The sequence below is a fragment of the Pseudophryne corroboree genome, chromosome 1 (genome assembly GCF_028390025.1).
Source record: "Pseudophryne corroboree isolate aPseCor3 chromosome 1, aPseCor3.hap2, whole genome shotgun sequence".
Lineage (NCBI taxonomy): Eukaryota > Metazoa > Chordata > Amphibia > Anura > Myobatrachidae > Pseudophryne > Pseudophryne corroboree.
The window spans coordinates 66,131,927-66,275,541 of NC_086444.1; the positions used below are offsets into that span (position 1 = coordinate 66,131,927).

Consider the following 143,615-nt stretch of genomic DNA (forward strand, 5'->3'; position numbering starts at 1 on the left):
TCGGTGCCGGGGACAGACCAACGGCAACGTCTGGAATTGGTAATGACAATCCTGTACCACAATTTTGAGGTACACCTGGTGAAGAGGGTAAATAGGGACATGCAGGTAAGCATCCTTGATGTCCAGTGATACCATGAAATTCTCCAGGCTCGCAATAAATCGCCCTGAGCGATTCCATTTTGAACTTGAACCTTCGTATATAAGTGTTCAAGGATTTCAATTTTAGAATGGGTCTCACCGAACAGTCTGGTTTCGGTACCACAAACATTTTGGAATAGTAACCCCGGCCTTGTTGAAGGAGGGGTACCTTGATTTTCACCTGCTGGAAGTACAGCTTGTGAATTGCCGCCAGTACTACCTCCCTTTCTCCGAGGGCAGCAGGCAAGGCTGATGTGAGGTAACGGCGAGGGGGAGTCGCCTCAAACTGCAGCTTGTATCCCTGTGATACTACTTGCAGAACCTAGGGATCCACCTGTGGGCAAGCCCACTGGTCCCAAAAGTTCCCGAGACGCGCCCCCACCGCACCTGTCTCCACCTGTGGAGCCCCAGCGTCATGCGGTGGACTCGGAGGAAGCGGGGGAATATTTTTGATCTTGGGAATTGGCTGTCTGGTGCAGCTTTTTTCCTTCTTCCCTTGTCTCTGTGCAGAAAGGAAGCGCCTTTGACCCGCTTGCTTTTCTGAAGCCGAAAGGACTGTACCTGAAAATACGGTGCTTTCTTAGGCTGTGAGGAAACCTAGAGACCATCCGCAAACAATTCCTCACCCTTATAAGGCAGAATCTCCATGTGCCTTTTAAGGCAGCATCACCTGTCCACTGCCGGGTCTCTAATACCCTCCTGGCAGAATGGACATTGCATTAATTCTGGATGCCAGCCGGCAAATATCCCTCTGTGCATCCTTCATATAAGACGACGTCTTTAATATGCTCTATGTTAGCAACATATTATCCCTGTCTAGGGTATTAATATTATCTGACAGGGTATCAGACCACGCTGCAGCAGCACTATTTCTGCTGAGGCAATTTTAGGTCTCAGTATAGTACCCGAGTGTGTATATACAGACTTCAGGATAGCCTCCTGCTTTTTATCAGCAGGCTCCTTCAAGGTGGCCGTATCCTAAGACGGCAGTACCACCTTTTTTGACAAACGTGTGAGCGCCTTATCCACCCTAGGGGATATCTTCCAACGTGACCTATCCTCTGGCGGGAAAGGGTACGCCATCAGTCACTTATTAGAAATCACCAGTTTCTTATCGGGGGAACTCACGCTTCTTTACACACTTTATTCACTCATCTGATGGGGGAACAAAACACTGGCTGCTTTTTCTCCCCAAAAATAAAACCCCTTTTATGTGGTACTTGGGTTCATGTCAGAAATGCGTAACACATTTATCATTGCCGAGATCATGCAACGGATGTTCCTAGTGGATTGTGTATATATATCTCAACCTCGTCGACACTGGAGTCAGACTCCGTGTCGACATCTGTGTCTGCCATCTGAGGTAACGGGCGTTTTTTTGAGCCCCTGATGGCCTTTGAGACGCCTGGGCAGGCGCGGGCTGAGAAGCCAGCTGTCCCACAGCTGTTACGTCATCCAGCCTTTTATGTAAGGAGTTGACATTGTCGGTTAATACCTTCCACCTATCCATCCACTCTGGTGTCGGCCCCACAGGGGACGACATCACGTTTATCGGCCTCTGCTCCGCCTCCACGTAACCTTCCTAATCCAACATGTCGACACAGCCGTACCGACACACCGCACACACACAGGGAATGCTCTGACTGAGGACAGGACCCCACAAAGTCCTTTGGGGAGACAGAGAGAGAGTATGCCAGCACACACCAGAGCGCTATATAATGCAGGGATTAACACTATAACTGAGTGATTTTTCCCCAATAGCTGCTTGTAAACATAATTTGCGCCTAAATTTAGTGCCCCCCCCTCTCTTTTTAACCCTTTGAGCCTGAAAACTACAGGGGAGAGCCTGGGGAGCTATCTTCCAGCTGCACTGTGAAGATAAAATGGCGCCAGTGTGCTGAGGGAGATAGCCCCGCCCCTTTTTCAGCGGACTTCTCCCGCTTTTTCTGGAATACTGGCAGGGGTATTTTTACATCTATATAGCCTCTAGGACTATATATGATGTAGATTTGCCAGCCAAGGTGTCTTATATTGCCCTCAGGGCGCCCCCCCCAGCGCCCTGCACCCATCAGCGACCGGAGTGTGAGGTGTACATGAGGAGCAATGGCGCACAGCTGCAGTGCTGTGCGCTACCTTGGTGAAGACCGAAGTCTTCTGCAGCCGATTTTCCGGACCTCTTCACTCTTCTGGCTCTGTAAGGGGGACGGCGGCGCGGCTCCGGGAACGAACACCAAGGTCGGGTCCTGCGGTCGATCCCTCTGGAGCTAATGATGTCCAGTAGCCTAAGAAGCCCAAACTACCACCTGTTAGGTAGGTTCGCTTCTTCTCCCCTTAGTCCCTCGCTGCAGTAAATCTGTTGCCAGCAGATCTCACTGAAAATAAAAAACCTAAATATACTTTCTTTCTAGGAGCTCAGGAGAGCCCCTAGTGTGCATCCAGCTCAGCCGGGCACAAGAATCTAACTGAAGTCTGGAGGAGGGTCTTAGTGGGAGGAGCCAGTGCACACCAGTAGTCTAAAGCTTTCTTTATAGTTGTGCCCAGTCTCCTGCGGAGCCGCTAATCCCCCATGGTCCTTACGGAGTCCCCAGCATCCACTTAGGACGTTAGAGAAATAAGGATACAGGCCTGGATTATTATTTTTTTTTTTTACACATACAGTTCATTATGACATCATAGGGACCCCATCTGACTACTGACGTCGGTTGCAATCGCTTGCGATTAAAATCATGGCGCCAGTACGATTGCATTCTCATTATGCTGAGTAGCCCTGGCCAATCGCATCTGTCAATGGTACTCTATTTCTGCGACTGGATCGCAGTTCTGCAGATGCATACACAGATTTGCAATTGCATCAGTGGGTGTCTTTTACCATTCAGGGCAGCTCTTCACTTGCGATTTTTAGCAGTAGCAGTTTTGAGACGATTGCAATTTCTGTCTCACTAGCGATTCAAGCAGAATGAGGTCCCATATACAGACTTCTTTTTTCTCTCCCTATGTATATGCTTTTCTATAAAGTGGACAGCACTAAATTCTTCCCATATGTGTTTTGGAATGCAGACTAGTGTTACTGTACGTACTAAGGAGTAAAATAAATATTCTGACATAAAGGAATAATCATGAAACTTACTTTTGGATGACTTTGCAGATACTGAGCCGCTTCTTCAAAATATGTTAGATCTACATGAAATAGAGACTTTGGAAGATCCTCATAAGCAAAATAAGCCAACGCAAGAGCAGCAAAGCCACGGCTGGCAAGGAGACTGCTTCGGAATTCTGTAAGACCTCCAATGCCACCAAACATGTCAACCACTCCCAGGAATGGACCTTTGCCTATAACATAAGGACACAATTCCTCAACAATGTTTCTTTACTGTATTCATTCCAGTTAGCTAGCCATGTTATGTGCTAAACCACTATCAATCAGAATGCAGCCAATCAGTTCTCTAGGATTTAGTGACATCACTGAGGTGTGACATCTCTTTAGGCTGGACACATCTGTAGCCTTTTGCTGGCGTCTGCTGAGCGTTATGGGAGATGAAACAGCCAGTAGTAATCATAAGGAAACCAAACCAAATAGACTTCCTTGTACTGCCTTGTAATTCCACTTCTTTACACAAGTAACCATGCAGTAAATGTTTGTTGCCTAGCTATAAGCTTGTTGACATGTATTATCACACCAGTAACAGGATAGGTAAAACCCAAACTCAGCCAGGAAGGTGCAGAAACTAAACCTACATGACCAAGCAGTAACTTGTAGCCGGCATTAAGACATAACCACTACTACAATTAAGTGGTTTATTTGCCTACCTGGTGGAAGGAAGAGCGCTCCTCTGACTCTGCCTTCTCTTATCTGCAGTCTCTGTACCCCAGGACTCACGTACCATCTTTCTATGATTTTACTGACACTGGGGGTTTCTTCAGGCAGTGGGCTTATCACCTGGTAAGGATACAGCTCCAGGTGAATATACCAGGGGCTTTCCATCACGTCACATTTTATCAGTCTGAAGAATGGGATGGATGGCTTCAGAGACCAGAACAGACCCATAGGATAAACACCTTCAAAATCTCCACCAATCGCTTGTGAGCTTTCCAGGTTTACTTTCCCCTCCATATCACTCCTATAGAAAGCTCTGGAGGAAAATATCTGCCCTTTCTCATCCTCCAGCCATGCTCTCAGGGTGATGGTCTGCTGTGGTGGGAGGCCCCAGGCCTGGATCTTCACTGGCTCATCCACTAGCGAGCTCCCCGGTGAGACTGCGAGGCCAATCATATCTCAAGGTCCAGAGAAGGTAGGATTAATCTTAAGTGAGAGGCAGGAGATAAATAATGTTACATGACTAAATACAGTACAGAATGAATTTCAAGAAGTGGAATCGATGCCGCACTAGATACTTCCCTCAGATACCACCCCACCAAGATCTGTTAAGGTGGAAATAAGGGGATGAAATGTTCTAAAACTTGTGATAATGTTATACTTTCTCAAATATAGGAAATGGTTTTTTTATGTAGTTGGTGGTGCTCCCTAGAATCAGATATACATCAATTAATTATTTGTTTTAAAATCAATTCTATATATTAAAACTGAACTGTTATTAATGGTGAAATGTCTAAGAGAGGGCACGGTTCTAAATTAAAGATGGTCAAAAGTTTAAAAAAAATTCTTCCAAGTGAACCTTTATGGTTACAATTATATGTGAAATAGTCCTTTTATTGACCTAATATATGATACCCTTATAAAACCAAAACTGTATTTATTTTATAAAACACTTGCACTTAGTCAGCTTACTAAGTACAATTTACAATCAATTAATGATACATAAAAGAATCCCACATCTGAGTCAATATCCACATTTTCATATTCACACAGTGGGTGCAGTGAATGGTTATCCTACGCGTTTAGTCTCCAAGAGAAGCTGTCGAAGTGTGATGTCCTCCAATTTTTATATATTAGCAGAGGAACTTTCTTCTATGTGGAGAAAAGATACACAAATTGGAGGACATCATACTTCCACAGCTGGCAATTTGCAGCCTATAATTACATGTTTGGCCCTAGATGTTAAAGGTGTGGTATTCTTCCTAAACCATTATGGATTTTTGAAGGAAGCAAAGAAATTACTGACGTTTCCATTCCTGGATATTATTGCACTTTGATTGACAACAAATGTTAGCAATATGTAACCAAACTGAGATGAACTCCTGAAGAAGTCTCTGAATGGAAGATGACATTTTGGCGGGAAAATGTAATCTTCCATGGACACAAAATGATGCTTTGGCGCCAAAAGATAATGTTTTGGAATCTGAATTTAGTGGGAAAATCTGAGCCAAATCCGAACTGCACAGCTCTAATTTATACCACTATAAATTGGTTTATTGGTATCTAAGAAAACAAGATCAATTGGATAGAAGACGGCGCTATGAATGGAAAATAAAGGGTAACCTTGCTCCCCTGTAAGACTGTACTATCTGGTCATAATGTTGACAGTACATTTTAGTGTTATTTTTAGGGTTTGGTTTAGGCATTAGGCTAAGATATGCAAAAAAAAAAATTGTATGTCAATTTCACAAATTAAATGTCGACATTTGTGATTGTCCATTAGTTTGAAATAAAAAATGTTGATAATGTCGACATTAAGGGGGAGATGTACATTGTACTAAGCAGTGATAAAAGTGGAGAAGTGAGCCAGTGGAGAAGTTGCCCATGGCAACCAATCAGTATTGACGTAGCATTTTATAATTTACACACTATAAAAGTATACAGAGCAGCTGATTGGCTCACTTCTCCATTTTTATCACTGCTTAGTACATCTCCCCCTTAAGTGGGGTACACATGAGCAGATGTGTGCTGAGCGATCTATCACAGACCGCTCAGCACACATCTCTCCCCCCGCTCAGCACGATGTGTGTTGAGCGAGGGGGAGGGGGGGCGACGTCGCTCGCTTCACACAGTGGTGAAGTGAGCGATTTATTAGATTGGCCTGCATACAGGTACAATCTAGTACCGGCGATAGCGATGCTATGGGGCATACACACGGAGAGATCCAGGCTTCATTTCTAAGCAATCTAGTCAGATTAGACTGTTGACATTCAGAACATGATTTAAGTGTATTTTTATTGAGACTTTCAAATAAAAGTTATCAATACAATTACATACATAATAAAATCTTATTAAATACTGGAAAAATAATCCATTAAAGTGTAGATATACATTGCTCAAGCAGTAACCAATGTGCACTGATCACTGACAGTATATCTGTTACCTAAAAGACACCCCAGTCCTAAATACATACAGTATGTCCTGTTTATATACAATGTAGCCTTTTGGTCTCTGTAACTTAAATAAAACTAAGTGCTTATACAATTTCAACGCTTTCCAAAGAGAAAGAGGAGACCATGTAAAAAGTACAGGTGTATCACTTGTAATAAACTAACATTAATGAAACATAGAAACCTGGAATGTGACGGCAGATAAGAACCACTTGGCCCATCTAGTCTATCCCTTTTTTTAACCATATTTTTTTTTATCTCAAACGTTATTTGATCCTTATTTCTGTGTAAGGATATCCTTATGTCTATCCCATGCATATTTAAATTGCTCTACTGCCTTAGCCTCTACCACCTCTGATGGGAGGCTATTCCACTTGTCCACTACCGTTTCCGTGAAGTTATTTTTCCTCAAATTTCCCCTGATCCCCCCCCCCCCTCCAGTCTCAGTGCATGTCATCCTGTCCTATTGCTTCTCTTCATTTGGAGAATGTTTCCCTCCTGGACCTTGTTAAAACCCTTGATATATTTGAAAGTTTATTATGTCCCCCCTTTCCCTTCTCTGCTCCAAACTATACATATTGAGATTTCTTAGTCTTTCTGGGTATGTTTTGTGATGTAGGCCATACACTATTTCAGTTGCTGTTCTTTGTACAGTCTCTAATGTATTAATATCCTTTTGAAGATATGGCCTCCAGAATTGAACACAGTATTCTAGATGAGGCCGTACCAATGACCTATACAGTGGCATTATTACTTCTTTCTGCTGCTGATTCCTTTCCCAATGCAGCCAAGCATCGGACTAGCCTTCCTCATTGCTTTGTTACATTGCTTACCTGCCTTTAAGTCACCTGAAATAGGGACTCCTAGATCCCTTTCCTCCTCAGTAGTTTCCAGTATAGTACCATTAATACTATATTTAGCCTTTGGATTTTTGAGACCCAAGTGCATGATTTTGCATTTTTTGGCATTAAACTGTAATTGCCACACTCTTGATCATTCCTCTAGTCTACCTAGATCCTCAATCATTTGTTTTACCCCTCCTGGTGTGTCTACCTTGTTGCATACCTTTATATCATCTGCAAAGAGGCATACCTTCCCTTTAATGCCATTTGCAATGTCACCAATAAAGATATTAAATAGCACTGGTCCAAGTACAGATCTCTGGGGTACTCCGCTGGTAACATTTCCCTCCTGTGAATGCACTCCATTTACCACAACTCTGTTTTCTATCCTGCAACCAAGATCTTATCCATTCAATAATCCTAGTATCCAATCCCAAACTTTCAAGTTTATTTCTCTGACGTCCTAGTGGATGCTGGGGACTCCGTAAGGACCATGGGGAATAGACGGCTCCGCAGGAGACTGGGCACATCTAAAGAAAGATTTAGGTCTATCTGGTGTGCACTGGCTCCTCCCCCTATGACCCTCCTCCAAGCCTCAGTTAGATTTCTGTGCCCGGCCGAGCTGGATGCACACTAGGGGCTCTCCTGAGCTCCTAGAAAGAAAGTATAGTTTAGGTTTTTTATTTTACAGTGAGACCTGCTGGCAACAGGCTCACTGCAGCGAGGGACTAAGGGGAGAAGAAGCGAACCTACCTAAGTGGTGGTAGCTTGGGCTTCTTAGGCTACTGGACACCATTAGCTCCAGAGGGATCGCACACAGGACCCGACCTCGTCGTCCGATCCCGGAGCCGCGCCGCCGTCCCCCTTACAGAGCCAGAAGCAAGAAGGTCCGGAAAATCGGCGGCTGAAGACTTCTGTCTTCTCCAAGGTAGCGCACAGCACTGCAGCTGTGCGCCATTGCTCCTCATGCACACCACACACTTCGGTCACTGATGGGTGCAGGGCGCTGGGGGGGGGGCGCCCTGAGCAGCAATATTAACACCTTGGCTGGCAAAACTGACACCATATATAGCCCCAGAGGCTATATAGGTGTAAATTACCCCTGCCAGAATAACACAAAAAGCGGGAGAAAGCCCGCCGAAAAAGGGGCGGAGCCATCTCCCTCAGCACACTGGCGCCATTTTCCCTCACAGCTCCGCTGGAAGGATCGCTCCCTGGCTCTCCCCTGCAGTCCTGCACTACAGAAAGGGTAAAAAAGAGGGGGGGCACAAATTTAGGCGCAGTATAATATATATATGCAGCTATAAGGGAAAACACTCTTTATAGGTGATATCCCTGTGGTATATAGCGCTCTGGTGTGTGCTGGCATACTCTCCCTCTGTCTCCCCAAAGGGCTTTGTGGGGTCCTGTCCTCTGTCAGAGCATTCCCATGTATGATGAGGAAAATGATGGGGAGGCAGAGCAAATGCCTGTAAATGTGTTGTCACCCCCTGAGGGGTCGACACCTGTGTGGATGGACTTATGGAAGGAATTACGTGACAGTGTCAGCTCCTTACATAAAAGGTTTGACGACATAGGACAGCCGGCTACTCAGCTTGTGACTGTTCCAGCGTCTCAAATGTCATCAGGGGATTTAAACCGCCCGCTACCTCAGATGGCAGACACAGATGTCGACACTGATACCGACTCCAGTGTCGACGACGATGAGACTAGTGTACCCTCCAATAGGTCCACCCGTTACATGATTGAGGCAATGAAAAATGTATTACACATTTCTGATAGTACCCCAGGTACCACAAAAAAGGGTATTATGTTCGGTGAGAAAAAACTACCAGTAGTTTTTCCTGCATCTGAGGAATTAAATGAGGTGTGTGAGGAAGCCTGGACTTCCCCCGATAAGAAATTGATAATTTCTAAACGGTTATTGGCAGCGTACCCTTTCCCGCCAGAGGATAGGTCACGTTGGGAAACATCCCCTAGGGTAGATAAAGCGCTTACACGTTTATCAAAACAGGTGGCACTACCGTCTCCGGATACGGCCGCCCTAAAGGATCCTGCTGATAGAAAGCAGGAGGCTACCCTAAAAGCTATATATACACACACGGGGATTATATTGCGACCAGCGATTGCATCAGCATGGATGTGCAGTGCTGCTGCTGCGTGGTCAGATTCCCTGTCGGATAATATTGATACCCTGGATAGGGACACTATTTTGCTGACAGTAGAGCATATAAAAGACGCTGTCTTATACATGCGTGATGCACAGAGGGATATTTGCCGGCTGGCATCAAAAATAAGCGCAATGTCCATTGCCGCCAGAAGGGGGTTATGGACTCGGCAGTGGTCAGGTGATGCAGATTCAAAAAGGCACATGGAAGTTTTGCCTTATAAGGGGGTGGAACGGTTTGGGGATGGTCTTTCAGACCTCGTTTCCACAGCTACGGCTGGGAAATCGAAATTTTTGCCACAGGCTACCCCACAGCAAAAGAAGGCACCGTATTATCAAGTACAGTCCTTTCGGCCCCATAAACACAAGAGGGCTCGAGGCGCATCCTTTCTGCCGAGAGGCAAAGGTAGAGGGAAAAAGCTGCAACATACAGCCAGTTCCCAAGAGCAAAAGTCCTCCCCCGCGTCCGGTAAGTCCACAGCATGACGCTGGGGCTTCACAGGCGGATCCGGGTACGGTGGGGGCCCGTCTCAGAAATTTCAGCACACAGTGGGCTCTCTCACAGGTGGATCCCTGGGCCCTTCAAGTAGTATCTCAGGGGTACAGGCTGGAATTCGAGACGTCCCCCCCCCCCCCCGCCGTTTTCTAAAATCTGCCTTACCAGCAACTCCCTCTGCCAGGGAGGCAGTGTTGGTGGCTATCCAAAAACTGTACTCACAGCAAGTGATTGTCAAGGTACCCCTCCTTCAGCAAGGGAAGGGTTACTATTCCACAATGTTTGTGGTACCGAAACCGGACGGTTCGGTGAGACCCATCTTAAAATTTAAAATCCTTGAACACTTATATCAAAAGGTTCAAGTTCAAGATGGAATCGCTCAGGGCGGTTATTGCGAGCCTGGACGAGGGGGATTACATGGTCTCCCTGGACATCAAGGATGCGTACCTGCATGTCCCCATTTACCCTCCTCACCAGGAGTACCTCAGATTTGTGGTACAGGACTGTCACTATCAGTTCCAGACGCTGCCGTTTGGGTTATCCACGGCACCGAGGGTCTTTACCAAGGTAATGGCCGAAATGATGATACTCCTTCGCAAGAAGGGAGTTTTAATTATCCCGTACTTGGACGATCTCCTGATAAAGGCGAGGTCCAAGGAACAGTTGGTTCTGGGGGTAGCACTTTCTCGGGAAGTGCTACAACAGCACGGCTGGATTCTCAATATTCCAAAGTCACAGCTGGTCCCGACGACACGTCTTCTGTTCCTGGGAATGATTCTGGACACAGACCAGAAAAAAGTGTTTCTTCCAGTGGAAAAAGCCGAGGAGTTATCTCTAGTCAGAGACCTCCTAAAACCGGGACAGGTGTCGGTACATCAATGCTCACGAGTCCTGGGAAAAATGGTAGCTTCGTACGAAGCAATTCCATTCGGAAGGTTCCACGCAAGGACTTTCCAGTGGGACCTGTTGGACAAATGGTCCGGGTCCCATCTCCAGATGCAAGAGCGGATAACCCTGTCGGCAAGGACCAGGGTGTCGCTGCTGTGGTGGCTGCAGAGGGCTCATCTACTAGAGGGCCGCAGATTCGGAATACAGGACTGGGTCCTGGTGACCACGGATGCCAGCCTTCGGGGCTGGGGCGCAGTCACACAGGGAAGAAATTTCCAAGGATTGTGGTCAAATCAGGAGATTTCGCTTCACATAAATATTCTAGAGCTAAGGGCCATTTACAATGCCCTAAGCCAAGCAAGGCCCCTGCTTCAGAACCAGCCGGTACTGATCCAATCAGACAACATCACGGCGGTCGCCCATGTAAACAGACAGGGCGGCACAAGAAGCAGGAGGGCAATGGCAGAAGCCACAATATTGCGCCAGGTCAAGGGACCATCAGGTGATCGCTGTGGACGCTCTAGTAACACCGTGGGTGTACCAGTCGGTTTATGTGTTTCCTCCTCTTCCTCTCATTCCCAAGGTACTGAGAATAATACGAAGGCGAGGAGTGAAAACTATACTCGTGGTTCCGAATTGGCCAAGAGCAGCTTGGTACCCGGAAATTCAAGAGATGCTTTCAGAGGACCCTTGGCCTCTGCCGCTCAGACAGGACCTGCTGCAGCAGGGGCTCTGTCTGTTCCAAGACTTACCGCGGCTACGTTTGACGGCATGGCGGTTGAACACCGGATCCCTAAGGAAAAGGGCATTCCGGAGGAAGTCATCCCTACCCTGATCAAAGCCAGGAAGGATGTCACCGCAAAACATTATCACCGCATTTGGCGGAAATATGTTGCTTGGTGTGAGGCCAGGAAGGCCCCAACGGAGGAATTTCAACTGGGTCGATTGCTGCGTTTCCTGCAAGCAGGGGTGACGTTGGGCCTCAAATTGGGGTCCATTAAGGTCCAGATTTCGGCCCTGTCGATTTTCTTCCAGAAAGAACTGGCTTCACTGCCTGAAGTTCAGACTTTTGTCAAAGGAGTTCTGCGTATTCAGCCTCCTTTTGTGCCCCCAGTGGCACCTTGGGATCTCAATGTGGTTTTGGAGTTCCTGAAATCACATTGGTTTGAACCACTTAAGACTGTGGATTTGAAATATCTCACGTGGAAAATGGTCATGCTGTTGGCCCTGGCTTCGGCCAGGCGTGTGTCAGAATTGGCGGCTTTGTCCTATAAAAGCCCTTATCTGATTTTCCATATGGATAGGGCAGAGTTGAGGACTCGCTCTCAGTTTCTCCCGAAGGTGGTATCAGCGTTTCACTTGAACCAGCCTATTGTGGTGCCTGCGGCTACTAGGAACTTGGAGGATTCCAAGTTACTGGACGTAGTCAGGGCCCTGAAAATTTATGTTTCCAGGACGGCTGGAGTCAGGAAAACTGACTCGCTGTTTATCCTGTCTGCACCCAACAAACTGGGTGCTCCTGCTTCTAAGCAGACTATCGCGCGCTGGATTTGTAGCACTATTCAGCTGGCACATTCTGCGGTGGGACTACCGCAGCCTAAATCTGTAAAAGCCCATTCCACAAGGAAGGTGGGCTCATCTTGGGCGGCTGCCCGAGGGGTCTTGGCTTTACAACTTTGCCAAGCCGCTACTTGGTCAGGGGCAAACACGTTTGCAAAATTCTACAAATTTGATACCCTGGCTGAGGAGGACCTGGAGTTCTCTCATTCGGTGTTGCAGAGTCATCCGCACTCTCCCGCCCGTTTGGGAGCTTTGGTATAATCCCCATGGTCCTTAGGGAGTCCCCAGCATCCACTAGGACGTCAGAGAAAATAAGAATTTACTCACCGGTAATTCTATTTCTCGTAGTCCGTAGTGGATGCTGGGCGCCCATCCCAAGTGCGGATTGTCTGCAATACTTGTAAATAGTTATTGTTACACAAATCAGGTTGTTATTGCGAGCCATCTGTTCAGAGGCTCCGTTGTTATCATACTGTTAACCGGGGTTCCTATCACGAGTTATACGGTGTGATTGGTGTGGCTGGTATGAGTCTTACCCGGGATTCAAAATCCTTCCTTATTGTGTCAGCTCTTCCGGGCACAGTGTCCTAACTGAGGCTTGGAGGAGGGTCATAGGGGGAGGAGCCAGTGCACACCAGATAGTCCTAAAGCTTTCTTTAGATGTGCCCAGTCTCCTGCGGAGCCGTCTATTCCCCATGGTCCTTACGGAGTCCCCAGCATCCACTACGGACTACGAGAAATAGAATTACCGGTGAGTAAATTCTTATTTTAGCAGTCTGCAATGTGGAACAGTGTCAAAAGCCTTACTAACGTCTAGATAAGCTATATCCACGGCTCCACCTGTATCCACCACTTTAGTCACACAGTCCAAAAAGTCAATACGATTTCTCTAGCATCCATAAGGGATATTGGGGGAAACTAGTATGATGGGGTATAGACGGGGTCCGAAGGAGCCAGTGCACTTTAAATTTCTTCAACTGGGTGTGCTGGCTCCTCCCCTCTATGCCCCCTCCCACAGGCAGTTTAGAAAAAAGTGCCCTCAGGAGAGGATGCACACTCTGCAGCTCTAGAGAGTTTTCTTCAGTTTCATTTAAAACTTTTTTTTTTCTTCGATATGCTGTCTGGGCAACAGCATACCTGCACCGTGGGAGTTAGGCCGGTGACTGTCTCCCCCCTCCTTACGGGGTGCAGAGCCGCTTCTCTGCTGCAGGACCACAGTCCTGAGGGGCTGTTTGCTCAGTGGGGCATTGCGCCTTGGCTGTCACAGCCGCAGCACACCCCTAACATTGCCTGAAGGTGACATCGGTGGTGAGTACAAACCGGGGACCCCGCTAAGGGGGTCCCCGGTTCCAAGTGCAGCTGACCACGAGTGCGGCGTACAGGACCCTCCCTGGGGGGTCCTGCTAAAATCCCCCGTGTGGAAACTGGCACTACTTGCTTAATTTAGCACTCGTGAGGTTTTAAGTTTATGGGAGACTTTTTGCCAGTATAAATAAGATGTATAGCTCCGGCGCCATTGGAGGGGGTGGAGCTTCCTCAGAACAGGACCAGCAGCGTTTTGGCGCCTTCCTCTGCTTACTGCAGCCATAACAGCACACTCAGCGCTTCCTGCCTCACAGACACGCTGGAAACAGGTACCGGGTGTAGCTAAGGGGGAGAGTCCCTTGCGTACACTATTCTGAGCCTCTTTAGGACTGCATTTACTAGTGTTTAATGTTATATACAGAGCGGACAGTCTCACTGGGACTGTGCAGCTCAGGGTGTGCTGGCATTAATCTCCATTTGCCCATAAAGGTAGAAAATTTTGTGAGGAACCCCCTGGCGTTGATGCCTCGGTCTCTCGCCTGTCTAAGAAGGCAGTGTTTCCTGCCCCGAGCTCCTTTACCATAAAGGATCCTGGGGGATTGGAAAATAGAGACTACCCTAAAGTCTATATACACTGCAGCTGGCCTTTCACAAAGACCGGTCATTGCGGGTTGCTGGATGACCCATGCTATTCTTTCTTGGGCCATTCAAATTCAAGGGGTCTTGAGGGAAATATGCCCTTAGTTACTACTATGGTAACGTTCCTTAAGCACATTCAGGACACTACCCGCGTCCTCTGTGATTCGCTTAAGGAGATGGGGAACATTAATGCTCGCACTTCTGCCATGGCAGTGTCAGCACGCAGGGCCTTCTGGTTGCATCAGTGGATTGCAGTGTAGAATCCCTTCACTTTTTTGGGGAATGGCTGTTTGGTGTTGAGTTGGATACGTGGATTTCCAAGGTCACGGCTGGAAAAAAACAAAACACATTTCTCCCCTCTAGGACCCCGCCGGTGAGGCGCTCCTATCCGGGGCCATCTCTCCAGTCCTTTCGGTCTCACAGGTTTCGATCTAAGTCCAGAGGTGCCTCCAATGCAGCTAGGAGGTACCAGAGATAAGTCCAGAAAACAGCAAGCACCAGTTCTCAGGAACAGTCCACCAGTTTGGCTTCCACTAAGGCCTCAGCGTGACGGTTCCCACCCAGAGGGGATCTCGAGGTGGGAGCTCGACTGAGTCACTTCAGCCACGTCTGGGAGGCTTCCTGCCATGATGCCTGGGTCAGAGATCGGTTCAGTCAGACCCATTCTGAATCTGAAATCCTTGAATCCTTATTTGAGGGTGTTTACGTTCAAAATGGAATCCCTGCGTGCAGGGATTGCGGGCCTGGAAGAATAGGAATTTATGGTCTCCTTGGATATCAAGGATGCTCATCTCCATATTCTGATTTGGCCACCTCATCAGGCGTACCTGCGGCTTGCCCTGCTGGATGATTACTTCCAATTCCAGGCACTGCCCTTCGTCCTGTCTATGGCCCAAGGGTATTCACAAAGGTGATGGCGGAGATGATGCTTCAACTCCGGGTCCAGGGGGTCAATGTGATCCATTATCTGGATGATCTTCTGATAAAGGCAAGATCTAGGGAGCTTTTGCTGCTCCATATCGACCACATCATCCATCTTCTGTCAGACCATGAGTGGATCCTCAACTTACAGAAGTCCCACCTGGAGCCAACTCAGAGGCTCCTGTTCCTGGGGATGTTGCTGGATACTGTGGCCCAGAAAGTGTTTCTACCAGAGGACAAAGCGAAAACACTTCAGGAGATGGTCTGCATGGTGCTCTGACACACTCGAGTGTCCGTACATCTTTGCATAAGATTGTTACAAAAGATGGTTGCCTCATACGAGGCGATCCAGTATGGGAGGTTTCATGCCAGAACTTTTCAGTTGGATCTCCTGAGCAAGTGGTCCGGCTCACATCTACAGATGCACAGGTTGTTTCAGCTGTCACCACAGGCCAAGATTTCCCTCCTGTGGTGGCTACAGTCCTCCAATCTCCTGGTAGGACAGAGTTTCGGGATCAGGATTGGACCCTCCTCACAACGGATGCGAGTCTGAGAGGATGGGGAGCTGTCACCCAAGGGGCACAGTTCCAGGGCAGGTGGTCAACCCACGAAAGCCTCCTTCCAATCAACACTCTGGAACTTCAGGTGATCTACAATGCTCTGATTCACGCCTCTCCTCTGCTCAAGGATCATGCGAACCAAGTACAGTCGGACACCGCCACAGCAGTGGCGTACATCAATCGACAAGGAGGAACAAAAAGCATAGCCTGCATGCGAGAGGTGTCAAAGATACTCCTCTGGGTGGAATTAAATGCAAAAGCAATGTCAGCAATCTTCATTCCGGGTGTGGACAACTGGGATGCAGACTTCCTGAGTCATAACGATCTCCACCCGGGGGAGTGGGGGCTCCACCATCTGGTGTTCCAGCAGATCAACCGGTGGGGTTGCCCACAAATAGACATGATGGCTTCTCGTCTCAAGAAACTTCCCTGGTATTGCTCACAGACCAGGGACCCTCAGGCGAGGGCAGTACTGGCTAGTCTACCTGATTCCTCCAATCCCATTGCTCCCAAGAGTGCTCGAGCGAATCAGGAATCAAGATGTCCAGGCAATTTTAATTGCCATGAATTGGCCTCGGAGGGCGTTGTACGCGGATCTTCTGGACATGTCCATCCAAAACCCTTGGCCTCTACCACTCAGAAGCGATCTTCAACATGGACCGTTCATCTACCCGGACTTACGGCGTCCTCGTTTGACGGCATGGAGGTTGAGTGAAACATACTAGCTCACAAGGGCCTTTCCAAGAAGGTTATTGCAACCATGGTTCACGCCAGGAAACCTGTGACGTCAAAACACTATCATCATATCTGGAGGAGATATGTTTCTTGGTGCAAGAAACGCTCGTATCTGTCTGCAGAGTTTCACTTGGAACGTTTCCTCCATTCTCTGCAGGTGAGTGTGGATAATGGCTTACGTCTGGGTTCCATTAAGGTCGAGATTTCAGCTCTTTCCATTTTCTTTTAGAGACAATTGGCAGTGTTGTCAGAAGTTCAGATCTTCTTGCAAGGGATACGCCACATACAACCTCCCTGTGTGCCGCCTATGTCACCCTGGGATCTGGATGTAGTGTTGCAATTTCTACAGTCCTCCTGTGTTGAACCTCTGATGACGGTAGAAGACAAGTACCTCACGTGGAAGACGGTGATGTTACTGGCCCTGGCTTCTGCTAGACGTGTTTCAGGGCATACTTGGTCTTTTACGAGAACAGAGTGGAGCTCCGGACTAGACAGCAGTTCCTGACCAAGGTTGTCTCCGCGTTTCACCTGAATCAACCTGTTGTGGTTCCGTCCTGTACTGACACTTCTGCTCCTTGGGAGGCTTTGGATGCTGTACGTGCCTTGAAGATCTATGTCAAGTGTACAGCTCGGATCAGAAAGACGGATTCCTTGTTCATGCTCTATGATGTGCGGAAGCAGCAGTCCATTGCTTGTTGGATTAGGCTTAATATCCAACAGGCCTATGTGTCAGCAGCCTTACCTGTTCCTAAGTTTTTAGAGGCCCACTTTACTAGATCAGTTGGCTCTTCCTGGGCGGCTGCCCGTGGAGTTTCGGCCTTGCAACTATGCCGAGCTGCTACTTGGTAAGGGAAGAACACTTTTGTGAAGTTCTACAAGTTTGATACCCTGGCCAAAGAGGATACCCAGTTTAAGCAAGTGGTGCTGCAGCAGTCTCCACACGTTCCTGCCCGTTCTGGAAGCTTTGGGATGTCCCCATCGTACTAGTTTCCCCCAATATCCCTTAAGGATGCTAGAGAAAATAGGATTTTAAATACCTACCAGTAAATCCTTTTCTTGTAGTCCATAAGGGATATTGGACGCCCGCCTCAGTGCATTGATTTTTCTGCAGGTTCTTGTTCTATAGTTACCTGTTCAGCTGTTGCTGTTGTTGTTGCCAGCCGTTGCTGGTTGTTCTATGTTAGTGGTGTGCTGGTATGTAAATCTCACCACCTTCTGTTACCATGTTCCGTCTCATAAATGTCCTTTCTCCTTCGGGCACGTTTTTACCTATAACTGCCTGTGGAAGGGGGCATAGAGGGGAGGAGCCAGCACACCCAGTTGAAGAAATTTAAAGTTCACTGGATCCTTTGGACCCCATCTATACCCCATTGTACTGGTTTCCCCCAATATCCCTTATGGACTACGAGAAAAGGATTTACCGGTAGGTATTAAGATCCTATTTTGTTTGACATGATATTCTCCCAATGAATCCACGCTGTTTGGGATCCTGTGAATTGCTAGATTTGAGATAATCTACAGTTCTTTCTTTTAAGAGTGTTTTCGTTGATTTCCCTACTACTGATGTAAGACTAATTGGTCTGTAGTTGTTTGCCTCTTCCTTGCTTCCACTTTTGTGCAGTGGGACTACGTTCGCTCTTTTCTAGTCCTCTGGAATTACTCCTGCAGCTAAAGACTGGTTGAATAATTCTGTCAATGGTGCTACCAGCACCTCTTTAAGTTCTTTTAGTATCCTTGGATGTATCCCATCTGGCCCTATTGATTTATCCACTTTCAGCTTTGAGAGTTCTGTTAGGACCTTCTCCTCTGTAAATGTGCTTGTTTCATTTTCCTGAATATCCCTGCAAGTTAACTGTGGCCCCTTCCCCTCTTTCAGTAGTCAATACTGAGCAAAAATTATTATTAAGATGATCTGCTATTACATTGTCTTCTTCAACAAGACTCCCAGTCTCTGTCTTTAGTTTTATTATTCTGCCTTTTGTTTTTCTCCTTTCGCTTATATACCTAAAAAAAGTTCTCTTCTACCCACTGACTGGGCCATTTTCTCCTCAGCCTTTGCACATCTGATTACCTTCTTAGTCTCCTTCTGTCTAACAAGATATATCGCTCTGTCTTCATTCTTTTGGGTCTGCTTATATTTTCTAAAAGCCATCTTTTTTGCTTTCACAATGGGGACCATTCCAAGTTGATCGCTAGCTGCAGTTGTTCGCTGCATAGCGATCAGTTAAAAAAGCCCAGCAAATATGCGCATGCACCGCAATGCGCACGCATGTCGTATGAGTACAAAGAGCATCATTGCCGTGCGATGGATCTAGGGAAGAATCCATTCGCACAGCCAATCGCAAGGAGATTGACAGGAAGAGGGCGTTTATGGGTGTCAACTGACAGTTTTCTGGGAGTGGTAGGGAAAATGCAGGAGTGTCTGGGCGTTTGCAGGGCGGGTGCCTGACGTCAATTCTGGGACCTCCATCGCTAGAATCATCGCACAGAATAAGTAAGTACATGGCAGGTCTTGTTTTTGCACAAAATGTGTTTGCAGGCGCACTGCTGCAAAGGTATTCGAACTCTTGCAAAGCGAAAATACCCTCCCCCGTGGGCAGCGACTATGCGTTTGCACGACTGCTGAAAGTAGCTAGCGAGCAACTTGGAATGACCCCCAATATGTGCTACTTCTTTCGCAAACCACAATGGCTTCCCTTTCCTTGTATTTTTCCGAACACTTTTGATACAAAGGTCTGTTGCCTTTAATATTGCACTTTTTAATGTTTCCCACCTCTCCTGCACTGCTTCCAAGTTCCTCCACTCTGCTAAAGAATAGCTTACACATTTTTCCATGAAGATACTGCGGGCTGCTGGTCATCGGGGCTCTCTGCTGCTCCTGTGACCTCCAGTGCAGCAAAGCGATGCTGCAAAGTGGCAGCTCACTTTACAGCACCGAAGGTCACAGCAGCAGAGAGCCCCGATAACTGGCGGCCCTCCAAGAGCAGCAATCACCGATCCCCAGGTGTTTGTATGATCAGGGTTAGGGGGCTGCGGCACGGGCGGGGGTCATTGCGACAGGGAGGGGTGGTGGTAACATTGGCGATGTCGGGTGGTGGCGCATTTATGACAAATACTCCAATAATGCTGTGGAGTAGTATCACAGGGACAGAGCTTTCTCATAAACTCTGTCCCTGCATGCGAATATTGATACATCCATGCAATTTAATCAATAATCACATTGCGGATTGGGTCTATTTTATCACTTCACATCCACATCCTCAGTTGTATATACGATATGACGATAAATCGGCCCCTTAGTCACATAAATATTAGCACATAAGAATATTTAGACGTATCCAATGAAAATACTTTTTGGTTAGAGAAATGTGTAAGTAATAAAGAAAAGTCAAAAAGCATATGTACACTGCTCAAAAAAAATAAAGGGAACACTTAAACAACACAATGTAACTCCAAGTCAATCACACTTCTGTGAAATCAAACTGTCCACTTAGGAAGCAACACTGATTGACAATCAATTTCACATACTGTTGTGCAAATGGAATAGACAACAGGTGGAAATTATAGGCAATTAGCAAGACACCCCCAATAAAGGAGTTGTTCTGCAGGTGGTGACCACAGACCGCTTCTCAGCCTCTATGCTTTCTGGCTGATGTTTTGGTCACTTTTGAAAGCTGGCGGTGCTTTCACTCTAGTGGTAGCATGAGACGGAGGCTACAACCCACACAAGTGGCTCAGGTAGTGCAGCTCATCCAGGATGGCACATCAATGCGAGCTGTGGCAAGAAGGTTTGCTGTGTCTGTCAACGTAGTGTCCAGAGCATGGAGGCGCTACCAGGAGACAGGCCAGTACATCAGGAGACGTGGAGGAGGCCAACAAACCAGCAGCAGGACTGCTACCTTCGCCTTTGTGCAATGAGGAATAGGAGGAGCACTGCCAGAGCCCTGCAAAATGACTTCCAGCAAGCCACAAATGTGCATGTGTCTACTCAAACGATCAGAAACAGACTCCATGAGGGTGGTATGAGGCCCGACGTCCACAGGTGGGGGTTGTGCTTACAGCCCAACACGGTGCAGGACGTTTGGCATTTGACAGAGAATACCAAGATTGGCAAATTCGCTGCTGGGGCCCTGTGCTCTTCACAGATTAAAGCAGGTTCTCACTGAGCACATGTGACAGACGTGACAGAGTCTGGAGACGCCAAGGAGAACGTTCTGCTGCCTGCAACATCCTCCAGCATGACCGGTTTGGCAGTGGGTCAGTAATGGTGTGAGGTGGCATTTCTTTGGGGGGCCGCACAGCCCTCCATGTGCTCGCCAGAAGTTGCCTGACTGCCATTATGTACCGAGAGGAGTTCATCAGACCCCTTGTAAGACCATATGCTGGTGCGGTTGGCCCTGGGTTCCTCCTAATGCAAGACAGTGCTAGACCTCATGTGGTTGGAGTGTGTCAGCAGTTCCTGCAAGACGAAGGCATTGATGCTATGGACTGGCCCACCCATTCCCCAGACCTGAATCCAATTGAGCACATCTGGGACATCAGACTGTCCAAGAGTTGGCGGATGCTTTAGTCCAGGTCTGGGAGGAGATCCCTCAGGAGACCATCTGCCACCTTATCAGGAGCATGCCCAGGCGTTGTAGGGAGGTCATACAGGCACGTGAAGGCCACACACACTACTGAGCCTCATTTTGACTTGTTTTAAGGACATTACATCAAAGTTGGATCAGCCTGTAGTATGTTTTTCCACTTTAATTTTGAGTGCGACTCCAAATCCAGACCTCCATGGGTTAATAAATTTGATTTCCATTGATAATTTTTGTGTGATTTTGTTGTCAGCACATTCAACTATGTAAAGAACAAAGTATTTAATAAGAATATTTCATTCATTCAGATCTAGGATGTGTTATTTTAGTGTTCCCTTTATTTTTTTGAGCAGTGTATATGGAAAATAAATCTACTGTCAGTCATGTGCCTGCTGGCAGTGAATGATTTATGAGAGTTTCTTATTCCCAGTATGTATGATCAAAAGGTTAACCCTGCATCTGATGTCAGCTAAGAAATGTGAGTACAGATAGAAAGATTAGACAGTTCTGTTTAGGATATTAAGTCACTCCGTTATAGGGATTGTGTCTTTATATCATAAAATAATAGTTTCGGAAACTATACTTGGTCGATTTTATGCAGGTTACATGGTAAAGTTATTCATTCATTGTAACCAGACAGTAGAAAAAATGGCAAACCTCAATGGGTTGTGTAATGTAGGACAGGTATTGCTACAAGACATCTTACTTTGATTAATGTAGAAAATTGATAAGAACACCCTTTTCCATTCTATCTCAAATTACTAATGTTGCATGTGTTTATGCACTGTCCAATATAACCAGAATAGTACTGGGGAGTTAATGGTCTCTCTCTCTCTTTGAATAGGTAGGATTCCCTTGGTGAGGGTGACCTCAGTTCCTGATCTGAGAGCGTAGATAGAGGATAGATAAATGAAGGTTTTACCTTGTCCCAAAAAATAACGGTTGCTGTCTGGTGCGGGGACTCTGGTGTGCACACAAGAGCACCCCCCTGAACAAACGTGCACGTTTCACCCTTACAGCTTGATCACAGCCAATGTGTCTTCCAGGTTCTGATGAGTGTGTCTATAAATGAGTGCTGCTGTCCTATTACAGGTATGTGTGATAAGCAGTGTTTACTGCAAACCTGAGCGATCTTGCAGGTTGGTGGGATAGCGAGTCACAGCCCCCTCATAATGTGCATATCTCCTATCAAAGCATTAATTGTCATATAACAGCATCTTGATAATTTTTCAAGTTCATTATATACAAGTCCCTCAGACATGTTGAGTGGAACAGTATCAACAGAGATAGACCTGTCACATACTGCTCTCGTATGTTCTGGATTAATGTGTTATTAATTATGAGAGGCTCTGTTTCTGCATTAAACTGAGGATAGAGACAGCATTATGCTTGTCTTAGAAGAAGGTGTACTCAGGCTGTAAATCATCTTCCTAAAAAAAAAAAAAAAAAGGGATCTTTGAATTATATTATTTAGGCATCGGAGAGTGGCTGGTGTTTTACTATATCCATTATTCAAAAGCATGGATTCTTTCCATAAGACATAATAGGATTTAGAACAGAGGTTCCAAACTCGGTCCTCGGGACCCCACACAGTGCATGTTTTGCAGGTCTCCTCACAGAATCACAAGTGAAATAATTAGCTCCACCTGTGGACCTTTTAAAATGTGTCAGTGAGTAATTAATACTCCTGTGCACTTGCTGGGTTACCTGCAAAACATGCACTGTGTGGGCCCACGAGGACCAAGTTTGAGAACCTCTGATTCAGAACATGTGGAAAGAGAAAAGTACTCTTAATTGGGGCACTCACCCTACCCAAATGAAACTAAAACTCAGCTTTTAATAATATTCATTAAAACCCATCCATGGTAGAATGCTGTAGCAAAAAGCAAATATTCAAAACATCCAAATAGATTTGCTACATAGGTGTTAGGGGTGCCACCAGGGTAGTACTAGGTGGCGCTGTTGCTCTTGCACAGCAGTCCTTTAGCCTCCTGCAGCCAAAGACTTCGCCTATAGCAGCCGCCTTTCCCAGGAGGATTAGGTTCGCCCAGTACTCAGATGCCCTCAGGTTTTTATGATAGACAAGGCAAGTACGGAACTGGAGTCATACTGAGACAAAAGGAAGGACCAGATACACAGGACAAACAATAACTTTAGTACACTACCGTGTGTGACCGACACGAGATCACTGCTGCAGATGGTACTCACTAGCGCCACAGTACTGGAGATGGGAAACCAAGCACTGTGTACTGGACCGTAATGGCCGAGGTGATAACAGTGCAGTCCCTGGTAGCATCTAAATATAATACAGGCAGACAGAAATACAGGACCTGCTGGACCGGACTACAGAGCAGCGCCGGCACAGGCAGACAAATACAGGACCAAGCCATGGAGCGGCACCAGTGACAGACGTACAAACAGGCAGGGTTGGAATACTGAAGTGACCGCTAATAGCGACACCAACGGTACATGTATAACATGGTGGAATAGATGCTACGTGTGACACAGAAAGACATACTGCGGGACCAGACTGACAAGACATGGGTAATAACACAGGGTACAAACTAAAGCTCTAGTTGATCAAATACAGAATGGAGTACACCGCATTGTACACGGAATCCGGTACATAAACAGAAGCTTTTAACAGAGACAGAAGTAGACTGGACCAGGCACTTGCACTTACACCAACTGTTCTGGGTTCAACAGGGTTTGTCAGGTTAGACTGAGTAGATCAGGTTTGTCCAGAATCAGAATAAGGACTGAGTATAAGCAGCCCCTAGGTCCTAGGCAGCCTGGGTAATAAAAGACACAATATCCAATCAGGACAGCCAAAAAGGACAAGCCCCCTTAATGAGGAGAGTCACTGCAGGTGAGCAGCCTGATACACAAGTCCTAGTGCTAATGGCCTAATTATGCAGCAGAAGACATAGGAGTCAGGCTGCAATTACACAGACCCACCAGAGGTGGCTTGTAACAATAGGATGATTTACAATGTGTAAAGTTAAGAAGTTGTTGCCCCAAAGCTTTTATCTAACTACCCATTTTGGGATGGAAAACCAGCACAGGAAATTTATGGAAGCAACCCTAATGGGGACGGGGTCTGTTTAGGGTGTGTGGTCTGTAGAGGGGGCGGGATCCATCCTCATAGCGCCTGATTCAGAGTTAGATGAAGTTGCGGCCTTCTCCGCATCTTTGGTTGCATTTGCATCTGTGACTTCATGCTACTGCTACAAAGCCACGGTGTACATGTGTGCGTCCCAGTATGCAATATTCTTGCTGACATGCTTGTTTCCAACACCAGAGAGCGATGTGTATTTGACTGTTTAGCTCCCAGCACAAGAACTGCTGGGAGCTCTTGTGCCATGAGCACAAGAGGGTATGGTGGGTAGTGTAGGATCCTGAAGCTTGGGGGACGGGAGATGGGTAGTGATGGAGCAGGTAGTGTATGTCCATGAGGAGGTGGTAAGAATATATGTCCATGGGGTCAATAGGCAACAATAAGTAGGGTGGGGAGTGTATGTCTGATGAGTCAGGGCTATGGTGCAAGGGAAGGGGGCATGGGGGAGTATCTAGGTTGGGGGTACACTCTTAGCTAAATTAAGAGGGGGCTGCAGGGCTTACTGTACGCCGCCCTCCCCTCTGTCAGGGGGCCCCCCAGCCAGAGCACATTGACATCACTAGCTCTCCCTCTTATGCAACAGCAGAACCAGACAACCAAAATGTGAGCAGTACAGGCAGAGACACAGGAGTATCAGGTTTCCTGAGATACCGATGGTCTTCCCGACCAGAGCAGAGATAGATAACAGGGGTTACACAGGTCCCAGACACCTACTCCCTGTCTGGGTCCTATGTAACCTATTATCTAATAAGAGCATTAGGGTCTAGAGCAGTGTTTCCCAACCTCGGTCCTCAAAGCACACTAACAGTCCTGGTTTTAATGATATCCAGGCAGGAACACAGGTGACTTAGTTAGTACTTCAGTTATTTTGATTAAACCATCTGTGCTGAAGCCTGGATATCACTAAAACCTGCACTGTTGGTGTGCCTTGAGGACCGCAGCTGGGAATGCCTGGTCTACACACACACACACACACACACACACACACACACACACACACACACACACACACACACACACACACACACACACACACACACACACACACACACACACACACTCTCTCTCTCTCTATCTCTCTCTCTCTCTCTCTCTTCCTGAGTCCTGTCCCAGTGTTTACAAAGGTTGCTACTATTCTTGCATTTGACAAGATAAAAAATAAATAAATCTATAATTTATGTGTATTAAAAAGTTCTTCAAGTTGTATTTGTATTAGTTGGAGCTATGAACAGTACCCGGGCATTATTAAATCTAATATACACCATTGGTTTAAATGTAATATACACAATCCATACCCCCCAACATGACCCATTCCAGGAGGAATAAAATGCTCTCTACCTGGACTTCCTTCTCAATTTATGATTGCAATCACCATCTATTGAAATTAGTGATGAGCGGGTTCGGATCCTCGGGATCCGAACTTCACCTTTTTTTGCACGGGTCCGAGCAACTCGGATCCTCCCGCCTTGCTCGGTTAACCCGAGCGCGCCCGAACGTCATCATCCCGCGGTCGGATTCTCACGAGATTCGTATTCTATATAAGGAGCCGCACGTCGCCGCCACTTTTCACTCGTGCATTGGAGATGATCGTGAGAGGACGTGGCTGGCGTCCTCTCAGTTTCTATGTTCAGTGGGCTGCAAATATCTGTGCTCAGTGTGCTGCAAATATCTGTGCTCAGTGTGCTGCAAATATCTGTGCTCAGTGTGCTGCAAATATCTGTGCTCAGTGTGCTGCAAGTGCAAATATCTACGCTCTCTGCCTGAAAAACGCTCCATATCTGTGCTCAGTGTGCTAATTGCTTTATTGTGGGGACTGGGGACTAGCAGTATTATATAGTAGTAGGACAGTGCAGAGTTTTGCTGACCAGTGACCACCAGTATTATACGTTCTCTGCCTGAAAAACGCTCCATATCTGTGCTGCATTGTAGTATATAGTAGGAGGACAGTGCAGAATTTTGCTGACCACCAGTATAACTATATTTATAGCAGTACGGTACAGTAGTCCACTGCTCTACCTCTGTGTCTTCAAGTATACTATCCCATCCATACCTGTGGTGCATTTCAGTTTTGCACAGTTTGCTGACCACCAGTATATAATATATAGCAGTACGGTACAGTAGGCCACTGCTCTACCTACCTCTGTGTCGTCAAGTATACTATCCATCCATACCTGTGGTGCATTTCAGTTTTGCAAAGTTTGCTGACCACCAGTATATAATATATAGCAGTACGGTACAGAAGGCCACTGCTCTACCTACCTCTCTGACGTCAATTATACTATCCATCCATACCTGTGGTGCATTTCAGTTTTGCACAGTTTGCTGACCACCAGTTTATAATATATAGCAGTACGGTACAGTAGGCCACTGCTCTACCTACCTCTGTGTCGTCAAGTATACTATCCATCCATACCTGTGGTGCATTTCAGTTTTGCACAGTTTGCTGACCACCAGTATATAATATATAGCAGTACGGTATAGTAGGCCACTGCTCTACCTACCTCTGTGTCGTCAAGTATACTATCCATCCATACCTGTGGTGCATTTCAGTTTTGCACAGTTTGCTGACCACCAGTATATAATATATAGCAGTACGGTACAGTAGGCCACTGCTCTACCTACCTCTGTGTCGTCAAGTATACTATCCATCCATACCTGTGGTGCATTTCAGTTTTGCACAGTTTGCTGGCCACCAGTATATAATATATAGCAGCACGGTACAGTAGGCCACTGCTCTACCTACCTCTGTGTCGTCAAGTATATTATCCATCCATACCTGTGGTGCATTTCAGTTTTGCACAGTTTGCTGACCACCAGTATATAATATATAGCAGTACGGTACAGAAGGCCACTGCTCTACCTACCTCTGTGTCGTCAATTATACTATCCATCCATACCTGTGGTGCATTTCAGTTTTGCACAGTTTGCTGACCACCGGTATATAATATATAGCAGTACGGTACAGTAGGCCACTGCTCTACCTACCTCTGTGTCGTCAAGTATACTATCCATCCATACCTGTGGTGCATTTCAGTTTTGCACAGTTTGCTGACCACCAGTATATAATATATAGCAGTACGGTACAGTAGGCCACTGCTCTACCTACCTCTGTGTCGTCAAGTATACTATCCATCCATACCTGTGGTGCATTTAAGTTTTTGTGCGCAGTATATATAGTAGTAGGCCATTGCTATTGATAAATATATTACTGGCATATAATTCCACACATTAAAAAATGGAGAACAAAAATGTGGAGGGTAAAATAAGGAAAGATCAAGATCCACTTCCACCTCATGCTGAAGCTGCTGCCACTAGTCATGGCCGAGACGATGAAATGCCATCAACGTCGTCTGCCAAGGCCGATGCCCAATGTCATAGTAGAGAACATGTAAAATCCAAAAAACAAAAGTTCAGTAAAATGACCCAAAAATTAAATTAAAATCGTCTGAGGAGAAGCGTAAACTTGCCAATATGCCATTTACGACACGGAGTGGCAAGGAACGGCTGAGGCCCTCTCCTATGTTCCTCATGACTAGTGGGTCAGCTTCACATGAGGATGGAAGCACTCATCCTCCTACTAGAAAACTTAAAAGACTTAAGATGGCAAAAGCACAGCAAAGAACTGTGCGTTCTTCTAAATCACAAATCCCCAAGGAGAGTCCAATTGTGTCGGTTGCGATGCCTGACCTTCCCAACACTGGACGGGAAGAGGTGGTGCCTTCCACCATTTGCACGCCCCCTGCAAGTGCTGGAAGGAGTACCCGCAGTCCAGTTCCTGATAGTCAAATTGAAGATGTCACTGTTGAAGTACACCAGGATGAGGATATGGGTGTTGCTGGCGCTGGGGAGGAAATTGACAAGGAGGATTCTGATGGTGAGGTGGTTTGTTTAAGTCAGGCACCCGGGGAGACACCTGTTGTCCATGGGACGAATATGGTCATTGACATGCCTGGTCAAAATACAAAAAAAATCACCTCTTCGGTGTGGAATTATTTCAACAGAAATGCGGACAACTGGTGTCAAGCCATGTGTTGCCTTTGTCAAGCTGTAATAAGTAGGGGTAAGGACGTTAACCACCTAGGAACATCCTCCCTTATACGTCACCTGGAGCGCATTCATCAGAAGTCATTGACAAGTTCAAAAACTTTGGGTGACAGCGGAAGCAGTCCACTGACCACTAAACCCCTTCCTCTTGTAACCAAGCTCCTGAAAACCACACCACCAACTCCCTCAGTGTCAATTTCCTCCTTAGTCAGGAAAGCCAATAGTCCTGCAGGCCATGTCACTGTCAAGTCTGACGAGTCCTCTCCTGCCTGGGATTCCTCCGATGCATCCTTGAGTGTAACGCCTACTGCTGCTGGCGCTGCTGTTGTTGCTGCTGGGAGTCGATCGTCATCCCAGAGGGGAAGTCGGAAGACCACTTGTACTACTTCCAGTAAGCAATTGACTGTCCAACAGTCCTTTGCGAGGAAGATGAAATATCACAGCAGTCATCCTGCTGCAAAGCGGATAACTCAGGCCTTGGCAGCCTGGGTGGTGAGAAACGTGTTTCCGGTATCCACCGTCAATTCACAGGGAACTAGAGAATTGATTGATGTACTGTGTCCCCGGTACCAAATACCATCTAGGTTCCATTTCTCTAGGCAGGCGATACCGAAAATGTACACAGACGTCAGAAAAAGAGTCACCAGTGTCCTAAAAAATGCAGTTGTACCCAATGTCCACTTAACCACGGACATGTGGACAAGTGGAGCAGGGCAGACTCAGGACTATATGACTGTGACAGCCCACTGGGTAGATGTATTGCCTCCCACAGCAAGAACAGCAGCGGCGGCACCAGTAGCAGCATCTCGCAAATGCCAACTCGTTCCTAGGCAGGCTACGCTTTGTATCACCGCTTTCCATAAAAGGCACACAGCTGACAACCTCTTACGGAAACTGAGGAACATCATCGCAGAATGGCTTACCCCAATTGGACTCTCCTAGGGATTTGTGACATCGGACAACGCCACCAATATTGTGCGTGCATTACATCTGGGCAAATTCCAGCACGTCCCATGTTTTGCACATACATTGAATTTGGTGGTGCAGAATTATTTAAAAAACGACAGGGGCGTGCAAGAGATGCTGTCGGTGGTCCGAAGAATTGCGGGCCACTTTCGGCATTCAGCCACCGCGTACCGAAGACTGGAGCACCAGCAAACACTCCTGAACCTGCCCCGCCATCATCTGAAGCAAGAGGTGGTAACGAGGTGGAATTCAACCCTCTATATGCTTCAGAGGATGGAGGAGCAGCAAAAGGCCATTCAAGCCTATACAGCTACCTACGATATAGGCAAAGGAGGGGGAATGCACCTGACTCAAGCGCAGTGGAGAATGATTTCAATGTTGTGCAAGGTTCTGCAACCCTTTGAATTTGCCACACGTGAAGTCAGTTCAGACACTGCCAGCCTGAGTCAGGTCATTCCCCTCATCAGGCTTTTGCAGAAGAAGCTGGAGAGATTGAAGGAGGAGCTAAAACAGAGCAATTCCGCTAGGCATGTGGGACTTGTGGATGGAGCCCTTAATTCGCTTAACCAGGATTCACGAGTGGTCAATCTGTTGAAATCAGAGCACTACATTTTGGCCACCGTGCTCGATCCTAGATTTAAAACCTACGTTGGATCTCTCTTTCCGGCAGACACAAGTCTGCAGAGGTTCAAAGACCTGTTGGTGAGAAAATTGTCAAGTCAAGCGGAACGTGACCAGTCAACAGCTCCTCCTTCACATTCTCCCGCAACTGGGGCTGCGAGGAAAAGGCTAAGAATTCCGAGCCCACCCGCTGGCGGTGATGCAGGGCAGTCTGGAGCGAGTGCTGACATCTGGTCCGGACTGAAGGACCTGCCAACGATTACTGACATGTCGTCTACTGTCACTGCATATGATTCTGTCACCATTGAAAGAATGGTGGAGGATTATATGAGTGACCGCATCCAAGTAGGCACGTCAGACAGTCCGTACATATACTGGCAGGAAAAAGAGGCAATTTGGAGGCCCTTGCACAAACTGGCTTTATTTTACCTAAGTTGCCCCCCCTCCAGTGTGTACTCCGAAAGAGTGTTTAGTGCAGCCGCTCACCTTGTCAGCAATCGGCGTACGAGGTTACTTCCAGAAAATGTGGAGAAGATGATGTTCATCAAAATTAATTATAATCAATTCCTCCGTGGAGACATTCACCAGCAATTGCCTCCAGAAAGTACACAGGGCCTGAGATGGTGGATTCCAGTGGGGACGAATTAATAATCTGTGAGGAGGGGGATGTACACAGTGAAAGGGGTGAGGAATCGGAGGATGAGGAGGAGGTGGACATCTTGCCTCTGTAGAGCCAGTTTGTGCAAGGAGAGATTGATTGCTTCTTTTTTGGTGGGGGCCCAAACCAACCAGTCTTTTCAGTCACAGTTGTGTGGCAGACCCTGTCGCTGAAATGATGGGTTTGTTAAAGTGTGCATGTCCTGTTTATACAACATAAGGGTGGGTGGGACAATTCCATCTTGCACCTCTTTTTTCTTTCATTTTTCTTTGCATCATGTGCTGTTTGGGGACTATTTTTTGAAGTGCCATCCTGTCTGACACTGCAGTGCCACTCCTAGATGGACCAGGTGTTTGTGTCGGCCACTTGGGTCGCTTAGCTTAGTCACACAGCTACCTCATTGCGCCTCTTTTTTTCTTTGCATCATGTGCTGTTTGGGGACTATTTTTTTGAAGTGCCATCCTGTCTGACACTGCAGTGCCACTCCTAGATGGGCCAGGTGTTTGTGTCGGCCACTTGGGTCACTTAGCTTAGTCACACAGCTACCTCATTGCGCCTCTTTTTTTCTTTGCATCATGTGCTGTTTGGGGACTATTTTTTCGAAGTGCCATCCTGTCTGACACTGCAGTGACACTCCTAGATGGGCCAGGTGTTTGTGTCGGCCACTTGGGTCGCTTAGCTTAGTCACACAGCTACCTCATTGCGCCTCTTTTTTTCTTTGCATCATATGCTGTTTTGGGGACAATTTTTTTAATCTGCCATCCTGTCTGACACTGCAGTGCCACTCCTAGATGGGCCAGGTGTTTGTGTCGGCCACTTGGGTCGCTTAGCTTAGTCATCCAGCGACCTTGGTGCAAATTTTAGGACTAAAAATAATATTGTGAGGTGTGAGGTGTTCAGAATAGACTGGAAATGAGTGGAAATTATGGTTATTGAGGTTAATAATACTATGGGATCAAAATGACCCCCAAATTCTATGATTTAAGCTGTTTTTGAGGTTTTTTTGTAAAAAAAACACCCGAATCCAAAACACACCCGAATCCGACAAAAAAAAATTCAGGGAGGTTTTGCCAAAACGCGTCCGAATCCAAAACACGGCCGCGGAACCAAATCCAAAACCAAAACCCGAAAAATTTCCGGTGCACATCACTAATTGAAATACTTTTCTTATCAATTAAATAATTCAACACAAATGACAAAAATCATATATTAAGAGGGAAGTCTAGGAGCATTTTGTCCCTCCTGGAATGGGTCATATTGGGAGGTATGCACAATTTCATATACACCACCCTTCCCCTGGGCCCCACTGTCTTAAGTGCCCCGGGCCCCCTAAGGCTTAATCCACCCCTGGGAACACTTGGGGGTACACTCATAAAGTAAAAGCCATAAAAAGTAAATAGTAAGCGAGGGGGCATATTAGGCAAGGCAAACATTGAGGGGAGAGTATCCAGCCAGGGAGCATACACATATACATACAGTATATACCTCTGTGCTGTGGGTCTCATATCTCCTGAAGACCCAGACTTAACCCTGGAGATGATGATGGAGGGTATCAGTATGTCATAAGATTGATGCCAGAATCCTGACAGGCGGAATCCTGATGGCAAGTGCAGCGTGTCCCCTCGCGGGCTCACTGCGGTTGCCACGCTTCGGGCCCAGTGGAGAGCTCACACTAATTTATTCCCCATAGATTGTAAACTTGCAAGCAGGGCCCTCCTACCTCTGTGACTGTTTGTTTTTACCCAGTTTTGTCTTCTAATTGTGTCCAGTTGTAAAGCGCAAGGGAATTTGATATATATATATATATATATATATATATACATACACACACACACACGGTGATTCAAAGGTCAGTACACCCTTTTGTTTCAAAAAACTGTGAGGGAAATGGGAAAACTGAATACTCCAGTAAGGTATGGGTGAGGTGGGCTATCTGTTAGGGTATGTACCGAACATGGGTGCCATCTTGAAATCGGCCATCTTGAATCTAAGTCAGTTTTTTTAAATGAAAAGGGGGTCGTGTGACTTGTCAAACATCAGAATTTGCTGAAAGTTTATTGCTCTTCACGAAGGATGCCAAAACCATTGTTGAGGTTGTCTCGTCAGTAGCACTTTTTGGACGACCACTCCGTAACTTGTCAGCCACAGTCCCAGTTTCTCGGAATTTCAGAGAAATTGGTCACATGCATTTGCAAAGACATGTAAGCTAGCCCTCTGCGTTTTTGTACGAGCCTTTATCATGAGGCCTTACTGTAGACAAATCACATGGCCCTATGTGGGCACTGCTATTATATAGTGCTAGGACTGCTGATATCAGAGAAGCCTTGACGCAGCTCAGCAGCTAAACATGTCTTTGCAAACGCATGTGACCAATTTTTCTGAAAATCTATTACCAGATAGGTTCAGGTATTGTTACAGGTAATTGTTAGTGTGCTGGGGGATACCAGGGGGAGAAAAGGCACCCCCCTCTCTGTCTGCTGTTTGTTTGCGACCTCTCCCCTTTTTTTAGCACCTGATATACAATTATTTCCAGGAATGATTGAGCAGCTACCGCTGTTTGTCTGCATATATGAGAAGGCATTGAATAGGGGCAGCATTTGGAAGGCATGCTGGTCCTTTTAGTGCTAATTGGAGATCCATGGGGTGGCTCCCAGGTAAGCTAACCCTCTGTCTGGATGCCTTTTTGTTCAGTATGAGCCTTTATCATGAGGCCTTACTATAGACAAATCACATGGCCCTATGTGGGCACTGCTATTATGTAGTGTTATGACTGCTGATATCAGAGAAGACTTGATGCGGCTCAGCAGCTAAACATGTCTTTGCAAACACATGTGACCAATTTCTCTAAAATTATATTACCAGATAGGTTCAGGCAGGCCCGCCATCAGGGGGGTGCTGCGGGCACAGCTGTCCCAGGCCCGGCCTCTCTAACAGAGAGGAGAGGGCCCGGGCCGCTCATGCCACTGTCCGCCCGCCATGATGCTCCGCCAACTTTTCATTACCGAGTTCTGGCATTGTCAAAGGAGGGGGAGAGGAGGAAGCTGCAAGCTTCTATTGTAAACATCCTTCCAAAAATGGCTTCTGCCACAGAGGAGACAGTTATTAAAGACACCAGAGAGGCTCCTCTAGTATCTTTAATAACTGTCTCCTCTGAGGCGGTGGCCATTTTGGCAGAGACTTTTCAATAGAAGCTTGCAGCATACTCTTCCCCCCTCCTGTGACAGTGCCAGATCTCGTCAAGAAAATGAGGCGGAGCTACACGAATGGAGGGGCGGAGCTACATGGGACCAGGCTGCTACAGCTCCGCCCAGCCTGTGATAGGTACGTTGAGGGAGAGTGGGAGAGAGAAAGTGTGTGTGTGTGTGTGTGTGTATATATATATATATATATATAATTCCAAAAATAACTGGCACTCGTGGACCAAGAAACAGACAATACTATAGTACGTGCGTTCAACGTTTCGGGATTTTATTCCCTTTATCAAGACCACATAAACCATCAAACAACATACCTTATAAAGAGTGCACCATCACCATCTCCACGAGTCCCGTCGGAGTCCCGATGACGTCATCATGGCGCGTCCGCGCCGGCGTGTCGGGTACTCACTGGGAAGTGGATCTCACCTCTGTGCATACAGTAAAAAAATCGTAAACGCTAAAAACTACATAAAACTGCATGTCTGGAACTGAATCAACATGGTGCAATAACAGCATAAACAGTATATCATGATAAGCCAGATAATGACTACTCAATTTAAATTTAGCAGAACGTAATGACGGCAAGTACAAGCTCTACACCAGTGTAACCTAGTGACATTTTCCTGACGTCAAAAAATATACATTAATAAACAGTAATCACGCATCATGGTGGCATCTAAGCGGATCATGGTTGGTGAAAATCCACATCGGACACACCAACATAGATCCAGGTGTTACTAACATGAGGAGTTTAACATGTCTACATTATGACACAGCTTCCATAGGAGGGAAACTCATGGAGTGGGGCAAGGTGCTCATATATATCCAAATCATATGGACCTAACAAATGAAATTTCATAGAAATGAAGTATAGGATAACATGTCATTTAGTCCATGTGGTTTAACCGTCTTGAGAGTGTGAATCCAATATGCCTCCCTCGGCAACAATTTGCGGTCCCGGTCACCACGTCTGATGCTGGGGGGGATGAAATCAATCATCTTGTAGCGCAATGACGCCAGATTATGTTTTTGTTCTGCAAAGTGCTTGGCCACAGGTTGGTCCGAGCCTTTGCCTTCCAGCGCTGCACAGATACTAGACCTATGCATGGCCATGCGTTCTTTCAATTGTCTCTTGGTCTTACCCACATATAATAAACTGCACGGGCATCTGATAAAATAGACGATGAAAGTAGAAGAACAGGTAAGTACGTGTTTGATTTTGTATGTTTTTCCCGTGTGTGGATGGGAAAACGTGGGGCCTGATTCCAAATAACTGCATGTTGTACAACCTGTGCACTTATAGTTTCCAGGTTTTCTTGTAAGGAAATGTTCTTTAGATGGTACCTTGAACTGTGATATGTCATTGTGCACAACTGCATCCTTGATGCTCCGACCTCTCTTGTATGACGGTAAAATGGAGGTTTCTCTCAACATGGGTAATTGTGGATCTGTAGTTATGATAGGCCAGACCTGTCGTGCCTGCTGAACCAGTTTTTTGCTGATTCCTGAATACCCCTGGGGCCAGACTACCTTCTTCACAAGTGTTTTGTTCTGTATTGTATTGCCACACAAGGCTTGTTCTCTAGTGAATGTTAATGCTTTGGTTTTGGCTGACTTCAATGATGTATGGTGATATCCTCTGAGGAGGAATTTATGGAGCAATTTGTCAATTTGTGCAATAGCGTCTTCATCACTACTGCAAATTCTTCTTACTCGCAAAAACTGCGAGTAAGGTAACCCTCGTTTGGTGGCGGCTGGATGATCACTTAATGCATGAAGTACTGTGTTGCGATCTGTTTCTTTGGTGTATAGTGAAGTTGAAATGACATGTTCTTGATTGGTAGAAATAAGCACGTCCATATAATGAATAGATGAGAAGCTACTCTCCCAAGTAAACTTGACCGCTGTATCAAGTGCATTGATCTCTTTCATTTTCTCTTCAAACGCATTTTGACTCTCTGACCATAGCACAAAAATATTGTCGATGTAGCGACAGTAATACTTGATGTTTGGCATAACTGCACCGTTGGTTAAGAACAAATCCCTCTCGACCTCGGCCATAAAAATGTTTGCAAAACTTGGGGCCACACAGGACCCCATGGCACAACCAGAGTGCTGTATGTACAGCTTGGAATCAAATAGGAAATAATTCCTGGATAATATAAGTTCTAGTAGTGACATAAATTTTTTTAAATCTGGGCCAGTGTACAGGGGATTATTGGTGAGCCATCTACGAACCGTTGCAAGGCCCCTATCGTGTGGAATACATGTGTACAATCCTACCACATCAATGGTACACATTAACCATTCACCTGTCATTGGTGACAATTCCTGGAGTTTAAGCAAAAACGTGGTGGTGTCCTTCAAAAACGTGGGGATACCTTTAACAACCGGCTGTAAATAAAAGTCAAGATATTGTGAGAGGACATAATATAGTGAGTCCCTAGCCGCTATGATCGGAAGTCCCGGTGGCAACACTGGATCCTTGTGCAGTTTGGGCAACATATAGAATACAAGAATCACGGGTTCCTCTACTGTAATCGCATTACGTTCCCGTTCACTAATAATGCCACCAGAAACTGCTTGATCTAGGAGCGTATGGAGTTCTTTCTTGAATCGGTCAGTGGGATCACTGGATAATTGTCGATATACACTGGCATCATTAAGTTGTCGATATGCTTCATTGCGGTAGGTTGTCACATCCTGAACCACCACCCCTCCCCCCTTATCCGCAGAGCGGATGACGATGTCTTGATACATACTTAAATCTTTGAGTGCCTTTCTCTGTGTCAAAGATAAATTCCATTTCTCTTGTTGATGCGTGTCCACTAGATGATTAATGGTGGAATCCATGGATTGTGTAAAATGTTTAATGGCAAGATTATGAGACTGGGGTTCAAAAACAGATTTCTTTCTCACAGGAATTTCTTCATTGACTGGAGACGGAGTGTCTCCAAACCATTCTTTCAACCGTAACCTTCTATTCAGTTTATGAAGGTCAATTTTGGACTGAAATGAGTTGGGTTTCAGGGTGGGCACAAAAGAAAGACCTAGATTTAAAACTGCTGTTTCAGAGTCCGTCAACTGTCTAGAAGACAGATTAAACACTAGGTTTTCCTTTTTGTTTTCTTTTTTGTAAAATCTAGCCCACTGGCCTCCTCTTCTGTTATTCTTTCTCCTGCCACGTCTCTGCGTGCCCGAGTTCTGACACCTGATGGCGGACTAAATGACATGTTATCTTATACTTCATTTCTATGAAATTTCATTTGTTAGGTCCATATGATTTGGATATATATGAGCACCTTGCACCACTCCATGAGTTTCCCTCCTATGGAAGCTGTGTCATAATGTAGACATGTTAAACTCCTCATGTTAGTAACACCTGGATCTATGATGGTGTGTCCGATGTGGATTTTCACCAACCATGATCCGCTTAGATGCCACCATGATGCGTGATTACTGTTTATTAATGTATATTTTTTGACGTCAGGAAAATGTCACTAGGTTACACTGGTGTAGAGCTTGTACTTGCCGTCATTACGTTCTGCTAAATTTAAATTGAGTAGTCATTATCTGGCTTATCATGATATACTGTTTATGCTGTTATTGCACCATGTTGATTCAGTTCCAGACATGCAGTTTTATGTAGATTTTAGCGTTTACGATTTTTTTACTGTATGCACAGAGGTGAGATCCACTTCCCAGTGAGTACCCAAGAGAAATGGAATTTATCTTTGACACAGAGAAAGGCACTCAAAGATTTAAGTATGTATCAAGACATCGTCATCCGCTCTGCGGATAAGGGGGGAGGGGTGGTGGTTCAGGATGGGACAACCTACCGCAATGAAGCATATCGACAACTTAATGATGCCAATGTATATCGACAATTATCCAGTGATCCCACTGACCGATTCAAGAAAGAACTCAATACGCTCCTAGATCAAGCAGTTTCTGGTGGCATTATTAGTGAACGGGAACGTAATGCGATTACAGTAGAGGAACCCGTGATTCCTGTATTCTATATGTTGCCCAAACTGCACAAGGATCCAGTGTTGCCACCGGGACGTCCGATCATAGCGGCTAGGGACTCACTATATTATGTCCTCTCACAATATCTTGACTTTTATTTACAGCCGGTTGTTAAAGGTATCCCCACGTTTTTGAAGGACACCACCACGTTTTTGCTTAAACTCCAGGAATTGTCACCAATGACAGGCGAATGGTTAATGTGTACCATTGATGTGGTAGGATTGTACACATGTATTCCACACGATAGGGGCCTTGCAACGGTTCGTAGATGGCTCACCAATAATCCCCTGTACACTGGCCCAGATTTAAAAATTTTTATGTCACTACTAGAACTTATATTATCCAGGATTATTTCCTATTTAATTCCAAGCTGTACATACAGCACTCTGGTTGTGCCATGGGGTCCTTTGTGGCCCCAAGTTTTGCAAACATTTTTATGGCCGAGGTCGAGAGGGATTTGTTCTTAACCAACGGTGCAGTTATGCCAAACATCAAGTATTACTGTCGCTACATCGACGATATTTTTGTGCTATGGTCAGAGAGTCAAAATGCATTTGAAGAGAAAATGAAAGAGATCAATGCACTTGATACAGCGGTCAAGTTTACTTGGGAGAGTAGCTTCTCATCTATTTATTATTTGGACGTGCTTATTTCTACCAGTCAAAAACATGTCATTTCAACTTCACTATACACCAAAGAAACAGATCGCAACACAGTACTTCATGCATTGAGTGATCATCCAGCCGCCACCAAACGAGGGTTACCTTACTCGCAGTTTTTGCGAGTAAGAAGAATTTGCAGTAGTGATGAAGACGCTATTGCACAAATTGACAAATTGCTCCATAAATTCCTCCTCAGAGGATATCACCATACATCATTGAAGTCAGCCAAAACCAAAGCATTAACATTCACTAGAGAACAAGCCTTGTGTGGCAATACAATACAGAACAAAACACTTGTGAAGAAGGTAGTCTGGCCCCAGGGGTATTCAGGAATCAGCAAAAAACTGGTTCAGCAGGCACGACAGGTCTGGCCTATCATAACTACAGATCCACAATTACCCATGTTGAAAGAAACCTCCATTTTACCGTCATACAAGAGAGGTCGGAGCATCAAGGATGCAGTTGTGCACAATGACATATCACAGTTCAAGGTACCATCTAAAGAACATTTCCTTACAAGAAAACCTGGAAACTATAAGTGCACAGGTTGTACAACATGCAGGTATTTGGAATCAGGCCCCACGTTTTCCCATCCACACACGGGAAAAACATACAAAATCAAACACGTACTTACCTGTTCTTCTACTTTCATTGTATATTTTATCAGATGCCCGTGAAGTTTATTATATGTGGGTAAGACCAAGAGACAATTGAAAGAACGCATGGCCATGCATAGGTCTAGTATCCGTGCAGCGCTGGAAGGCAAAGGCTCGGACCAACCTGTGGCCAAGCACTTTGCAGAACAAAAACATAATCTGGCGTCATTGCGCTACAAGATAATTGATTTCATCCCCCCCAGCATCAGACGTGGTGACCGGGACCGCAAATTGTTGCCGAGGGAGGCATATTGGATTCACACTCTCAAGACGGTTAAACCACATGGACTAAATGACATGTTATCCTATACTTAATTTCTATGACATTTCATTTGTTAGGTCCATTTTATTTGGATATATATGAGCACCTTGCCCCACTCCATGAGTTTCCCTCCTATGGAAGCTGTGTCATAATGTAGACATGTTAAACTCCTCATGTTAGTAACACCTGGATCTATGATGGTGTGTCCGATGTGGATTTTCACCAACCATGATCCGCTTAGATGCCACCATGATGCGTGATTACTGTTTATTAATGTATATTTTTTGACGTCAGGAAAATGTCACTAGGTTACACTGGTGTAGAGCTTGTACTTGCCGTCATTACGTTCTGCTAAATTTAAATTGAGTAGTCATTATCTGGCTTATCATGATATACTGTTTATGCTGTTATTGCACCATGTTGATTCAGTTCCAGACATGCAGTTTTATGTAGTTTTTAGCGTTTACGATTTTTTTACTGTATGCACAGAGGTGAGATCCACTTCCCAGTGAGTACCCGACACGCCGGCGCGGACGCGCCATGATGACGTCATCGGGACTCCGACGGGACTCGTGGAGATGGTGATGGTGCACTCTTTATAAGGTATGTTGTTTGATGGTTTATGTGGTCTTGATAAAGGGAATAAAATCCCGAAACGTTGAATGCACGTACTGGAGTATTGTCTGTTTCTTGGTCCACGAGTGCCAGTTATTTTTGGAATTCTATGCTATTGAAAACCAGGGCACCGTGGCATCTACTCACCTACAGCGGAGTGCCGGACACAAACTGCAGTGCATATATATATATATATATATATATATATATATATATAATTTTTTTTATTCTTGGGGGGTGGGGTGGGGGCTGCGTACTTTGTGAGTCCCAGGCCTCAGAATTTCTGATGGCAGTCCTGGGTTCAGGTAGTGTTACAGGTAATTGTCAGTGTGCTGGGGGGATACCCTCTCTGTCTGGTAGATATATATATATATATATATATATATATATATATATATGAAAAAATAGCAAGGAACGCACTCACCAGATTTCATCAATATTGAAAGATAAAAGTCTTTTTAATTCTGCTCACATGATTTACAGGGTCAGGGAGCATGTGAGCAGAATTAAAAAGACTTTTACCTTTCAATATTGATGAAATCTGGTGAGTGCGTTCCTTGCTATTTTTTCCTATATTTGGGACAGTATCTGGAATGGACTGATCTCTGGTTTATGCACCCCAGTGGTTGTGAAGCTTCAATATGCGAGTGCAACTTCTTTGGATATATATATATACAGTATATATATATATATATATATAGATATATATACACACACACACACACACACACGGGTATCCACTGCACTCGCCATTCCCAGGAGAGGGGTGCACTCCCGTCGTACTCCCAACCCCTAGGTTAGGGTGCAGTGGGCTGTGACCACCTAACTCAAATATACAGAGAACCCTGCGCTCTCCTACGCAGCTTCATTCACCTTAATGCTTTAGTGTACATCTGAATAAACTAGAGATGTGCGGCAGGTACTTTTCGTGTTTTGGTTTTGGATCTGGATCCCCGCCCTAGTTTTGGATCTGGATAGGTTTTGCCAAAACCACACTTTTGGGTTTTGGTTTTGGATCTGGATGATTTTTGACCCCCCCATAAAAATAGCTAAGATCACAGAATTTGGGGGTAATTTTGATCCTACGGTATTATTAACCTCAGTAACATTCATTTCCTCTCATTTCCAGTCTATTCTGAACACCTCACACCCCACAATATTGTTTTTAGGCCTAAAAGTTGCACCGAGGTCGCTGTATGACTAAGTTAAGCGACACAAGTGTGCGGCACAAACACCTGGCCCATCTAGTAGTGGCACGCAGGGCAGGAGCGGTTCTTAGTGCGGGTAAGCAGTGCCTTCGCCCAGGACGCTGCGGCCTGGGGGCGCAGCCGGTCACCCCGCAGGCGCCCGCCGCCTACCCGCACCCCGGCTGCAGCAGACGCCATGGGCTGTGTGGGCGTCTGCTGCAGCCGGCGCACCTGTCAGACGCTAGATGTCATTATTGACCTCTAGTGTCTGTGTGGCGCTGCTATGGGAGAGACGTCATGATGTCTCTCCCATGGAGAGGAGCCGCGGGCAGCCAGACGGAGCAGCAGCAGCAGTCGGGAAGCAGGAGCAGGGCAGCGGTAAGTATTGTTGTTGTTTTTTTGTGTGTGTGTAAGCGGCTACTAAGAGGCACAGCAACAGGGGGCACAACTACTGGGGGCACAGTGACAGGGGGCACAACTACTGGGAGCACAACTGCCCTGACGTGGTGGCTGAATGTCGAAAGTGGCCCGCAATTTTTCGGACCAACGACAGCATTTCCTGCACGCTCCTGTCGTTTTTTTTAAAATTCTGCACCACCAAATTCATTGTATGTGCAAAACATGGGACTTGCTGGAATTTGCCCAGATTTAATGTACACACATTATTGGTGGCGTTGTCCGATATCACAAATCCCCAGGAGAGTCTCAGTGGGGTAAGCCATTGTGCGATGATGTCCCTCAGTTTCCGTAAGAGGTTGTCAGTGGTGTGCCTCTTACGGAAATCGGTGATGCATAGCGTAGCCTGCCTAGGAACGAGCTGGCGTTTGTGAGATGCTGCTACTGGTGCCGCCGCTGCTATTACTGCGGAAGGCAATACATCTACCCAATGGGCTGTCACCAGTGTCGGACTGGGGCATGTAGGACCCACCAGGAAAATGCAGTGGTAGGGGCCCATGTTATGGGTGTGGCCAGTCTGCAGAGGGTGTGTGGCCTGCCACCTCATTGGTTTGACTAACCATTAGAGAGTGCAACTTTTGGGCCCCTTCATAAATATGTACAGTAAATTCAGCTGCTGCATGCATGATAATGTACCAGATTAATAAAAGATTAATAACAGTGTGGCAGGTAAGCACATTTTCCCCTATGAGACAGCAGTAGCCAGGTCCCTAAAAAATCTATGTGAAAGTTTATGTGATAGAGTAGGACTTGCTGTGAAATGGGGTCCCGTGGAGTGGGCCGCAAGCTTACATGCATTGTGCAATTCATAAACCAAAACCCCATTGTTTATTCAGATGTATACTAAAGCATTAAGGTGAATGAAGCTGCTTAGGAGAGTGCAGGGTTCTCTGTATATTTGAGTAAGGTTGTCACAGCCCACTGTACCCCAACCTAGGGGTGGGGAGTACGGGAGTGCACCCCTCTCCTGGGAATGGCGAGTGCAGTGGATCCCCGTATGTGTATAATAGGGTTAATTTTTAATTGGCCCATTTGTGATCATATCTCTCTCTCATGCCCCCCTAAGCTCATTTACCTTTAACCTGGGTCAGCTGCTGTTTAGGTGTGTTGATGACAGTCTTACTTTGGAAGCCAGTAGTCAGTTGGAAGGTGAGCTCTAAACCAGGTAAGCACACTTGTGTAGTTGTGTTGGTGACTGTCTTACATTTTAAAAACCATAAGTGTGGCAGGTAAGCTTGTTTAAGATTTAAATCATTAAGCCCCTTACAAGTCCCTCTTGGAAGCAGACAGCAGCAGCAGTGTTGAGTTCGTGGAGAGTGGAGGAGGAACGGAGCGTGGAGATCACAGCAGCGCAGCAAGGAAACACACAGCAAGGAGTCACTGTTTGAAGAGGGGGTGGAGCCAACAACTGAGGGGTGGGGCTTATCATGGGCCATGGCAGGTATCCTTTCTGGGTACTCAGAAATGCCCCCTGCGTGCACCACTGCTGGTATCGGTGTTCTGACTTCTGGCATTCCAAGTGCTGGGGCCCCGTACCCACCCCATAACATTAACCACTTGCCTGGCGTGATTGCATTGTTTGCAACCACACCAGAGAGTGCGTTATCTGATGGTCACAAATGATGCGACCAGTCAGATACACAGCTTGTAGAGAATCTTCTCACAGCTGCTGCTCTCAGAGGGATCTCCCAGCTCCTCTGCCCCCCCGCACCCTCCCCCAGTGTCTGCCGTGCTGCCGATCACTGCTGATTGGACAACACAGCAGGACCACCCACCCAGCAGCTGCAGACATTAGGAAATGTAAATGAAGCCCCCTAGTGTGTACCTGGTGGCTGCCCAGATGAGCAGCCGCTGGAGAAATCAATGTTGTGATGGTTTACAATGTTCCAGTAGTGATGTTCTGATATTTAGGAAAAAAAATCACAATATTTGACAAATATAAAAAAATAAAATAGTTTTGTGCTAAAGTACGTCGGCTTATACTCGAGTATATACGGTACCAGCCAATCAGCTCCTAAGTGTCCCGTATATTGTAAGGGAAATATTAATAGGAAGCTTTACATATATAACCTGTAAAGGTGCCCAATTTATATCATCCCTCTGCGTGTTGCATGAAATATCTTGACGTGTTAAACGTTGTTCCACTATGATCATCTCTCTTTGTTCCATGTAACCACGTTGGAGAAAAGGAAAGGAGACTAAAACATTATATTTCTGAAATAAGGACAGAATTGTTCATTCCTTTATTATTGTATCTCACATTGCAGGCAGCTGTGTGTGCTGGATTTTAAATACATTAATTATTGCAATTTGAAATTCTAAAGTCATGTGGGGCCTGATTCAGGTCTGGTCCCTATGCTGGAAAGGACACAGTATATATACATACATTCTGTACACCAGGCATTCCCAACCTCAGTCCTCAAGGCACATTAACAGTCCAGGTTTTAGTTATATCCATGCTTGAGCACAGGTGACTTAATTATTACCTCAGTTATTTTGATTTAACCATCTGTGCTGAAGCCTGGATATCACTAAAACCTGCACTGTTTAACTAGGTACACACTATACAATTATCTGCCAGATAATCTGCCAGATTTAGCTGGTTGGAATGAAAATCTGGTAATGGATGAGAGCAAATGACAATCCACCATTTGCTCCCAAACATTGGAAAACTAACAAAACCTGTCGTTCATACAAATTGGATAAACACAAATTTAACCAACTTGATGAACGACTGTTTTTGTCCATTTTGACGTTTTTGGGAGCAAACAGTGTATTGTCATTTGCTCTCATCCATTACCAGATTTTTATTCCAACCAGCTAAATCTGGCAGATTATCTGACAGATAATTGTATAGTGTGTACCTATTAGTGTGCCTTGAGGACCGAGGTTGGGAATGCCTGCTGTACACTGTGCGTGCACAGGACCCATACTGAGCATGCGATCCTGGATCCTCGCTGGCAAAGTGGCTCCAGACGTCACACGATTGACAGTCTACAGCCATTTGGGGGCGGGGAGAGGACGGCGATGGGCTGTTTCCCAAATGTGTCACCTCCGTTTTGTAGGAGTGCCGTTGCCAGGGTCTCGGTCTTCAGACAGAGATTTCCTGGCCTCAGCAACGGAGCTACAGCGGCCCTTCTGCATAACCTGGGGGTTACTCTGCCGACCAATGGTGTTGCAGAGTGATCCGATGCTGCATCCTCGGACTCAGCACTGGCTCACACATGCGTGCAGGAAACGTCTACTTATACCAGACGCCTCCTGCTGCATTAGGAGCTGATTCAGCCCGCCACACAATCCCAAATTGGTTGCAATTGGCCAATGTTTTTGAGACTGCGCATGTGCTAGAGCCGCAGTGCGCATGAGCAGCGATTGTGCTGCCGCACTGGTCGCAGTTCCTGGGCGCCGCCGCCTGTTCGACATTCCATAACCATTTACTATTTCCATCATCTTGACAAGTTCCTTATGTGCGTCGGCCCATGCACAATGAGAGATGGTGACGACACACAATTAGCATTAGTCATTATTATTATCTTTCATTTGAACGGCACCACAGGTATTCCATAACATGTTCATAAGGATGGAACATACATCAGGATTACACAGCTTCAAGGTGAACAATTTAGACTTTCACAGACAAGTTCACAACTTAAAATAATTACATACAGTATATTAGTGATCTGCACCGGACATTTTTTGGGTTTTGGATTCGGTTGCGCGGTCGTGTTTTGGATTCGGACGCGTTTTGGCAAAACCTCCCTGAAAATTTTTTGTCGGATTCGGGTGTGTTTTGAATTTGGGTGTTTTTTTTACAAAAAACCCTCAAAAACAGCTTAAATCATAGAATTTGGGGGTCATTTTGATCCCATAGTATTATTAACCTCAATAACCAAATTTCCACTCATTTCCGGTCTATTCTGAACACCTCACACCTCACAATATTATTTTTAGTCCTAAAATTTGCAACGAGGTCGCTGGATGACTAAGCTAAGCGACCCAAGTGGCCGACACAAACACCTGGCCCATTTAGGAGTGGCACTGCAGTGTCAGACAGGATGGCACTTCAAAAAATAGTCCCCAAACAGCACATGATGCAAAGAAAAATGAAAGAAAAAAGAGGTGCAAGATGGAATTGTCCTTGGGCCCTCCCACCCACCCTTATGTTGTATAAACAGGACATGTGACTAAGCTAAGTGACTAAGCTAAGTGACCAAAGTGGCCGACACAAACACCTGGCCCATCTAGGAGTGGCACTGCAGTGTCAGACAGGATGGCAGATTAAAAAAATTGTCCCAAACAGCACATGATGCAAATAAAAAAAGAGGTGCAATGAGGTAGCTGTGTGACTAAGCTAAGCGACCAAAATGGCCGACACAAACACCTGGCCCATCTAGGAGTGGCACTGCAGTGTCAGACAGGATGGCAGATTAAAAAAATAGTCCCCAAACACCACATGATGCAAAGAAAAAAAGAGGCGCAATGAGGTAGCTGTGTGACTAAGCTAAGCGACCCAAGTGGCCGACCCTTATGTTGTATAAACAGGACATGCACACTTTAACAAACCCATCATTTCAGCGACAGGGTCTGCCACACAACTGTGACTGAAATGACTGGTTGGTTTGGGCCCCCACCAAAAAAGAAGCAATCAATCTCTCCTTGCACAAACTGGCTCTACAGAGGCAAGATGTCCACCTCCTCCTCATCGTCCGATTCCTCACCCCTTTCACTGTGTACATCCCCCTCCTCACAGATTATTAATTCGTCCCCACTGGAATCCACCATCTCAGGTCCCTGTGTACTTTCTGGAGGCAATTGCTGGTGAATGTCTCCACGGAGGAATTGATTATAATTCATTTTGATGAACATCATCTTCTCCACATTTTCTGGAAGTAACCTCGTACGCCGATTGCTGACAAGGTGAGCGGCTGCACTAAACACTCTTTCGGAGTACACACTGAAGGGGGGGCAACTTAGGTAAAATAAAGCCAGTTTGTGCAAGGGCCTCCAAATTGCCTCTTTTTCCTGCCAGTATACGTACGGACTGTCTGACGTGCCTACTGTCAGGAATCGACTCACCACTGTCACATCTGTCCGTCGGTGCGGACTCCGTCCGGGGTCCCTACGTTCTGCTGTCACCTGTCGCCAGATGTCATCCTGGGCGCGCTCATGTTGTCCCGCCGGGCCGTGGCATGGGCGCCACCATGACAGTCCTTCCCAGTCTGAGTACGGCGGCCAATCCGGAGCTTGGCCGTACCCCTTCAAGCTACTCCAGCCAATGCCTGCACATGAAGGGGTATATCAGGAGCTGCAGGATGAGCTTGAGGTTGTCCTGAACTTTGTGTCACTCCTGCGACCCATGTGTCTGGATCTGGTACCTATACCTCCGTGTTCCTGGTTACCTACCTGTACCTCCGTGTTCCTGGTTACCTACCTGTGACTCCGTGTTCCTGGTTATCTTCCTACAGCTCCGTGGAACTACAAGCTTCAGCAACACCTGCATTTGTTTATAGGCTTCACACTAATATCCAACACAGTGCTTCAGCCTCAGCAGTAGAGACTCTCACTCCAGGTGCATTCCATCACCTCACCTGTGATGCAGCTTGCTTGCTGCCTGTGCCTCATCACCTGCACTGTGAACTTTTGCTAGTCTCCTGCCTCTGCTACCAGGTTTGCTGTATACAACCATCTCTGCTGGCTCCACGTTTAAAACTACTCTGGTTCCCATACCAGATTATCATTTCATCAGTTATCATTCATCAGTTATTATTCATCAGTTGTCATATTACTATTGCCATAGACTCTCAGCTTTCACGCTGCACCATTTTACATTGCATTCCTTATTGTTTATTTCTGCTGCCTTTGTGAACTTTCAGTTAATAAAACATCATTGCGCTCATGCGCAGAAACTTAATCCAGCCTCCTCACTTCTTCCCTCCTACCTCCACTGACCCACTAGCGCCCCCTCCGAGGACACAAACAAAACCAAACCTGACAGTAAGTTCAGGACAGATGGACTCGGACGGTGGTCAGAGTGTGGGGTCAGGGGCCTTACAAGATCTGGTCTCCCGCTTGGATGGACAAGAGGCTGTGCAGCAGCAGATGTTCCAGTTCCTGCAAGGAATGTCCTCCCGGATTGATACACTGCAACAAACCCTGCGGGGTTTACTTGTTTCTTCTGTTCCAGTTTCCCCAGCACCTGCAAGTGCTGTGAGTTCTCCTATGTCGGCTGCATCAGCTCCAGTGTCACGCTTGCACCTGCCCGTGCCTAGCAAATATGATGGCAGTCCGAAGCTATGTCGCGGGTTCCTTAACCAATGTGAATTCTAGTTTGAATTATTGTCACATAATTTCCCTACGCCAAGGTCCAAGGTTGCCTACATCATCTCGCTGCTCTCTGGTTCTGCCTTGAGTTGGGTGTCTCCGCTGTGGGAACGTGCTGACCCTCTGATGAACAACTACGCAGAATTTGTGTCTACCTTCAGACGCATCTTTGACGAACCAGGTCGTGCAACATCAGCCTCTGCAGATCTCATTCAGCTTCGTCAAGGTACCCGGAGTATGGGTCAATATGTCATCCAGTTTCAGACGTTAGCCGCAGAGATCCAGTGGAATAACCAAGCCCTGGTAGCAGCCTTCTGGCATGGACTTTCGGATCGGATTAAGGATGAACTGGCAACCCGTGACATTCCTGAGCAATTATCTGATTTAATCTCTCTATGCATCAAGTTGGACTCTCGCATTCGCGAACGTAACAGTGAGCGTGTTCGTAGTGAACTTCGCAAGTGAAGAATGGTACCCTCAGTACAATCTCAGCCTCCACCTTCTGATGAACCTATGCAAATTAATAGGTCCCGCTTAACCCCTGAGGAGCGGTCAAGAAGACTCCGTGAGAGACTGTGTCTTTATTGTGCGGCTACAGGTCACCAAATCAATTCTTGTACAGTGCGTTCGGGAAACGCCAGATCCTGACTTGCAAAGGAGGAGTCAAGTTGGGATCTTCCAGACAAGCTCCTTCATCCCAAGACCTTATTCTCCCTGTGACTCTAGAGACTATGGCTGGACTCCAATCTGCAACTGCGTTAGTAGACTGTGGAGCCGCGGGAAACTTCATCACCCAAGCTGCAGTAGATAAGTTTCGTTTGCCTGTCTGCGAACTCTCATATCCAGTTTACATTACTGCAGTGGATGGAAGTCGAATTTCCAAGGGCCATATCTCTCACCAGACCAAGCCAGTGGTACTGGGAGTTGGGTTCCTGCATTCAGAACTAATTAAACTTCTAGTTATTCCTCAGGCAACCCAAGAGATCGTGTTGGGTATGCCCTGGCTCCAATTACATAATCCGCGGATTGATTGGTCTACGTTACAACTTACTTCCTGGGGTTCACATTGCCGTCAGTCCTGCTTTGCTCAAGTCTGTCCTATAAGGTCTTCTGAAGTCAAGACCCAGTCCAGTCTTCCTGTGGCCTACCAAGATTTCTTTGACGTCTTCAGTGAAAAGGCTGCTGATGTTCTACCGCCCCATAGAGAGTGGGATTGCCCCATTGACCTTATTCCCGGCAAAAAAACACCTAGAGGGCGTACGTATCCATTATCTGTTCCTGAAACTGAAGCGATGAGCGAATACATCAAGGAGAACTTACAGAAGGGATTCATCCGCCCCTCATCTTCACCTGCAGGTGCGGGTTTTTTCTTTGTTAAAAAAAAGGATGGAGGATTACGTCCATGCATTGACTACCGGGGTCTTAATGACATTACCATCAAAAATAGCTATCCATTACCTCTCATCACTGAATTGTTTGATCGCGTCAAGGGAGCCCGCATCTTCACCAAGTTAGATCTTCGCGGTGCCTATAATCTCATCAGGATCCGTAGTGGTGATGAATGGAAGACAGCTTTTAATACTCGAGATGGTCACTACGAGTACCTGGTAATGCCATTCGGGTTAAGCAATGCTCCAAGCAGTGTTCCAGCACTTCGTCAATAAAATCTTCTGTGATGCTCTGTACAAGTATCTAGTAGTTTACCTGGACGATATCCTCATCTTCTCTCAAGATCTCTCTTCTCATCGTCTACAAGTCCGTGAGGTCCTCCGACGTCTTCGTGAGAGCCGTCTCTATGGCAAATTGTCCAAGTGTACCTTCGAAGTTTCTTCCATACCCTTCCTGGGGTATATAATTTCCGGATCGGATCTCCAGATGGACCCGACAAAGTTGGAAGCCATTGCCAATTGGTCCATTCCGAATACTCTCAAGTCTGTTCAGCGATTCCTGGGATTCGCCAATTATTATAGGAAGTTTATCCGAGGATTTTCAACTCTCATCGCTCCTATTACCAGCTTAACTCGGAAAGGGGCAGATCATTCCAACTGGTCAGAAGAAGCTCTAGCGGCATTTCAGAAAATCAAGCTGGCCTTTATCTCTGCTCCAGTTTTGTCTCAACCAGATGTAGACAAGCCATTCGAGTTGGAGGTGGATGCCTCCACAGTAGGAGTTGGAGCTGTTCTCTCCCAGAAGGGAACTGATGGGAAGATTCACCCTTGTGGATTTTATTCTCGTAAATTCCTCCCTGCAGAAGCTAACCATTCCATTGGAGATCAAGAACTACTGGCGATCAAGCTGGCCCTTGAGGAATGGAAGTATCTCTTGGAAGGGGCCAAATTTCCGTTCAACATCTATACGGATCATAAAAATCTGCTTTATTTAAAGGCAGCCCAGTGTCTTAATCCTCGCCAGTCCGGGTGGGCTATGTTCTTTTCTCGTTTTAACTTTAAGCTTCATTTCCGGCCAGGTTCTCAGAATATCAAAGCAGACGCTTTGTCCCGATCTATGGAGTCCGAAGAGGAGACGTCTGACTCAGTTCCGCATTCCATCCTGAGTCCAGTGGTATTCGCTTTGTCTCAAGTTTTTCCTGCTCCGCCTCCTGGTAAGACTTTTGTTTCCCCAGAACTCCGTCCCAAGTTGCTGTCTTGGGCTCATCAGTCCAAATTCACTGGACATCCTGGTGTCCTGAAGACCTTCAAATTCCTCTCTGAGACATACTGGTGGCCAAAGATGAAAGTTGACATCAAAGACTTTGTGGCATCCTGTCCTAAATGTGCGCAGCACAAGACTCCTCGTCAGTCTCCAGCAGGTCAGTTACAACCATTATCTGTTCCCAGCCGTCCCTGGTCACACCTGTCCATGGATTTCATCTCCGACCTTCCCTCTTCTCAAGGGTATAATACCATCTGGGTTGTGGTGGACAGATTTACCAAAATGGCCCATTTCGTTCCTCTCCAGGGTCTCCCTTCCGCCCCAAAACTCGCCCAAATCTTCCTACGGGAGATTTTCCGTCTACATGGACTACCCACAGAAATAATGGGCCTAATTCTGAGTTGATCGCAGCAGCAAATTTGTTAGCAGTTAGGCAAAACCATGTGCACAGCAGGGGAGGCAGACATAACATGTGCAGAGAGAGTAAGATTTGGGTGTGGTGTATTCAAACTGAAATCTAAATTGCAGTGTAAAAATGAAGTAGTCAGTATTTACCCTGCACAGAAACAAAATAACCCACCCAAATCTAACTCTCTCTGCAAATGTTATATCTGCCCCCCCTGCAGTGCACATGGTTTTGCCCAATTGCTATCAAACTTGCTGCTGCGATCAACTCAGAATTACCCCCAATATCCGACCGAGGTGTTCAGTTTGTAGCGAGGTTTTGGAGAGCCCTCTGTTCTGCCATGCAAGTTAAATTGAAGTTTTGTCAGCTTACCACCCTCAGATGAATGGGCAGACAGAGAGGGTAAACCAGGAATTGGAAACCTTTTTATGACTTTACGTTTCATCTTCTCAAGATGACTGGTTGGATCTGCTCCCGTGGGCCGAATTTGCCCACAACTTCCGCTATCACACCGCTACTGAGACAACCCCATTCTTCGCTGTGTATGGACAACATCCCCGTGTTCCTGATTTTCAAGATCTTCCTAACCTCGATGTTCCTGCCGCCACTGCTGTATTGGGTCAGTTCTCGTCTACCTGGAGGAAGATTCATGCTTCTCTCAAGAAAGCTTCCAACCGATACAAGTTTTTTGCTGACCGTAAGAGACGTGCAGTTCCTAGCCTGAAACCTGGTGACAGGGTTTGGCTTTCCACTCGGAACCTCCGTCTCAGAGTTCCGTCGATGAAGTTTGCACCACGCTTCATCGGTCCCTTCACCATCGAAAGAGTCATCAATCCTGTGGTTTACAAGCTCAAATTGCCTTCCTTGTTATGAATTCCTAATGCTTTTCATATCTCTCTCCTCAGACCTCTAGTCCTAAATCGCTTCCAAAGAGCTCTTCCAGTTGGTCCCAGAATACGCACTCAGCGGGGCATAGAGTTTGAAATTGAGAGGAATTTCGATTCTCGTTGCCGGTACGGTCGTCTGCAATACCTCATCGATTGGTCCGGGTATGGTCCTGAGGAGAGAAGCTGGGTAAATTCTTCTGACGTCCATGCTCCAAGGTTGGTCCGTGTCTTCCACAGAACTCACCCTTCCAAACCACGTGGGTGTTCGGTGCCCACCCATAAAGGAGGGGGTACTGTCAGGAATCGACTCACCACTGTCACATCTGTCCGTCGGTGCGGACTCCGTCCGGGGTCCCTACGTTCTGCTGTCACCCGTCTCCCTGTCGCCAGATGTCATCCTGGGCCTGGGAGCGCTCATGTTGTCAGCGGGCGTGTGAGCACGCCGCGTTCCCGCCGGGCCGCGGCATGGGCGCTGCCATGACAGTCCTTCCCAGTCTGAGTACGGAGGCCAATCCGGAGCTTGGCCGCACCCCCTCAAGCTACTCCAGCCAATGCCTGCACATGAAGGGGTATATCAGGAGCTGCAGGATGAGCTTGAGGTTGTCCTGAACTTTGTGTCACTCCTGCGACCCATGTGTCTGGATCTGGTACCTATACCTCCGTGTTCCTGGTTACCTACCTGTACCTCCGTGTTCCTGGTTACCTACCTGTGACTCCGTGTTCCTGGTTATCTTCCTACAGCTCCGTGGAACTACAAGCTTCAGCAACACCTGCATTTGTTTATAGGCTTCACACTAATCTCCAACACAGTGTGCTTCAGCCTCAGCAGTAGAGACTCTCACTACAGGTGCATTCCATCACCTCACCTGTGATGCAGCTTGCTTGCTGCCTGTGCCTCATCACCTGCACTGTGAACTTTTGCTAGTCTCCTGCCTCTGCTACCAGGTTTGCTGTATACAACCATCTCTGCTGGCTCCATGTTTAAACTACTCTGGTTCCCATACCAGATTATCATTTCATCAGTTATTATTCATCAGTTGTCATATTACTATTGCCATAGACTCTCAGCTTTCATGCTGCACCATTTTACATTGCATTCCTTTATTGTTTATTTCTGCTGCCTTTGTGAACTTTCAGTTAATAAAACATCATTGCGCTCATACGCAGAAACTTAATCCAGCCTCCTCACTTCTTCCCTCCTACCTCCACTGACCCACTAGCGCCCCCTCCGGGACACAAACAAAACAAAACCTGACACCTACTTGGATGCGGTCACTCATATAATCCTCCACCATTCTTTCAATGGTGACAGAATCATATGCAGTGACAGTAGACGACATGTCAGTAATCGTTGGCAGGTCCTTCAGTCCGGACCAGATGTCAGCACTCGCTCCAGACTGCCCTGCATCACCGCCAGCGGGTGGGCTCGGAATTCTTAGCCTTTTCCTCGCAGCCCCAGTTGCGGGAGAATGTGAAGGAGGAGCTGTTGACGGGTCACGTTCCACTTGACTTGACAATTTTCTCACCAGCAGGTCTTTGAACCTCTGCCGGAAAGAGAGATCCAACGTAGGTTTTAAATCTAGGATCGAGCACGGTGGCCAAAATGTAGTGCTCTGATTTCAACAGATTGACCACCCGTGAATCCTGGTTAAGCGAATTAAGGGCTCCATCCACAAGTCCCACATGCCTAGCGGAATCGCTCTGTTTTAGCTCCTCCTTCAATCTCTCCAGCTTCTTCTGCAAAAGCCTGATGAGGGGAATGACCTGACTCGGGCTGGCAGTGTCTGAACTGACTTCACGTGTGACAAGTTCAAAGGGTTGCAGAACCTTGCACAACGTTGAAATCATTCTCCACTGCGCTTGAGTCAGGTGCATTCCCCCTCCTTTGCCTATATCGTAGGTAGCTGTATAGGCTTGAATGGCCTTTTGCTGCTCCTCCATCCTCTGAAGCATATAGAGGGTTGAATTCTACCTCGTTACCACCTCTTGCTTCAGATGATGGCGGGGCAGGTTCAGGAGTGTTTGCTGGTGCTCAAGTCTTCGGCACGCGGTGGCTGAATGCCGAAAGTGGCCTGCGCCATTTGCACGCCCCTGTCGTTTTTTTTAAATAGTTCTGCACCACCAAATTCAATGTATGTGCAAAACATGGGACGTGCTGGAATTTGCCCACATGTAATGCACGCACAATATTGGTGGCGTTGTCCGATGTCACAAATCCCCAGGAGAGTCCAATTGGGGTAAGCCATTCTGCGATGATGTTCCTCAGTTTCCGTAAGAGGTTGTCAGCTGTGTGCCTCTTATGGAAAGCGGTGATACAAAGCGTAGCCTGCCTAGGAATGAGTTGGCGTTTGCGAGATGCTGCTACTGGTGCCACCGCTGCTGTTCTTGCTGCGGGAGGCAATACATATACCCAGTGGGCAGTCACAGTCATATAGTCCTTAGTCTGCCCTGCTCCACTTGTCCACATGTCCGTGGTTAAGTGGACATTGGGTACAACTGCATTTTTTAGGACACTGGTGACTCTCTTTTTCTGAGGTCTGTGTACATTCTCGGTATCGCCTGCCTAGAGAAATGGTACCTAGATGGTATTTGGTACCAGGGACACAGTACCTCAAGCAAATCTCTAGTTTCCTGTGAATTAACGGTGGATACCGGAAACACGTTTAACACCACCTAGGCTGCCAAGGCCTGAGTTATCCGCTTTGCAGCAGGATGACTGCTGTGATATTTCATCTTCCTCGCAAAGGACTGATGGACAGTCAATTGCTTACTGGAAGTAGTACAAGTGGTCTTCCGGCTTCCCCTCTGGGATGACGATCAACTCCCAGCAGCAACAACAGGAGTGCCAGTAGCAGTAGGCGTTACACTCAAGAATGCATCTGAGGAATCCCAGGCAGGAGAGGACTCATCAGACTTGACAGTGACATGGCCTGCAGGACTATTGGCTTTCCTGTCTAAGGAGGAAATTGACACTGAGGGAGTTGGTGGTGTGGTTTGCAGGAGCTTGGTTACAAGAGGAAGGGATTTAGTTGGCAGTGGACTGCTTCCGCTGTCACCTAAAGTTTTTGAACTTGTCAATGACTTCTGATGAATGCGCTCCAGGTGACGTATAAGGGAGGATGTTCCTAGGTGGTTAACGTCCTTACCCCTACTTATTACAGCTTGACAAAGGCAACACACGGGCTTGACACCAGTTGTCCGCATTTCTGTTGAAATAATTCCACACCGAAGAGGTGATATTTTTTGTAATTTGACCAGGCATGTCAATGGCCATATTCGTCCCACGGACAACAGGTGTCTCCCCGGGTGCCTGACTTAAACAAACCACCTCACCATCAGAATCCTCCTTGTCAATTTCCTCCTCAGCGCCAGCAACACCCATATCCTCATCCTGGTGTACTTCAACAGTGACATCTTCAATTTGACTCTCAGGAACTGGACTGCGGGTGCCCCTTCCAGCACTTGCAGGGGGCGTACAAATGGTGGAAGGCGCCACCTCTTCCCATCCAGTGTTGGGAAGGTCAGGCATCGCAACCGACACAATTGGACTCTCCTTGGGGATTTGTGATTTAGAAGAACGCACAGTTCTTTGCTGTGCTTTTGCCAGCTTAAGTCTTTTAATTTTTCTAGTGGGAGGATGAGTGCTTCCATCCTCATGTGAAGCTGACCCACTAGTCATGAGGAACATAGGAGAGGGCCTCAGTCGTTCCTTGCCACTCCGTGTCGTAAATGGCATATTGACAAGTTTACGCTTCTCCTCAGACGCTTTTAATTTAGATTTTTGGGTCATTTTACTGAACTTTTGTTTTTTGGATTTTACATGCTCTCTACTATGACATTGGGCATCGGTCTTGGCAGACGACGTTGATGGCATTTCATCGTCTCGGCCATGACTAGTGGCAGCAGCTTCAGCACGAGGTGGAAGTGGAACTTGATCATTCCCTATTTTACCCTCCACATTTTTGTTCTCCATTTTTTAATGTGTGGAATTATATGCCAGTAATATATCAATAGCAATGGCCTACTGTATCGTACTGCTATATATTATATACTGGTGGTCAGCAAAATTATGCACTGTCCTCCTACTACTGTGCACAACAACTAAAATGCACCACAGGTATGGATGGATAGTATACTTGACGACACAGAGGTAGGTAGAGCAGTGGCCTACTGTACCGTACTGCTATATATTATATACTGGTGGTCAGCAAAATTATGCACTGTCCTCCTACTATATGGGGGTAATTCCAAGTTGATCGCAGCAGGACATTTTTTAGCAGTTGGGCAAAACCATGTGCACTGCAGGGGAGGCAGATATACCATGTGCAGAGAGAGATAGATTTGGGTGTGGTGAGTTCAATCTGCAATCTAAATTGCAGTGTAAAAATAAAGCAGCCAGTATTTACCCTGCACAGAAACAAAATAACCCACCCAAATCTAACTGCAGTGCACATGGTTTTGCCCAACTGCTAAAAAAATTCCTGCTGCGATCAACTTGGAATTACCCCCTATATACTGCAGAAAACTTAAATGCACCACAGGTATGGATGGATAGTATACTTGACGACACAGAGGTAGGTAGAGCAGTGGCCTACTGTACCGTACTGCTATATATTATATACTGGTGGTCAGCAAAATTATGCACTGTCCTCCTACTACTGCGCACAAAACTTAAATGCACCACAGGTATGGATGGATAGTATACTTGACGACACAGAGGTAGGTAGAGCAGTGGCCTACTGTACCGTACTGCTATATATTATATACTGGTGGTCAGCAAAATTATGCACTGTCCTCCTACTACTGCGCACAACAACTAAAATGCACCACAGGTATGGATGGATAGTATACTTGACGACACAGAGGTAGGTAGAGCAGTGGACTACTGTACCGTACTGATATAATACTGGTGGTCACTGGTCAGCAAAATTCTGCACTGTCCTCCTACTATATACTACAATGCAGCACAGATATGGAGCATTTTTCAGGCAGAGAACGTATAATTCTGGTGGTCACTGGTCAGCAAAACTCTGCACTGTCCTCCTACTATATAATACTGGTGGTCCCCAGTCCCCACAATAAAGCACACTGAGCACAGATATGGAGCGTTTTTCAGGCAGAGAACGTAGATATTTTCAGCACACTGAGCACAGATATTTGCAAGCACACTGAACACAACTGAGAGAACGCTGCACGTCCTCTCCCTATCATCTCCAATGCACGAGTGAAAATGGCGGCGACGCGCGGCTCCTTATATAGAATACGAATCTCGCGAGAATACGACAGCGGGATGATGACTTTCGGGCGCGCTCGGGTTAACCGAGCAAGGCGGGAAGATTCGAATCTGCCTCGGAACCGTGTAAAATGGGTGAAGTTCGGGGGGGTTCGGATTCCGAGGAACCGAACCCGCTCATCACTACAGTATATACATAATTATCTAATTACAACGTGCAATTATATATGAGAAAACAAATGGAGAGAGGAGAGATGTCTAGCCAAAGGGCTGTTTCACACTACCTGGTTTATACCGGATGGCGGCTTTTTGCCATCCGGCAGGGTCTTTCACACACAATAGCTTTGAGCCGTGTGTAATGCTGTACGCATGCGCAGCAGCAGCGGCTAAAAGTTGTGTGTGAAAGCTCCCCTTCACACACGGTTCTCTGCCTACAAAGACGGCACGGCCCCGGCACGGCAGCCGGACCTTCCAGTGGATATTTCCGGCTGCAGCCCAGCAGCCATGCCGGGGCCGTGCCGTGTGAATTGACACATTGCTCTGAATGTGTCTCAGCAGCACGACCCGCCCCACGTACGGTCCGGCCACGCCTGCGTTGGCCGGACCGCACCCCCAACATGGCGGCCAAACGCCGCCGGGCCGCCCCCTCCCGCCTCTACCTGTCAATCAGGCAGAGGCGATCGCAAGGAAACGATGGCCTTCAGCCGGCACATGCGGCCCCGAAAAAAATTTGGATGTAAAAATGTTTTGTTTTTCTTCTGAAAAGTGGTGGACCTATGTATATTCATGGGCACAATGGGGAATTTACATGGGCTAATAGGATACCACCCTATATATTAATACAGGTTGAGTCTCCCATATCCAAAGTTCTGAAATACAACTTATTTCGAGAAACTTACTTTTTTTTAGCACAATTGAGATAATGACACTTTGTTTTCTGATGGTTCAATGCACAAAATTATTACAAATATTGTATAAAATGACATTCAGGCTGTGTATATGAAACATGAATGCATTTGTGTTAAGACTTGGGTCCTTGTGTGTTGGGTGATGCTGGGTTGGGGCAGAGCTCAGAGTGGGGGTACTGATGCTGACACTTTCCCCCTGAACTGTATTGTACTTGCTGATCTTGCATGTTATCCTCATAAGCAGGCTTGGACTGGCCCACAGGGGTACAGGGGAAACCACCGGTGGGCCCCACTGCCTGGGGGCCCACCTCCTGCTCTAAGGATCAGGTTCCAGACTGTGCACTTGAATTATACATCATAATTTGTTACCTTATACTGGGCTATGGTGTATTTTCTACAGTGCATTGCGGTTATTTATCTGGTCCATTATCATGCATGCGGCAGCAGAATTTACTGTATATATTTGTGAAGGGGCCCAGACATTGCACTCTCTAATGGTTAGTCAAATCAATGAGGTGGCAGGCCACACCCCCTCTGTGAACTTACCACACCCCTAAACATGGGCCCCTACCACTGCATTCCCCGGTAGGCCCTACATGCCACAGTCTGACACTGCTCATATGGCATTCTGGGACCTCAAAACACCACGTGATCTCAGTGTTCTCAGATGACTCTTGAGCAGAGGAGAGCACGTCAGCTCTGCACATGCTTGGAACTAAGTAATGCTGGAACTTGGCTTAAATAATTAGTTCTATACCTGTGCAGAAGTAGTCAAGTAATGCCTTACTTAGCACCTGAAGTAATGTCACGTTTTACTGAAGTGATTAGTTCTTAGCATGTGTAGACCTAATCGCACATTCTTAGATCACATAGGTAGGAGACTTTAGGATAGCTAAAGAATGATTTATTTACTGTACAGTATATGAGATATTTGAGGGTCATCGGGTCCCTTCAAAGCAATAAATGCATTAAAAAAATCTTCAAAATCTTATTTGTGACCTTCAGCCTGGTTCTGGCAGTGATGGTCATTGCACATTGGACTAGTTAGCGTTCTCCACTTTTTTTTTTGGGCAGCTGGTTTCAGTTGCTGATATTAAATCACAATTTATTCCGGCGAGAGTGTGGTATATTTCTGCGCAGAAAGTCCTGGATTTCTCTCCAGCTGTCTTCCTGCGCTCTGCAGTGAGGCAGGAGCTCCCCTCCCCACATCAAGGGAAGTGGGAAGAAAGGAGATTGTGACACTGCACAAAAGGGGGAGCCTGGTGGCTCTATGAGATGCCCAGCCCCGGGGTAACACTGCATGTATACACCCTTCTTGCCATACTTTTGAGCCCTGGCTACCGCTTCCTTAGCAAAAAACAAACTGTCATAGTTCTGGTCTTTGTCTCCTACCAGGAAGAGGATGGGACCTCTGGCTTTCTCAAGAGGAAATATGGAGTCCTGGTGCTCTGGCTTTCTTGGGTCTTCCAAAGCATTACTAAGTTTGAGAGCCCCAATGTCTGTGACCAGAACGGCTTCTGCTTGGTAGGGAATCCCATTCAGGAGCAGATCACCATAGCTAAGACTGTTGCCATTTACAGCATTGGTTCCATTGATACAGACTGTCGCACAAACTTGGGGCAAATAACAGGCCATTGCCAGAGCCATCTCGGCTCCTTTGCATATACCAATCACTCCCACTCCAGCTGCAGACACCTGAAAGACATAAAGCATGGTGAGATGGTTTCATGCTCCAACACATGTATGATCGAACATCAGAATGACACTGTGACAGGATATTAGAGTGCTAGTTCACCTATATCCAATGGTTTCTAATAGTGCTCCTGATTATTAAAGCCTATGAAAGATGAACAATACTCCAGTGCTCATATCAACATATTAAAACACTCCATGTCTACAGATATTTTTCATTAGTCCAAAAAACAAGAGTGTCACACACCCGGAACTCCTTCCAAGTGGGGTTGTCATGAGGTTGATGCTTTTTTTGAGGCTGTATAGTAAGTCTAAGAAGACAGAATTCAGAACTAGAAAATAGGATTTAAATTTCAAGAAAAACTTCAGCGATTACAGTTACAAAAAGGATTACAAGAGTATATGATTATCTCAAAAGTACACACAGATTTCAGACAATTTCAGAGAAAATAGTAAAAAGGATAAAACAAACTCAGAATCCTCATTACGTAAGTTGAGAATTCTTGTTGTGAAGGAGTCACCACACTCTCGTCAGGTAATGCACACTGGATTCAGCTAGTCAGTCAGACTTACCTCTTGTCCCGTTACTTGGCCCCCACCCTAGTAGATTTTTAACCCTTTCAAAACTAGAATTTATTGTTTGTGCTTAGGTATCTGAAGGTCCTTTGTGTGCCCATCCCCAGGATTTTCCTGGTCAAACAAACAGGGTCCCCCTTAATTACTTGCTTCATTCTGTTTGAAGCCTAAAATGTAGGACTTGGCCAAATTGTGCAATTTATAGTCTTAGTAAAAAAAAAAAAAAGAAGAAAAAAATGAGAGATTCCCTGGCCAAGTGCCTTCTTGAGCAATTTCTATCACCTCCTTCAAAAGAATTTGAAACCTGCATGGACGGCCAGGACACAGTACCAGTCACGCAGGCCCCTCTGCTGCCTAGAGTACATATACATTTCCTTTTACAATCCAAATCTCTCCTGCCTCAGTTCATTTACCTGGATTTAATTAAAGGCTTATAATTTGTCAAATAGTATGAAATATTTTTTTTTTCCATAGAGAATATACATTGATACAACATACAATTTGAATTTTTTTTTTCGGTGTGGGGGGGAATCAGATAATGTGATGCATCACGACAAAGAGCAATAGTACAAAAGTAAGCACCATAACTGTGCAACATCGGTATGCTTGCACCTGCCTTGTGATTCATCTGCATCAACCTTAAAAAAATAATTAACTACTCCTCTTGCCCTTACTCTTGCAACCCCTGTGTGTTATAGGTTGGACACAGAAGCCTATTTTTTGACATTTATGTACCCATCAGTTCTCCATTCTAATCCCTTTTGCTTTTGTGTGTCCTTTTCCATATTCCTGACTGAAAGTTAATAGAAAATAATAATAATAATAATATTAATGATAAATGACTCATTCAAATAGGATTAGTGTTTGTACTCTGCCTCTATTAGAGCAGGTTGCACCAGCAGATCTGCATTTAAAACTTTAGTAGGTGCAGAGCAAAATCAAATTAGTTGGCTTCAATAGCCATTTGCAATAAAAGTAATTTTCAACTGTTATGTTTCTATTGTGTGAATCCTATATATGTTAGATGAGGCTGCTGTTTGACCCCATGGCTGGACCCTATGGATCACAACTGCTATGGTTTTCCCTAAAAATGTTCTGTGCTTTTATTACCCTGTGAGTCTTATCATATTTATATAGTTTTTGGCACCCCTCCGCATATTTAAAACGGGGTTGCGGCGCACAATGAAAATATAGAGGCATAGCTTCTTGGGGAAGGGGCTTGGCCGCAAAATAATACCAGTTCATATTACGCTGCACAGTAGTCTCCATTATTCAAATAATACTGCACAGTAGCACCACTTACACACTTTACACCAGGTAGAGCCCCTGTCACACATTACACCAGATAGCGCTCCATTTTACACATTACTCCAGGTAGAGCCCCTATCACACATTACGTCAGGCAGAGAACCCTTTTACACATTGAGAGGGAGAAAGAAAAGAAAGAAAGGGAGAGAGAAAGAAAGAGGGAGAAAGAAAGAAAGAAAGAGGGAGAGAGGGGTCGGAGGGGGAGAGATAGAGAAAGAGGGGTGGGAGGGGGAGAGAGGGGGGTGGGAAGACACACATACTCATATATGAGACATACCATTAGCTTGCAGGTGGGTGGCTCCCTGGTACATCAACAGGCCTGGGCTTTATGCGCCATTTAGAAATGATCGGCTACCGCAGCACGTCACCAGCCGGGAGTGGCGAGCGCTAACGCCCGGGGTCTTCCGTGTGTTGCAGCGTGACATGCAGACACAGCTGGCTCTGTTTGATGAAGGATTCCCAGGCTCTCATATAAGTAATCTTCTCCCAGTCCCCCACAATGCATGCTGCGTCCTCCAGGCTCCGGCGCACTCTCCAGAGTCTGGGGATGGAGCGGGGACAGCGCCTCTCCACGCTGTCCCTGGTTGCAGTTATTACAGTGCTGGGGGGAATGCCACGGGCTGCCCGATCACTGTGGCCAGCAGTGATCAGGACACGCTGGGGGAGGAGCCGCAGGTACAGAGAGACCAGGAGGTCTCTCTGACATACTGTACTCATAAAGTGCAGCAGCCAAACAATTAAATAAAAACAAAATGACAAGGGGGGCACACAACCTGCAGCGCTACCCGGCTATACTTCTATGTAGCGCTTTACAAATAGCAAGGTGTCGGAGCTATGTGGACACGCAGGGCGGCATGTTGCCGGCAGTCCTGCACCCACAGTGGACATGCGCTATGTGCCAGGCTGGCACACACCTAGTTACAGCACTGAATGATAATATAAACACGCTGCATTTTTTGGTGAAGAAAGATAATACAGGATATGAGGAAACTCTGTATAAAGCACTTACAACTCAGCTCAGACCTCCACTCTCATCTCCAGGCTCCATATGGTGTTTGTGTGGGGGGAAACGGGATGCTGCTTCTGTCTGATCATCAGCGCACATTACTTCCCTCTCCTCCTCCACAGCAGCGGCTCCAATACTCACTTCTACACACCACACGGGGGAAGCCGCGCGCACGTGGGATGCCCAGCGCTGCATACTGTAAGATCTGCAGCACCACGCTCTAAAACATGGACGGGAGGGGGTGTTATGGTGGCGCCAGCGCTGCCTCATGTCATGTCTCACAACTAGAAGGAGCACTGAAGTCACAAATGGAAGACTCACTCACTCTGCCTCCCCAGCGCTGAAGCTCTCCTCACATAGACAGCCGGTCAACAGGGGTGGATGCAGACGGTGCGCACACGGGACAAATGCGCTGTGTGCAACGCACCGTCTGCCCACACCTAGCTAAGGCACTGTTAATAGTATATGTCTGGGAACTGCCGGAGTGTTGGATGTGAAAGCAGGGGGAGTTTGTGCTTGTTGGGTGCTTCACCTCCTGAAGTGATGGAAGTGAATGTAGTGTGGGGGAGTGTGTCTCTGGGTGCCAGATTTGGAGTAAGCATGGAGGTGGTAGGTGGGGGGTGTAGTGTCTGGGTGCTACTGGAGTGTTGGAAGTGAAAGTGGGTTAAGGGGAGTGTGTGTCAGTGACATGCAGTCAGGAGCCTCACCTGTCATACACCAGTATACTTCAGATTTTTGTACTATAAAAATTATTAGAATATTACAAAGATATGTATAATTTATATATATATCTTTGTATTGTTCATATCATCTGTGTTATTATAATCTATATATAATCTATTATATTCTATAGTCAAAACTCACCACCAAATCATATACTGTGTGTGTAAATCTGGATCTGATACCAGTCAGTACCACACTGCTGTGTGTCTGGGTGCTGCTGGTATTTCAGTGTTGGCTGAATGTGAGCAGGGAAGGGCACCAACAACTATTTTGCCTCCGGGCTCCTGGTATAAACTTATGCCCCTGCATGTAGGCACCTGTTGTCCTAAGAGATGCCGTTGAGTATTTATTTCTAGTAGTGATGAGCTAGCAAGGAAAGTCACAGTACGCAGATCAATGCCACATTTCACACCACAGCAGAGCCGGCCCTAACCAATATGATGCCCTAGGCAAGATTTTGGCTGGTGCCCCATAGCACCGCCGCTAGTTCTGCAGGAGATGTCTGGCATGAGTCAGCTGGCAGCTCTGCTAACGTCGGGCGCCTTTTGTTTATGAAAATGCATTTTATTTGCATTACTATGTGGCTAGGACGCACAAGCAGCTTCTGCTGATTAAAATGATATACAGCATGCCTATATTCTGTGTGCTACTGCGGCTGTATCTACATATGAAATGCTACATTACAGTGATTTCCAGGAATACACTGCAACGTAGCATTTCGTATGCAGATACAGCCGCAGTCACACACAGAATATAGGCATGCTGCATATCATTTTAATCAGCAGAAGCTGCTGGTGCCCCTAAGCATACCAAATGCCCTAGGCATTTGCCTAGTTTGCCTATGCCTAAGGCCAGCTCTGCACCACAGGCTCATAAAAGGAAATAGTACAAGAAATTGTTGTCTGTCTCATGGGACAGTCAAATGAAAATCCAGGCCTGGAATTTTTAGATTGACAACATCACACATACAGTACATTAGGACATCATAGTGACTCCCATCTGACTACTATATAGAGTGTATAAATTAGAGTAACCAGTTCTCCCAGCCCAATTAAGCATAAACTGTCACAATGCATGCTAAAATCATGTACAATTATAAGATGACTGCACATAAAGTGAGATAGCAATCTTCATGGACTGCATTTTTCATCAGTCCTAACATATTGTCTATATGGATGTCCCCAGATACCAATTGGCACCAGCAGCCATTTTGTAACCATGCCCAATTACCTATCAATACATAAGGTGACGGTGTAATGGGTTGGAGCTAATATGCCCAAAAGAGAAGACCCATCCCACATGATAAACATGTGGTTCATTAGCCATTAACTAAATGAACGAATCCACGCTAGGCTCCATGAACTGTAAATGCATGTTTAAGAATGTGTATTAAGTGGTTATATTTAATGCTCTAGGCGCAGCTGTAGAATTGCACATTTAAAAAGCATGGGCGAAGCACTTAGGAGGAATGTGTAAGTTTTTATTTTAAAATGCATTGACATTTGGGGACAAATTGCCTTGGGACATTCTCACCTAGGAATTGAGATGTTAATGACCTCTGAACAAGCTGTTTGTTTGAGATGCAGTTCAGGGGAGTATGCTTGTGTCTCTATGTAACAGTTATAAAGAGACAAGCAGATGAACAGACAGTATTGTTTGGCTCTCAGAATTTCATGATGTTTCTAAAAAGTTAATATTCTGATTAAGCCAAACTGGTTTTAGTATAGATATGTGAAAGGGTAGATGCAATTGAAATTTGAGTTATATTAACATTTGTGAAAGGGACAGGAACATATTAATCAGATTTTGCTTGGGAGATGAGTGGGTTCGGTTCTCCGAGAGCCGTACCCCCCCGAACTTCACCTATTTTACACGGGTCCGAGGCAGCCTTGGATCTTCCCGCCTTGCTCGGTTAACCCGAACGCTGTCGGATTCTCGCGAGATTCGTATTCTATAGAAAGAGCTGCGCGTCGCCGCCATTTTCACTCGTGCATTGGAGATTAAACGGAGAGGACGTGGCTACGTTCTCTCCCTGAAAAGCTCCATATCTGTGATCAGTGTGCTGCAAATATCTGTACTCAGTGTGCTGCATTTTGGTGACCAACAGTATATAGTTGTACAGTACAGTAGGCCTTTGCTGTATCTTGCAGCTCTGTGTGACTGCAAGTATCTATTCCATATCTGTGCTGCATTTTTATGAGCAGTATATATAGTAGTACAGTGCAGCATTGTGGTGACCAGTATACTACAGTACAATAGTCCAGTGCTGTTCTCGCTGCTCAGTGTCAGTTTTCCGTAGTATCATCAGTGCTCAGTAAAATCAGTGCTCAGTATAATCAGTGATTGAGCAGTATAATCAGTTCTCAGTATAATCAGTGCGCTGTTAGACGTGCGCCCGTTTTCCGCCATTAGTGCATTGGGATTTAGACAATTGATGAAGTTATTGTGTCCCCCGTATAAAATCCCATCTAGATTCCACTTCACTAGGCGGGCGATAGCGAGATTTTACCAATTAATATCAGTGATTTATAATTAATTATTAATTACAGTGATCTTGCCAAATGATTCCAGTGATTTTGTCATTTTCTTCCAGTGATTTGGACCAATAATACCATTGATTAGAACGAATAATTCCTGTGATTTTGTCATTTTCTTCCAGTGATTTGGACCAATAATACCATTGATTAGAACAAATAATTCCTGTGATTTTGTCATTTTCTTCCAGTGATTTGGACCAATAATACCATTGATTAGAACGAATAATTCCTGTGATTGTCATTTTCTTCCAGTGATTTGGACCAATAATACCATTGATTAGAACAAATAGTTCCTGTGATTTTGTCATTTTCTTCCAGTGATTTGGACCAATAATACCATTGATTAGAACTAATAATTCCTGTGATATTGAGGTGTTTGTGTCGCTTAGCTTAGCCGTCCAGCGACCACAGTGCACCTCTTTTTCTCTTTTCTTTGCATCATGTGCTGTTTGGGGCCAATTTTTTTAAGTGCCATCCTGTCTGACACTGCAGTGCCACTCCTAGATGGGCCAGGTGTTTGTGCCGCCCTCTTGGGTCGCGTAGCTTAGTCATCCAGCGACCTCGGTACAAATTTTAGGACTAAAAATAATATTGTGAGGAGTGAGGTGTTCAGAATAGACTGGAAATGAGTGGAAATTATGGTTATTGAGGTTAATAATACTACAGGATCAAAATTACCCCCAAATGATATCATTTAGGCTGTTTTTGAGGGGTTTTTGAAAAAAAACACCCGAATCCAAAACACACCTGAATCCGACAAAAAATTTTCAGGGAGGTTTTGCCAAAATGCGTCCGAATCCAAAACACTCCCACGGAACCGAATCCAAAACCAAAACTCGGAAAATTTCCGGTGCACATCTCTAGTTCATATATGAACTAGAGCAGGAAATTCTAGTGATTTAACTCTTTTGAAATGTAATCTGTATTTATATTTTGTGAGATAGCCTGATTGGTTAAAAAGACCCAGGGTGGAACTACCCCCTGTAGTATTGTGTGTTGGAGTAAGATAAAAAGGAGGTCTATGAGACCTGTGTGTGTACATCTTCTGTGACATCTTGAGATGTGGAACTGCTGTAACATTGTATGCTGCATCCCCCTGGCAAAAGGGGAGGGTCTTTTTTAAGACTTATTTTAAGCAAATAAATATCATTGCCTCAAGACGATTGCCTTCATCTTGTGACCAACAGGAATGCAGCAAACTCAGTCTCATTCTCCGCTTGTCCTGGTTTGAGCCCAGAGTCTCCAAGCTCTGCCTTCTGCCAGCTACCATGCCTGGCCTGGCCCAGGTCAGCGACCAGGGGGAGGTCAACTGATGCCAGTCAGGAGGTGTGTCAGCAGCGTGTCGATGCATACACAACAGCAAATGGTACAGGTGCCGGTGGTAGAATCCTGAGCAGAAACGTGGTTCCAGGTGCCAGATGGTAGGATCTTGGTGGTGGCAGCAAAATACCCGCTTACTGCGTAGTGGGTGGAGTCAGTAACAGGCGGTACTGATGGTAAGAGGAAGTCTTCTATTAGCCAGGTCCCGTGTGACACAAAACCCAATCTGTGATCGATGGGCGTATGCAGCGATGGCGCATCCAGTCACACTGTATATATTCCAAGGACCTCGAATGACCAGGATAAACTTGATTTAAGTAGGTGCACAAGTTTATTTTATAAAAATCAACAAATCACATGAATATACATAAAATAAGATACATAAAAGGATAATCATATGCTTTCAGCTGCCCCAGGCTGAAGAGGAGAACTGAACTGAAATTAAATCAAAAGAAGGTTTCTCCATCTCTTTGTTATGAAGCCAGAGCTAGAACGTGAGAGCAGAAGAAAGCCTCTGATGAAGTAGAACAGGCCGGCCATGAAACCAAAGTTTGCCGGATATTTGTGATCTCACCGTGTACTTATCTTAACACTCACAGACAGTGTATGAAATGCTTGAGATGTTTACTCCAATCAGCAGAGGAAGTGTCCTCGAGACGCTGTGTGGAGGACCAACATTATTTGTGTTTCAGCAGTAGCATGGCTTTGCAAACTTGATGGACCATTTTATATGTACTCCCTACACCGCGGTGGGCATGTGGGTCCAGCAGACTGTGGATGAGAGTCCCATTTAGCACCCACATATGATGAGAGGCTCAGCTATACCCCCCTACACATGTTCATCATACATGTTAATTTTATGGTGATGGTAGCGGAATCCCAACTCTTGGGATGCTGGCAGTCAAAACACAGACTTTGGCATTCCGATGTGCAGAATCCCAGCACCACATAGGTAAGTAGTCTAACCTGCTCAGTCTACCCCCCCTCACCCCAACCTTAACTCTCCCTCCCCCGCAGCCTCCCCCTTACCCTCCACATTGTTGCCTAATCCTCCCACTTTGTGCCTAACCCTCCCTAACCACAGCCTAACCATAAGCTTCCCCCTCTGTAGCCTAATCCAAACACACCCCAACAAGCAGCCTGACCCTAAACTGCCCCAGCACACTTCAGATCTGAATACCGGCAGTCTGGATTCCGGCATTGTGATCCATGTCGGGATCCCCGGGTGAGTCTTCGGACCAGTGTCGGGATTCCGGCATCGGTATTCTAAATGCTGGCATTCTGACCGGATCACCATTTTATGTATAGTCATGCGATACTTTGCTGATTTTTTATTAAATCGAATTGTGCACCTTCTTAAATCAAGTTTGTCCCAGCCACTGGGAGTTCTTGGAATATATATGAATGTCTTTTGGGCATATTAACGACAACCCATTACACTGTCACCTTATGTATTGATCCTTGTTCTGGAAGTCGGTGTTTCCTTCTATTAATGTAATTGGGGGCTGCTCTAGTCCCATTTTTTGCACAATATATGGTGCCTTTTGCCTTTGGTTTACAGTCCCAATTACCTGTCACAATCTCAACATGTGACAAGTAACTTATTACTAACGCAGGATGCTGACTTCCCTGTAAGTGGACAGCACTAAATTCTTCCTATATGTGTTTTGGAATGCAGACTAGTGTTACATAATAAAGAAGTAAAATAAATATTCTGACATAAAGGAATAATCATGAAACTTACTTTTGGATGACTTTGCAGATACTGAGCCGCTTCTTCAAAATATGTTAGATCTACATGAAAGAGAGACTGTGGAAGATCCTCATAAGCAAAATAAGCCAACGCAAGAGCGGCAAAGCCACGGCTGGCAAGGAGACTGCTTCGGAATTCTGTAAGACCTCCAATGCCACCAAACATGTCAACCACTCCCAGGAATGGACCTTCGCCTATAACATAAGGACACAATTACTCAACAATGTTTCTTCATTCCAATTAGCTAGCCATGTTATGTGCTAAACCACTATCAATCAGAATGCAGCCAATCAATTCTCTAGGATTTAGTGACATCACTGAGGTGTGACATCTCTGTAGGCTGTAGAGGTCTGTAGCCTTTTGCTGGTGTCTGCTGAGCGTTATGGGGGACCCCACAGTCAGTAGTAATCATAAGGAAACCAAACCAAATAGACTTCCTTGTACTGCCTTGTAATTCCACTTCTTTACACAAGTAACCATGCAGTAAATGTTTGTTGCCTAGCTATAAGCTTGTTGACATGTATTATCACACCAGTAACAGGATAGGTAAAACCCCAACTCATCCAGGAAGGTGCAGGAACCAAACCTACATGACCAAGCAGTGACTTGTAGCCGGCATTATCATACATAACCGCTACTACAATTAAGTGGTTTATTTGCCTACCTGGTGGGAGGAAGAGCGCTCCTCTGACTCGGCCTTCTCTTATCTGCAGTCTCTGTACCCCAGGACTCACGTACCATCTTTCTATGATTTTACTGACACTGGGGGTTTCTTCAGGCAGTGGGCTTATCACCTGGTAAGGATACAGCTCCAGGTGAATATACCAGGGACTTCCCATCACATCACGTTTTATCAGTCTGAAGAATGGGATGGATGGCTTCAGAGACCAGAACAGACCCATAGGATAAACCCCTTCAAAATCTCCACCAATCGCTGGTGAGCTTTCCAGGTTTACTTTCCCCTCCATATCGCTCCTATAGAAAGCTCTGGAGGAAAATATCTGCCCTTTCTCATCCTCCAGCCATGCTCTCAGGGTGATGGTCTGCTGTGGTGGGAGGCCCCAGGCCTGGATCTTCACTGGCTCATCCACTAGCGAGCTCCCCGGTGAGACTGCGAGGCCAATCATATCTCAAGGTCCAGAGACGGCGGGATTAATCTTAAGTGAGAGATGGGATAATAACGTTACCTGACTAAATACAGTACAGTGCAGAGTAAAAGTTTGTGAACCCTTTAATATTACAGGTTTTACTGAAGGAATTGTAGCTAAAATAAGATTGCATTTTTAATTTCAAACGTAAGAATACTAGCAACATGAATACAATAAATACTACATTTCCATGTCTTTATTAAACTCACTTATACCACACTAAATTGGTTTATCGGTATCTGGTCAGAATGTTGGCAATACATTTTAGGGTTATTTTTAGGGTTAGGTTAAAGTGTTAAAATATTTTTAAAAAATGGTATGTCTTCATTGTGGTGTCGATATGTTAAATGTCGACATCTGTGATTAACAACATTTTTTCTTTCGACCTAATGGCCGAGCTCAACATTTAGACCAGAGGTTCTCAAACTCGGTCCTCGGGGGCACACACAGTGCATGTTTTGCAGGTAACCCAGCAGGTGCACAGGTGTATTAATTACTCACAGACACATTTTAAAAGGTCCACATGTGGAGCTAATTATTTCACTTGCGATTCTCTGAGACCTGCAAAACATGCACTGTGTGTACCCCCGAGGACCGAGTTTGAGAACCTCTGATTTAGACTGTCGACATACAGAACATGATATAGGTCAGTGCACAGGTGTGTCCTCATTAGTTAAGGCGGAAATTAGATTTCGGTAGTCATGTAAAAATGAATATAATGAAAATCTACTGAATAACAAAAATCATTCAGGACAGATCTCTGGTGGTGATCTCTGGTGGTGTAATAAAATTACAAAAAAAGTGAAAAAAATAAAATATTGGCTGCCAGAGGGGACCGCCCGTGTTGAGGATTATAGGGACCACCTTATTCTGCACGTAGGGACCGGTACCTATAGAGCTAGAATAGAAATAACAAATGGTCGTACCTTTGTCCCAAAAAAGAGCGGTGTGATGTCAGCAGGCAATAGTCCTCAGCCAATGCGTTTCGAGTGTGCTACTCTTTATCAAGGCCTTTATTTTTTTCACTTTTTTTGTAATTTTATTAAAATTTGCTATATACTTTTATATATGAGCCTCCATCTTCTTGAAAGACAAAGATACCTTGATGTGACTGCAATATATATGAACGTCTGTGAGTACTGGTACGATTTTCTATACTCAAAAAGATACCTTTATAGGAGGACATTGCACCTAACTAGTGTAAGTTAGGTACGCACTGTGGAAACTTTCGTTTGTGTATGGTTTATACCATTTGATTTACGATTGAATCCTGGTGTTATGTGAAAGAGATACCTTGATAAGTCTGCTATCAATTGTTATAGTGTAAGTTGAGGTACGCATTTGCCTCAGAAATATGTTCCATTGAGAGACCTTTGGCTCCAAATTTTTCTGAAAAGAAACCTTTATGTGCTGTGACATATCACTTAATGTGTAAGCTAGGTATATCTGTTAAGATAAACAACATATAAAACTATACAGGAACAACACATTCTAAATTGGAACTAGAATATAACCTAGTTATTCCAATTTTTATTTGCATGCATTGTCCGAAACTCTTTGGAAGGATACCTTCAAAGAAAATAAAAGGGGAAGGAAGAAAACTCATAAAGTGTGCTCAGCACTGCCCAGGAGAGAGACTGCCGTGGGTAGAAGGAGGTGATGCTGCACGGCTTCAGAAGGCAGCTTCTGAGCCGGGTGCTCAGGGCTGCCTGGGTGAGAAAGACTTATGGGGGGCAAAGAGGCACTGCTGCCCGGTTTCAGAAAGCACTGCCCGGGTGAGAGAGACTGCAGGGGGGGGGGGGGGGGAAGGAGGCGATGCTTCAAAAGGTAGCGTCTGAGCCGAGTGTTCTATGCTGCCCAGGAAAGAGGCTGCCTCCCCTATACTATACCCAGTGGCACACTCCATATTACACACAGCCCCCCCCATATTACACCCAGTAGCATATTACACACTACACAGACCCCCATATTACACCCAATAGATTACACAGCCCCACCCATATTACATCCAGTGCACATTACACTATATTTTACACAGCACCGCCCATATTACACAGTAGCACACTACATATTACACAGCCCCTCCCATAATACACCCAGTAGCAAACTATATATTACGCACAGTAAAACCGCCCCCCCCCCCCAATACTACACCCCAGTGCCGTAACTAGGCATTTTAGAGCTGTGTGCAAGAAACGGCATTGGCGCCCCCACCCCATGCAAGATAGGGGCAAAAACATATAGGGGTGTGGCTTCATGGGGAAGGGGCGTGGCCACAAAATAATACCAATTCATACTACGGTGCACAGTAGTCTCCATTATTCAAATTACGCTGCACAGTAGCGCCACTACACCAGGTAGAGCCCCTTTTACACATTGCGGCAAATAGTCCCCCTTTTTACACATTACGGCAGACATCATCCCCCTTTTTACACATTACGGCAGACATCGTCCCCCTTTTTACACATTACGGCAGACAGCGTCCCCCTTTTTACACATTACGGCAGACATTGTCCCCCTTTTTACACATTACGGCAGACAGCGTACCCCTTTTTACACATTACGACAGACAGCGTACCCTTTTTTACACATTACGGCAGACAGCGTCCCCTTTTTACACAGTATGGCAGACAGCGTCCCCTTTTTACACATTACGGCAGTCAGCGTCCCCTTTTTACACATTACGGCAGACATAGTCCCCCTTTTTACACATTACGGCAGTCAGCGTCCCCTTTTTACACATTACGGCAGACATCGTCCCCCTTTTTACACATTACGACAGACAGCGTACCCTTTTTTACACATTATGGCAGACAGCGTCCCCTTTTTACACATTATGGCAGACAGCGTCCCCTTGTTACACACTACGGCAGTCAGCGTCCCCTTTTTACACATTACGGCAGACATCGTCCCCCTTTTTACACATTGCGGCAGACAGAAGAGAGAGAGAGAGAGAGAGAGATACTTACCATCTCTCCCTGCTGCCTAGCACACAGCGCAGTTGCCCTGAGGGCAATAGCCTCCCTGTTTCGTGGGACTTGGGGGGGGGGGGGGGGGGGTAGGAACCAAATCCAGAAGTTAATGGTTCTCTATCTCCGCTGACAGGACACCGAGCTCCTGAGGGTACTGATCGCAAGCCAACGAGGCGACCGCTCACTCCCGCAGCATGACCACCACCCCCTAACAGAGCCAGAAGAAAGAAGAGTGGTGAGTACAGCGCCGGCGGCCCGATAAGCGGGTCGCCGGCGGGAATGGTGGCACAAGGATGGGAGCGCAACTCTGACAGGCTGCGCTCCAATGCAGGCTCAGTAACACTTGGTGTGTGCGCTTGAGGGGCGTCCTGAGCCAGAGCTGTTACCCTACACTGGTCAGATCAACTAACAGGTGCTAATCCCTCTGTTAGAGCAACACCTCAGGCCAGTATAATATAACAAGTGCGGGAAGCCGCACGCCATTACAGGGCGTGGGGCTTCCCCTCGGAGCGGATCCAGTACTCACCAGCGCCATTTTCTCCCTGCAGATCAGAGGATCAGAACGCTGACAGGGAGCGCTGCCCTCTACATAACTCCAGCTATCCTCAGCGGTACCAGGGTGTTATAGATAGGGGGGGGAGTGAGTTGGTTGTGTTAAATTAACCTATTAAGGTTAGATAACCGGCGCTGGGCTTTTATCATAATAATTGCCTGCAGTGGCGTTAAGCCGCCGTTTAGTAGGCGCGGTCCGGCCAACGCAGGCGTGGCCGGACTGTTGGGGGGGCGTGGCGCCGCGGCTGCGTGACGTATCACACAGCCGTTGCGGCCAGCGGCAGCGAGACACAACTTCCGACCAGCCGCAGGAGCTGCGCTGGCCGGGAGTTACTCCACAGATACAAAGGCATCGCCTCTGTGCAATGCTTTTGTATTTGTGCGGGGGGGCCGGCACTGACATGCGGGGCGGACTAGCCCTGTGCTGGGCGTCCCCCCGCATGTCTGAGTCAGCTACGATCAACTCAGAATGACCCCCCATGTCCATATCCTGTGCTGCAGAGTGTGTATCTTCTCAATATGCTTTCTCAGCCTTCTGAATCCGAGCCAGCATGGGTGGATTCTTTAAGGGGAATGATATCCCAAATTTCAACAAGGATGTCACATAATGAGAAAGACGCAGTTTTTGAAAAAAATCTGTGGAGGGTTTGACTGGCACGGTTATAACTCATGCCAGTCTGATTTGAGGTGTTCATGCTGCCCAGGGCGTCCCCCCTGCGCCCTGCACCCTGCAGTGCTGTGTTATGAGTGGGAGCATGGCGCGCAGCGCGGCCGCTACGCGGTACCTCTTCTGCCGTCGCTGAAGTCTTCTGATCTCTCATACTCACCCGGCTTCTATCTTCCGGCTTTGTGAGGCTCCGGGAACAAGCAGCTAGGCGTACCGTAGTGGTCGAACCCTCTGGAGCTAATGGTGTCCAGTAGCCTAAGAAGCAGAGCCCTTGAACTCTTAAGAAGTAGGTCTGCATCTCTCCCCTCACTCCCACGATGCAGGGAGCCTGTAGCCAGCAGGTCTCCCTGAAAATAACAAACCTAATAAAGTATTTTTCAGAGAAACTCAGGAGAGCTCCTCAGTGTGCATCCAGTCTCACTGGGCACAGAATCTAACTGGAGTCTGGAGGAGGGGCATAGAGGGAGGAGCCAGTTCACACCCAAAGTCTTATAGTGTGCCCATGTCTCCTGCGGATCCAGTCTATACCCCATGGTTCTTGAAGCATCCCCAGCATCCTCTACGGACTAAGAGAAAAGGATTTACCGGTAGGTATTAAAATCCTATTTTTACCTGTCTCTGGTTCAACCGCTTTAAAAGAACCGGCCGACCACAAGATTGAGACTACGCTCAAATCACTATACACAGCTACTGGTGTAGCTTTAAGGCCCACTATTGCTTGTGCGTGGATTTCTAAATAGTAAATTGGTCAGGCACATTACTTGAGGACCTAGATACTATGGATTCTGCTGGTTTCATAGTGGAGGCCATGAAGGACATTGGCATGCTGAATGCGAGGGCTACTTCCATAGCGGTCTCGGTACGCAGAGGACTCTGGCTGCGCCAACGGACTGCGGATGCAGAATCCAAGAAAAGTGTGGAGTACCTACCTTTCACAGGTCAGGGTCTGTTTGGGGATGCATTGGATGAGTGTATTTCCGGGGCAACAGTGGGTAAGTCAACCTTTCTTCCCTCAGCAGCACCACCGGCTAGGAAATCTTATCCTACATCTACACTGCAGTCCTTTCGGACCGCAAAAGTTAAAAAGTCCAAAGCCCCCTTCACTTTCTTTAGAGGAGGTCGGGGAAATCCAGAAAACCTGCATCAACAGGATATCAGGAACAGAAACCAGGTTCTGCTTCCTCAAAATCTTCTGCATGACAGTGGACCTCCCAGCCTGGAGATCAGGCAGGTGGGAGCGAGACTAAAAGATTTCAGTCACATCTGGGCGTTATCATGCCTAGACCCCTGGGTAACAGATATTGTTGCCCAGGGGTACAGAATTCTTCAAATCAGGCTTACCAGCTTCGCTGACAATAAGTGCTATCCTACAGGATGCCATTCAAAAATTGGTTCAAACAAATGTAATTGTTCCAGTTCCACCTCACCTACAAGACAAGGGTTATTACTCAAACCTGTTTGTGGTACCGCAACCGGATGGTTCGGTAAGGCCAATATTAAACCTAAAGTCATTGAACCCCTACTTGAGGGAGTTCAAATTCAAGATGGAGTCTCTGAGAGCGGTGATCTCAGGTCTGGAGGAGGGGGAATTCCTGGTATCCCTGGATATCAAGGATGCATACCTTCACGTTCCGATCTGGCCGCCTCCCCAGGCTTACCTCAGATTTGCGCTGCTGGACTGTCACTATCAGTTGCAGGCACTGCCATTTGGCCTCTCCACAGCACTGAGGGTGTTTACCAAGGTCATGGCAGAGATGATGCTACTTCTCCGCAAGCAGGGAGTGAACATTATTCCATACCTGGACGATCTGCTGATAAAAGCATCTTCCAGGGAGAGGTTGTTGCAGAGTATTGCTTTCTCAACTCGACTACTCCAGGATCATGGGTGGATCCTCAACCTTCCAAAGTCACATTTGGAGCTGACAAGGAGACAGACCTTCCTGGGGATGATACTCAACACGGAGGTGCAGAAGGTGTTTTTACCGGTGGAGAAAGCGTTGGTGATCCAATCGTTGGTACGGGACGTCCTGAAGCCAGCCCGGATATCGGTTCATCAGTGTATTCGCCTTCTGGGGAAGATGGTAGCCTCCTATAGGGCTCTACAGTATGGAAGATTCCATGCGAGGTCCTTCCAACTGGATCTTCTAGACAAATGGTCGGGTTCGCATCTTCACATGCATCAGCGGATACGCCTGTCACCGAAAGCCAGAATTTCACTCCTCAGGTGGCTACAAACTTCTCACCTACTAGAGAGCCACAGGCTCGGGATTCAGAACTGGATCCTTCTAAGTTTCAGAGGTTGGGGAGCAGTCAACCAAGGGGAAAATTTCCAAGGAAAGTGGTCAAGTCTGGAATCCACCCTTCCGATAAACGTTCTGGAACTAAGGGCCATATACAACGGCCTTCTTCAAGCGGCACATCTTCTTCAAGATCAGGCCATTCAGGTTCAGTCGGACAATGTAACGGCAGTGTCCTACATAAACAGACAAGGCGGAACGAAGAGCAGAGCGGCAATGTCAGAGGTAACAAGAATCCTCCTCTGGGCAGAAAAGCACGCGGTGGCGCTGTCAGCGATCTTCATTCCGGGAGTGGACAACTGGGAAGCGGACTTCCTCAGCAGACACGATCTCCATCTGTTTGCAGAGGTGACGAGCCAATGGGGTGTTCCTCAGATAGACATGATGGCCTCTCATCTCAACAAGAAACTTTGGAGGGACTGTTCCAGGTCACGAGACCCACAGGCAGTGGCAGTGGACGCCCTGGTAACTCCATGGGTGTTCCAATCAGTGTATGTGTTCCCTCCACTTCCGCTCATCCCAAGGATTCTCAAGCTCATAAAAAGATCAGGAGTTCAGGCGATCCTCATTGCTCTGGACTGGCCACGAAGGGCTTGGTACGCGGATCTTCTGCAATTACTGCTGGAGAATCCGAGGCCTCGTCCTCTTCGCGAGGACCTTCTTCAACAGGGGTCGTTCGCTTATCAAGACTTACCGTGGATACGTTTCACGGCATTGAGGTTGAACGCCAGATCTTAGCTCGGGAGGATATTCCGAAAAAGGTCATTCCTACTCTAATACAGGCTACGAAGGGAGTTACGTCCAAACATTACCATCGGATTTGGAAAAAGTATGTGTCTTGGTGTGAAGCCAAGAAGTTTCCAACGGTGGAGTTTCAACTGGGATGGTTTCTCCTCTTTCTGCAAGCAGGTGTGGATGTGGGCCTACGCTTGGGCTCCATAAAGGTCCAGATTTTGGCCTTGTCCATTCTCTTCCAGAAACAATTGGCTTCCCTCCCTGAGGTTCAGACATTCTTGAAAAGGGTTCTGCACATCCAACCACCCTTTGTGCCTCCTACGGCACCTTGGGATCTTAATGTGGTACTGCAGTTCCTGCAATCGGATTGGTTCGAACCTTTGCAGGAGGTGGACGTCAAGTTTCTTACTTGGAAGGCGGTCACACTGTTAGCACTGGCATCTGCTAGACGTGTGTCAGAATTGGGGACATTGTCATGCAAGAGCCCCTACTTGATTTTTCATGAAGATAGTGCTGAGCTCAGAACGTGTCAGCAGTTTCTTCCAAAGGTTGTGTTGGCTTTTCATATCAACCAACCTATTGTGGTGCCAGTGGCTACTGACTCCTCAATTACCTCAAAGTCCTTGGATGTTGTGAGGGCTTTGAAAATTTACGTGAAGAGAACTACTCATCACAGGAAATCGGACGCTCTCTTTGTCTTGTATGATCGCAACAAGGTTCGGTGTCCTGCTTCTAAGCAGACGATTTCTCGCTGGATCAGGTTTACTATCCAGCATTCTTATTCTACGGCAGGCTTGCCATCTCCAAAATCTGTTGAGGCCCACTCTACTCGTAAAGTGGGTTCTTCCTGGGCAGCTGCCCGGGGTGTCCGCTTTGCCGAGCAGCTACTTGGTCAGGGTCGAACACGTTTGCTAAGTTTTACAAGTTCGATACTTTGGCCTCTGAGGACCATAAGTTTGGTCAATCAATTCTGCAGGAACCTCAGCACTCTCCCTCCCGTACTGGGAGCTTTGGTACATCCCCATGGTACTAATGTGGACCCCCAGCATCCTCTAGGATGTAAGAGAAAATAGGATTTTAATTACCTACCGGTAAATCCTTTTCTCGTAATCCGTAGAGGATGCTGGGTGCCCACCCAGTGCTTCGTATTCCTGCATTGTTACTTGGTTCGGTTTATTGGTTCAGCCGTTGCCGATTCATTCCAGGTTGGTTAGCTTGGCTTTCCCTTTTTGTTATGTGTGAGCTGATGTGAATCTTACCACTATCTGTGTATTTCCTTCTCTCGAAGTATGTCTGTCTCCTCGGGCACAGTTTTTAGACTGAGTCTGGTAGGAGGGGCATAGAGGGAGGAGCCAGCCTGCACTGTTAAATTCTTAAAGTGCCAATGGCTCCTAGTGTACCTGTCTATACCCCATGGTACTAATGTGGACCCCAGCATCCTGTACGGACTACGAGAAAAGGATTTACCGGTAGGTAATTAAAATCCTATTATTACACACAGCCTCCCATATTACACCCAGTAGCACACTACATATTACACAAAGCCTCCCATATTACACCCAGTAGCACACTACATATTACACACAGCCCCCCCATATTACACCCAGTAGCACACTACATATTACCCCCCCCCCCATATTACATCCGGTAGCACACTACATACTAATCACCCTCCCCCCCCCCACACACACACACACACACACATTACACCCAGTAGCACACTACTTATTACACACAGCCCCCCCATATTACACCCAGTAGCACACTACATATTACACACAGCGCCCCCCCATATTACATCCGGTAGCACACTACATACTAATCACCCTCCCTCCCCCCCCCCCCCACACACACACACACATTACACCCAGTAGCACACTACTTATTACACACAGCCCCCCCATATTACACCCAGTAGCACACTACATATTACAGCGCCCCCCCCCATATTACATCCAGTAGCACACTACATACTAATCACCCCCCCCACACACACACACACACACACACACACACACACACACACACACACACACACACACACATTACACCTAGTAGCACACTACATATTACACCTCCCCTTCCCCCATAAAACCCCCAGTACATGCAGCATCCACCTGGTTTGTTGTTCCCCCCCTGTAAAGAGCATGGAGCAGGCCCGGGGGGAGGCAGCCTAGGGTAGCCACATCCAGGAGCAGCAGGAAAGCTGGGCTGATACACACAGCCCACTGTGAGTGTGGTGGGCGGGGCCAGCCAGAGTGAAGTGAAGCAGATCCCTGGCTGCCAGGTTATGGGCTTCACTGTACGGGCGGCTGCTCTGTACATTATTCCCACACTGCTGCTGCTCAGACACCGCCCGGCTCTCAGATAGTCTGACGACCACCGCTACCCACATCCCAGCGGTGGCCGGCCGTGACCATTCAAATATAAGACCCGCCCCCCGCATTTCCTGGCTGGCACATGCGCAGTCCGGATTTGCAATGAGAAACTGTTAAAAAACGGGAGTGCTGGCAATGTTTGCGGGGCAGCGGGAGGGTCAGTTAGAAATCAGGAGGCAGCGGAAGGGTAGGCAAGCCTGTGTGTGTATGCATCACAATACCCACATATGCAGCCTGTGCCAGGGGCCTGTATGTACAGTATGCATGACAATACCCACATATGCAGCCTGTGCCAGGGGCCTGTATGTACAGTATCCATCACCAGTGGCGGAACTAGAGAATGGTGGGCCCAGGTGCAACAATATGCATTGGGACCCCTCCCATATTATAAATAGGTGAAGCACATCACCCAGAAAATGGAGTTTTGTCTCACTGAGAAGGGTGTCGCCATACAATAGTACTCTAATGTCACGTTGCGCCACACAGTAGAGATCCTTATACATGGTACATCACACAGTAGTGATCCTTGTACACGGTACATCACACAGTAGAAGCCTTATACATGTTATGTCACACAGTAGAGAGCATTATACACGTTACGCCACACAGTAGAGAGGCTTATACACGGTACGCCACATAGTAGAGAGCATTATACACGTTACACCACACAGTAGAGAGGCTTAAACACGTTACGCCACACAGTAGAGAGGCTTATACACGTTATGCCACACAGTAGAGAGGCTTATACACGGTACGTCACACAGTAGAGAGGCTTATACACGTTACGCCACACAGTAGAGAGGCTTATACATGTTACGTCACACAGTAGAGAGGCTTATACACGTTACGTCACACAGTAGAGAGGCTTATACATGTTACGTCACACAGTAGAGAGCATTATACATGTTACGTCAGACAGTAGAGAGGCTTATACACGTTACGTCACACAGTAGAGAGCATTATACACAATAGGTCACACAGCAGAGAGCATTATACACGTTACGTCACACAGTAGAGAGCATTATACACGGTACGTCACACAGCAGAGAGCCTTATACACGTTACGCCACACAGTAGAGAGGCTTATACACGTTACGCCACACAGTAGAGAGGCTTATACACGTTACGTCACACAGCAGAGAGCCTTATACACGTTACGCCACACAGTAAAGAGGCTTATACACGTTACGTCACACAGCAGAGAGCCTTATACACGTTACGCCACACAGTAGAGCGGCTTATACACGTTACGTCACACAGCAGAGAGCCTTATACACGTTACGTCACACAGTAGAGAGGCTTATACACGTTACGCCACACAGTAGAGAGCATTATACACGTTACGCCACACAGTAGAGAGGCTTATACACGTTACGTCACACAGCAGAGAGCCTTATACACGTTGCGTCACACAGCAGAGAGCTTATACACCAGGGACGTGCAGTCAGGGGAGGCAGTGCCTCCCCTGCCATTAATGATTAAAATAATATAAAGAAGATACTTATGACACAGCTACTGTGTCATAAATATCTGATTTAGCCTTTAGATTATTTCAATCATTTTTAATGTGTGAAAAAATAAGAATTTACTCACCGGTAATTCTATTTCTCGTAGTCCGTAGTGGATGCTGGGGACTCCGTAAGGACCATGGGGAATAGACGGGCTCCGCAGGAGACTGGGCACTCTAAAAGAAAGATTAGGTACTATCTGGTGTGCACTGGCTCCTCCCTCTATGCCCCTCCTCCAGACCTCAGTTAGGGAAACTGTGCCCGGAAGAGCTGACACTACAAGGAAAGGATTTGGAATCCAGGGTAAGACTCATACCAGCCACACCAATCACACTGTACAACTTGTGATAAACTTACCCAGTTAACAGTATGAACAACAACTGAGCATCACTCAACCGATGCTACGTAACCATAACCCTTTGTTAAGCAATAACTATATACACGTATTGCAGAAAGTCCGCACTTGGGACGGGCGCCCAGCATCCACTACGGACTACGAGAAATAGAATTACCGGTGAGTAAATTCTTATTTTCTCTGACGTCCTAGTGGATGCTGGGGACTCCGTAAGGACCATGGGGATTATACCAAAGCTCCCAAACGGGCTGGAGAGTGCGGACGACTCTGCAGCACCGAATGAGCAAACTCAAGGTCCTCCTCAGCCAGGGTATCAAACTTGTAGAACTTAGCAAATGTGTTTGAACCCGACCAAGTAGCAGCTCGGCAAAGCAGTAAAGCCGAGACCCCTCGTGGAATGGGCTTTTACTGATTTTGGATGCGGCAATCCAGCCGCAGAGTGAGCCAGCTGAATCGTGCTACAGATACAGCGAGCAATAGTCTGCTTCGAAGCAGGAGCGCCAACCTTGTTGGCTGCATACAGAATAAACAGCGAGTCAGACTTTCTGACTCCCGCCGTTCTGGAAACATAAATTTTCAAAGCCCGGACTACGTCCAGCAACTTGGAATCCTCCAAGTCCCTAGTAGCCGCAGGCACCACAATAGGTTGGTTCAAATGAAACGATGATACCACCTTAGGGAGAAATTGGGGACGAGTCCTCAATTCTGCCCTGTCCATATGGAAGATCAGATAGGGGCTTTTACATGACAAAGCCGCCAATTCTGACACACGCCTAGCCTAAGCTAAGGCCAATAGCATGACCACTTTCCACGTGAGATATTTTAGCTCCACGGTCTTAAGTGGCTCAAACCAGTGGGATTTCAGGAAATCCAACACAACGTTAAGATCCCAAGGTGCCACTGGTGGCACAAAAGGAGGCTAAATATGCAGCACTCCCTTTACAAACGTCTGAACCTCAGGCAGTGAAGCCAGTTCTATTTGAAAGAAAATGGATAGGGCCGAGATCTGAACCTTTATGGACCCTAACTTGAGGCCCATAGTCACACCTGACTGTAGGAAATGCAGAAAACGACCCAACTGGAAGTCCTCTGTAGGGGCCTTCCTGGCCTCACACCGAGCAACATATTTCCGCCATATGCAGTGATAATGCTTTGCTGTCACATCCTTCCTAGCTCTTATCAGCGTAGGAATTACTTCATCCGGTATACCCTTTTCCGCTAGGATCCGGCGTTCAACCGCCATGCCGTCAAACGCAGCCGCGGTAAGTCTTTGAACAGACAGGGCCCCTGCTGCAACAGGTCCTGTCTGAGAGGCAGAGGCCATGGGTCCTCTGTGACCATCTCTTGAAGTTCTGGGTACCAAGTCCTTCTTGGCCAATCCGGAACAATGAGTATTGTTCTCACTCCTCTTTTTCTTACTATTCTCAGTACCTTATGTATGAGAGGAAGAGGAGGAAACACATATACCGACTGGAACACCCACGGAGTTACCAGTGCGTCCACAGCTATCGCCTGAAGGTCCCTTGACCTGGCGCAATATTTTTTTAGCTTTTTGTTTAGGCGGGACACCATCATGTCCACCTGTGGCCGTTCCCACCGATTTGCAATCTGCTTCTTGATGAAGTCCCCACTCTCCCGGGTGGAGGTCGTGCCTGCTGAGGAAGTCTGCTTCCCAGTTGTCCACTCCCGGAATGAACACTGCTGACAGTACTTGTACGTGATTCTCCGCCCAACGAAGAATCCTTGTGGCTTCCGCCATCGCCACCCTGCTTCTTGTGCCGCCCTGTCGGTTTACATGGGCGACTGCCGTGATGTTGTCTGACTGAATCAGCACTGGTTGGTCTCGAAGCAGGGGCTCCGCTTGACTCAGGGCGTTGTATATGGCCCTTAATTCCAGTATGTTTATGTGCAGACGAGTCTCCTGACTTGACCACAGCCCCTGGAAGTTTCTTCCCTGAGTGACTGCCCCCCATCCGCGGAGGCTTGCATCCGTGGTCACCAGGACCCAGTCCTGTATGCCGAACCTGCGGCCCTCGAGAAGATGAGCACTCTGCAGCCACCACAGAAGAGACACCCTGGCCCTCGGGGACAGGGCGATCGCCGATGCATCTGAAGATGCGATCCGGACCACTTGTCCAACAGATCCCACTGAAAGATCCTGGCATGGAACCTGCCGAAAGGAATGGCTTCGTATGACGCTACCATCTTTCCCAGGACTCGCGTGCAGTGATGCACCGACACCTGCTTTGGTTTCAGGAGATCCCTGACCATGGTCACTAACTCCTGAGCCTTCTCCTCCGGGAGAAATACCTTCTTCTGTTCTGTGTCCAGAATCATGCCCAGGAAGGGCAGACGCGTCGTAGGAATCAGCTGCAACTTTGGAATATTCAGAATCCAGCCGTGCCGTAGCAACACTTCCTGAGAGTGCGCTACGCTGACCAACAACTGCTCTCTGGACCTCGCCTTTATGAGGAGATCGTCCAAGTACGGGATAACTGTAACTCCTTGCTTCCGGAGAAGTACCATCATCTCCGCTATTACCTTGGTAAAGACTCTCGGTGCCGTGGATAGACCAAACGGCAACGTCTGGAATTGGTAATGACAGTCCTGTACCACAAACCTGAGGTACTCCTGGTGAGGCGGATAAATGGGGACATGCAAGTACGCATCCTTGATGTCCAGAGATACCATAAAATCCCCCTCTTCCAGGCTGGCAATGACCGCTCTGAGCGATTCCATTTTGAACCTGAACTTTTTCATGTAAATGTTCAAGGATTTTAAATTTAGAATGGGTCTTACCGAACCGTCCGGTTTCGGTACCACAAACAGTGTGGAATAGTAACCCCTTCCCTGCTGAAGGGGGGGTACCATTATTATCACTTGCTGGAGGTACAGCTTGTGAATAGCCGTCAGGACTATCTCCCTCCCCGTGGGAGAAGCTGGCAAGGTGGATTTTAGGTAACGGTGAGGGGGCGTCACTTCGAATTCCAGCTTGTATCCCTGAGATACAATTTGTATAGCCCAAGGATCCACTTGTGAGCGAACCCACTGGTTGCAGAAATTTCGGAGACGCGCCCCCACCGCTCCTGGCTCCGCCTGTGGAGCCCCAGCGTCATGCGGTGGACTTAGTGGAAGCAGGGGAGGACTTTTGTTCCTGAGAACTGGCTGCATGGTGCAGCTTCTTTCCTCTACCCCTGCCTCTGGCAAGAAAGGATGCACCTCTGACTCTCTTGCTTTTTTGAGAACGAAAGGACTGCATTTTGTAATACGGTGCTTTCTTAGGCTGTGAGGAAACCTGTGGCAAGAAAGTCGACTTTCCAGCTGTCGCTGTGGATACGAGGTCCGAGAGACCGTCCCCAAACAATTCCTCACCCTTATAAGGCAAAACCTCCATGTGTTTTTTAGAGTCGGCATCCCCTGTCCATTGCCGAGTCCATAAGACCCTCCTGGCAGAAATGGACATTGCATTTATTCGAGAGCCCAGCAGGCAAATGTCCCTCTGGGCATCCCGCATATATAAGACGACGTCTTTAATATGGCTAAGTGTTAGCAATACGGTATCCCTGTCCAGGGTATCCAACCCCTCTGACAGAGTATCTGTCCATGCTGCAACAGCACTGCACATCCAAGCTGAAGCAATAGCCGGTCTCAGTAGAGTACCAGAGTGTGTATACACAGACTTCAAGATACCTTCCTGCTTCCTATCCGCAGGCTCCTTTAGGGCGGCCGTATCCTGAGACGGCAGGGCCACTCTTTTAGATAAGCACGTCAGGGCCTTGTCAACCCTAGGGGAGGATTTCCAGCGTAACCTATCCGTTGGCGGGAAAGGGTACGCCATTAGTATTCTCTTGGGAATCACCACTTTCTTATCAGGGGAAGACCACGCTTCTTCACATAACTCATTTAATTCATGTGACGGGGGAAAAGTCACTGGCTGCTTTTTCTCCCCAAACATATTTACCCTCTTGTCAGGGACAGGGTCAGCCTCTGAAATGTGTAATACATTTTTCATTGCAATAATCATGTATCGGATGGCCTTAGTCATTTTGGGCTGTAATAGTGCCTCATCCTCGTCGACGCTGGAGTCGGACTCCGTGTCGACATCTGTGTCAACCAACTGAGATAGTGGGCGTTTTAGAGACGCTGACGGCCTCTGAGGCGCCTGGGCAGGCCCGGGTTGAGAGCCCGGCTGTCCCCCGGCAGCAACATAATCAAATCTCTTATGTAATGAGTTTACATTGTCATTTAAGACCTTCCACATATCCATCCAATCAGGTGTCTGCACCGACGGGGGCGACACCACATTTATCTGCACTTGCTCCGCCTCCACGTAACCCTCCCCATCAAACATGTTGACACAGCCGTACCGACACACAGCACACACACAGGGAATGCTCTGACTGAGGACAGGACCCCACAAGGTCTATGGGGAGACAGAGAAAGAGTATGCCAGCACACACCACAGCGCTATATACACAGGGATACACACTACCAGAAGTGAATTTTTCCCAATAGCTGCTGTATCAATACACCTTTTGCCTAAATTTATGTGCCCCCCCTCTCTTTTTACCCTCTCAGTGCCAGGAGACTGCAGGGGAGAGCCTGGGGAGCGTCATTCCAGCGGAGCTGTGAAGAGAAATGGCGCTGGTGTGCTGAGGAAGAAGGCCCCGCCCCCTCAGCGGTGGGCTTCTGTCCCGCTGTTTCTGACTAAAAAATGGCGGGGGTTTTACACATATACAGTCACAGACTGTATTATGTGTCTTTTGTATGCCAAAGGTATTCTTATTGCTGCCCAGGGCGCCCCCCCCCCCCCCAGCGCCCTGCACCCTACAGTGACCGGTGTGGTGTGCAGTGGGAGCAATGGCGCACAGCTGTGGTGCTGTGCGCTACCTTAATGAAGACAGAAGTCTTCAGCCGCCGATTTCATCACCAACTTCTGATCTTCTGGCTCTGCAAGGGGGACGGAGGCGCGGCTCCGGGAACGGAAGACCGAGGACCTTTGCCTGTGTTCGAACCCTCTGGAGCTAATGGTGTCCAGTAGCCTAAGAAGCGCAACCTAGCTGTGAACAGGTACGTTTGCTTCTCTCCCCTCGGTCCCACGTAGCAGTGAGTCTGTTGCCAGCAGATCTCACTGAAAATAAAAAACCTAACATTACTTTCTTTACTAGCAGGCTCAGGAGAGCCCACTAGGTGCATCCAGCTCTGGCCGGGCACAGATTCTAACTGAGGTCTGGAGGAGGGGCATAGAGGGAGGAGCCAGTGGACACCAGATAGTACCTAATCTTTCTTTTAGAGTGCCCAGTCTCCTGCGGAGCCCGTCTATTCCCCATGGTCCTTACGGAGTCCCCAGCATCCACTAGGACGTCAGAGAAAAAAGCTTTATATATGTTTTGGAGGCACCGCTCTTGGTGCCTCCCGCTGTGAATGTGAAAGGGCCGGAAGCGGGGGGCGGGGCCAGACATCGGGCAGTGATAGCCCATTAAAAAAAGCAAAAGAAGCGGCACCTCTAGTAGTGCGTCTTTGACAGGGGCGTGCTTTCAGCCCATATGAAAGCACGCCCCTGTCACTAGAGCAGATGTGATAGGCCAGTGCCGGACTGCCCGTTCTGCACATGCTGTGTGCTCGTCGGCAGGGCGGATTGGTCAGGCAGGACTGTCCATCATAAAGCCACCCACATTCCCAGGCCGGCTGCCGCAAGCGCCAACCACCCCCTACCCCGCCGAGCTTACACCAGCGGCGGCCAATGTTGTCACCCCATCGCTATTCTCCTCTGCAGTATACCCGCGGCATTACCTCTTCAGGGAGAGCAGGGCTCCACCGGAGGTCCCGGGGCCGCCCTCCGACGGCTGTCAGAGTCAGCTGTGCTCCGTGGAATGCCTGTACTACAGACATTGGCCGGCCCCACCGATGGCACTGCTGCAGCCAGGCATGTAGATGAAAAGCTAGTGCAGAGATGCAGTGCTGAACTCCCCTCCCCCCCCCCCCCTTCCCAACCCGATCGCAGGCTGCGTCGTCCACCCCCGTTTCCGAGCTCCCCAGGACAGCGCAAGGAAGAAACGGGTGTGAGCTATGAGGTGCGGAACCCATCACTTCAACTCAAGAGTGGCTGGGACCCAGGAACTGCAAAGAGAAGGTGAAATCCTTGTCTAACATATACTCACCGTGTCCCTTCCACTGCCATCCTGCCCATTTCTTCCCACCACTACTCCTATCCTGCTTCTATTACTCCCTGTCTGCTCCTCTACTCTGCACTACTATTACTCCAATCCTGTCCCCAACTTTCCACTACTTCTTCCATCCTACCCCCTGCTCCTTACCACTACTGCTCTTTGGGGGTCATTCCGACCCATTCACACGCTGCTGGTTGTCGCAGTGGTGCGAACAGGTCGGTTCTGCGCCTGCGCGGCAGCCACAATGCGCACGTTGCCCAGCGACGGCCAGGCAACGACCAGAAGAATGAAGAAAGCGATTACTGGGTCAATCGCAAGAAGATTGACAGCAGGAAGTCGTTCCGGGGCGGCAAATCACCATTTTCTGGTAGTGGTGAGTCCAAAGCAGGCGTGTCCAGGCGTTTGGAGGGCGGATGTCTGACGTCAATTCCGGGACCTGCATCACTGGATCAATCGCACTGGGTAAGTAACTATTACCCTGGTCTAGTTCCACACAAAAACTTTTTTTGCATAGCAGGGCTGCACAAGCGTTCGCAGCCCTGCTATGCTAAAATACACTCCCCCATAGGTGGCGTCAGGTTGATCGCACGGGCAGCAAAAAGTTGCTACGTGCGATCAACTCGGAATGACCCCCTTAGTCTGGCCCCTGCTCCCCACTACTACTCCTATCCTACACCCTACTCTCCCCCACTACTACTCTCAGCCTGTCCCCTGCTCTCCACCACTACTACTCTCAGACTATCCCCTGCTCTCCACCACACTACTACTCTCAGCCTGTCCCCTGCTCTCCCCCACTACTACTCTCAGCCTATCCCCTGCTCTCCCCCACTACTACTCTCAGCCTATCCCCTGCTCTCCCCCACTACTGCTCTCAGCCTATCCCCTGCTCTCCCCCACTACTACTCTCAGCCTGTCCCCTGCTCTCCCCCACTACTACTCTCAGCCTGTCGCCTGCTCTCCCCCACTACTACTCCTATCCTACACACTGCTCTGCACTTCTACTTCTCCCATCCTGCCCCTGCTTCCCACTATTACTCCCACCTTGCCCCCAGTAGTGGCGGAGTGTATGGAGCTTGTGCTCCATGCCTCACAGTACAGTAACCATGCTAACTAACACCCCTGCTTCTGGAACATACCGGTAATCCACCCTACTCCCTGTCCTCCTGAACATACAGTATTCCCCCCCAGGCCAGCACCTTACTACCTCCACCCCACCTTACCACCTCCACCCCACCCTGCCCACTGGACCCCTAGACAAAGTACAGCCATTAGCAGTGGCAGTAGCGGGCATTGGCTTTATGGCTGCAGTGCCTCACCAGCTGTAGACCTCACCGCATGCCACTGTTATACACGTTACACCAGTGTCTACCTGATGTGCACACCAACATTAACTACGAGGAATGTGAGCTAGATGGAAACAGATGTAGCCAGCCTCATTTTTGCCGTGATGCGTTGGTATGGGCGTACGCATTGCGACAAGCTTCAGTGAACGCTGCGCTAAGTCGCAGTCGACGTTCCCTCTATAGCGCACGCACACTTCATAGACATGGGAACACTAGTCGTGAGTGTGGCTACATCTGTAGATATGGATATACAGTATACTGTATATACACACATAGTAAACACACACACAGCAAAATACATATACACACACACACATCCATAGCAAAAACGTACAAACTCACACACACTACTAAACACACATAGCAAAACACATATATACATACACAAACACACACCCATAGCAAAAAATACAGTATACATACACCAATAGCAAAATACATACACACCCCCATAGCAAAACCACACACATACATCCCTAGCAAAACACATACACCCATAGCAAAACACACACACAGCTAAATACATACACACACAGCCAGCATTTGCATGTGCGTACAACATACTTTGCATCTCCTGGCTCCTGTAAGGCTCCTCACTGCGGCTGAGCCGATGGCTCCCAGGGTTTCCGTTCACATGGTCGACCATGTTATGGTCGACAGTCATTAGGTCGACCACTATTGGTCGACATTGACATGGTCGACATGGACACATGGTCGACACGTGAAAATGGTCGACACGTGAAAAGGTCGACATGAGTTTTTTAAACTTTTTTTTCTTTTGGGGAACTTTTCCATACTTTACGATCCACATGGACTACGATTGGAACGGTAAAGTGTGCCGAGCGAAGCGGTAGCGGAGCGAAGGCACCATGCCCGAAGCATGGCGAGCGAAGCGAGCCATGCGAGGGGACGCGGTGCACTAATTGGGGTTCCCAGTCACTTTACGCAAAAAACGACACCAAAAAAAGTAAAAAAACGCATGTCAACCTTTTCATATGTCGACCTTTCATGTGTCGACCATTTTCATGTGTCGACCATGTGTCCATGTCGACCATGTCAATGTCGACCAATAGTGGTCGACCTAATGACTGTCGACCATAACATGGTCGACCATTCATACCGGAACCGTCTCCCAGTCCTCACTCTCCACACACACTGCTGCCGTGACTGTCCCTCCTCCCTCCCCCTTCTCCCAGCATGCAGCGGTGGCAGAGACCAGGAGTCTGGAGGAAGATGCAGCAGCGCGGTGCTGAGATGAAGGGTGATGAGCGCACCCTTCTCACTTGCTGGCACTGTGCGCTCACGTCCGCCGGCTTCCTCCTATGTTAAGGCCTGCAGCGCAGCGTGTAATGAGTCAGTGTGACTCATTACACTGCTGCCGGCTGTGGGCCCCTTCTTAGCGCTGAGCCTTGGTGCATTGCACTGCTTGCACAGGCGCAAGTTCCGCCGCTGAGCAGTGGCGATCATCAGGCAGCGGGAGACAGTGGAGGGAGATGTGCCCCCTGCTGGGCAGGAGCCCGGCGGCAGCCGACTCCACTGCCTCCCACAGTTCCGCCCCTGTCCATCACAATACCCACATATGTAGCCTGTGCCAGGGGCCTGCAGGTAATACCTGTGCCAGGGGCCTGTATGTACCACACTACCCATATCATATGCGCTATGCAGCCTGTGCGCATCTCACTGCCTAGATCACGTGCAGCCTGTGCCAGGGGCCTGTATGTACAGTATCCATCACAATACCCACATATGTAGCCTGTGCCAGGTGCCTGTAGGTAACACTTGTGCCAGGGGCCTGTATGTACCACACTACCCATATCATATGTGCTATGCGGGATGCAGTCAATTTACTGACAATCAAAATCCCGACGGTCAAAATACCGGCAGCAATTGACCGAAGGTCAAAATCCCGACAATGTCAAAATACCGACATGGTCAAAATACTGACATTTGAAATACTGACATTTAAAATACCGACATGTAAAATGTCGACAGGTCAAAATGCTGACATGAGTTTTTCATGATTTTTTCATTGAAACCGACTTGTTCATACTTTACTATCCCAGTGGACCTGGAGGGGGAATATCGAGGCACCATGCCCGAAGCATGGCAAGCGCAGCGAGCCATGCGAGGGGGCGCGGTACACTTATATGGTGTCCATGTCGACCTATGTCAACATACACACCAAAAAACAATGAAAAACTCATGTCTGCATTTTGACCTGTCGACATTTTACATGTCAGTATTTTGACCTTGTCGGTATTTTAAATGTCGGTATTTTGTCCATGTCGGGATTTTGACCGTCGGTCAATTGCTGTCGGGATTTTGATTAGAGGTATTTCATACCGATCCCCGCTATGCAGCCTGTGCGCACCTCACTGCCTATATCATAAGCAGCCTGTGCCAGGGGCCTGTAATGTACCTCATTCAGGGCCGTCTTTTCATATGGGTTCAATGGGCATTTGCCCAAGGGCCCCAGGAGTCTAAGGTCCCTGGGCTGATAGCTGAGGGTCCCCTTTTTCCAGGGGTACCAGATTTTTGAAAATCGGCCCTGGGGAACCTGAGATATCTGACTTCTAAGCAGTGGTCCCCATCCGAGCCTGTCAATTGCTCTTCCCAGCCAGATATCTTGGGTTCTGTCTGACTTAGAGTTTTTCTGAGGATATACTCCAAAAGTTGGGACTCTCCCCTTTCGGTGGACACTGGCAGCTTCTCTATACTATACCCAGAACCAGAGATATAAGCCTTCAAGCAGATGGTCCCTGCTCCAGCTCCACACGTCTGGTAATCAGTTTTATATATTCATTGGTGGATTGCTCTGTCTCCTGAACTCTGATCTCCAAGTCCCCAGAACCTCCTGAAAGGCGAGACTCTCTAGTTGTTTATCTCATTGAAAGCTAAGAACTCTATTTCCAGGAACTGGAGATATCTGCAGTCAAGCAAGTTGCCCTCCCACCGCAGTCAAGCAAGTTGCCCTCCCACCGGAAAATGATGAATATTAAGCCCAGTCCACTATCCACCTCTCCCTGCATATTAAACACACCCTACCACCCTGGAAGTCATGTACCGGGGGCCCCTTCATTCAGCTCAACACGCCCTTCTACAGTTAAGTGTTCTCCCTCCCGCCCCATCTCCGACCATCTGTGCAGTAAAAGAGTAATTAGCAGAAATTACTGCTCCAGGTCCTACATGCTGAGCAGAAGATAAAACACCCCCTACTGCCCGCAAGACATCAAAGCTGCCGCTGATAGCACCCCCCACCCCTACCGCTGCAGGATGGGTAGGGGCCCCAGTCCATTGCTTTGCCCAGGGTCCTACACTGCTGTTAAGACGGCCCTGACCTCATTACCGATATATGCAGCCTGTGCAGTGGACAGTCACCAACATTCACCTGCCACTAGTACACAGGTTCTCAAACTCGGTCCTCAGGACCCCACACAGTGCATGTTTTGCAGGTCTCCTCACAGAATCACAAGTGAAATAATTTGATCCACCTGTGGACCTTTTAAAATGTGTCAGTGAGTAATTAATACACCTGTGCACTTACTGGGTTACCTGCAAAACATGCACCGTGTGGGGTCCTGAGGACCGAGTTTGAGAACCTGTGCACTAGAACATAGGTTCTCAAACTCGGTCCTCAGGACCCCACACAGTCCATGTTTTGCAGTTAACCCAGCAGGTGCACAGGTGTATTAATTACTCACAGACACATTTTAAAAGGTCCACAGGTGGAGCTAATTTTCTCTAACGTCCTAGTGGATGCTGGGAACTCCGTAAGGACCATGGGGAATAGCGGGCTCCGAAGGAGGCTGGGCACTCTAGAAAGATCTTAGACTACCTGCTGTGCACTGGCTCCTCCCACTATGACCCTCCTCCAAGCCTCAGTTAGATTTCGTGCCCGGCCGAGGTTGGATGCACACTAGGGGCTCTCCTGAGCTCTTAGAAAGTTATAGTCTTAGAATTTGTTATTTTCAGTGAGACCTGCTGGCAACAGGCTCACTGCAGCGAGGGACTAAGGGGAGAAGAAGCGAACTCGCCTGCTTGCAGCCGGATTGGGCTTCTTAGGCTACTGGACACCATTAGCTCCAGAGGGATCGACCGCAGGCCCAGCCTTGATGTTCGGTCCCGGAGCCGCGCCGCCGTCCCCCTTACAGAGCCAGAAGCAAGAAGATGTTCCGGAAAATCGGCGGCATGAAGACTCTGTCTTCACCAAGGTAGCGCACAGCACTGCAGCTGTGCGCCATTGCTCCTCTCACACACTTCACACTCCGGTCACTGAGGGTGCAGGGCGCTGGGGGGGGCGCCCTGAGGCAGCAATAAAAACACCTTGGCTGGCTAAAATACCTCAATATATGGCCCCAGGGGCTATATATGAGGTAAATACCCCTGCCAGAATTCCATAAAAAACGGGAGAATAGGCCGCGAAAAAGGGGCGGAGCCTATCTCCTCAGCACACTGGCGCCATTTTTCCCTCACAGCTCGGCTGGAGGGAAGCTCCCTGGCTCTTCCCTGCAATTCTACAGTACAGTAAGAGGGAAAAGAGAGGGGGGGCATTAAAATTGGCACTGTATACAGTATATTATATAAAAGCTATTAGGGACATAACTCAGTTAGTCCCTGTATATATATAGCGCTCTGGTGTGTGCTGGCATACTCTTACTCTGTCCCCCCAAAGGGCTTTTGTGGGTCCTGTCCTCGTTTAGAGCATTCCCTGTGTGTCTGCGGTGTGTCGGTACGGCTGTGTCGACATGTTGAATGAGGAGGCTTATATGGTGACAGAACAGAGGCCGATATATGTGATGTCGCCCCCTGTGGGGCCGACACCAGAGTGGATGGATAGGTGAAAGGTATTAACCGACAGTGTCAACTCCTTACATAAAAGGGTGGATGACGTAACAGCTGTGGGACAGCCGGCTTCGCAGCCCGCGCCTGCCCAGGCGTCTCAAAGGCCATCAGGGGCTCAAAAACGCCCGCTCTCTCAGATGGCAGACACAGATGTCGACACGGAGTCTGACTCCAGTGTCGACAAGGTGGAGACATATACACAATCCACTAGGAACATCCGTGACGTGATCCCGGCAATAAAAAATGTGTTATACATTTCTGACTTTAACCCAAGCACCTCTAAAAATGGGTTTTAGGTTTGGGGAGAAAAAACAGGCAGTGTTTTGTTCCCCCATCAGATGAATAAATGAAGTGTGTGAAAGCGTGGGTTCCCCCGTTAAGAAACTGGTAATTTATAAAAAGTTACTGATGGCGTACCCTTTCCCGCCAGGTGGATAAGTTACGCTGGGAGATATCCCCTAGGGTGGATAAGGCGCTCACACGTTTGTCAAAAAAGGTGGCACTGCCGTCTTAGGATACGGCCACTTTAATAGGTACCTGTTGATAAAAAACAGGAGGCTATCCTGAAGTCTGTATTTACACACTCAGGTACTAAACTGAGACCTGCAGATAGTGCTGCTGCAGCGTGGTCGGTGACCCTGTCAAACAGGGATACTAGTTGGCAAACATAAAAACATATTAAAGACGTCGTCTTATATATGGGGGATGCACAGAGGGATATTTTGCCGACTGGCATCCAAAATAAATGTAATGTCCATTCTGTCAGGAGGGTATTAGAGACCTGTCACTGGACAGGTGATGCTGACTTAAAAAGCGCATAGAGAGCCTTATAAGGGTGAGGAATTATTTGGGGATGGTCTCTGGGACCTCGTATCCACAGCAACTGCTGGGAAGAAATAATTTTACCTCAGGTTTCCTCACAGACAAAGGTACAGTCCTTTCGGCTTCAGAAAAGCAAGCGGGTCAAATGGCGCTTCCTTTCTGTACAGAGACAAGGGTAGAGGGAAAAAAGCTGCACCAGTCATCCTGCTCCCAGAATCAAGATTCTTCCCCCGCCTCCTGTGAGGCCACACCATGACGCGGGTGCTCCACAGGTGTAGCCAGGTACGGTGGGGGGCCGTCTCAAAAATTTCAGCAATTAGTGGGCTCGCTCACAGGTGGATCCCTGTTTCTTTCAAGTAGTATTTCAGGGGTACAAGCTGGAATTCGAGATGTCTCCCCCCAGCCGTTTCCTAAAATATGCCTTGCTGACAACTCCCTCAGGCAGGGAGGCTGTGCTAGAGGCAATTAATAAGCGGTATTCCCAGCAGGTAATACTCAAGGTGCCCCTACTTCAACAAGGACGGGGTTACTATTCCACACGGGTTGGGGTACCGAAACCGCATGGTTCGGTGTGACCCATTTTATATTTAAAATCCTTGAACACAAAAATTCAAGTTCAAGATGGAATCGCTCAGGGCGGTTATTCCAAGCCTGGACGAGGGGGATTACATGGTATCCTGGGACATCAAGGATGCTTACCTGCATGTCCCCATTTACCATCCTCGCCAGGAGTACCTCAGATTTGTGGTACAGGATTACCATTACCAAGTCCAGACACTGCCGTTTGGACTGTACATGGCACCGAGGGTGTTTTATCAAGGTAATGGCCGAAATGTTGATACTCCTTCAAAAAAAGGGAGTTGTAATTATCCCGTACTTGGACAATCTCGTTATAGGGGCGAGGTCCAAGGAGCAGTTGGTAGTCGGGGTAGCACTATTTTGGAAAGTGCTACAACAGCATGGTTGGATTCTAAACAGTCCAAAGTCACAGCTGGTTCCTATGACACGTCTACTGTTCCTGGGGATGGTTCTGGACATAAACCAGAAATAGTGTTTCTCCCGGAGGAGAAAGCCAAGGAGTTGTCATCTCTAGTCAGAGACCTCCTGAAGCCAAAATAGGTAGCGGTGCATCATTGCACGCGAGTCCTGGGAAAAATGGTAGCTTCCTACGAAGCAATCCCATTAGGCAGGTTCCATACAAGAACTTTTCAGAGGGACCTGTTGGACAAGTGGTCCGGATCGCATCTTCCGATGCATAGGCTGATAACCCTGTCTCCAAGGACCAGGGTATCTCTACTGTGGTGGCTGCAGAGTGCCCATCTTCAAGAGGGCCGCAGGTTCGGCATACAGGACTAGGTCCTAGTGACCATGGATTCCAGCCTTTGAGGCTGGGAGGCAGTCACACAGGGAAGAAATTTCCAGGGACTTTGGTCAAGTCAGGTTATTTCCCTACACATAAATATTCTGGACCTGAGGGACATTTACAATGCCCTGAGGCCGGCAAGGCCTCTGCTTCAAAACCAGCCGGTACTGATCCAATCAGACAACATCACGGCAGTCGCCCATGTAAACCAACAGGGCGGCACAAGAAGCAGGATGGCGATGGCAGAAGCCACAAGGATTCTCCGATAGGCGGAAAATCATGTGTTAGCACTGTCAGCAGTGTTCATTCCCGGAGTGGACAACTGGGAAGCAGATCTTCTCAACAGACACGACCTCCACCCGGGAGAATGGGGACTTCCTCCAGAAGTCTTCCAATAGGATTGTACACCATTGGGAAAGGCCACAGGTGGACATGATGGCGTCCCGCCTCAACAAAAAGCTATAAAAGATATTGCACCGGGTCAAGGGACCCTCAGGCGATAGCTATGGACGCTCTGGTAACACCGTGGGTGTACCAGTCGGTTTATGTGTTCTCCCCTCTGCCTCTCATACCAAAGGTACTGAGAATAATAAGAAGGCGAGGAGTAAGAACGATACTCGTGGATGGCCAAGAAGAGCTTGGTACCCAGAACTTCAAGAATTTATATTAGAGGACCCATGGCCTCTGCCACTCAGACAGGACCTGCGGCAGCAGGGGCCCTGTCTGTTCCAAGACTTACCGCGGCTGCGTTTGTCGGCATGGCGGTTGAACGCCGGATCCTGAAGGAAAAGGGCAGTCCGAAAGAAGTCATTCCTACGCTTACTAAAGCCAGGAAAGAGGTTACAGCAACTCATTATCACCGCATATGGCGAAAATATGTTGCATGGTGTGAGGCCGAAAGGGCCCCAACAGAGGAATTTCAACTAGGTCGATTTCTGCATTTCCTGCAAGCAGGAGTGACTATGGGCCTTAAATTGGGTTCCATTAAGGTACAGATCTCGGCTCTGTCGATTTTCTTTCAAAAAGAACTAGCTTCAGTACCTGAAGTTCAGACATTTATAAAAGGAGTGCTGCAGAGTCAGCCCCCGTTTGTGCCTCCTGTGGCACCTTGGGATCTCAACGTGGTGTTGAGTTTCTTAAAATCACATTGGTTTGAACCACTAAAAACCGTGGATCTGAAATATCTCACGTGGAAGGTGGTTATGTTATTGGCCTTGGCTTCTGCCAGGCGAGTATCAAAGTTGGCGGCTTTGTCTTGTAAAAGCCCTTATTTGATTTTCCATATGGATAGGGCAGAATTGAGGACTCGTCCCCAGTTTCTCCCAAAGGTGGTGTCAGCGTTTCACCTGAACCAGCCTATTGTGGTGCCTAGGCTACTAGGGACTTGGAGGACTCCAAGTTGCTAGACGTTGTCAGGGCACTGAAAATATATGTTTCCAGAACGGCTAGAGTCAGAAAATCTGACTCGCTGTTTATCCTATATGCACCTAACAAGCTGGGTGCTCCTGCTTCTAAGCAGACTATTGCTCGTTGGATTTGTAGTACAATTCAGCTTGCACATACTGTGGCAGGCCTGCCACAGCCAAAATCTGTCAATGCCCATTCCACAAGGAAGGTGGGCTCATCTTGGGCGGCTGCCCGAGAGGTCTCGGCTTTACAACTTTGCCGAGCAGCTACTTGGTCAGGGGCAAACACGTTTGCAAAATTCTACAAATTTGATACCCTGGCTGAGGAGGACCTGGAGTTCTCTCATTCAGTGCTGCAGAGTCATCCGCACTCTCCCGCCCGTTTGGGAGCTTTGGTATAATCCCCATGGTCCTTACGGAGTTCCCAGCATCCACTAGGACGTTAGAGAAAATAAGAATTTACTCACCGGTAATTCTATTTCTCGTAGTCCGTAGTGGATGCTGGGCGCCCATCCCAAGTGCGGTTTATCTGCAATACTTGTACATAGTTATTGTTAACTAAATCGGGTTATTGTTGAGCCATCTGTTGAGAGGCTCTATTGTTTCATACTGTTAACTGTGTTTCATATCACGAGTTGTACGGTGTGATTGGTGTGGCTGGTATGAGTCTTACCCGGGATTCAAAATCCTTCCTTATTGTGTACGCTCGTCCGGGCACAGTACCTAACTGAGGCTTGGAGGAGGGTCATAGTGGGAGGAGCCAGTGCACACCAGGTAGTCTAAGATCTTTCTAGAGTGCCCAGCCTCCTTCGGAGCCCGCTATTCCCCATGGTCCTTACGGAGTTCCCAGCATCCACTACGGACTACGAGAAATAGAATTACCGGTGAGTAAATTCTTATTATTTCACTTGCGATTCTGTGAGGAGACCTGCAAAACATGCACTGTGTGGGGTCCTGAGGACCGAGTTTGAGAACCTGTGCACTAGAATATAGAATGTAATGGTGCAGATCTATTAAACAATTATCCACTACAGCAGGCATTCCCAACCGCGGTCCTCAAGGCACACCAACAGTGCAGGTTTTAGTGATATCCAGGCTTCAGCACAGATGGTTAAATCAAAATAACTGAGGTACTAATTAATTAAGTCACCTGTGTTCAAGCCTGGATATCACTAAAACCAGGACTGTTAGTGTGCTTTGAGGACCGTGGTTGGGAAACACTGCACTACAGCACACTGACCCATGCCCCTATATCCCCTTACAGCACACTGACCCATTCCTGTATAACACCACATGGTACACTGACTCACCCCATATAACCCCTTATATCACAGTAAGCATCTCCCTAGCGCACTTACCCATCCTTCCATAACCCCTCATAGCACCCATATAGTGGGAGGCGGCCACATGGAGTTGCCATAGGGAATACTTTTTAAATATGTAATTGTGCGGTGGAATGTCACTCACCCTCATGTTTCGGTATATTGCTCTCCCTGTCAGTCCACATTCTATATAAGTGCAATGTCTATTACCATTGTTAGCCTCTCTGCTATATTATTTGGTAGCTAAACCAGACTGCAAGTCACTGGCCACTAAGTACACAAGCCACTAAGCTGTATATGCCTCTGTCATGTGACTCGCCTTTATGTACAATGCGTGCTGAAAATGTCATCAGAGGCCTATGTGACATGCCAGTGTACGGCCAGTGTACGAGTACCATTATTTAGCTACTACCCATCTATTCTGTATATTACGCTTTCTTTCCAAAATATAGTGTCATGGATTGATTAAGCAAGGGGGACCCCAGACCTGTGTCTTGCTTAGGGCCCCATGAGGTCTAAGGGCCTAATTCAGAGTTGATCGCAGCAACAAATTTGTTAGCAGTTGGCCTAAACCTAGGGGGTCATTCCGAGTTGATCGTAGCTGTGCTAAATTTAGCACAGCTACGATCATTCACATTGACATATGGGGGGACGCCCAGCACAGGGCTAGTCCGCCCCGCATGTCAGTGCCGCCCCCCCCCCCGCAGAAGTGCAAAGGCATCGCACAGCGGTGATGCCTTTGCACTTCCAGAGTAGCTCCCGACCAGCGCAGCTTTAACGTGCTGGCCGGGAGCTACTCGTCGCTCCCCGGCCCGCAGCGGCTGCGTGTGACGTCACGCAGCCGCTGCAGACCGCCCCCCCCCCCCCCAACGGTCCGGCCACGCCTGCGTTGGCCGGACCGCGCCCCCTAAACAGCGGCTTAACGCCGCCGTCCATCCCCCTCCTGCCCAGCTAGACAACGACGGCTGCCATGCAGCGGTGCACTGCGGCGCTGGCGCAGTTCCGACCCGATTGCTGCGCTGCGACAAACTGCAGTGAGCGATCGGGTCGGAATGACCCCCCATGTGCACTGCAGGGGGGGGGGGGCAGATTTAACATGTGCAGAGAGAGTTAGATTTAGGTGGGGTGTGTTCAAACTGAAATCTAAATGGCAGTGTAAAAATAAAGCAGCCAGTATTTACCCTGCACAGAAACAATATAACCCACCCAAATCTAACTCTCTCTGCACATGTTATATCTGCCCCCCCTGCAGTGCACATGGTCCTGCCCAACTGGTAACAAATTTGCTGCTGCGATCAACTCTGAATTACCCCCTAAATCCGCCTCCGCCTGAACGGAGCAACAATTGGATTGCTCCATCGGTCACCATCTAGTGGCAGCCGTGGGGAAAAACAATTAAATTCCCCCCCCCAATATGTTCCTTTGGCTCTGCTCTGCAGTACTGTAATATATATTGTGGCTATATACATATAGGACAATAATAGGTTCTTTTTCAGTCTGACCTGATATTACAGAGCTTTATTTTACCAACCACAGACTTCTACACAGTCCCAGTACACAGACACTGCTGCAAGTAAATGCATTATGGGTTAATAATGAAAACCACTCCTGACCTTGCAATGTTCTGGATTCAGACGTAATATTCCTGCAGTCCAGTTTATGTAGCGATCGGCTTACAAATGAAATACACAGCAGCCAGCTCCCTACAGCTGAATCCAGAGCTGCCGGGGAGTGCTCAGCTGCACTCTGTCAGCATAACAGGGAGGAGGGAAGGCTCACACAGTGCAGGAGATAATGAAGCAAAGTGCGGAAGAGGCAGCAGTGGCAAACGCAGGATTTGCATGGGGGGGGGTTTCCAGAACTGGGCGGAGCCAATCACGGGGGTGGCCAATCACGGGGGTGGGGACTGAGGTGACCCAGTATATGCTGGGTCCGTAAAATTAGTGTGTCTGTGTGTGTGTGTGTATATATATATATATATATATATATATATATACACATACACACACACATACATATACACATATACATAGCATATTAAACATGCATATATATATATATATATATATATATGTACACACACACACACACACACACACACACACACACACACACAGTACACATATATATACACATGTATATATATATATATTTCTCCTTCATCCACTAGGGGCCATTGGAGCGTAGTTACAATGGGGAAATAGTAGGCAGTAATTGGGAGCTGGCACTTTAAAATTCTCACACTGTGGCTAGCTCCTCCCCTACTATCTCCCCTCCAAGCCAGTCTTAGTTTAGTGCCCGAGGTAGCTGGTTCACTTGGGTTTAGCTGAAGAATTTTTTCTTTATTATTTTATTTTTCTTTCACACACTCACAGACTGGCAGCTCTGCCACTGCCAGTCTGCACCGCGGGAGCTGCCGGCGGGGTCCCATCGCAGCTGCGTGCGGCTCGGGATGGGCCCCGGCTGAGGGAGACACTGAGCTCTCCTGAGTTGGCCGGACACCGCTGCGTGCGGCGCGTGTCGGGGCCACTCCATCCAGCAGAAGATTCCGGCAGCATGGCAGCGGTGAGTATCAAAAATGGCCGGACACCGCTGCGTGCGGCGCGTGTCGGGGCCGCTGGGTCGAAACGCCTGACGGAAGGAAGCGGTGAGTACAATCTCCCCCCCTCCCCCTCCAGACTGATGTATGTTTTTACATTTTTCAGTTTCAGTGTTTTAATACATGGATGGACAGGCTCCCCTATACTCTCCAGTCAGACAGGCTGGAGTGCATAAAAGGCTTACTAATTTGAAATTGGCGCCATTATGTGGGGGGCGGAGCTTCAGCCCGCTCTGTAAGCGGGCTCAGCGCTCTTCACTCCCCGGCTGCAGCATACAGGCAGCCGGGTGATACATTTACATATATCATATATCTGTGTAATAATTAGCATAGCTCTCATGGCAGAGTGGTAACACCTATGGTTACGATGCCCACGAGCTAGGGTTCGATTCCAGCAAAGGACACACTCTCCCCGGCCGCAGCATACACACTTACAGGCAGCCGGATGATAGTGCGGTTTTAATTTGAAAGAGACCGGAGCAGGGGGGCGGAGCTAACTCCCGCTCCGTTCGGCGGGCTCAGGCTTTCCGCTCCCCGGCCGCACATCGCTCCCCGGCCGCAGCATACAGGCGGCCGGGGGATGCATGGGCGCTTTCCGCTTACTATACAGCGGATTTGAATTTGGCGCCGAAGCGGAGGGGGCGGAGCTAACTCCCGCTCTGTACGGCGGGCTTTCTCCGCTCCCCAGCCGCTGCAGCATGACGAGACGCCGCTCCACAGTCCCCCGCTCCCCGGGCCACTGAAAGCTCCTTTCCTCTCCTGGCTGTGCAGGTATGTATAAGGTATGAGGGGGGAAGGGGGGTGAAGCTTATTCCCCCCGGTGGAGGCTCCCAGCTCTCATTGTCTCTAGGCAACACACCTGTCTCTGGAGTTTGTAGCTTTTCTGTGCAGTGTGCTGCAGAAATATTGTTACATCTTGCTTTGGCTACATTCCTCCTGCAGGGGAGTCCTCTGCCCCATTTCAGACATTTAGATCAGGGAATCTGCTCTATTACAGGAGCTGGGACTCAGCTCATTGATAATTAAAAATCTACTGTGCAGTATTTCTTTACCCTACAAATACACAGTATTTATCTACCCTATTAGGTGCACAGTAATTATCTACCCTATTAGGTGCACAGTATTTATCTGCCCTATTAGGTGCATGGGTTCACTGTGGTGTGTGTATATAGATATATATAGATATGTTTGTATATATATATTTAAGTGTGTGGGTATGTATATAGATATATCCATACAATACCATATATAGGGGATAAAACAAACACTTCCGCAATGTTTTCTAGAAACAGAATACCCCACCTTGCCACATAACATTTTCACCCATCTTTTCTCACAGGCTGGTCACCATTTTGAAAAGCCAGCGGAACCTCCGAGAAACATCTGGTGCACCTTAATTAGCTGTACACTACATACAGGGAGGGGTGTTGCCTTCCCTTTATTATTCCTTGGTGTCACTTGGTACTAATGCTATTTGTAATTGGGGAATGTGTGTAAAGCATCAGACAAATAGCGCTGTGGCTCAGGACGCTAGTAGCGGGTATCTGAACAGGGGTTTGAATCCAAACAAAACTTTAAGGAGAGCTCCTATAGCCTAGGGCTAAGACTCCTGTCCCACAGCGCAGCGTTACTGGTTCAGGTCTCCGCTGCTCCAGAAAGTTTATTTGAATCGTGTCGGTCACTACACATTATAGTGCAGACCTTACATAGGGCTGTGTTTATTTAACCCACCTTTTCTCCTTTCGTTTGTTTCACCTGGGATAGTCAAAGAATTCCCTCTTAGGTGTGAAGTATGCGGTGGAGCCATCTGCAGAGCCCTCCACGCACCTGCAGGACACTCCTGTTTGAACAGCTCAGATTATACAGGTAATGTCACTGGTAACCAGAGACCTTGTACGTCATTTCACCGCTCCAGGTTTCTAAAGGAACCATGCTAACCTTCCATGTTACAATACTGATGATGTCTGTTTTCTGTGGAGTCTGAACCTGTGTCTCAGAATATCCAGGTGCATTATACAGCAGTTCGTCTGAGACTGCAGGTAAAGGAGGCGGACACGTCAAGTCCATCAGGGTTCGACGCCGATGACGAAATGACAGCGACTGGTCCAGTTTCGGATGAGCTGGGCAGGCTCCGGTAGACGGCCGGCAGACACCCGAATACACAATTTCAGGTATCAAACAATGTTTGTTTTCCTATCCTTTCCCCGCAGACGGCAGGAAAGGGTATCAGAACCTCTCCAGGGTATACCCCTCGATGTATCGCCGGTCCAACAAGCTGCCGTTTTCCTGAGGCAACCTTGCTCAGGGATCCATCGAAGACATATACGGCAGCAGGGTTCTACCTTGTGCGGAGCAGGTAGGTTGTGGAACAATTGTCCTCTAGGTTACAGGATGTTTCGCATCCGGATCAATTGATACTTTGGTACGGGTCAGAATCACGATTCTGCTTTATGTTCTTTGGAGGTCTCCACGTCTGCAGTCTCGGAACCTGCATTTTCGCTTTGGGCTGTCTTAACCCGACGACCTCTGGGGCTGCGACAGTGACAGGTGAACATGAAATCCTACGGGGCAGATGGTTCAGGGGAAGGAACTTTCTGCAGGATTTCTTGAACCATTGGAGGTAAGTCCACTTTGCTTTCTCCTACTTCTGCCCCAGCTCCAAGACAGACCTTTACCGGTCTTTCCTTTAGATTTTTACCGTGCCCTTTCAGGCTTCCGATTCCACACGGGCGATATCTCTGTCGCCAGGGGATCTCAGGAGAAAAAAAAAAAAAAAAAGCTGAAGCAGAGGTTCAGCATCCTCGGTCCAGTCTGATTTTACATCATCCTATACACACACTAAAGGTCAGACTTTCCTACCACCTGGAGGGTCCCAGGGTAGGCGCAGGTCGGTGGAAGAAGGCTTGGGCGGTTACAGACTAGATTTGGGAGTACAACCGTCTCGGGAGTCCCTCGGCAGGGGTCGACCGATTTACGATGACAAGAGAGTCATAATGCAGGCGGCGCTCCATATGCTTCTAACCGCAAAGGGTGTTGATCCCTGTTTTTTACATATCATTTGAATCGGGACAGTTCTCAGGCCTTTGTTTTCTTTTCACGTTCCGAAGCCAGTTGGCTCGGCCAGGCCTATTCTGGCCATAGAATCCTTTCAGTCTGTGATTGCTAGTTGAACAAGAAAGGGAGTTTTACGCGTCCCTTGTCTTCAGGGATGCCTGTTTGCTGATTTCCGTTGGGTTTCCTCATCGGGCTTTACTCAGTCGCATTACAGGATTCTCATTTTCACTGTAAGTCCTTTTCTTTCGGTCTCTCTTCCGCTCCCACAGGGTTCAGGAAGATCACAGAATAACTATTTTTCAAGGGGTTGACGTTGGTTCCCTAATGGGACAATCTACTGCTACTATCCCACTCTGTACATTACGTGGCTTCTGAAGATCCGATTTATGCTCCTCATAAACGTTTTCTCAACAGGGTCCGTCGGAGGATTTTTCCTTCCTCGGTACCAGGTACTCTATTTCTTCAGTCAAGCTGCGACGCAATGAGTGGTCGCCTACATTCCCCTCTGAGCGGGGGACAACAATCTTCTTTCCAGATCAGGCCACCAGGTCAGACTCCTGGGTGAGGGAACATTCCCCGGAGTTTTGTCAGCTGGTCTGCTGTGTGCGGAGATTTCGAATCGACCTCAGGGCGTTCTGACTGACTCTTAAACCCTTTACTACTCACCGACGTGAGCTCTGGTGGCAGTAGCCGAGGATGCCCTCAGGGCTCCTGGGAGTTTCTGGTTATTCTATCCTGCCTCCTTTTCTATTTCTACCTCACTTTCGGTAACACAGGAGGAGAATATGCGTGCTAGTCCTCTCGGTGGCTCTGGTTGGGCCACCCATGACTTGAAGATACGGCTACAACTGTTGTCGGTAGAGGAGCCTTGGCTCCTACCTCGACTGGACTGTCTACTTCAACAGGGTCCTTTTCTTTGTTCAATCTTACACTGGTTTCATTTAACCGTGTGACTGTTCACGAGCCCTCAGAAGGGAGGAGTTCCCTAGTTCGGTTAGGCCTACTAGTCCCCGATTTCAGAAGTCTGTTACCTCTTCTCGCTTTTGCCACTTTTGGAAAGCTGTATGGGACATAATAAGGATAAAAGGGGGTTTTCCCCTTCTTTCAGTTACCATTCAGCCGTAATCTTTGGTTTCTCTGGGAGGTTTTGCTCCGCTGCGCTTCAAACCACATTGACCTGAATTTTCGGTCCCTGCCTTTTTCGGTTTTCTTCCAAAAGAAATTAGCCTGGCGCCCGTAAGTTCGGGCTCTCTTTCAGGGAGTACTCTATTAGCAACTCCCCCGGCTGAGCTTCGGCCTCAGCGGTCCTTTCTCCCAAAGGGCATGTCCGTTTTTCATATAAATCTGACACTAGTGTTTTTCAGTCCTCTTTGACTGTTGTCAGGGCTCGCTGACTTTCTCTACAGAGGTCTTAGGCTATTCGACGAAGGGTTTTTTCTTCTTTATTCTGTACGATGCTCCCGTACTAAATAGCCAGGATCCCAGCATATGCTGGGCTGTTGGATACAGTCTTCTTGGCGGTTGCTCGGGAGCCTCCGTTTTCCATTTCAGCGCACTTTACGTGCGTGGTGGGACCTTCGTGGGCAGCTGCCCGTGGGGTCTCCATGAATACTTTATGTCGCGCGGCTACTTGGTCAGACCGACATTCGTTTTGTCAAATTCTACAAGTTTGACACTTTTGCGGCCTCTGCATCTCACTTTGGCCGAGCGGTTTTACAGGACTCTCAGCGCTCTCCCACCCGTTTTGGGAGCTCTGGGACGTCCCCATTGTAACTACGCTCCAGTGGCCCCTAGTGGATGAAGGAGAAATCTGGATTTTGGTACTTACCGATAAATCCCTTTCTCCGATTCCACAGGGGCCACTGGACGCCCGCCCAGCGCTGTTCCTCCTTGTTTTTTGCTTAACGGTTTGCAGATCACCATATGACTGCTTGTTGAGTTCGGGCTAGCCGGTTGTTTGTTAGGTTCTGTTCCAGGTTGGGTTTGTGTTGTCCTGGGTTACAGGGCGTCATTAACCTCCTCTACCTTACGGTTTGTTTATTACAGCTCTCCTCGGGCACAGTTTTACGTAGACTGGCTTGGAGGGGAGATAGTAGGGGAGGAGCTAGCCACAGTGTGAGAATTTTAAAGTGCCAGCTCCCAATTACTGCCTACTATTTCCCCATTGTAACTACGCTCCAGTGGCCCCTGTGGAATCGGAGAAAGGGATTTATCGGTAAGTACCAAAATCCTGATATATATATATATATATATCATATGTGTGTGTGTGTTTATATGTATGTATGTATATACATGTGTATATGTATGCACATGGATATATATGCACTATAATTAAAATAAAGTAAACTTTTATTGCACTTACAAGTGCCACCAGGAAGACATCAGGCTGCAGAGGACGCTAGACAGCCATTAATAATACTCATGCAGCTAAAAAAAAAAAAAAAAAATTTTTTTTTTTTAGTGGAGGGGGGTTTCTGGGTGCTCGGAAACCCCCCCTGGGTGCGCCACTGGGCAGGGCTGCAAATACAGGGGGGAGACAAATGAAATCAGAGGGGAGGGTTTATGTAATGTTTAGTAATACTAAAGTTCATTTGAGGCAAAGGGCAACTAGTGAAATACCGTGTTTACTGCAGTTAGATCTTTAGTCAGCAGATTGTACATTATTAAAGGCCGGTCCTTTTATTAACCATATGCAGATCTGTACACCGCACTGTGGGCCTAATTCTGAGTTGATCGCAGCAGCAAATTTGTTAGCAGTTGGGCAAAACTATGTGCACTGCAGGGGGGACAGATATAACATGTGCAGAGAGAGTTAGATTTGGGTGGGGTGTATTCAAACTGAAATCTAAATTGCAGTGTAAAAATAAAGCAGCCAGTATTTACCCTGCACAGAAACAAAATAACCCACCCAAATCTAAGTCTCTCTGCACATGTTATTTCTCTAACGTCCTAGTGGATGCTGGGGACTCCGTAAGGACCATGGGGAATAGACGGGCTCCGCAGGAGACTGGGCACTCTAAAGAAAGATTCAGTACTATCTGATGTGCACTGGCTCCTCCCTCTATGCCCCTCCTCCAGACCTCAGTTAAGGAAACTGTGCCCGGAAGAGCTGACATTACAAGGAAAGGATTTTGGAATCCAGGGTAAGACTCATACCAGCCACACCAATCACACTGTATAACTTGTGATAACATACCCAGTCAACAGTATGAACAACAACCGAGCATCACTCAACCGATGCTACGTAACCATAACCCTTTGTTAAGCAATAACTATATACACGTATTGCAGAAAGTCCGCACTTGGGACGGGAGCCCAGCATCCACTACGGACTACGAGAAATAGAATTACCGGTGAGTAAATTCTTATTTTCTCTAGCGTCCTAGTGGATGCTGGGGACTCCGTAAGGACAATGGGGATTATACCAAAGCTCCCAAACGGGCGGGAGAGTGAGGATGACTCTGCAGCACCGAATGGGCAAACACAAGGTCCTCCTCAGCCAGGGTATCTATTTATGGAATTTATCTTTGACACAGAGAAAGGCACTCAAAGATTTAAGTATGTATCAAGACATCGTCATCCGCTCTGCGGATAAGGGGGGAGGGGGGGGGGGGTTCAGGATGTGACAACCTACCGCAATGAAGCATATCGACAACTTAATGATGCCAGTGTATATTGACAATTATCCAGTGATCCCACTGACCGATTCAAGAAAGAACTCAATACGCTCCTAGATCAAGCAGTTTCTGGTGGCATTATTAGTGAACGGAACGTAATGGGATTACAGTAGAGGAACCCGTGATTCCTGTATTCTAATCTATATGTTGCCCAAACTGCACAAGGATCCAGTGTTGCCACCGGGACGTCCGATCATAGCGGCTAGGGACTCACTATATTATGTCCTCTCACAATATCTTGACTTTTATTTACAGCCGGTTGTTAAAGGTATCCCCACGTTTTTGAAGGACACCACCACGTTTTTGCTTAAACTCCAGGAATTGTCACCAATGACTGGTGAATGGTTAATGTGTACCATTGATGTGGTAGGATTGTACACATGTATTCCACACGATAGGGGCCTTGCAACGGTTCGTAGATGGCTCACCAATAATCCCCTGTACACTGGCCCAGATTTAAAAAATGTTATGTCACTACTAGAACTTATATTATCCAGGAATTATTTCCTATTTGATTCCAAGCTGTACATACAGCACTCTGGTTGTGCCATGGGGTCCTGTGTGGCCCCAAGTTTTGCAAACATTTTTATGGCCGAGGTCGAGAGGGATTTGTTCTTAACCAACGGTGCAGTTATGCCAAACATCAAGTATTACTGTCGCTACATCGACGATATTTTTGTGCTATGGTCAGAGAGTCAAAATGCGTTTGAAGAGAAAATGAAAGAGATCAATGCACTTGATACAGCGGTCAAGTTTACTTGGGAGAGTAGCTTCTCATCTATTCATTATATGGACGTGCTTATTTCTACCAATCAAGAACATGTCATTTCAACTTCACTATACACCAAAGAAACAGATCGCAACACAGTACTTCATGCATTGAGTGATCAATCATTTTGCGAGTAAGAAGAATTTGCAGTAGTGATGAAGACGCTATTGCACAAATTGACAAATTGCTCCATAAATTCCTCCTCAGAGGATATCACCATAAATCATTGAAGTCAGCCAAAACCAAAGCATTAACATTCACTAGAGAACAAGCCTTGTGTGGCAATACTGTTAGAGGTGCGGCTGCGGTGTGGTGGTGCCTGCTGCCGTGCAGGTGTAGATTCGGTACTCACCAGGCGCCGCTCTCTCTCACCTTCAGGTACCGGAACCTTCAACGGACCTGGCAATCTTCAATCGGATCCGGACACGGCGATTCCCTCTCGGAGCTGACCGACGACCGAGCTGAGGAGAGAATAGGTTACCTCAAGGGGGGTATCAACCCTTCTTCTACCGGAAAAGGGGATACCCCAGGGGTGACGGCGACCTTCACCGGTTGGGTGAAAGGTCATCACAGGCACAAAGCCTCAGCCACCCAGATTTCACACACTCGCGCTCTCGCACGTAGTGTGATGAAAAGGATTCTCACGTCCGTGAGCAATCCCGACTCCGGCGCTTGGGGACAGACAAGGGACAAATGTACACGGATGCTACTCACCGTCACAAGTCTTGCACTCCGATCTTCTCCACTTACAGGTCCCTGTAAGGAGGCAAAGAGAAACAGCCGTGCAGGGCCAAGAACTACCCTAGTGTGTGTCCGCTACACTAGCTACATAAACAGAGCCCTCAAACTAGCTCGTGTGGGTGGTGCAACACAACTATGCACAACTTAAACAACGCATACACTTTGCCCTGCACGGTAACAACATACATCACAATATCGGAATACAAGATCACACGGTGCTGTCCCTTTAAATCCCTCCCGCTGGAAAGGGGGTGGGCGCCGCACGGCCTACCCACCTCCTGTACCTTCCCTTATGTGGGCCTCAGGCCTGCCTACCTAAATACCTCAGGGTGGCCTGGCCCTAGCGCCCAGTGCCACCTTTATTCACCTCGGGGGTCTTATTCACGGGGCCTAGCGCCCCCTAGCTGCCCACAGGCCGGAGGCCTGACTTCACCCACGGGTGTAGCGCCCGCCTAACTTGTTGCCCGTTGGGTGACCTGGGCCTAGTACCCAGCGTCACCTTAGTATCCCTAGCGGCCGCCAACTGCACTAGGGCCTAATGCCCTCTAATGTCCCCCAGGCCTATTGCCTGCGTTTGCCCCGGGCCTAATGCCCGCCTACTGTGCCGCTTTCTGGTGGCTTGGGCCTAATGCCCAAACCACCTAATCCAATGACGACCCCCAACCTCCTATCTGCGCCCAGGCCTAGTGCCCGAATTGTGCCCTCGGGCCTAATGCCCGTCCCTGGTGGTCGAGGGAGGAAAAGGGGAGGGGGAAGGTTAGCCTCACTGAGGCCTCACCTAATCCGGGGGTCTCCGGCACCCTCTTCTGCCGCTGACCCGTCCTGGCCAGCGGCGCCTCAGTCTCTTCTCCGCGTCCAGCCGCCGCTGGACATCTTCTTCAAGGGGCCTGGCGTCTTCTGGCCTCTTCCGCGGCCTCAGGACCTCTTCACCGCTCCTTGGCGCGGCCCGGCGTCTTCTCCGCTCACCCGCGCGGTCTACTCCCTCCGGGTCCCGGCCGCTTCTCTCTCGCTCTTCGGCGCGCTTCTGCACCTCTTCGGCTCCCGCCCGGCGTCTGACGTCAGACGCCGGGGGCGGGGCCTATGACGCGGGGAGCGCCGATTGGCTCGCCGCGCCCGCCTCTGATTGGCCGCCGCTCCGGGAGCCGCGATTGGCTCACGGAGAGCGCCAATATTTGAATCTATCCGCAGCCTCCGGTCCGGTGTAGGGAAAAGGGTAATCCCTGCACCGGACACCCGCCGCCGCCACGCACCCAGCGCTGGGGACAGACAAGCTGCCCCAGCGCTGTCCCCAGCCAGGGACAGCACCACTGATGTGCCCACAGGGCACATCTCTACATTTCACCCCCCTTTTTCCTTTGTAGTCCCTACAAAGTTCCTCACGATGTCCCTTGTCCGCGGGTCAGGGAATTCCGAGGTCCCTCCAGCGAGGTTGTGTTCGAGGGCCCAGCCCGGACGGGCTGTGACCCCACATCCTTCCACTTCCAGCTCCGGGTTCCTCTTCTTACCTCCTGACCTCCATCGGCGGATCCTCTGGGGGAGTGGCATCTCCTCGCGGTCGCTCGACGTTGGCCACCAAGGGGAATCTTCCTCCATGGGGACAACAGTCACCCACTCTTGACCTCCCATGTCGTCTGTGGCATCGTCCCTGTCTTCAGGGTGTGGTACCGACCACCACCCAACAGCGAAATCCTCCGGGGCATTAGTTTCCTCCCGGGCAACAACCACCATCTGTCGCATCTCCTCGTGGGGCATCTCCAAAGGTCCCATGTCTTCCTCTGGAACGGGTCCTCCCACGGCATCACGATCCTCTCCCCGTACGTCCGTCCATTTCGGCACTCCCGGCAGGTATTCTTGCTCCAGGACTATCTCCTCCTCTTCACGGAGGGCATTCAACTGGGAGCACGACTCCACCCGATCCTGCCAGTTACTTTCGTCGGCGCTTCCGATGCCAGAGTCGTCCTCCATCTGTTCTTGGAGGGATTCGTCGGCGGACAGCTCACCGTAGTCCGAGTCCTCCTCCGATATCTGGACTGGGGTATTATTTTCCTCCTCAGCGTACTTCTTCGCTTCCGCTGGCACCTCTGCTTCCTCAGCGTACTCCTTCGCTTCCGCTGGCATCGTTACTTCCTCAGCGTACTCCTTCGCTTCCGCTGGCATCTCTAGGTACCCAGGACACATCTGTTCCGCACGTCCTGGTCGTGGACGGTTCCATCGCGGGGAGATTCCGGACGTCTCCGTCACTGGGTCTTCACGCTTTTCTTCGCAGCGTGGTCTCTTCACCTCCCAGTCGTCCACCTCCGTCTGATGCGGGAAAGGATTCTGCCTTACTGGGGTCACTTTCTTGGGACAGAGTAGGTCCGCGGCATCTTCCCAGGGGCACTCACTGGCCGCATGTCCTGGTCGCCGACACTTCCAACAAGGGAGGGCCACTGCCACCTTCTCCAAGACGGGTTCCTTGTCCACCTCCTTCACTGGGGAATCTTCACCCGTTGGTTCCGGCTCAGAGGAAATGGGCACCTGCAAACTACCTTCAAGCAGGGTCTTCTGCTCCATTTCCCTGGTTTCCTCCTCCCATCTCTGGGCGCGACCATCCGCAATCATCCGGTCTTCATTCCACGGACAATCGGGAAGTGCATGTCCTCTCGCCTCGCAGAGCGCACACACAGGCTCTGCAGCCACCCGGTCCCAAAGCTGCTGACGAGACTCCATCATCTGCTTCACCGTGGCCTCGTAGTCCGTCCTGTCTTCAGTCCATGGACATTCCAGGAGCCGATGTCGGGGATCTCCACAGCTTTCACACCGGGAATCAACCTCGTCTTGGCTCAACTCTTCGTCCCAGGGACAACTGTTATGCTCATGCCCGTAGTTTCCGCAGAGCAAACACCAGGACTCCTTCCTCGCTTGGCCCTTCCGAGGTCTTCGGTCCGCTTCCTGGACCACCTTCTTTGGGGACGTCTCTCGCCAAGTACACTTGTCGGCAAAGTGCCCTGTTTGCCGACATTTCTTACAGGGCGTCACAGCGGCCTTCTTGCGCCCCTTCTCCCGGCGCTCCTCCTTTTCACGCTGGACCGACCGCTGCACCATCTTCAGGAGGTCTGCCCCAGACACCGTCACCCAGTCGCTCTGGTCCGCACACGTCCGGGGGTGAGTCTGTCCCGGAGCCGTCCGCAGGGAGGTCTTCTTGGTGGCGTTCCACATCGTGTCCGTGATCCGGTCTCTTTGATCCTGCCGACTACGCCAAAATGTAAGAGGTGCGGCTGCGGTGTGGTGGTGCCTGCTGCCGTGCAGGTGTAGATTCGGTACTCACCAGGCGCCGCTCTCTCTCACCTTCAGGTACCGGAACCTTCAACGGACCTGGCAATCTTCAATCGGATCCGGACACGGCGATTCCCTCTCGGAGCTGACCGACGACCGAGCTGAGGAGAGAATAGGTTACCTCAAGGGGGGTATCAACCCTTCTTCCACCGGAAAAGGGGATACCCCAGGGGTGACGGCGACCTTCACCAGTTGGGTGAAAGGTCATCACAGGCACAAAGCCTCAGCCACCCAGATTTCACACACTCGCGCTCTCGCACGTAGTGTGATGAAAAGGATTCTCACGTCCGTGAGCAATCCCGACTCCGGCGCTTGGGGACAGACAAGGGACAAATGTACACGGATGCTACTCACAGTCACAAGTCTTGCACTCCGATCTTCTCCACTTACAGGTCCCTGTAAGGAGGCAAAGAGAAACAGCCGTGCAGGGCCAAGAACTACCCTAGTGTGCGTCCGCTACACTAGCTACATAAACAGAGCCCTCAAACTAGCTCGTGTGGGTGGTGCAACACAACTATGCACAACTTAAACAACGCATACACTTTGCCCTGCACGGTAACAACATACATCACAATATCGGAATACAAGATCACACAGTGCTGTCCCTTTAAATCCCTCCCGCTGGAAAGGGGGTGGGCGCCGCACGGCCTACCCACCTCCTGTACCTTCCCTTATGTGGGCCTCAGACCTGCCTACCTAAATACCTCAGGGTGGCCTGGGCCTAGCGCCCAGTGCCACCTTTATTCACCTCGGGGGTCTTATTCACTGGGCCTAGCGCCCCCTAGCTGCCCACAGGCCGGAGGCCTGACTTCACCCACGGGCCTAGCGCCCGCCTAACTTGTTGCCCGTTGGGTGACCTGGGCCTAGTACCCAGCGTCACCTTAGTATCCCTAGCGGCCGCCAACTGCACTAGGGCCTAATGCCCTCTAATGTCCCCCAGGCCTATTGCCTGCGTTTGCCCCGGGCCTAATGCCCGCCTACTGTGCCGCTTTCTGGTGGCTTGGGCCTAATGCCCAAACCACCTAATCCAATGACGACCCCCAACCTCCTATCTGCGCCCAGGCCTAGTGCCCGAATTGTGCCCTCGGGCCTAATGCCCGTCCCTGGTGGTCGAGGGAGGAAAAGGGGAGGGGGAAGGTTAGCCTCACTGAGGCCTCACCTAATCCGGGGATCTCCGGCACCCTCTTCTGCCGCTGACCCGTCCTGGCCAGCGGCGCCTCCGTCTCTTCTCCGCGTCCAACCGCCGCTGGACATCTTCTTCAAGGGGCCTGGCCTCTTCCGCGGCCTCAGGACCTCTTCACCGCTCCTCGGCGCGGCGTCCTCTCCCGGCGTCTTCTCCGCTCACCCGCGCGGTCTTCTCCCTCCGGGTCCCGGCCGCTTCTCTCTCGCTCTTCGGCGCGCTTCTGCACCTCTTCGGCTCCCGCCCGGCGTCTGACGTCAGACGCCGGGGGCGGGGCCTATGACACGGCGAGCGCCGATTGGCTCGCCGCGCCCGCCTCTGATTGGCCGCTGCTCCGGGAGCCGCGATTGGCTCCCGGAGAGCGCCAATATTTGAATCTATCCGCAGCCTCCGGTCCGGTGCAGGGAAAAGGGTAATCCCTGCACCGGACACCCGCCGCCGCCACGCACCCAGCGCTGGGGACAGACAAGCTGCCCCAGCGCTGTCCCCAGCCAGGGACAGCACCACTGATGTGCCCACAGGGCACATCTCTACAAAACAATACAGAACAAAACACTGTGAAGAAGGTAGTCTGGCCCCAGGGGTATTCAGGAATCAGCAAATAACTGGTTCAGCAGGCATGACAGGTCTGGCCTATCATAACTACAGATCCACAATTACCCATGTTGAGAGAAACCTCCATTTTACCGTCATACAAGAGAGGTCGGAGCATCAAGGATGCAGTTGTGCACAATGACATATCATAGTTCAAGGTACCATCTAAAGAACATTTCCTTACAAGAAAACCGGGAAACTATAAGTGCACAGGTTGTACAACATGCAGTTATTTGGATCAGGCCCCACGTTTTCCCATCCACACACGGGAAAAACATACAAAATCAAACACGTACTTACCTGTTCTTCTACTTTCATCGTATATTTTATCAGATGCCCGTGCAGTTTATTATATGTGGGTAAGACCAAGAGACAATTGAAAGAACGCATGGCCATGCATAGGTCTAGTATCCGTGCAGCGCTGGAAGGCAAAGGCTCGGACCAACCTGTGGCCAAGCACTTTGCAGAACAAAAACATAATCTGGCGTCATTGCGCTACAAGATGATTGATTTCATCCCCCCCAGCATCAGACGTGGTGACCGGGACCGCAAATTGTTGCAGAGGGAGGCATATTGGATTCACACTCTCAAGACGGTTAAACCACATGGACTAAATGACATGTTATCCTATACTTCATTTCTATGAAATTTCATTTGTTAGGTCCATATGATTTGGATACATATGAGCACCTTGCCCCACTCCATGAGTTTCCCTCCTATGGAAGCTGTGTCATAATGTAGACATGTTAAACTCCTCATGTTAGTAACACCTTGTATCTATGATGGTGTGTCCGATGTGGATTTTCACCAACCATGATCCGCTTAGATGCCACCATGATGCGTGATTACTGTTTATTAATGTATATTTTTTGACGTCAGGAAAATGTCACTAGGTTACACTGGTGTAGAGCTTGTACTTGCCATCATTACGTACTGCTAAATTTAAATTGAGTAGTCATTATCTGGCTTATCATGATATACTGTTTATGCTGTCATTGCACCATGTTGATTCAGTTCCAGACATGCAGTTTTATGTAGTTTTTAGCGTTTACGATTTTTTTACTGTATGCACAGAGGTGAGATCCACTTCCCAGTGAGTACCCGACACGCCGGCGCGGACGCGCCATGATGACGTCATCGGGACTCCGACGGAACTCGTGGAGATGGTGATGGTGCACTCTTTATAAGGTATGTTGTTTGATGGTTTACTGTATGTGGTCTTGATAAAGGGAATAAAATCCCGAAACGTTGAACGCACGTACTGGAGTATTGTCTGTTTCTTGGTCCACGAGTGCCAGTTATTTTTTGAATTCTATGCTATTGAAAACCAGGGCACCGTGGCATCTACTCACCTACAGCGGAGTGCCGGACACAAATTGCAGTGCATATATATATATATATATATATATATATATATATATATATAAAATTTCACTGACGTCCTAGTGGATGCTGGGTACTCCGTAAGGACCATGGGGAATAGACGGGCTCCGCAGGAGACTGGGCACTCTAAAAGAAAGATTAGGTACTATCTGGTGTGCACTGGCTCCTCCCTCTATGCCCCTCCTCCAGACCTCAGTTAAAATCTGTGCCCGGCCCGAGCTGGTTGCACACTAGGGGCTCTCCTGAGCTTCTAGTAAAGAAAGTATTGTTAGGTTTTTTATTTTCAGTGAGATCTGCTGGCAACAGACTCACTGCTACGAGGGACTAAGGGGAGAGAAGCGAACCTACCTGCTTGCAGCTAGCTTGGGCTTCTAAGGCTACTGGACACCATTAGCTCCAGAGGGATCGAACACTGGACCCGTCCTCGATCGTACGGTCCCGGAGCCGCGCCGCCGTCCCCCTTGCAGAGCCAGAAGCAAGAAGAACATCCTGAAAATCGGCGGTTGAAGACTCAGGCAGAGCCGGCCATAGGCATAGGCAAACTAGGCAATTGCCTAGGGCATTTGATATGCCTAGGGGCATCATCAGCTTCTGCTGATTAAAATGGTATGCGGCATGCCTATATTCTGTATGTAGCATTTCATATGCAGATACAGCCACAGTCTCACACAGTATATTGGCATGCTGCATATCAGTTTAATCAGCAGAAGCTGCTTGTGCATCCTAGCCACATAGCAATGCAAATAAGATGCATTTTCATTAAAAAAAGTGCCAGACGTTAGCATTGATGCAAGATTTGTGAGGACACATCTGTATCCAAGCAGAGGCAGAGGTCACAGTGTTAGTGGAAGTGTGAGTGCTGTGTGCATGTGAGTGGGTTGGTTGTGCAGTAGTGTTCGGAATATGTGTAAGGAGCATTATGTGCGTCATGTAAAAATGCATTAATAATGTTCAACATATGTGTGTCATTATGTGTATAAGGGCATTAATAATGTGCGGCATATGTGTAACAGGGTACTACTGTATGTGTGTCATTATGTGTATAGGGGCACTAATAATGTGCAGCAAATGTGTAGGGGGCACTATGTGTGTCATTATGTGTATAAGGGCATTAATAATGTGCGGCATATGTGTAAGGGACATTATGTGTAAAAGGGCATTAATAAAGGTTGTCATAATGTGTAAGGTGCATTATGTTTATAAGGACATTAATGTGTCATTTGTGTAAGGGGCATTACTGTGTGGATTTGTGTATAAATGCATTACTAATGTGTGGCATTATGTGTATAAGGTGCTCTACTATGTGGCGTTGCAAATAGAAAGGGCACTACTGTGTCGTCTAATGTGAATAAAGAGCAATAAGGTGTGGTGTAATGTGAATAAGGAGCAATTCAGTGTGATGTAATGTGAATAAGGGGCTCTACTGTGAGGAGTAACGTTTATAAGGTAAAGTGATACTACTGTGGGATGTAATATGAATTATGGACACTATCGCAAGATAAAATGTGAATAAAGTTGCAGTACTGTGTGGCGTAATTGAAATTCGGGTTACTATTGTGTGGCCATGCCCCTTCCCAGCAAGAACATGCCCCTTTTTGGGCTGTGCGTCAAATGTGCGAACTGTTCCTATTTAAAATATAGGGGGTACAAGGACTGCTATGGGTGAGGGGTGATGGTGCTGGGAAAGAGGTGCAAGGTCAGAGGCAGAACCAGCGGTGGTGCTAGGGGGCACCAGCCAAAATCTTGCCTAGGGCATCATATTAGTTAGGGCCGGCTCTGGACTCAGGTCTTCATTAAGGTAGCGCCCTGGGCTGCAATTAGAGTACCTTACATTGGCAAACAGCACATAATATAGTCTAAAAAACTATATATGTGCAAAAATCCCCCGCCATAATATAAATATAAGAGCGGGAGAAGTCCGCCGAGAAGGAGGCGGGGCTATCTCCCTCAGCACACTGGCGCCATTTCCTCTTCACAGCTCCGCTGGAAGACAGCTCCCCAGGCTCTCCCCTGCAGTTTCCAGGCTCAAAGGGTAAAAAAGAGAGGGGGGGGGCACTAAATTTAGGCGCAAACTGTATATGTAAAGCAGCTATAGGGAAAAATCACTTTGTGTTAGTGTAAATCCCTGATTATATAGCGCTGTGGTGTGTGCTGGCATACTCTCTCTCTGTCTCCCCAAAGGACTTTGTGGGGTCCTGTCCTCAGTCAGAGCATTCCCTGTGTGTGTGCGCGGTGTGTCGGTACGGCTGTGTCGACATGTTTGATGAGGAGGCTTATGTGGAGGCGGAGCAGGTGCCGATAAGTGTGATGTCACCCCCTGCGGGGTCGACACCAGAGTGGATGGATATGTGGAAGGTTTTTTACAGGACAGTGTCAACTCCTTGCATAAAAGGTTCGATGACATAACAGCTGTGGGACAGCCGGCTTCTCAGCCAGTGCCTGCCCAGGCGTCTCAAAGGCCATCAGGGGCTCAAAAACGCCCGCTACCTCAGATGGCAGACACAGATGTCGACACAGAGTCTGACTCCAGTGTCGACGAGGACGAGGCTAATGTACATTCCACTAGGGCCATTCGTTGCATGATTACGGCAATGAAAAATGTGTTGCACATTTCTGACATAAACCCAGGTACCACTAAAAAAGGTATAAACATCCTAGTGATATTTGGTGGACCCCCTTTATTAAAGTAAACCTTAGTTACCTTCTAAAACCAGTAAATAAAGACACGGAGACATGATTTTGGCAGAAAAATTGCTAGCTATTTATTTGACCCTAACCATAGCAAACCTGTAAATGGAAAATTTGTTAAGCTGCTGAATCCCCGGCAAAATGGTGGCAGAAAAAAGAACGGCTCTATAAAACTATTGGTGAACTTAAATTGGTAAACTGACCGAAACCGTCCAACACCTTATCAAAAACCGGTAATAGGTGTCAACACAACCCCCACAGTGACTTCCCACCGCTCCTGGGTGCCCTGCCGCTGCCTCCCGGATGGGTGGTCGAGCGGCCATTAAGTCGATGGAGGTGAGTGCACCTAAACCAAATAAACTGAAACTTACTACCTAAATAAGCGATACAACTACAAACTGCCGTTCTTTTCCGCCTATAAATAGCCAACGAATGAAAACCAGCCAGCAATCAAAACGCCAATGCACTCCGCGTCAACAAAACAACCACAACCCATAGGGCGGGAGGGCGGGAAGGAAATTGAAACAGCAAAGAGGCCCAAAATGGCCACTGCAGTGTATATATACCCTAACCCTCCCCCTTTTCCTAAGGCTGTACTACCTCACAGCTAGGTCCACCCCTCACAGGATGTTTAACCCATTCCTCTCCTATGCAGTCAATTCTTTCTCCTTATGTTTGGGGAGAAAAAGCAACCAGTGGTTTTTCCCCTATCAGATGAGTTGAATGAAGTGTGTGAAGAAGCGTGGGCTTCCCCCGATAAGAAACTAGTGATTTCTAAAAAGTTACTGATGGCGTACCCTTTCCTGCCAGAGGACAGGTTACGTTGGGAGACATCCCCGAGGGTGGATAAGGCGCTCACACGCTTGTCAAAAAAGGTGGCACTGCCGTCTCAGGATACGGCCGTCTTAAAGGAGCCTGCGGATAGAAAGCAGGAGGCTATCCTGAAGTCTGTATATACACACTCAGGTACTTTACTGAGACCTGCTATTGCTTCAGCTTGGATGTGTAGTGCTACAGCAGCTTGGTCCGATACCCTGTCAGAAAATATTGATACCCTCGACAGGGATACGATTTTGCTAACCATAGAGCATATTAAAGACGTCGTCTTATATATGAGAGATGCACAGAGGGATATTTGCCAGCTGGCATCTAGAATTAATGCAATGTCCATTTCTGCCAGGAGAGTATTATGGACTCGGCAGTGGACAGGTGATGCGGATTCTAAAAGGCACATGGAGGTTTTGTCTTACAAGGGTGAGGAATTGTTTGGGGATGGTCTCTCGGACCTCGTTTCCACAGCAACAGCTGGGAAGTCGACATTTTTACCTCAGGTTCCCTCACAGCCTAAGAAAGCACAGTATTATCAGGTACAGTCCTTTCGGCCCCAGAAAGGCAAGCGGGTTAAAGGCGCGTCCTTTCTGCCCAGAGGCAGGGGTAGAGGAAAAAAGCAGCACCATACAGCCAGTTCCCAAGAACAAAAATCCTCCCCTGCTTCCACTAAGTCCACCGCATGACGCTGGGGCTCCACTGGTGGAGCCTGGTGCGGTGGGGGCCCGTCTCCGGAACTTCAGCGACCAGTGGGTTCGCTCACAGGTGGATCTCTGGGTTCTACAAGTGGTATCTCAGGGATACAAGCTGGAATTCGAGACGTCTCCCCCTCGCCGTTACCTCAAATCAGCCTTGCCAGCTACTCCCCAGGACAGGGAGGTAGTACTGGCGGCAATTCACAAGCTGTACCTCCAGCAGGTGATAATAAAAATTCCCCTCCTTCAACAGGGACGGGGTTACTATTCCACAATGTTTGTGGTACCGAAACCAGACGGTTCGGTGAGACCCATTCTAAATTTGAAATCCTTGAACACTTATATAAGGAAGTTCAAGTTCAAAATGGAATCGCTCAGGGCGGTTATTGCAAGCCTGGAAGAGGGGGATTACATGGTATCACTGGACATCAAGGATGCTTACCTACATGTCCCCATTTACCCACCTCACCAGGTGTACCTCCGTTTTGTAGTACAGGACTGCCATTACCAATTCCAGACGTTGCCGTTTGATCTGTCCACGGCACCGAGGGTATTTACCAAAGTAATGGCCGAAATGATGATACTCCTTCGAAAGAAGGGAGTTATAATTATCCCGTACTTGGACGATCTCCTTATAAAGGCGAGGTCCAGGGAGCAGTTGTTGGTCGGAGTAGCACTATCTCAGGAAGTGCTACAACAGCACGGCTGGATTCTGAATATCCCGAAGTCGCAGCTGGTTCCTACGACGCGTCTGCTGTTCCTGGGTATGATTCTGGACACAGAACAGAAGAAGGTGTTTCTCCCGGAGGAGAAGGCCAAGGAGTTGTCATCTCTGGTCAGAGACCTCCTAAAACCAAAACAGGTGTCGGTGCATCACTGCACGCGTGTCCTGGGAAAGATGGTAGCTTCTTACGAGGCAATTCCATTCGGCAGGTTCCATGCAAGGATCTTTCAGTGGGATCTGTTAGACAAGTGGTCCGGATCGCATCTTCAGATGCATCGGCTGATCACCCTGTCCCCGAGGGCCAGGGTGTCTCTGCTGTGGTGGCTTCAGAGTGCTCATCTTCTCGACGGCCGCAGATTCGGCATACAGGACTGGATCCTGGTGACCACGGATGCAAGCCTCCGAGGTTGGGGGGCAGTCACTCAGGGAAGAAACTTCCAAGGACAATAGTTGAGTCAGGAAGCTTCCCTACACACAAATATTCTGGAACTAAGGGCCATTTACAATGCCCTAAGTCAGGCAAGACCCCTGCTTCAAAACCAGCCGGTGCTGATTCAGTCAGACAACATAACGGCGGTCGCCCATGTAAACCGACAGGGCGGCACAAGAAGCAGGATGGCGATGGCAGAAGCCACAAGGATTCTCCGATGGGCGGAAAATCACGTGATAGCACTGTCAGCAGTGTTCATTCCGGGACTGGACAACTGGGAAGCAGACTTCCTCAGCAGGCACGACCTCCACCCGGGAGAGTGGGGACTTCATCCAGAAGTCTTCCAGCTGATTGTAAATCGTTGGGAAAGGCCACAGGTGGACATGATGGCGTCCCGCCTCAACAAAAAGCTAAAAAGATATTGCGCCAGGTCAAGGGACCCTCAGGCGATAGCTCTGGACGCTCTAGTGACACCGTGGGTGTACCAGTCGGTTTATGTGTTCCCTCCTCTTCCTCTCATACCAAAGGTACTGAGGATAATAAGAAAGAGAGGAGTAAGAACTATACTCATCGTTCCGGATTGGCCAAGAAGGACTTGGTACCCGGAACTACAAGAAATGATCTCAGAGGACCCTTGGCCTCTGCCTCTCAGACAGGACCTGCTACAGCAGGGGCCCTGTCTGTTCCAAGACTTACCGCGGCTGCGTTTGACGGCATGGCGGTTGAACGCCGGATCCTGATGGAAAAGGGCATTCCGGTTGAAGTCATTCCTATGCTGATAAAAGCTAGGAAGGATGTGACAGCAAAACATTATCACCGCATATGGCGAAAATATGTTGCTTGGTGTGAGGCTATGAAGGCCCCAACAGAAGAATTTCAGCTGGGTCGATTTCTGCACTTCCTACAGTCAGGAGTGACTATGGGCCTAAAATTGGGATCCATTAAAGTCCAGATTTCGGCCCTGTCTATTTTCTTTCAAAAAGAACTGGCTTCACTGCCTGAAGTTCAGACATTTGTTAAGGGAGTGCTGCATATACAGCCCCCTTTTGTGCCCCCAGTGGCACCTTGGGATCTCAACGTTGTGTTGGATTTCCTAAAATCACATTGGTTTGAGCCACTTCAGACCGTGGAGTTGAAATATCTCACGTGGAAAGTGGTCATGCTTTTGCCCTTGGCTTCGGCTAGGCGTGTGTCAGAATTGGCGGCTTTGTCATGTAAAAGCCCCTATCTGATCTTCCATATGGACAGGGCAGAATTGAGGACTCGTCCCCAATTTCTCCCTAAGGTGGTATCAGCGTTTCATTTGAACCAACCTATTGTGGTGCCTGCGGCTACTCGGGACTTGGAGGCTTCCAAGTTGCTGGACGTAGTCCGGGCCCTGAAAATCTATGTTTCCAGGACGCCTAGAGTCAGAAAAACTGACTCGCTGTTTATCCTGCATGCACCCAACAAGCTGGGTGCTCCTGCTTCTAAGCAGACTATTGCTCGCTGGATCTGTTGCACGATTCAACTTGCACATTCTGCGGCTGGACTGCCGCATCCTAAATCAGTCAAAGCCCATTCCACGAGGAAGGTGGGCTCTTCTTGGGCGGCTGCCCGAGGGGTCTCGGCTTTACAACTTTGCCGAGCTGCTACCTGGTCGGGATCAAACACGTTTGCAAAATTTTACAAGTTTGATACCCTGGCTGAGGAGGACCTTGAGTTTGCTCATTCGGTGCTGCAGAGTCATCCGCACTCTCCCGCCCGTTTGGGAGCTTTGGTATAATCCCCATGGTCCTTACGGAGTACCCAGCATCCACTAGGACGTCAGAGAAAATAAGAATTTACTCACCGGTAATTCTATTTCTCGTAGTCCGTAGTGGATGCTGGGAGCCCGTCCCAAGTGTGGACTCTCTGCAATACGTGTATATAGTTATTGCTTAACTAAAGGGTTTTGTTATGAGCCAGCTGTTCATGAGGCTCATTTGTTGTTCATACTGTTAACTGGGTATAGTTATCACAAGTTGTACGGTGTGATTGGTGTGGCTGGTATGAGTCTTACCCTGGATTCCAAATCCTTTCCTTGTAGTGTCAGCTCTTCCGGGCACAGTTTCCCTAACTGAGGTCTGGAGGAGGGGCATAGAGGGAGGAGCCAGTGCACACCAGATAGTACCTAATCTTTCTTTTAGAGTGCCCAGTCTCCTGCGGAGCCCGTCTATTCCCCATGGTCCTTACTGAGTACCCAGCATCCACTACGGACTACGAGAAATAGAATTACCGGTGAGTAAATTCTTATTTTTTTTTATTCTTGGGGGGTGGGGTGGGGGCTGCGTACTTTGTGAGTCCAAGGCCTCAGAATTTCTGATGGCAGTCCTGGGTTCAGGTAGTGTTACAGGTAATTGTCAGTGTGCTGGGGGTATACCCTCTCTGTCTGGTAGATAGATAGATATATATATATATATATATATATATATATATAGCAAGGAACGCACTCACCAGATTTCATCAATATTGAAAGATAAAAGTCTTTTTAATTCTGCTCACATGATTTACAGGGTCAGGGAGCATGTGAGCAGAATTAAAAAGACTTTTACCTTTCAATATTTATGAAATCTGGTGAGTGCGTTCCTTGCTATTTTTTCCTATATTTGGGACAGTATCTGGAATGGACTGATCTCTGGTTTATGCACCCCAGTGGTTGTGAAGCTTCAATATGCGAGTGCAACTTCTTTGGATATATATATATACAGTATGTATGTGTATGTATATATATATATATATATATATATTTCTCTATCGTCCTAGTGGATGCTGGGGTTCCTGAAAGGACCATGGGGGGATAGCGGCTCCGCAGGAGACAGGGCACAAAAAGTAAAGCTTTTTCCGATCAGGTGGTGTGCACTGGCTCCTCCCCCTATGACCCTCCTCCAGACTCCAGTTAGATTTTTGTGCCCGGCCGAGAAGGGTGCAATCTAGGTGGCTCTCCTAAAGAGCTGCTTAGAGAAAGTTTAGCTAGGTTTTTTATGTTACAGTGATTCCTGCTGGCAACAGGATCACTGCAGCGAGGGACTGAGGGGAGAAGGAGTCAACTCACCTGCGTGCAGGATGGATTGGCTTCTTGGCTACTGGACATCAAGCTCCAGAGGGACGATCACAGGTACAGCCTGGATGGTCACCGGAGCCGCGCCGCCGGCCCCCTTGCAGATGCTGAAGACAGAAGAGGTCCAGAATCGGCGGCTGAAGACTCCTGCAGTCTTCTAAAGGTAGCGCACAGCACTGCAGCTGTGCGCCATTTTCCTCTCAGCACACTTCACACAACAGTCACTGAGGGTGCAGAGCGCTGGGGGGGGCGCTCTGAGAGGCAAATAAAAACCTTATTAGAGGCAAAAAATACCTCACATATAGCCCACAGAGGCTATATGGAGATATTTAACCCCTGCCTAACTTCAAAAATAGCGGGAGACGAGCCCGCCGAAAAAGGGGCGGGGCCTATCTCCTCAGCACACAGCGCCATTTTCTCTCACAGAAAAGCTGGAGAGAAGGCTCCCAGGCTCTCCCCTGCACTGCACTACAGAAACAGGGTTAAAACAGAGAGGGGGGGCACTGATTTTGGCGATATTGTATATATATAAAAGATGCTATAAGGGAGAAACACTTATATAAGGTTGTCCCTATATAATTATAGCGTTTTTGGTGTGTGCTGGCAGACTCTCCCTCTGTCTCCCCAAAGGGCTAGTGGGTCCTGTCCTCTGTCAGAGCATTCCCGGTGTGTGTGCTGTGTGTCGGTACGTGTGTGTCGACATGTATGAGGACGATGTTGGTGAGGAGGCGGAGAAATTGCCTGTAATGGTGATGTCACTCTCTAGGGAGTCGACACCGGAATGGATGGCTTATTTAGAGAATTACGTGAGAATGTCAACACGCTGCAAGGTCGGTTGACGACATGAGACGGCCGACAATCTATTAGGACCGGTCCAGGCGTCTCAGAAACACCGTCAGGGGTTTTAAAAACGCCCATTTACCTCAGTCGGTCGACACAGACACAGACACGGACACTGAATACAGTGTCGACGGTGAATAAACAAACGTATTTCTCATTAGGGCCACACGTTAAGGGCAATGAAGGAGGTGTTACGTGTTTCTGATACTACAAGTACCACAAGAAAGGGTATTATGTGGGAGTGAAAAAACTACCTGTAGTTTTTCCTGAATCAGATAAAATAAAATGAAGTGTGTGATGATGCGTAGGGTTACCCCGATAGCAAATATTGGCGTTATACCCTTTCCCGCCAGAAATTAGGGTACGTTGGGAAACACCCCTTAGGGTGATAAGGCGCTCACACGCTTATCAAGTGGCGTTACCGTCTCCAGATACGGCCGCCCTCAAGGAGCCAGCTGATAGGAAGCTGGAAAAATATCCTAAAAAGTATATACACACATACGGTGGTTATACTGCGACCAGCGATCGCCATCAGCCTGGAGATGCAGTGCTGGGTTGGCTTGGTCGGATTCCCTGACTGAAAATATTTTATTCATGTAGAGCATTTAATAGGATGCATTCTATATATATGTATGTGAGATGCACAGAGGGATATTTGCTCTCTGGCATCAAGATAAGTGCGTTGTCCATATCTCCCAGAAGATGTCAGGGACACGACAGTGGTCAGGTGATACAGATCCCATACGGCAGATGGAAGTATTGCTGTATAAAGGGAAGGAGTTATTTGGGGGTCGGTCCATCGGACCTGGGGACCACAGCAACAGCTGGGAAATCCAACCTTTTTTACCCCAAGTTACATCTCAGCTAAAAAAGACACCGTCTTTTCAGCCTCAATCTTTCCTTTCCCATGAGGGCATGCAGGCAAAAGGCCAGTCATATCTGCCCAGACATAGAGGTAAGGGAAGTAGACTGCAGCAGGCAGCCCTTTCCCAGGAAAAGAAGCCCTCCACCGCGTCTGCCAAGTCCTCAGCATGACGCTGGGGCCGTGCAAGCGGACTCAAGGTGGGGGGGTAGTCTCAAGAGTCTCAGGGCGCAGTGGGATCACTCGCAAGTTGACCCCTAGATCGTACGAGTATTATCCCAGGGGTAAAGATTGGAGAGTCGAGACATCTTCTCCTCGCAGGTTCCTGAAGTCTGCTTTACCAACGGCTCCCTCCGACAGGGAGGCAGCATTGGAAACAATTCACAAGCTGTATATCCAGCAGGTGATAATCAAAGTACCCCTCCTACGACAAGGAAAAGGGTATTATTTTTCCACACTATATTGTGGTACTGAAGCCAGACGGCTTGGTGACACATAGTCTAAATCTAAAATGTTTTGAACACTTACATAAAAGGTTCAAATCGAGATAAAGTCACTCAGAGCAGTGATAGCGAACCGGAAAAAAGGGGACTATATGGTGTCCCTGGACATCAAGGATTACCTCCATGTCCAAATTTTGTCCTTCTCATCAAGGGTACCTCTGGTTCGTGGTACAGAACTGTCAATATCAGTTTCAGACGATGCCGTTTGAATTATCCACGGCACCCCGGGCCTTTTTACCAAGGTAATGGCCGAAAAGATGTTTCTTCAAAGAAAAAAGGCATCTAAATTATCCCTTACTTGCACGACCTAAAAAGGGCAAGTTCCAGAGAACAGTTGGAGGTCGGAAGAGCACTATCTAAAGTAGTTCTTCGACGGCACGACTGGATTCTAAATATTCCAAGAATCGCAGCTGTTTTCCGACGATACGTCTGCTGTTCCTAGGGATGATTCTGGACACGGTTCAGAAAAAGGTTTTTCTTCCCGAGGAAAAAGCCAAGGAGTTATCCGACCTGTCAGGAACCTCCTAAAACCAGGAAAGGTGTCTGTACATCAATGCACAAGAGTCCTGGGAAAAATGGTGGCTTTTTACGAAGCAATTCCATTCGGCAGATTCCATGCAAGAATTTTCCAAAGGGATCTGTTGGACAAATGGTCAGGGTCGCATCCTCAGATGCACCTGCGAATAACCCTGTCGCCAAGGACAAGGGTATATCTTCTGTGGTGGTTGCAAAAGGCTCATCTATTGGAGGGCCGCAGATTCGGCATACAGGATTTGATCCTGGTGACCACGGACGCCAGCCTGAGAGGCTGGGGAGCAGTCACACAAGGAAGAAACTTCCAGGGAGTATGGACGAGCCTGGAAACGTCTCTTCACATAAACATTCTGGAACTAAGAGCAATATACAATGCTCTAAGCCAGGCAGAACCTCTGCTTCAGGGAAAACCGGTGTTGATCCAGTCGGACAACATCACGGCAGTCGCCCATGTGAACAGACAGGGCGGCACAAGAAGCAGGAGTGCAATGGCAGAAGCTGCAAGGATTCTTCGCTGGGCAGAGAATCATGTGATAGCACTGTCAGCAGTGTTCATCCCGGGAGTGGACAACTGGGAAGCAGACTTCCTCAGCAGACACGATCTTCACCCGGGAGAGTGGGGACTTCATCCAGAAGTCTTCCACATGCTGGTAACCCGTTGGGAAAGACCAATGGTGGACATGATGGCGTCTCGCCTCAACAAAAAACTGGACAGGTATTGCGCCAGGTCAAGAGATCCGCAGGCAATAGCTGTGGACGCGCTGGTAACGCCTTGGGTGTACCAGTCGGTGTATGTGTTTCCTCCTCTGCCTCTCATACCAAAAGTATTGAGAATTATACGGCAAAGAGGCGTAAGAACGATACTAGTGGTTCCGGATTGGCCAAGAAGGACTTGGTACCCGGAACTTCAAGAGATGATCACGGAAGATCCGTGGCCTCTACCTCTAAGGAGGGACTTGCTTCAGCAGGGTCCCTGTCTGTTTCAAGACTTACCGCGGCTGCGTTTGACGGCATGGCGGTTGAACGCCGGATCCTAAAGGAAAAAGGCATGCCGGAAGAAGTCATTCCTACTTTGATTAAAGCAAGGAAGGAAGTAACCGTGCAACATTATCACCGAATTTGGCGAAAATATGTTGCGTGGTGCGAAGATCGGAGTGCTCCGACGGAGGAATTTCAACTGGGTCGATTCCTACATTTCCTGCAATCAGGATTGTCAATGGGTCTCAAATTGGGATCTATTAAGGTTCAAATTTCGGCCCTGTCGATTTTCTTTCAAAAAGAATTGGCTTCAGTCCCTGAAGTCCAGACCTTTGTTAAGGGAGTGCTGCATATACAGCCTCCTGTGGTGCCTCCAGTGGCACCGTGGGATCTCAATGTGGTTTTGGACTTCCTAAAATCTCATTGGTTTGAACCACTAAAAAAGGTGGATTTGAAATATCTCACATGGAAAGTGACCATGCTTCTAGCCCTGGCTTCTGCCAGGAGAGTGTCAGAATTGGCAGCTTTATCTTACAAAAGCCCATATCTGATTTTCCATTCGGACAGGGCAGAACTGCGGACTCGTCCGCATTTTCTCCCTAAGGTGGTGTCAGCATTTCATCTGAACCAGCCTATTGTAGTGCCTGCGGCTACAAGTGACTTGGAGGACTCCAAGTTACTGGACGTTGTCAGAGCATTAAAAATATATATTGCAAGGACAGCTGGAGTCAGAAAATCTGACTCGTTGTTTATATTGTATGCACCCAACAAGATGGGTGCTCCTGCGTCTAAGCAGACGATTGCTCGTTGGATCTGTAGCACAATCCAACTTGCACATTCTGTGGCAGGCCTGCCACAGCCTAAATCTGTAAAGGCCCACTCCACAAGGAAGGTGGGCTCATCTTGGGCGGCTGCCCGAGGGGTCTCGGCATTACAACTTTGCCGAGCAGCTACGTGGTCAGGGGAGAACACGTTTGTAAAATTTTACAAATTTGATACTCTGGCTAAGGAGGACCTGGAGTTCTCTCATTCGGTGCTGCAGAGTCATCCGCACTCTCCCGCCCGTTTGGGAGCTTTGGTATAATCCCCATGGTCCTTTCAGGAACCCCAGCATCCACTAGGACGATAGAGAAAATAAGATTTTACTTACCGATAAATCTATTTCTCGGAGTCCGTAGTGGATGCTGGGCGCCCATCCCAAGTGCGGATTATCTGCATAAATTGTACATAGTTATTGTTAACTAATTCGGGTTATTGTTGAAGGAAGCCATCTTTCAGAGGCTCCGCTGTTATCATACTGTTAACTGGGTTTAGATCACAAGTTGTACGGTGTGATTGGTGTGGCTGGTATGAGTCTTACCCGGGATTCAAAATCCTCCCTTATTGTGTACGCTCGTCCGGGCACAGTACCTAACTGGAGTCTGGAGGAGGGTCATAGGGGGAGGAGCCAGTGCACACCACCTGATCGGAAAAAGCTTTACTTTTTGTGCCCTGTCTCCTGCGGAGCCGCTATCCCCCCATGGTCCTTTCAGGAACCCCAGCATCCACTACGGACTCCGAGAAATAGATTTATCGGTAAGTAAAATCTTATTATATATATATATATATATATATATACATATACACACACACGGGTATCCACTGCACTCGCCATTCCCAGGAGAGGGGTGCACTCCCGTCGTACTCCCAACCCCTAGGTTAGGGTGCAGTGGGCTGTGACCACCTAACTCAAATATACAGAGAACCCTGCGCTCTCCTACGCAGCTTCATTCACCTTAATGCTTTAGTGTACATCTGAATAAACTAGAGATGTGCGGCAGGTACTTTTCGTGTTTTGGTTTTGGATCTGGATCCCCGCTCTAGTTTTGGATCTGGATAGGTTTTGCCAAAACCACACTTTTGGGTTTTGGTTTTGGATCTGGATGATTTTTGAACACCCCCCCCCATAAAAACAGCTAAGATCACAGAATTTGGGGGTAATTTTGATCCTACGGTATTATTAACCTCAGTAACATTCATTTCCTCTCATTTATTACAGTCTATTCTGAACACCTCACACCCCACAATATTGTTTTTAGGCCTAAAAGTTGCACCGAGGTCGCTGGATGACTAAGCTAAGCGACACAAGTGTGCGCCACAAACACCTGGCCCATCTAGTAGTGGCACGCAGGGCAGGAGCGGTTCTTAGTGTGGGTAAGCAGTGCCTTCGCCCAGGGCGCTGCGGCCTGGGGACGCAGCCGAAGTCACCCCGCAGGCGCCCGCCGCCTACCCGCACCCCGGCTGCAGCAGACGCCATGGGCTGTGTGGGCGTCCGCTGCAGCCGGCGCACCTGTCAGACGCTAGATGTCATTATTGACCTCTAGTGTCTGTGTGGCGCTGCTATGGGAGAGACGTCATGATGTCTCTCCCATGGAGAGGAGCCGCGGGCAGCCAGACGGAGCAGCAGCAGCAGTGGTCGGGAAGCAGGAGCGGGGCAGCGGTAAGTATTGTTGTTTTTTTTTTTTGTGTGTGTAAGCGGCTACTAAGGGGCACAGCAACAGGGGGCACAACTACTGGGGGCACAGTGACAGGGGGCACAACTACTGGGAGCACAACTGCCACGTCCCTCCCCTATAAAGCCACGCCCCTATTTTTTGCCACGCGCCTTTGGCGCGCACTATTTTACCGCGCGGTGGCGGGGGGTCGCCAGTGGAAACTTTCACACTGAGCGCCACAAGGTGTAGAACCGGCCCTGACGCGGTGGCTGAATGTCGAAAGTGGCCCACAATTTTTCGGACCACCGACAGCATTTCCTGCACGCTCCTTTCATTTTTTTTTTTTAATTCTGCACCACCAAATTCATTGTATGTGCAAAACATGGGACTTGCTGGAATTTGCCCAGGTTTAATGTACACACATTATTGGTGGCGTTGTCCGATATCACAAATCCCCCGGAGAGTCTACGTGGGGTAAGCCATTGTGCGATGATGTCCCTCAGTTTCCGTAAGAGGTTGTCAGTGGTGTGCCTCTTACGGAAATCGGTGATACATAGCATAGCCTGCCTAGGAACGAGCTGGCGTTTGTGAGATGCTGCTACTGGTGCCGCCGCTGCTGTTACTGCGGAAGGCAACACATCTACCCAATGGGCTGTCACCAGTGTCGGACTGGGGCATGTAGGACCCACCGGGAAAATGCAGTGGTAGGGGCCCATGTTAGGGGTGTGGCCAGTCTGCAGAGGGGGTGTGGCCTGCCACCTCATTGGTTTGACTAACCATTAGAGAGTGCAACTTTTGGGCCCCTTCATAAATATGTACAGTAAATTCAGCTGCTGCATGCATGATAATGTACCAGATTAATAACAGATTAATAACAGCAATGCACTGTAGAAAATACACTATAGTACAGTATAAGGTAACATAGGTACAGTATAAGGTAACATAGGTATAATGTATAATTCAAGTGCACAGTCTGGAACCTGATCCTTAGAGCAGGAGGTGGGCGCCCAGGCAGTGGGGCCCACCGGTGGTTTCCCCTGTACCCCTGTGGGCCAGTCCAAGCTTGGCTGTCACAGTTATGTAGTCCTTAGTTTGCCCTGCTCCACATGTCCGTGGTTAACTGGACTCTGGGTACAACCGCATTTTTCAGGAGACTTTTCTTAATGTCCCTGTACACAGTCCGGGAATCGCTTTCCTAGTGGAATTGTCGAAATCCCACTGCACTAATGGCGGCTACCGGACGCACATCTAACACCAACATAGCTGTCAAGGCCTCAGTTATCCGCTTGCAACAGGATGACTGCTGTCATATTTCATCTTCCTCGCAAAAGGACTGTTGGACAGTCAATTGCTTAGTTGAACTAGTACAAGTGGACTTCAGACTTCCCCTCTGGGATGACGATCGACTCCCAGTAGCAACAACAGCAGCAGTAGGAGAAAGTGGTTCTTGATCTTTCCCTATTTTGTACTCCAAATTTTTGTTCTCCATTATTTTTCTGGAGTTCTATAACAAATTGCAGCACAGGAGAGCGTACCTCTACACCACACGGGGCAAACCCTGTGAAAATTATTTGGATTAAATATTAATAACCCCTTTATTTGGAGTAAATAATATACAGCACAGGACAGCACCACTGAATTTATACGGCGGCACCACTGGACTGGACTTATACGGCAGTACCACTGGACTGATGCAGGACAACACAGCACCACTGCAATGGACTGGACTTATACAGCAGCACTGAACATATGGCAGCAGAGGACACCACCACTGTGACTGGACTAATGCATCACAGGGATACCACCACTGGACTGAGGCAGCACAAGACCGCACTGGAATGACACACATAAGACAGAGCAGGTCGCCACACCACTTTCCCGCACAGACAGACACTGAAGAGAGAGGCACGTCCTCTCACTACACTCTCCAGGACTGGAGTGAAAATGGCAGCAACGTGCGGCTGCTTATATTCGAGAATCCGACAGCGGGATGATGACGTTTTACCTCGTTCTGGTTTCTGAGTCTGGCGGGAAAACCCGAGCCGGACTCGGATCTGGGCTCAGGACGTGATGTTCGGTAGGGTTCGGTTCTCAGGGAACCGAACCTGCTCATCCCTAGAATCAACAATGGGGTTTTGGTTTATGACTTGTACAATGCATGTAAGCTTGCTGCCCACTCCACGGGACCCCATTTCACCACAAGTCCTACTCTATCACATAAACTTTCATGTAGGTTTTTAGGGATCTGGCTACTGCTGTCTCATGGGGAAAATGTGCTTACCTGGTTTAAAGCTCACCTGCCAACTGACTACTGGCTTTCAAAGTGAGACAGTCACCAACACACCTAAACAGCAGCTGACCAAGGGTAAAGGTAAATGAGCTTAGGGGTGCATGAGAGAGAGATATGATCACAAATGGGCCAATTAAAAAGTAACCCTATTATACACATACGGGGATCCACTGCACTCGCCATTCCCAGGAGATGAGTGCACTCCGGTACTTCCCACCCCTAGGTCGGGGTACAGTGGGCTGTGACCACCTAACTCAAATATACAGAGAACCCTGCACTCTCCTAAGCAGCTTCATTCACCTTAATGCTTTAGTATACACATACCTCCCAACATGACCCTCTCCATTGCCATCACCTGTGCTGAAACACCTTTCTTATCCATAGACCTGTTTAACACAGATGCTGGCAATCATAAGTTAAGAAAAAATTCCAGAAGCAGAGCATTATGTCCCTCCTGGAGAGGGTCATGTTGGGACGTATAGTTTATGAGTTGTACAATGCATGTAAGCTTACGGCCCACTCCACGGGACCCCATTTCACTGCAAGTCCTACTCTATCACATAAACTTTCACATAGAATTTTTAGGGACCTGGCTACCGCTGTCTCATAGGGGAAAATGTGCTTACCTGCCACACTTATGGCTTTTAAAAGGTGTGTGGAGCCGGCAGAGGTGGAGGCGGCGCTGGGAGATGAGCTCATCTCCGCGCCGCCTCTCCCTATCTAGTAAACGGGTCCCGGGTCCCATCGGCAAAACCTTACCGAATTTTTTTTGTCGGATTCGGGTGTGTTTTGGATTCGGGTGTTTTTTTCAAAAAACCCTAAAAAACAGCTTAAATCATAGAATTTGGGGGTCATTTTGATCCCAAAGTATTATTAACCTCAATAACCATTATTTCCACTCATTTTCAGTCTATTCTGAATACCTCACACCTCACAATATTATTTTTAGTCCTAAAATTTGCACCGAGGTCGCTGGATGACTAAGCTAAGCGACCCTAGTGGCCGACACAAACACCGGGCCCATCTAGGAGTGGCACTGCAGTGTCACGCAGGATGGCCCTTCCAAAAAACACTCCCCAAACAGCACATGACGCAAAGAAAAAAAGAGGCGCAATGAGGTAGCTGTGTGAGTAAGATAAGCGACCCTAGTGGCCGACACAAACACCGGGCCCATCTAGGAGTGGCACTGCAGTGTCACGCAGGATGGCCCTTTCAAAAAACACTCCCCAAACAGCACATGACGCAAAGAAAAAAAAAAGGCGCAATGAGGTAGCTGTGTGAGTAAGATAAGCGACCCTAGTGGCCGACACAAACACCGGGCCCATCTAGGAGTGGCACTGCAGTGTCACGCAGGATGGCCCTTCCAAAAAACACTCCCCAAACAGCACATGACGCAAAGAAAAAAAGAGGCGCAATGAGGTAGCTGTGTGAGTAAGATAAGCGACCCTAGTGGCCGACACAAACACCGGGCCCATCTAGGAGTGGCACTGCAGTGTCACGCAGGATGGCCCTTCCAAAAAACACTCCCCAAACAGCACATGACGCAAAGAAAAATTAAAGAAAAAAGAGGTGCAAGATGGAATTGTCCTTGGGCCCTCCCACCCACCCTTATGTTGTATAAACAGGACATGCACACTTTAACCAACCCATCATTTCAGTGACAGGGTCTGCCACACGACTGTGACTGAAATGACGTGTTGGTTTGGACCCCCACCAAAAAAGAAGCAATTAATCTCTCCTTGCACAAACTGGCTCTACAGAGGCAAGATGTCCACCTCATCATCATCCTCCGATATATCACCGTGTACATCCCCCTCCTCACAGATTATCAATTCGTCCCCACTGGAATCCACCATCTCAGCTCCCTGTGTACTTTGTGGAGGCAATTGCTGCTGGTCAATGTCTCCACGGAGGAATTGATTATAATTCATTTTAATGAACATCATCTTCTCCACATTTTCTGGAAGTAACCTCGTACGCCGATTGCTGACAAGGTGAGCGGCGGCACTAAACACTCTTTCGGAGTACACACTTGTGGGAGGGCAACTTAGGTAGAATAAAGCCAGTTTGTGCAAGGGCCTCCAAATTGCCTCTTTTTCCTGCCAGTATAAGTACGGACTGTGTGACGTGCCTACTTGGATGCGGTCACTCATATAATCCTCCACCATTCTTTCAATGGGGAGAGAATCATATGCAGTGACAGTAGACGACATGTCCGTAATCGTTGACAGGTCCTTCAGTCCGGACCAGATGTCAGCATCAGCAGTCGCTCCAGACTGCCCTGCATCACCGCCAGCGGGTGGGCTCGGAATTCTGAGCCTTTTCCTCGCACCCCCAGTTGCGGGAGAATGTGAAGGAGGAGATGTTGACAGGTCGCGTTCCGCTTGACTTGACAATTTTCTCACCAGCAGGTCTTTGAACCCCAGCAGACTTGTGTCTGCCGGAAAGAGAGATCCAAGGTAGGTTTTAAATCTAGGATCGAGCACGGTGGCCAAAATGTAGTGCTCTGATTTCAACAGATTGACCACCCGTGAATCCTTGTTAAGCAAATTAAGGGCTCCATCCACAAGTCCCACATGCCTAGCGGAATCGCTCCGTGTTAGCTCCTCCTTCAATGTCTCCAGCTTCTTCTGCAAAAGCCTGATGAGGGGAATGACCTGACTCAGGCTGGCAGTGTCTGAACTGACTTCACGTGTGGCAAGTTCAAAGGGCAGCAGAACCTTGCACAACGTTGAAATCATTCTCCACTGCGCTTGAGACAGGTGCATTCCACCTCCTATATCGTGCTGAATTGTATAGGCTTGAATGGCCTTTTGCTGCTCCTCCAACCTCTGAAGCATATATAGGGTTGAATTCCACCTCGTTACCACTTCTTGCTTCAGATGATGGCAGGGCAGGTTCAGGCGTTTTTGGTGTTGCTCCAGTCTTCTGTACGTGGTGCCTGTACGCCGAAAGTGTCCCGCAATTCTTCTGGCCACCGACAGCATCTCTTGCACGCCCCTGTCGTTTTTTGAAAAATTCTGCACCACCAAATTCAAGGTATGTGCAAAACATGGGACGTGCTGGAATTTGCCCAGATTTAATGCGCACACAATATTGCTGGCGTTGTCCGATGCCACAAATCCACAGGAGAGTCCAATTGGGGTAAGCCATTCCGCGATGATCTTCCTCAGTTGCCGTAAGAGGTTTTCAGCTGTGTGCGTATTCTGGAAAGCGGTGATACAAAGCGTAGCCTGCCTAGGAAAGAGTTGGCGTTTGCGAGATGCTGCTACTGGTGCCGCCGCTGCTGTTCTTGCGGCGGGAGTCCATACATCTACCCAGTGGGCTGTCACAGTCATATAGTCCTGACCCTGCCCTGCTCCACTTGTCCACATGTCCGTGGTTAAGTGGACATTGGGTACAGCTGCATTTTTTAGGACACTGGTGACTCTTTTTCTGAGGTCTGTGTACATTTTCGGTATCGCCTGCCTAGAGAAATGGAACCTAGATGGTATTTGGTACCGGGGACACAGTACCTCCAACAAGTCTCTAGTTGGCTCTGCAGTAATGATGGATACCGGAACCACGTTTCTCACCACCCAGGATGCCAAGGCCTCAGTTATCCGCTTTGCAGCAGGATGACTGCTGTGATATTTCATCTTCCTCGCAAAGGACGGTTGGACAGTCAATTGCTTGGTGGAAGTAGTAAAAGTGGGCTTACGAGTACGACTTCCCCTCTGGGATGACCATCGACTCCCAACAGCGCCAGCAGCAGTAGGCGTTACACGCAAGGATGCATCGGAGGAATCCCAGGCAGGAGAGGACTCGTCAGAATTGCCAGTGACATGGCCTGCAGGACTATTGGCATTCCTGGGGAAGGAGGAAATTGACACTGAGGGAGTTGGTGGGGTGGTTTGCGTGAGCTTGGTTACAAGAGGAAGGGATTTACTGGTCAGTGGACTGCTTCCGCTGTCGCCCAAAGTTTTTGAACTTGTCACTGACTTATTATGAATGCGCTGCAGGTGACGTATAAGGGAGGATGTTCCGAGGTGGTTAACGTCCTTACCCCTACTTATTACAGCTTGACAAAGGCAACACACGGCTTGACAAATGTTGTCCGCATTTCTGTTGAAATACTTCCACACCGAAGAGCTGATTTTTTTGGTATTTTCACCAGGCATGTCAACGGCCATATTCCTCCCACGGACAACAGGTGTCTCCCCGGGTGCCTGACTTAAACAAACCACCTCACCATCAGAATCCTCCTTGTCAATTTCCTCCCCAGCGCCAGCAACACCCATATCCTCCTCATCCTGGTGTACTTCAACACTGACATCTTCAATCTGACTATCAGGAACTGGACTGCGGGTGCTCCTTCCAGCACTTGCAGGGGGCGTGCAAATGGTGGAAGGCGCATGCTCTTCACGTCCAGTGTTGGGAAGGTCAGGCATCGCAACTGACACAATTGGACTCTCCTTGTGGATTTGGGATTTCGAAGAACGCACAGTTCTTTGCGGTGCTTTTGCCAGCTTGAGTCTTTTCATTTTTCTAGCAAGAGGCTGAGTGCTTCCATCCTCATGTGAAGCTGAACCACTAGCCATGAACATAGGCCAGGGCCTCAGCCGTTCCTTGCCACTCCGTGTGGTAAATGGCATATTGGCAAGTTTACGCTTCTCCTCCGACAATTTTATTTTAGATTTTGGAGTCCTTTTTTTACTGATATTTGGTGTTTTGGATTTTACATGCTCTGTACTATGACATTGGGCATCGGCCTTGGCAGACGACGTTGCTGGCATTTCATCGTCTTGGCCATGACTAGTGGCAGCAGCTTCAGCACGAGGTGGAAGTGGATCTTGATCTTTCCCTAATTTTGGAACCTCAACATTTTTGTTCTCCATATTTTAATAGGCACAACTAAAAGGCACCTCAGGTAAACAATGGAGATGGATGGATACTAGTATACTTATGGATGGACGAGTGACTGCCGACACAGAGGTAGCTACAGCCGTGGACTACCGTACTGTGTCTGCTGCTAATATAGACTGGATGATAATGAGATGAAATCAATATATATATATATATAATATCACACTAGTACTGCAGCCGGACAGGTAGATATATTTATTATGTAATGACTGATGACGGACCTGCTGGACACTGTCAGCTCAGCAGCACCGCAGACTGCTACAGTAAGCTACTATAGTAGTATGTATAAAGAAGAAAGAAAAAAAAAAAACCACGGGTAGGTGGTATACAATTATGGATGGACCAGCGACTGCCGACACAGAGGTAGCTACAGCCGTGGACTACCGTACTGTGTCTGCTGCTAATATAGACTGGATGATAATGAGATGAAATCAATATATATATATATAATATCACACTAGTACTGCAGCCGGACAGGTAGATATATTTATTATGTAATGACTGATGACGGACCTGCTGGACACTGTCAGCTCAGCAGCACCGCAGACTGCTACAGTAAGCTACTATAGTAGTATGTATAAAGAAGAAAGAAAAAAAAAAAACCACGGGTAGGTGGTATACAATTATGGATGGACCAGCGACTGCCGACACAGAGGTAGCTACAGCCGTGGACTACCGTACTGTGTCTGCTGCTAATATAGACTGGATGATAATGAGATGAAATCAATATATATATATATATATAATATCACACTAGTACTGCAGCCGGACAGGTATATATATTTATTATGTAATGACTGATGACGGACCTGCTGGACACTGTCAGCTCAGCAGCACCGCAGACTGCTACAGTAAGCTACTATAGTAGTATGTATAAAGAAGAAAGAAAAAAAAAAACCACGGGTAGGTGGTATACAATTATGGATGGACCAGCGACTGCCGACACAGAGGTAGCTACAGCCGTGGACTACCGTACTGTGTCTGCTGCTAATATAGACTGGATGATAATGAGATGAAATCAATATATATATATATATATAATATCACTAGTACTGCAGCCGGACAGGTATATAATATATATTTATTATGTAATGACTGATGACGGACCTGCTGGACACTGTCAGCTCAGCAGCACCGCAGACTGCTACAGTAAGCTACTATAATAGTATGTATAAAGAAGAAAGAAAAAAAAAAAAACACGGGTAGGTGGTATACAATTATGGATGGACCAGCGACTGCCGACACAGAGGTAGCTACAGCCGTGGACTACCGTACTGTGTCTGCTGCTAATATAGACTGGATGATAATGAGATGAAATCAATATATATATATATATAATATCACTAGTACTGCAGCCGGACAGGTATATAATATATATTTATTATGTAATGACTGATGACGGACCTGCTGGACACTGTCAGCTCAGCAGCACCGCAGACTGCTACAGTAAGCTACTATAGTAGTATGTATAAAGAAGAAGAAAGAAAAAAAAAAAAACGGGTAGGTGGTATACAATATTATATATATATTATATACAATTATATATATATATTATATATATTAAACTGGTGGTGATTATTAAACTGGTGGTCAGGTCACGGGTCACACTATCAGCAACTTGCAAGTAGTACTCCTAAGCAGACAATCACAATATATATTATACTGGTGGTCAGTGTGGTCACAATGGCAGTGTGGCACTCTGGCAGCAAGTCCTGCTCTCAGACTCTAACTGCTCCCCACTGTCAGTGTCTCCCCCACAAGTCAGATATACATTATACAGTCACACTATCTATCTATCACTTCAGCAAGTAGTAGTACTCCTCCTAAAGTACTCCTCCTAATGCTCCCCAAAATTACTATTGTGTCTCTCTCTACTCTAGTCTCACTCTCTTCTCTATAAACGGAGAGGACGCCAGCCACGTCCTCTCCCTATGAATCTCAATGCACGTGTGAAAATGGCGGCGACGCGCGGCTCCTTATATAGAATCCGAGTCTCGCGATAGAATCCGAGCCTCGCGAGAATCCGACAGCGGGATGATGACGTTCGGGCGCGCTCGGGTTAACCGAGCAAGGCGGGAAGATTCGAGTCGCTCGGCCCCGTGTAAAAAAAACTGAAGTTCGGGCGGGTTCGGATTCCGAGGAACCGAACCCGCTCATCTCTAATTGCCGGGTCAGGTGACTCTGGATTTCGGCTATGCCCCTTTCACGTATGCCGGGTTGATACCGGGTTATTTGTGCGGTGTGAAAGGGGTATTTGAAATCCAGAAGTCAGTTGACAGGTGAGTTTTAAACCAGGTAAGCACATTTTCCCCTATGAGACAGCAGTAGCCAGGTCCCTAAAAAATCTATGTGAAAGTTTATGTGATAGAGTAGGACTTGCTGTGAAATGGGGTCCCGTGGAGTGGGCCGCAAGCTTACATGCATTGTGCAATTCATAAACCAAAACCCCATTGTTTATTCAGATGTATACTAAAGCATTAAGGTGAATGAAGCTGCTTAGGAGAGTGCAGGGTTCTCTGTATATTTGAGTAAGGTGGTCACAGCCCACTGTACCCAAACCTAGGGGTGGGGAGTACGGGAGTGCACCCCTCTCCTGGGAATGGCGAGTGCAGTGGATCCCCATATGTGTATAATAGGGTTAATTTTTAATTGGCCTATTTGTGATCATATCTCTCTCTCTCATGCACCCCTAAGCTCATTTACCTTTAACCTGGGTCAGCTTCTGTTTAGGTGTGTTGATGACAGTCTTACTTTGGAAGCCAGTAGTCAGTTGGAAGGTGAGCTCTAAACCAGGTAAGCACACTTGTGTAGTTGTGTTCGTGACTGTCTTACATTTTAAAAACCATAAGTGTGGCAGGTAAGCTTGTTTAAGATTTAAATCATTAAGCCCCTTACAAGTCCCTCTTGGAAGCAGACAGCAGCAGCAGTGTTGAGTTCGTGGAGAGTGGAGGAGGAAATGAGCGTGGAGATCACAGCAGCGCAGCAAGGAGTCACTCTAGTCTGTATATGCCGCGGTTTGCGACTCTTTGAAGAGGGGGTGGAGCCAACAACTGAGGGGTGAGGCTTATCATGGGCCATGGCAAGTATCCTTTCTGGGTACTCAGAAATGCCCCCTGCGTGCACCACTGCTGGTATCGGTGTTCTGACTTCTGGCATTCCAAGTGCTGGAGCCCCGTACCCACCCCATAACATTAACCACTTGCCTGGCGTGATTGCATTGTTTGCAACCACACCAGACAGTGCGTTATCTGATCTGGTCACAAATGATGCGACCAGTCAGATACACAGCGTGTAGAGAATCTTCTCACAGCTGCTGCTCTCAGAGGGATCTCCCAGCTCCTCTGCCCCCCCGCACCCTACCCCAGTGTCTGCCGTGCTGCCGATCACTGCTGATTGGACAACACAGCAGGACCACCCACCCAGCAGCTGCAGACATTAGGAAATGTAAATGAAGCCCCCTAGTGTGTACCTGGTGGCTGCCCAGATGAGCAGCCGCTGGAGAAATCAATGTTGTGATGGTTTACAATGTTCCAATAGTGATGTTCTGATATTTAGGGGAAAAAAATCACAATATTTGACAAATATAAAAAAATAAAATAGTTTCGTGCTAAAGTACCAGCCAATCAGCTCCTAAGTGTCATGTTACAGGCTGAAGGGCAGATTTATTAAGCCTGGTGAAGTGATAATGTGGAAGGTGATAACACACCAGCCAATCAGCTCCTAGCTGCCATGTTAGAGGCTGGGTTTGAAAAAGGACAGTTAGGAGCTGATTGACTGGTGCGTTATCACCTTCCACTTTATCACTTCACCAAGCTTAATAAATCTGCCCCTGTGTTTGAAAAATGGCAGTTAGTAGCTGGCTGGATAGTACTTTATCACTTTCCACTTTATCGCTTTTCAAGTAGAGATGAGCGCTGGAAATTTTTCGGGTTTTGTGTTTTGGTTTTGGGTTCGGTTCCGCGGCCGTGTTTTGGGTTCGACCGCGTTTTGGCAAAACCTCACCGAATTTTTTTTGTCGGATTCGGGTGTGTTTTGGATTCGGGTGTTTTTTTCCAAAAAACCTAAAAAACAGCTTAAATCATAGAATTTGGCGGTCATTTTGATCCCAAAGTATTATTAACCTCAAAAACCATAATTTCCACTCATTTTCAGTCTATTCTGAATACCTCACACCTCACAATATTATTTTTAGTCCTAAAATTTGCACCGAGGTCGCTGTGTGAGTAAGATAAGCGACCCTAGTGGCCGACACAAACACCGGGCCCATCTAGGAGTGGCACTGCAGTGTCACGCAGGATGGCCCTTCCAAAAAACCCTCCCCAAACAGCACATGACGCAAAGAAAAAAAGAGGCGCAATGAGGTAGCTGTGTGAGTAAGATTAGCGACCCTAGTGGCCGACACAAACACCGGGCCCATCTAGGAGTGGCACTGCAGTGTCACGCAGGATGTCCCTTCCAAAAAACCCTCCCCAAACAGCACATGACGCAAAGAAAAAAAGAGGCGCAATGAGGTAGCTGTGTGAGTAAGATAAGCGACCCTAGTGGCCGACACAAACACCGGGCCCATCTAGGAGTGGCACTGCAGTGTCACGCAGGATGTCCCTTCCAAAAAACCCTCCCCAAACAGCACATGACGCAAAGAAAAAGAAAAGAAAAAAGAGGTGCAAGATGGAATTGTCCTTGGGCCCTCCCACCCACCCTTATGTTGTATAAACAAAACAGGACATGCACACTTTAACCAACCCATCATTTCAGTGACAGGGTCTGCCACACGACTGTGACTGATATGACGGGTTGGTTTGGACCCCCCCCCAAAAAAGAAGCAATTAATCTCTCCTTGCACAAACTGGCTCTACAGAGGCAAGATGTCCACCTCATCATCACCCTCCGATATATCACCGTGTACATCCCCCTCCTCACAGATTATCAATTCGTCCCCACTGGAATCCACCATCTCAGCTCCCTGTGTACTTTGTGGAGGCAATTGCTGCTGGTCAATGTCTCCGCGGAGGAATTGATTATAATTCATTTTAATGAACATCATCTTCTCCACATTTTCTGGATGTAACCTCGTACGCCGATTGCTGACAAGGTGAGCGGCGGCACTAAACACTCTTTCGGAGTACACACTTGTGGGAAGGCAACTTAGGTAGAATAAAGCCAGTTTGTGCAAGGGCCTCCAAATTGCCTCTTTTTCCTGCCAGTATAAGTACGGACTGTGTGACGTGCCTACTTGGATGCGGTCACTCATATAATCCTCCACCATACTATCAATGTTGAGAGAATCATATGCAGTGACAGTAGACGACATGTCCGTAATCGTTGTCAGGTCCTTCAGTCCGGACCAGATGTCAGCATCAGCAGTCGCTCCAGACTGCCCTGCATCACCGCCAGCGGGTGGGCTCGGAATTCTGAGCCTTTTCCTCGCACCCCCAGTTGCGGGAGAATGTGAAGGAGGAGATGTTGACAGGTCGCGTTCCGCTTGACTTGACAATTTTGTCACCAGCAGGTCTTTCAACCCCAGCAGACTTGTGTCTGCCGGAAAGAGAGATCCAAGGTAAGCTTTAAATCTAGGATCGAGCACGGTGGCCAAAATGTAGTGCTCTGATTTCAACAGATTGACCACCCGTGAATCCTTGTTAAGCGAATTAAGGGCTCCATCCACAAGTCCCACATGCCTAGCGGAATCGCTCCGTGTTAGC

General features: G+C 47.9%; 2 protein-coding genes and 1 long non-coding RNA gene across 4 annotated transcripts in view; 1 reads left to right on the forward strand and 2 right to left on the reverse strand.

Moving 5' to 3' along the window:
* Positions 1-22,187, forward strand: part of LOC134925989 (uncharacterized) — a 31,826-nt gene extending 9,639 nt beyond the window's left edge. Inside the window, exons 2-3 of the long non-coding RNA XR_010177541.1 lie at positions 3,284-4,427; positions 21,943-22,187. This is a non-coding gene — a long non-coding RNA (uncharacterized LOC134925989). The remainder of the gene's footprint in view (positions 1-3,283; positions 4,428-21,942) is intronic.
* Positions 1-23,863, reverse strand: part of LOC134924433 (acyl-coenzyme A amino acid N-acyltransferase 1-like) — a 59,315-nt gene extending 35,452 nt beyond the window's left edge. Inside the window, exons 1-3 of the mRNA XM_063920877.1 lie at positions 23,782-23,863; positions 3,946-4,438; positions 3,266-3,468 (exon numbers count right to left, since the gene is read on the reverse strand). Of these exons, the coding sequence (XP_063776947.1) occupies positions 3,266-3,468; positions 3,946-4,408 (666 nt within the window). The 5' untranslated portion in view covers positions 4,409-4,438; positions 23,782-23,863. The remainder of the gene's footprint in view (positions 1-3,265; positions 3,469-3,945; positions 4,439-23,781) is intronic.
* A 35,001-nt stretch (positions 23,864-58,864) lies between these two features.
* Positions 58,865-100,592, reverse strand: LOC135055801 (acyl-coenzyme A amino acid N-acyltransferase 2-like). Of its 2 annotated transcripts, none has more exons than XM_063960258.1 (4): positions 100,385-100,592; positions 69,556-70,048; positions 68,883-69,085; positions 58,865-59,671 (listed from the first exon to the last, which is right to left on the reverse strand). In XM_063960258.1, exons 2-4 carry the CDS (start codon positions 70,016-70,018, stop codon positions 59,075-59,077), a joined length of 1,263 nt encoding a protein of 420 aa, XP_063816328.1. In that variant the 5' UTR covers positions 70,019-70,048; positions 100,385-100,592; the 3' UTR covers positions 58,865-59,074. The 2 variants fall into 2 exon arrangements, with proteins under 2 accessions (XP_063816328.1, XP_063816336.1); XM_063960266.1 differs by lacking the exon at positions 100,385-100,592 and adding an exon at positions 92,405-92,426.
* Positions 100,593-143,615: the final 43,023 nt, after the last annotated feature.

What these genes read in the sequence shown, in the direction of transcription:
- LOC135055801 (XM_063960258.1), bottom strand. Translation starts at nt 70,018, where the DNA reads ATGATTGGCCTCGCAGTCTCACCGGGGAGCTCGCTAGTGGATGAGCCA. An exon ending in AGCGCTCTTCCTCCCACCAG is followed by an intron (nt 69,086 to 69,555) that starts GTAGGCAAATAA and finishes CTTATGTTATAG; the next exon opens with GCGAAGGTCCATTCCTGGGA. An exon ending in ATCTGCAAAGTCATCCAAAA is followed by an intron (nt 59,672 to 68,882) that starts GTAAGTTTCATG and finishes TATGTCTTTCAG; the next exon opens with GTGTCTGCAGCTGGAGTGGG.